The sequence below is a fragment of the Macrosteles quadrilineatus genome, unplaced genomic scaffold (assembly GCF_028750875.1).
Source record: "Macrosteles quadrilineatus isolate MER2022 unplaced genomic scaffold, UCM_ALF_1.0 Scaffold_6__1_contigs__length_79288215, whole genome shotgun sequence".
NCBI lineage: Eukaryota > Metazoa > Arthropoda > Insecta > Hemiptera > Cicadellidae > Macrosteles > Macrosteles quadrilineatus.
Window position 1 is genome coordinate 44,964,434 of NW_026542599.1, and position 118,816 is coordinate 45,083,249.

General features: G+C 33.0%; 1 protein-coding gene across 1 annotated transcript; it reads right to left on the bottom strand.

Annotated features, from left to right (window-relative positions):
• Positions 1 to 10,715: 10,715 nt before the first annotated feature.
• Positions 10,716 to 116,103, bottom strand: LOC128996722 (zwei Ig domain protein zig-8-like). The gene is made up of 6 exons (XM_054422168.1): positions 115,779 to 116,103; positions 17,082 to 17,251; positions 15,646 to 15,856; positions 14,902 to 15,029; positions 13,324 to 13,492; positions 10,716 to 11,738 (listed from the first exon to the last, which is right to left on the bottom strand). The coding sequence occupies exons 1-6, from the start codon at positions 115,846 to 115,848 to the stop codon at positions 11,641 to 11,643; spliced, it is 846 nt and encodes a 281-aa protein (XP_054278143.1). The 5' UTR covers positions 115,849 to 116,103; the 3' UTR covers positions 10,716 to 11,640.
• Between the last annotated feature and the right edge of the window lie 2,713 nt (positions 116,104 to 118,816).

Here is a 118,816-nt window from a genome sequence, read left to right on the forward strand (position 1 = left end):
GATACAGCTGTTAATTAATAGCCCATACAGCGAATGGCAACCAAGGGATCTACAGTTTATAGTTGAATTGGAATCAAATTTCTTTTTTCATTGGTATTTATGAATTGGTATAATTATCAGGATAGCACTGCGGGTAGTCGTAGTACTCACTCGTGCGGACGTTAATCCACACCAGGGAGTATCACATCCACAGTGCATTCCTATAAATATCCACAGTTCGTGACCTCCTAGTAGCTGGATTACAGGACGACGCCACCCGTCCCAGTCAAAGGATTATGTGATCTAGTTTAAAAGGAATATGACATTTCTGTCATGACAGTAGCTGCTTAAATAGTATTTTCTCTTTGTACCATATTTTACAGCCAAAATGTCGTGTTATTTTCAATAATGTTACTAATTCAGTGCGCCAAAGTCCGTAATATAGGCAGGTGAAAATTATTTGTCAATATAGGTACCATTTTAGGCAATGTTTCTAAGTTTGGATTTTATTAGACACAATAAGAGCAGATATTTCTACATAAATATTTGATATTTTGTAGAATAATATGATAAAATGTAGGCAAAAGTGGCGAAAAAGGCACATACCAACCCGTACAATAGATATAAGATAGTTCAATAAGATATAATTTAAGAATTGCTGTGATAAAAGGATTTTCCACTGATTTCGTAATGGAACGTTATATTGCAAAACATGGTATGATAAAGAAGAAAATCAATTTTAAAATCAGAAAATAACATTGCAAATACTTATTTGGTAGAATTCAACTCCCAATAAATATGTGTTGTTTGAAATACAATTTAAAAATGAACAGCTGTTTCATTAAAAAGTATTATTCTCATGGCCAAAATGTAAACAACTCTGTGGAGGGATCTTTAAAGGCTTCTGGGGCAGAGTCCTAAGGGATTTTGCTTAGTTTTTCTTTTCATAACTCATCTACAAACCAAGACCTTTCTTTGGACACCTCTACCAAGTTTCTACGTCCAACCGTTCTCTCAAATTAGTGGGGACAAAGTTTCCAATCAAATATTTAGATTCCCCCATGTTAATCTTATGGGAGAAACTCCAACTTTGATGGCCTGTGGGGCAAAGCCCGAGGATTTTTACTACATGAATTGGTGAAAGGGGGTGTCTACATAAAAAATATTTTATTTTGACACGTCGTTTGTAAAAATCCGTCAATTATTAACGGAGGAGTAGTGTTTTCAAGAAATCGCCTTCACGTATTATATATAAGGATTCTGTTATTATTTTGTGTTCTGTGAAACGTTCGTATCAACAAAAACTATATGTACTGCAGTTTATCATATTTAATTTAATAATGTTTGTTTTTAATAATTTTAAAAGTTTTATGTTTTTAAATAATAATAAGTTTTAAGGGACTCGCTAAGGGTCGTACCTTAATTTTTTTACTCGTGTCGTTAACACTATCTTTACCCGATCGTTGCGTAAACTACTATTACAGCATTTTTACATTAAAGGTCCCAAAAAACTCGTTCAATGAAATAAATAAACTCTCTAAGTACAATATTGGTTCAAGGGACATGCAGTATGTAAACATCCCTGCCTGTGATAGCGTCCCTCTGGGGTTGAGCTTGTACAATGCTAATACTGGATACACCATGTTTACTGAAATTTGTAAAGGAATAGTCTTTGTTTCAAATACGTGTTATTGCGTTAAGCAAGTTTAGTTTTGAGCGGTGTTTTGCTAAATGTTGGAACAGTTTTCAATCTAATTGGTTTTTATATACATTGTTTACATTTAAAAAATTAAATGAATTCTTTGAACAGTTAAGTTTAATTTCACGTAGTTTTAAACTTGCCTTTTTTTTGGTCGTAGTTTATAAAAGTCTACATTGCTATGTCTTTAATATCCAGTAAATTTGTCAACATATTTATCCCGAGTACAACATGGTCGTAATTTGTAAATGTGTCAAAGATACATTTGCACTTTTGCAGACGTTTTAAAAGATACACATTTAAAATTTGATGTTATGGTGTTTTACAATTAAAATCCTTTGAGCTGCTACCAAAGTAACCCATTTTGGGGTTCCGAGCTAGATAAATAGTCTAAGCAACAAAAGGCCTACTTTCATACCATATAAAGGTGTCCTAAATTTAATTTTCCTAGTGTAACTTATTTAAAATGTAAGCATTAGTATTCACACACTTGAAATATTCTTCAACGTAAGAAAGCCTAAGTAAATATAATTATTTACGATGCCATTGTAAAGGACCACCATGTCGTACTTGGTTATTATAATAGAGACCTTTAGTTTGCGCTTATATTCTTATTTTATAAATGCTTTAAAGAGGTCTCACCTGTTGGTGCTTTACGTTTAAAATGTTTAAGTCGTTCAAAATATACCCAATTTTAGGGTGACGGGAAATGTTTTCATACCTTCCAAAAAATCAACTTGCGTATTGTTAAAATGTCCTTTAATTTTCATGGTGTTTCCAAATTTTACCAAATCCCTACACGAGATATGTGTAAGAAAGTCATTGCTTACGTTGTCTACAGTTTTGCTAAATGAAGCAACAAACTTCTCATTAGTAAATTATTATTTATATTAAGTGTTCAAACGTTGATGATTTTGGTCACAACGAGAATATGGACATAGATTACTAACAATTGACTTCGCATTTAATGAATAAATTTATAATCAAATACTCTATGGTTAAAGATGTTATAATATAATTAATAAAATATATATTGCTTTGCACATTAGTAGATTACTATTGAGTGCTTCCGGTAGCCAATAGGGTATAAGTAGGGAAGCCATTCAAGATTCTTGTCATTCGCCTATTGGGTCTGATGATGATTGGAGTGTCCAATCGAAATCGATCACCGCTTACCATCTTTTTTGTATATTTACCGTCTTGTGAATAACATTATAAACGTAAACATACGTTTTAAGTGTTGTAAGACGTTTCTTTTATTTACTTTCCGTATATACTATTGTTCAATTAAAACAGATCCTAGATTTAAACACAATGTTTATCAAAATTAAAAAAAAATAATAACTATTTACTACTATATACTCAAATGAATAACAAATACACAAATACAGTAGATACACAATATATATTTTCTTATACTCAAATATTCTGTTGATTATAGCCATTCCTTATCAACAATTGACGAGAATATTATGAAAGTTTCTCTCCTTCATGAGTACCTATCTAGACATCCTTCTTGGTAAGGAAGACATCTACTTGGCAAATTAGTTGAGAGTTTTGGAGGGCTTATGTGTGATCTCACTCAACCTCAGTTAGCTTACTTGTAGATGTATCGAATATGTCTACAAGAAATATGAAAATCTATTGAAACTCTATTTATATTGCACAAAACCATCATTATATCTATTATTTATTAAGTTATTATACTATGCAAATATTGAGATCTTAATTAACATATGTTTGATTTGAACAACGAAAAGAATCTTACAGCATTAACATGATTGTTAGTTGTTATAATATGGTAAACGTATTGTGTTTAGCTAAACAGTAAATTGATACATTGGATAGTAAGATTTTGGGTTATGTAGTTGAAATTTATCATTTTAATAAAACAAAACTTTCTAAATCTGCCATCTCAGTCTAGTTTATAAATATTACATACCCTAACTAGATACAAAATTGAAGATTCAAGGTTTTATTAGCCTTACAGTGCACGTCATAACAAGCAGTCAGTCATCTTGACTCACAAAAAAACATAACTCCAAAAATTGCAATAAAACAAAAAGTCAAAGTTACACACCATACAAAAAACGATTACATAAGACCAAAGTATGGAGGAAGTTGGCCATGACAATGAATTTTTCACTCGTCTACAACAAGAGGGCGGCTGCCCTAGTGGCGAGTGCGACTAATAAAATTGTCAGTTGATATCAATAATAGGCGTAAAAATATGCCTTTGCATTTAGAATAGTTCCATAACCATCCTTTAGAACAGGTTTTTAACCTTTTCTCTAGGGATTGTAATTTCGTAGAAAATGTTAATTGACATAATTAACAACACAATGTTTTGGATGAAGGGAAAGTTCTAAAAACCAAACAATTATTTCATAATCTGTGTATCTATTTTGTATTTAAGTTTTATTAGATTGTGACTTTGGTTTACATTATACGAATTTTCAAATTCATAAGAAGTTTTTGAAACTCCAAAAACAACACTCTTTTACATTCTGACTGTCATTTAAATTTTTATAAACAAGTTAAGAATTATTAATTTGCATGTGCATGCGTAGACTGAAATGGTAACAAATTTAATTTACCCAATTTATTCTTAGTACTTTAGTATTCTTTCTGTTAGATCCAACCTCTAGTATCCAAACAGATTCAAAAGTGAGATCGTATGCATAATCACGTCATGACGCGGCACGGTGATGGAGTCCCTCTCGTCCGACTAAAATTACAAACAAATTACCCTCAACTATAATAGTGAGGTTATAATTATATATCTTTGTCTTCTTCTTTATTCATTGTACTGAGAGATGGCTTCCCGAGAGATATTAAACAACTTTGTGCTTGAATAGAAAAATAATTTTTTTGCATTAACCTACCTGCATTCTATACAGGATGATTGATATAAGTGTGCAAGGTTTTTTATTCAAAATCTATAAGAGATATCAAAAAAAGTTAAGCGGTAAGTGCCTTGGATTTTTTATTTAAAAAATTGTTGTCAAGTCGAAAAATATTTTTGCTGTCATTTTTCAAATATGGCCGCCAACTTTGATTTTACTTATGGAATACCCTATGTTATGATGTATTCCCGTAGAAAATGTAATTTTTAGACGATTTTACTTTTGTGTTTTTCTTCATAAACCTAACCGTTTCAACGATAATAATGGTTAAAGTTGTGAAATTCCGAATAGTTTTCGAATAAAACAGCTGGCATGCTTGCTTAGGCCTTTATGAAAACTCTCATGCAAAAATTTCAAAACTTTAACCATGATTATCTTTGAAACGGTTAGGTTTATGAAACAAACCACAAGTGTAAAATTACATTTTCTATTGGGAAACATCATAAAATACAGGGTGTTCGGTAAGAAAAATAAATGTTGGCAGCCATATTGGAAAAATGGCGGCTAAAATATCATTTTTGACTTGACTACAATTTAAAATAAAAAATCCAAGGCACTTGCCTTTTAACTTATTTTGATTATTTATTATTTATTATTTATTATTTATTAAACACCAACGGCAAACACCATTTTACAATAAGTAGTTACAAAAAATATTATAAAGATATAATAATTAACAGAGGAGTAACAATGCATAAAAAAAATATAACAATGTATAAAAAATATAACAATAACAAAACATAACAATGAATATATCAATAACAAGAATACAAACAAAATATAGTATATCTCTTATAGATATCTGAATAGATATCTCTTATAGTTTTCGAATAAAACAGCTGACACACTTATATCAATCACCCTGTATATACATTATGAGAACTATTATAGCTACTATTATAGAACATTAAGCTACTATTATAAGAACACTTGGTTGCATAGTCAAGAAAACTACTGTCCAGAAACAATAGGTTTTCCTTATAATTAATTTCTAGCAAACATTGATAAATCCCATACATTATATAGTTTTCCTTTAGTAGGGGCTTGCGATGCGTCAGTTGCCTAGACAGAGGCCTGGTAGCTCATTTTGCAGAACACTGAAACCCTCATTAAGAGAATCTTGCTTTACCACTGACTAATTGGTTATAATAAGTGTAATTTTTAAATTTCTTTTGGTTTTTAATATCCCTAATCACAAGGTAACAACCAATCACCATAATACAAGTCTCATTTAATAGTCTCCATGAAAGACGTGCTATTTATGTTTACTGCATGACATTGAACATAATCAAAGATGCAATCTTAAATCAATACGGTTGTCTATTTCAACCAAAATAAGACGATAAACTTACTTACTACCACTTAGTTTTATAAAATAAATAGGTAATGTCAGATCTCACGGCTCGAAACAGCTGATAATCCTTTTTAGTTCAAACAAAGTGGTCTAACAATGACGACTAAATGTCATTGTAGGCTGAATGTCAAGTCAAGTGTATTAGGAAACTGTCCAAGTTTAAGTAGTTTTGAACTTTGCCTCTTGCTTGACAAGTTGGAACTCGAACTTCAACCTGTTCTGTTAAGGATTACATAAAATAATATTATTTTTGCTTGATTGGGTTTAAATGCTATTATAACATTAGATGCTTATAGATAGATTTTACACAGATTCAAAAGTGATATTAAAAAACTTTAAAAATGCATTGGTGAAGTGCTAGACATTTGCTCTAAATTATTTTTATGTAGATTTGTTTCTTATCCTTATGGATAATAACAAAAAATAAACAGAGTTATTCAAATTTATCTGTAGAGATGAAAATATTTCTGATCAAACCTTCCTAATTCGTGTATCCGAGTGGAAAGAGATGTTCAAAGCATCCGCTTGTTTTCCCGCGGCCCTACGAAGAAACTTTTCCGCAGCGCCACAAACTCTATTGAATTGTAGCTGTCTGGCATCCAATCGGACGGTGGACGGCCAGTTAGCTTCTTTTTCAAAGCAGAAGCCGTTGTTTTAAGGTTAGTAACCCAGCACATGATTGTCCTATGCGACGGAACCTCTCCATGTCGACCGAATGATTAGAAGAAGGCACGGAACTGACACTGAGTTGTAATGACTGAATAATTGTTCTTTAAATACGATTTAATAACAAACGTGCGGTCCTTAGGCGACCACTTCTATTTCTACAGATCAGTGTAGGTAGTGTAGGCTTTTCAAATAGCCTACTCCCACCACTCTCAGACGACCTGTCGCTGAACAGTAAGCTGCAGGGAAAAGATCGGTGTTTTTGACGCACCCTGTAGTAATGCCGAGTACGACAAAAAAAATTGGAATAATACAAGTAATAAACTGTAGGTTAACAAATATAACCCTATTAAAAGTTGCTTTTGTTGAATGTTATAAACGTTGAATTAGAATCCGCATTGTGGATATTTATAATTCAAAATATTGTTAAACATTTTTGATTTTAATGTTAAATCTGCAATTCAATGATCTGGTATAATTATACTGTAATTACTATAATTACTAGTGGCTTTTAGGGGCAATAGCCCCTATATATGTATAAATATTTTGTCTCATGGGTTGAACCTTGAACCATTGGGTTAATCTCCATTTGTCAACTCGATCGTTTAACATTTTTGTATACAATATGTATAATAATTATTACATGCCTGCATAATGCATTTTGTTATCTGCTCTGTTTAAAATAACAGTTCCAAAAGACTGTTCATCCGGTATTATAACAACTGTCTAATCATTAATACAACTAATGATCATTTTCAATTATAATCTTCATGACTATTAATTAAATATATATATAAATCTCTTTGAATATAGACAAATTCACTTGGATTAAACACATAGAGATAACGTCTTCCTCCAGATTGTAAAATGCTAATTACAATGACAGAAAAATATTGTATTTTGTATTTAGTTTATAACAAAATCTCTCTGAAAACAACATTTTTGTTGTATGGTATCCATTTTAATTGATTCCTTCGTCTTTATTTGATTCTAGTACTATTTTGACATCATCTGGCCGCCTTACCTGGTTAACATAAAGTTGACCATGGGTAAACACTATTTTTTTCTTCAAATAAATGCCAACTTTTGTTCGGGTTCGGCCTCGTCCTTTGCTTTAATAATAAGTAATATTGAAAGCTAATCGCAATGGGAATTGAATACTTGTAAACTTAAACGGCATATCAGGATCTATAGATATTAGTTTTATTTTCGGCATGGAAAAATAAGTCCCCTTTGCCTACTCCAGTAATCACTTCTAACTTTACACTTTGTTCAGACATACCTAACACAACAAATCGTACTCCATTAAACAATCCAGACCCTTAAAATTAGGGAAAAGTCTATTTCAAATTTATAATAGTATGCATATTACAGTACATATTACATATCATATGCTTTAAATAAAGTTAAACCACATGTTTTAAAGTAAACAAAGCACATGACCTAGATTCCCATGTTATTTAAATGTGAATTATTTTATTCCGTAACGACAGTTTGGTGCATAATTAAGAAAAATGAATATTTTTCCCCAAAATTTCATGCTGAGACCTTTAAAATGAGACCTCTCCCAGCTTTCTACGTCCTCCCATTCGCTCACAATTTCATTGTAAAATTTTGGGCTTACGGAATTAGATATATAGATACTGTAATTACTATAATTGTACTGTAATTATAAGTCTTGGTGTGAACCTTGTAGTCGGAGAAATATAGGATATGACCTTAAAAAAATTTCAAGAAAACGTTTTATGGTTTTATTTTGTAGAGTTGGGTTTGCAGAATGACATACTAAAAGTTGCCAAAAATATATCAAAAATATACGTATATCACCAATTCTAAATAACTCCCAAAACTCTTTATAGTCTTAAATAATTCGCCAAATTATTGACTTTTATTTTAGCTATGGATTACTTTCCGGGAGTTATTAGGCTTTGGGATATATGTCCTTAACTAAAGACAAACTTCAAAATAAATACATTTTAATGTTAAATTAAGAACCATGACTCATTTTAAAATTGTCAGATTTTGTTTAGTGATTAATAAAATAAAAGCTAAACATTCACTGAGTAATTTGAGACCAGAAAGAACTTGGTGACGTATTAACAACCCGAGCTATAAATCTTTTAATAAAAATATATTTCTAAAAAGTTAAATTTAATATTGTTCTTAGGTTCGTAGCTGGTCTTTAACTCGTCTGATTTTAATGATTAAGAGCTCAAATGAAAGCTCTTACGTTACTGAATATTTTAAGCCTAGAACGAACTACAAGCGTCAATAAGAACTGAAGATATAAGAAAAATAATTTCAAAACAATTATCAAACTACGAAACGTCCATAAGAAATGTATGGTGGAGAGTTTTTGTTTAAATATATCTTCTAAATGAATAAAGATATTTAAAAACGGATTTCGGCATTGAAATCAGTGTAAAAATGTAGTTGGTTATGATGTGTCACAACACTATCATTAAATTGAAAAAAAATTATCTATGTCGAATATGGCGGATCCAAGATGGCGGCCAAAAACATGTTCCCTATCAAAATGAAGTACTAACCACCCGATAAATACAGACGGTGGTCCCAAGTCAATATCTCGAAAAATGTGCATAACAAATGCATGTGAAATATGTTTTTATTTATTTGTCCAATGTTGGAAAAAGCCGCCATTTTAAATTGTGATTTTAGTGGTTTTCTCGTGCACCGATTTTTGGCAACTTTTAGTATGTCATTCTGCAAACCCAACTCTACAAAATTAAACCATAAAACGTTTTCTTGCAATTTTTTTAACGATCCCTATGTAAGTTTGTTTAGTTTGCTTGGACTATTGATCTTTGTCTCGTGCAAAATCTAAACTTGATCTATAGTAGTCCTCTTCATCGCAGTGTTCATATGGGGTTTTGACAAATTTTAGTGGGTTGCCACGACTTAATAATTTATTATTTATTTGAATTTTAAGATAACAATGGAAATTCCATAAAAATTCCATAATATTAACTTTGTTTGATGTTTGATTGTACAAACTGAAGAATCTTAATCGTAGCTTGCAGTATCCTCCGGTATCAACACCAATATGTAACCGTCCTCGCCACCCTAACTTGAGGCAGCCCAAGGCCGCAAGCCGTATATCTAGTGCGGCCTTGGGCTGCCTCAAGTTAGGGTGCCGAGGACTATTAATGCTGATCAAGTGGTTATTTATGGCTATAATGTTTTTTTTCTTCTTATAACGCTTGAAGAAATAGTCCAAATATTTCTAGCATAACTTTTCTCGACACACATTGTTTATTTATATGACACATATATACCAAGAGTTTGGTTATCTACTTAAACATTTAAAAACTAAACCTAAACTAATATGTGCATTTTATAGTACACTATTTGCCGTATATTGCCCTTTCGATGATTAACTTGTTGTAGAAAAGAACCCCAACCAATATGAACCAAGTCAACTTCCGTTCATTTAGGGTTGCGCTTCAACAAACTAATTTACCAACTTCAGTTCTTGTTAGTCTTCAAGTGTAATCTACCTACAATATTTGGAAATAGAACGAGATCTAAGAGGAAGCAAGATAAATTATGTGGAAAAGGAATGATAAACAGATTCATCCTCATCTACAAGCTTAATTAGTATTTAGTTCAAGGTTTGAAATCAATTTATGCTTCAGACAAATTAGATCAGGCTTAACACACTAGGGCTGCTATTTTAAAGCAATCGTAGTGGTGGTGGTATCATAGTGGTTTAAAGAAATTCAAGGGTGAAGGAAGATTATAACTAATGTAATTATTAAAAACTTTAGTTTTTGTTTGCTTACTTCAAACTAGAGTTATGGATAAAGTATAAGCAAATACCACTATGCATTATGTTGCATTCACATTAATGTTTTATTCCAGTTTGAGGAAACTATTTTGAGTTAAGGAGTCTATTTTAAAGTGGAAATAGTTATTGATAACAGTCACAAATACAGATCGATAACACACGGTTTGTTTCGACAAGCTACTGTAGTGTTGTCTACTATTTGTGGATATTTATAGGCATGCACTGTGGATGTGATACTCCCTTGTGTGGATTAACGTCCGCATTATTTCTTTGGTACATAGAGAGGAAACAAATTATCTGGAGTAATGTTGTAAATATTTTTTATTCAATAAAGTAATTTGTACACTTAAACATATAGATTCTAATAACAAATAATATTACATTCAACAATAATATAACTCTATTTTCAATAAGTCTGGCCAGTAATAAAGCTATCTGTACAGTATATCTATTTTCACTTTATACGTATTCATGTTGGAAGAAATTTTAAAATTCATCTTTACGATTTTTAGACTGGCAAAGCCTTAATTGTTTTAAATTAATGCAATGGTATAAGTTTAGGATTTATTTGATTTGACAATTGGGTTTCCATTTGGAACACTTTCAGGATTTATTTGAATTATGATTAAATTTCAATCAACAGAATATTTTCTGACTAATTTAACAATCATTTTTAAGGTTTTGATCAAGTATAAATTACGTATCGATAATGACAAACTATAGTTTTATTTTAGTTTCAGTTTTAGTTTTTATTTTATCAACAAATGTTTTCCCATATTTTCTAAACGCATACATAAATCGAAATAAAATCTTACTATGCAACAGTTTAAGACTTGATTAATTTCGTATATTCGTATTAAATTACAGTGGACGAAATATCATGGCAAAAGATAAATATATACAATTCGTCCCAAAAGTGCAATGCTTATTTATATATTTACAATCATTATCTACACTCCTACTTTGACGAAAATTCTTTTAGGTACCCTTAGTACAAGCTTAGTAAAATCGTGTTGTTTACTGAAATCTTTAATTATTATATAATCTCACCATCAAAGCTTGGACAATTATTACGTTCTCGGAAGAACAGGAATGGATGAGAACGACAGCATTGGTAAAAGGTTTTAAGTTTCAAGTTGAGCATCTATACAAACATGGGTGTCAAGTCAAAAGTAGGAACATAGAATGGTTAGTTCCATCGGCACAAGATCATTCAATGTCACTTGCACTAGCTTAGGAAGGTGACTGATGCACTTAGTAGAAACACACTGATCGGGTACTCCAGTCGCAACTGGCCACCGTGCTGCATAGCTGCTGGCTGCTCTCCTAGAACACAAGAACATTCAATGTCACTTTGATGCACTTAGTAGAAACACACTGATCGGGTACTCCAGTCGCAACTGGCCACCGTGCTGCATGCTGCTGGCTGCTCTCCTACAACACAAGAACATTCAATTTCACTTTGATGCACTTAGTAGAAACACACTGATCGGGTACTCCAGTCGCAACTGGCCACCGTGCTGCATGCTGCTGGCTGCTCTCCTGCAACACAAGAACATTCAATGTCACTTTGATGCACTTAGTAGAAACACACTGATCGGGTACTCCAGTCGCAACTGGCCACCGTGCTGCATGCTGCTGGCTGCTCTCCTGCAACACAAGAACATTCAATGTCACTTTGATGCACTTAGTAGAAACACACTGATCGGGTACTCCAGTCGCAACTGGCCACCGTGCTGCATGCTGCTGGCTGCTCTCCTGCAACACAAGAACATTCAATGTCACTTTGATGCACTTAGTAGAAACACACTGATCGGGTACTCCAGTCGCAACTGGCCACCGTGCTGCATGCTGCTGGCTGCTCTCCTGCAACACAAGAACATTCAATGTCACTTTGATGCACTAAGTAGCAACACACTGATCGGGTAGCTCAGTCGCAACTGGATATACTTTGATGCACTTAGTAGAAACACACTGCTTGGGTACTCCAGTCGCAACTGGCCACCGTGCTGCATAGCTGCTGGCTGCTCCCCTGCAACACAAACCTTATTACAGCATGACCATAATTTTTTCTTTTATTTTTTATTTGAATTTCGATTTATCATGGTGGGAATTTTAATCTGGCAATATCCAACACATTTATTTTGTTACGCTTATATTTTCAATAGCCTGTACTTGCATTCAATTTTGTTGACAGTCCATTTAAATTAAAGCAGCTGTTTGAAAATGTTTGTTTAAAATCTAATTGACATAAAATAAATAAATCGTATTATATATTTATTTCACTGTAAAACCAAAGCTTAGTAAAAATTTCCAAAGTTCTTCGGGAACTACGTTTTGGTAGGAGAGATCCAAGTACAATAATCAGCATTTGATCAACCTTTTACCTATATCGAGTAATCATCAGTGTAATCTTTGCTCAATAGTAACATTTGATTTTTATCCCTTTGTACTGCATTTTGTAATTTGCTATTATATTGTGGATAGCTTGTTATCAACACGTGTTACAAGTGTTTTTTTTGTTACTTTTTGCTTGATATTTTGTTCAACCAACATGGTTACTTGGCAACCCATAAGGCCAATGTTAATGTTGACTTTCAATATAATCTTTTTACGTAATTAGATTTTTTCCCCAAGTTTTAACTGCACACATTTTTAGCTCAGATATAAATTATCTACATAATTTACATAGGAAACCTCAAACTTTTTTAAAAGGGAAGCGGTCATACCCATCAATAGTTTTTGGATAAAACAAGGGGCCAAAACCGAATTTTTGGCACCAAAGTCTGAGATACTCAACAATAGACCTACTCAGTCATAAAATAGTGATATCAGACACAATTTAACCAAACCTAACTCTGCTTACTCGGCCAACTTACCACTTTATATACAAAGATAACGACAGACTTACCGTTCAGCACATGGACCACAACAGTTTTTGAGTTGGCGTTGGAAGGGCTGCACGTGTATTTGCCAGAGTCGGCCTGTGTAGCCCGCTGTATAAGTAGATAGCTGGTGGTGACGTCACCTTTCTCTGTGATGACGCTGACTCCACCACGTGGAGAGTCGTAGTTAATCTCCTGCAAAAACCATTGGGTACTTTCCTGTTAAAGGGAACATTCATTATTATCGATGATTTTTTCGATATATCGATATTTTTGTTTTCCGATCAGATCTATTACAAATTGACAACAACAACTAACTGATCTTGTTTATGCTAAAATAGTCTATACGGATTAAGAAATGAAACTGTTCTAAGTTAACCTAACATAACCAACCAAACTTGCTGTACCATTTAAAACTTCCGTTTGGGTTTGATAATAGAAAAGGCAAGTTAAACTCGGAATTTTTAAATTTTACAGCAAGTTTGGTTAGTTATGTTAGGTTATTTTTTTTAACAGTTTCATATACTGAACAATATTTATCGTAGTTGTCAGCTGATATGTTTCAATTTGTTAATATCGATATATCGAAAAAAAATCATCGATAATAATGAATGTTCCCTTTAACAGGAAAGTACCAACCATTGAATGCATATCCAAGAGTGAGGTAAAAACATCACCTTTTACCCTAAAAAGTATTCTTGGAACTCTAAATAGCACGTAGGACATATATTTTTCTGATCAATGTAAGGAGATATCGCAGATTTCAATAATGCTGTATATTCAGTATAGGTTTTAGCCGCCTGTATTCTCGAGCAATTAGAGGTCACATTCCTTCATATGTAATGGTATTATGCCCTAAAGATGGTAGATGCCCACGAATACTGCCAACTGTCATTATACTCTTTATTCAACTATATTAGTGCTTAAACCATAAAAGTGGCTTCAACGCATGACTTAAATAAGGGATTCTCTGAGAAAGAAAAGGTGTCATCGCTTGAAAAAACTAAATTTGATATAAATATGAGAACCAAAGGCTTAAGGTGTGCTTTAAAACACTACCTCGTAACCAGTATCCTGTTTTAAACATAATTTCAGATTATGTCTTGATGGTCGCGTCATTATGACATAAAAAATCCATTGGTGATAGGTGGTATTTGAGTCCAGGATCTCGGGGACCGTAGCCTTTCACTCTACCATTGTGCAAGACCTTTATCAATAGGTCAGTCTATTTAAAATAAAGATCTACGGTAAAACTAGTAAGTTAGTTCAAGGGAATATAATATACCACAATTCCACTAAAAGAAAATGTTAGCCTCCCTGTGTTTGAGTTACCCACATTTCAACATTTAATGAATTATAGTACCGGTAATTAAAAACAAAAATATTTGTCATTTTCAAAATATGGATATTTAAGTATAATTAAACTTACTTTATTCCAGTTAATCGTCGATGAAGATTTTAACCTAAACTAAACAGTACTTCCCGTTAGAAGACACATCAATTTTAGTAATTTAAAGTGATTTCTAAACACCACTAAAATTACCTTAGTTTATTTTTTTACACCGTAATTTCAAAAATTGTTTGTCTTAACACTTTTAACGTACCTCAGAATTGTGTGTCCAGTAGATGGCAGGCGGGGGTTCAGGGCTATGCTTCACAACGCACGTCAAATTCAGTGTTGAACCCTTGTTGATATACAGGTCCGGGCCACCCACTATTGTTGTTATTGGCTCTGTGAACAACGACCGTAAATTAGTCGTAAATCATCCAAACTGTACTAACTACCGGGATAACCCATTAATTGCCTTTCACGTGTAAAAACGGACAGTCCGTGACAACTGACAATAGAGGTGCTGAATGTGCTAAATCACCGCTGGCGACGCCCTTTGTTAATTTATGATAAGAGATTTGCCAATTGAGGTAACTAATGGAGCGTTGAATTAATTTTCGACTAATTTTCACCTCTGTGGGATGATTTAGTTTCCACAGTTTTTGTTTAAAGGTTTCAACATTTGTTTTAGTGAATTAAATTATTCTTTCGTGAGTGAAATGTTTTAAAAAGTTGCATTAATGTCGTTAATATTTTCAGCTATGTTTATAAATGTGTCTATTGCCGATTAAAATACTCTAGAGATAAATGTAATACTATAATTTAACTATGAATACCAAGATTTTTATTTACATAGGCTTTACAAAGTTGCTATATAATCTACTTGAGTTCAACCAATCAGTTCTGTAACAAAGCTGGGTACATAGATAATGGATCTAAATGGATAAACTTATCATATAATATTATCTAGCAAAAATGCATTGCTGATTTTTAACTCACACTCTATGTATATGCTCACCTACGACAGATAGGTACATGGATGTGCCTATAGGAGGTGTAGTACTGACTTGGCACTCATACACCCCGGAGTCTCGTCGTTGGGGATACCGAATCTGGAGAGTCCAATCCTCAGTTTGAGGGGAATGTATCGACTGGAACCTCTGGTCTGAGGTATATGTGTATCTGGCCACAGTCAGAAGATGAATGTCTCTGTGTCTCACCCAGGATACCTGCAACATATTATAGCTATAGTGCAGTAATTGGAAATATCATCCATGACAAGCTCTGGGTCGGGAGTGTGTTTCGAGAATTTCATTTAGTTTATTAGATGGATATGCTTGTTTCCTAATTATCCTTGAAGTATGTGTTTTCATTTATTCTATATTTGGTGGCCCACATGTATGCCTGAAACCATGCTAAAACTAAATTTCAATAGGCTTCAGGACTCAAAACGCCATGAGTATAATACTAAACCCAAAAAAAGAAGATTGTGACAAATTCGATGCCTTGTGTATCTATAAAATAAATTGTAACGATTGTGATAGATTCTACATTGGCCAAACTGTGAACTTTGTTAAACGTTTCAAAAACCACGTGTCTGCATAGGGGAACACCGAACTTGAAAGATCAGACGTCGCACAACTAATATTACAAAATAGCCACTCATAAGGCACAATGGAGGGTAATTTTTCTATTTTAAAGAATTCTATGAAAATAAACTAAACGAATAAATTTTTGAGAAGAGTTGTTAATGTACAAAGAAAAATGTATACTTTCGGTAGCCAATAGGATATAGGTAAGGACGCCATTCAAGATTCCTGTCATTCACATTCGCCTATTCGGTCTGATGATGATTGGAGTGTCCAAACCGAAATCTATCCCATTCATCATCGTTGTATATATTTACCGTATTTTTAAAACTGTACAAGTGTATATGTATATATATGTTTCAAGTGATATTAGACGTATTTATATTTACTGTCCATAGACCTATGCCTAACGAAAAGCTATTGTAAGCAAAGTTTTCATTAATGATCGTCTGTCCGTCCGTCATTATACGTTTAAGACATTTTAACTATGCATGTGAAGAAGTGCTTATGATTAGCTGTTTGGCAGTTTGGTTTTGCCAAACATACTTCACATACTATTTTGTGTGTATTTCCGTGTACCGATACAAATATTTGGGTGATTGTGTATGATAAAACTCTACTCTGCCTTTACGTTGACTTTTACAGATTTTGATTTTACATAGTAAACAACAAACATAAGATTACAGAACTCTACTTTCTATGCAAATAAAGTTATTTGTATGTGATATATATCAAGCCATAAATCTTAATACATTGACGTATATCGCTCGTACTTAGTAAGTACGTAGAAGTATATTTCGTGACCTCCTAGTAGCTAGATTACAGGACGACACCACCGTCCCACCCATTTTATCTATGATCTTACCGTTCTGTTGCCCAGGTTCCTGACTCGACAGTTGAGGTAAGCGGTTTTGCCCACGAGTGCTGTCACATTCTTGGAGGCTGAAGTGTCGAAGTAGGGACCTCTCAGGTTGGACAGCTCTGCAGGTATCTCAGCCTCTGGTGAAACGCCTAGGTCTTGAGGTCGAGTCCATCCTGCAAACAAATTGTATTTATGTACCCTTTTTGTAATTCTACTTTATCAAACCAAGTTTTGACCATCCTGTGGTCTTAACACACTGTAGTGACCAAAATGTGGTGAATTAACTTGTTTTCTAGGTAATATACTTATAAACGGATAGATAAAAAACGATAGTACGATAAAATTAATAAAACGTTTAATTACGGGTATTCATTAAGATTGATTAAAGTAAGGAAATGTCTTACATTAAATTAATTAATCGTGTTAAGCAGTTGTAATTTTTATTGGTGAGTTTTTATTATAACGAATTGTTTTAATAAAAGTGAAATTAAAAAAAATTAAAAAAATTATAAAAATACGAAACCCAATAAATTTTGACAAACAATTTAAAACATTTATTTTATGTTATACGTTAAAAAGAAATTATAATATTAGTTAATAGATGACATGGTTTATTATCTGTACTAAATCTAAAAATCGCAATCTCTTAAAACTGTGGCTCTAAATAACCTATTCACCCTGATGAAAAGTGGATAAAATACACAACGAAAATTTAAATAAAACTGAATCCATTCAACGGACAAACAAACATTGTTCGCAATATTTCAACATTGATTCAACAAAGGTTTGCAAACATGCGGTGTATTGTTCAATATAAGCCTCGAAGCGGTAATATCCTATATTGTATGACAAATCTCTAAATGAAGTTGTTTGAACTATTAGATAAATGAAAAGCGTATTGAATGAAGCATAAATACATACACTAGTCATTATAATCGTTTGCTATGTAATCTTACAGGTCAGAAACTATTTGATTTGATGAGTTTTAATATTCCTTTTTATTTATGTATCTACTCAAATACTTTTATGATAAACTCAATAAAAAATTAAATTTTTTACTTCCATCGGTGTTTTTATGTTTATGAAAATTGCTAAATATGGGTTATTTTATTCCTTGATTCACCTACGAAATACAAATGTTTGAAGGAAACGTGTCTTTTCCATTAGCTCCAGTTGGATTCCTCATACAAACTCATACTCATCTAGTTAATTTACTTTAAAATTAAAGATTGACTTTAACTACATTTATTGAAAGCTTCATATTATGAGTTCTGAATAATGTATATTGCCTAGTGATTTAATTATTATTGATAAATTAAATTGAATTATCATTTAAATTATTAATTAAATTAATTATTTAATTATTATTGATTTACCTAGCCTATTGCTGAACCAGAATGAATCCCGTTGTTAGTTACGTATGCATTAAATCTATTTTGGGAATTGACTAGAATATCAAGCGACAGTGTATTTATTGTTTGAAGGTCCCTCAAAGCTGGTCAACAAATGAAACCCTCTAAGCGGAATATTGGATCAAGAGACAAGCAGTATGCAAACGAGCCTCTCTGTGATAGCGTACCCTTGGGTTTGGGCATGCAATGCTAATACTGCATAAATCCCGACCTGTATGGGCGTTATAATGTAAAGCAACCCCTTTGAACTTAAGATTTTTTTTTGTTTTAGTATTTTTTATAGGGATTAGTGTTATGTAAATAGTGATGTGTACATGCGATATGGATGGAAAGATGTGCTACCGTTGTATTTAAATTTGTGAGATATTACACAATCTTCTGTTAATAATTTTGTTTAGGTTTTGTTCTCTTGATGCGACTAAGCAAAGTAATACTTTTTTTAAAGGGATGGTTAATATTAGATTTGATGTTTGATTAAGTTTTACATTGTCACTTTTTGATTAAAATATTTAGTAAGCATCGCAAATTTGAGCTAAAATCTTTAAGTAAAAACCCCCGTAAGCCCCCATCGTATTATAAAACCATTCACAAAATGCTTAGCGTGACTAAGTAAACTACCGTCTATTAATGTGGTTCAGGTAAATTTTAAGTGCATTCAGTTATATTCCTGGAACAATGTTTCAAGAGCTATCAAGTTTGTTAAGTGGAGTTGAGCGGGATCGCATACAGGTTTTCTTCAACTTCAAACTAAGTTACCAAGTTACACATTTCATGCCTAAGTAAACTGCCTTGATTCATTATGATAAGGAAATATACTTTTGTGTATTTTTAGCTACACAATTCTTAGATTGTTGATAAACCAACGGTATTGTGAAAAATTCCTTCTCCTAATTGTAGATAGTTTCAAATTACCTTTACAAAAATACTATAACATACTGAAATGTGTGTGCGAGGGTTTGTCTTTAAATAAGTGCTTCTAGTATTCTTTGTATATTTATTGGGGTGTGACAATTTTGAGGTTTGAAATTATAGAGTTACTAAAAGAGAGCCAAGAAAGTTTAACCACGCCTTTTCGGAAAATAAGAGCTCATAAAACAATTAATATTAATAGAAAATAAAGAAATACACATTTTCAAATACAATTTTAATAATGAATAATGAAATTGAATAACTGTTTACATAATTCTTTATTTGATAGTTATAATTTCTTTTAAAAATGAATTTAAGTTATTCTACAATTTTTCGCCAATGTTATTTTATGTTATGTTAGCTGGGTTTTTTTTGTTTTATTATCTGGCGCTAGTTGTAACAGCCAATGCAAATATGGCAACTCAATATAATATTCTGTTTGATTAGTTTTCCATGGCTAAATAGAAAATGCATGCATTTTACTTTAAATACATTTAACCATTTTTAGTGACTTGGTACAATCAGGAAGGTGTAATAAGTGATAAAAAATAATATAGTGATAAAATCAGTTATTTTTATAGTAAAAATGCAATTTGTATACATGTATGGCTGATTGTACTGTATTAGCAGCTAATTTATTGCTAAACAAACAATCTATTCTCATAAAATAGAGAATGTCGTTGTAATTCTAGGAGATGAAGAGATTACAATCAAGGAGAGGAAACGATGAAGCGCCAGATGTGTAATTAAGGGAAGTGCTCGTAAGGCAAATCGTTAGTTTAAATTTGTCATAAACCTTCAATAAAGGCTTAGGTATATCTGGTTTTCGCTTTTAAGTGATTATTCAGGAGTTTTAAGCCACATACTTTACAGCCCTGCTATTTCAAAATCAAAATTCGTGAATGGACTGTGTTGAACCACACATAAGCAATATTAATTTCCTCGCCGCATGAAACATGTAGACGTAGGAAACTCCTATGCTTTTCGTTTTTTCACTAAGATATTTCCTTAAAACTTTAGTTATTCCCTACTTAAATAACATTAGGTCCAACACGAAGTTCTTAGATTTGCTTCATCGGCGAAGATTTATACGTGTTATTTTATATAAGTGGAGTTATAAACATAATATATATTATGTTTATAACTCCACTTATATAAAATAACACATAAATTATACAACATTAATTTGCTCGTAAAATAACAGATTTATATTAATCACAACTCAAACTAATCTGAATAAAAATGTAAAAGAATAAGCAATCATAATAAATAAAAATTATATGTTAATTAAGATGAGACCAGCACCAGAAACAATGTGTGTTTTGTTAAAATTTCATTGTATACTATGACGTACATAAATTTGGCAAAGGCAAATCACCTCAAAATAAGGTTATAAACAAGGAAATGCCAACAATTAAATATCCGTAAGACTTACACAAGAATCTATATACTAATATAAATTTGAGGTGTTGTCTGTCTGTCCGGCTGTGACGACTAAAATACTAAACCAACACAGCCCAAATTTAGCACAAAGATTGTCCACACACCGTACACACGGTGCTCATCTATGCAGACACTCTGTTCACATTACACTTAGTCGACCAGTTGGTGTGAACAGAGTAGCATTAGCATCGATTTACAAATTCCTTTCCCAGCTGACGTGAGCTAAGTGATGACCGGTAGGGCTGACTTCCAAGAAACATCATTAACCTATAAGCCACACACCCTGTCGGTAATCAGCCAATGAGAAGGGCTAATAAAGAAGGTGGAGGGGTGAGGAGTCACAGAGCTGGAGGACCTGGGGAGGACAATTGAGGAGATCACCACGGGCCACGGAACCGAGAAGATCAGGAGTTTGGGAGTGCGTGTAACGGTGCGTGTGCTTCTGGGACAATAAACAGTATGTAAAAAGAATAAAATATATAACTAAAGCTTTGTAAAACAAACAAGTCATGTAATTTGTCAGTAACTAATTCTTTTAAATTTTCAATTGATTTTCTTTTTTTGTAAATTCAATGTTGTAAATTAGTTTATCTTACTATTGTTGTTTTTTGCCTTTTCATAGTTTTCTTTTGCTGTTGTTTTTTTTATTATTTAATTTTGGTTCATTACACGTTGAGTAACACCCTTAAGCAGTCTTATGTCTCATTAACCTAACACCTCTTCACTAAGCTAAGCGAGTGAAACATTTTAGGAAACTTAAATTTAATTTGAGGCATGGGACTCGCAATATTAATGTAAACAGTAGGACAAATTGCAGTGTAGGTAATAAGCTTACTTTTTTTGCAAAAAGTTTGTGGCTCTTTGTTAATAAATCAAGTGTTTGGATAATGTTGTATGGTACATCTTCCCGTTGTGAAGCATGGGTACAGCAGCTAGTACTTTTATAAAATTGAGGTGGTGTCTGCCTATCCAGCTGCCACGACCAAAATACTAAACCAACACAGACGAAACTAAGCACATACCTAGGAATGTCATAGGACTATTCACTTCCCTGAGTTCCTCTCGGGCTACGACCAAAGTTTTGGATGTCCAAAGTTTTGAGGTGAGGTTTTCAAAAGTATATATTAATTGGTTTATAGAAGCATGAGGGAATTCACAAACTTAGTTTATGTTTACGTTAACATTTCAATGTAAACAGTCAGAACTGTTAAATGCTTATTTCACAATTTCAGACATCTGATCCACACAGCGTATGTTATATTCGTGTGTAATTGCAGTATATATTTAATCTCAGTGATTAAAATTTCAAGTTGTGATGTGTTTGATGATCAAACAGCTTACAATACAATTTTGCCAAACGAAACCCTCCAAGGACAATGTTGGTTCAAAGCAAGCAGTATACGAACAAGCCCGCCCTTGTTGGCAAACCCTTGTGCTTGGGGTTGCAATGCTAAAACCAAATAAACCCTACGTATATTGACGATGGGATGAATAAACAGTTTGATTTTGTTGCTATGGAGTTAAAATTTAAAATTGGTTTAAAATTTAATATTAGGTAAAACAGTCATTGCACACACAGATAAAAGGCCAGAGTGTATGTTTTTATAAATTGAGTATACGAAATATTGCGTTTAAATGCATATAAATAATGTGTAACGAGTTATTTTTCCCAGGGGGGTATATTTTCGTTATTTGGGCCGCGCGTCTGTTGAGGTAAGCAAGCGGCGGCGGCGAACCTGGCTGGCGCTCTTTGACCCGGCTTATCAGTTCGGATAAGCTTGGGTATCCCGGGACTACTGGACAGCCGAGAAGGGACATTCTAGTGGTGGATCTCGGACAGTCAAGTAGTGAGTGTTGGTGTCCTGTGCCTGTGGAGACGGCTGGCGTACGTTGGTGGTACATCGGAGTGTGGTGATACCGGTGAACAGTGTTGGTGTTAAAGTTGGGTGTTAAGACCCACTGCTGGTGAGTGGACGACGTTCTTTTGGTTTTGGTTAAAAGCTGATATTATTAGTTTGAATATATTAATATCTGATTTTATTGCGAGAGTTAGAGTTGTAACTGTGCTGGTCAAAGCCTGACGGTAGTTAGGATTTATATTAGTCAGGAATAATATTAAAGTGTATTCCTGACGGTTCTGGGCAGGTGCTAGAGCGCAAATAATATAATTTATTGACTGTAGTAGTTATTATTTTGTGTTGTACCAAGAGTTAGTTATATTACTAATAACTCTGAGGCCCGACAAACCTAGGCTGCACGATTTAGCGTGCGTAGTTGGAAGCACGAGGCCAGTAGGCTAGTAGCTAGTTTTATTAGCCTATTAACAGAAGCCCGGCTAAGCAATATAACGTTGATGTAGTAGCAGTAGTGGTAGTAGCAGTAGGGTTGGTATTGATTAATCATTTAATTATTTTAATTTAACCTGAACAGCTTGCTTAGTAATCCAACACGTTAGCTTGGTAGCTTGGATAGCGGAGTACCGGCTATCAGATAATATATTTATCTAGTGTTTGGAACGTATTTAATATTTATTTATCTGCTACTAAGTAGCTCAATATTTTAATAGTGCAATTGCCATTTAGCTTTGCTTGTTTGGCTTGGTATTTATTGAGACCAGCTACTAGTGGTGTAGTCACTCTACATATAGTGCACTTGTATTGTTATCTGGTATTATTATTGAGTAAACTGTTTGGTTGTTAGCATGGGCAATAGAGTTGTGTATTGGATTATAGTGGCCTAGTAGACCCCGCCTGGTGATAACACGCGTTGTGGTTTTTATTGGCAAGTCGTCGTGTAACTCACCGTGTTTTAGGCACTCTGGGCTTAACTATCGGATAGTTAGGACGAAGCCCGAGTTGCGTAGTCAGCAACGACCCCCTAGGAGTGTGGAGAATCGGCGTAGGCCTGGTAGTGATTATTGCACGTTTGTTTTGGTGACTTGTCTTTGACTTGTTCACAGTGCCCGTGTATGAGCCAGTCCTATACCGGTTAGACCCGGCTTTTGGCCTAGTGGTTTCCCTGACCTTATCGCAGACCCTGGAACTTTACCCAGCCATTGTAGGCTGAGCTGTCCCGGCAAACGGTTGCGACTGCACTTATTTGTAATATTTTTCCAGTGCAGAACATTTCGTCGCAAATGCTTAATGTTCATGAGCATTGTATAAGATAACAAGCCGAGCTATGATTTAAATGATGGTTTTTTGCTATATCTAGCTATTAAATTATGCATTTTTACCTTTTGGATTCATGACACAGCCTGTTGTTCTTATCCCAATCCCGATATTAAACAATATTTTTACGTTTTCATAATGCAGGATTATCAAGCAAGATAAATCCCGTTTGTATTTCACAATTATTCCCTCTTCATAAAGGTGAAAGCAGTACTTAATTCTAATTTAAAATATCAGCTTACCATTATCTTATAACTCTAAGGAATGAGTCCACTATGTTCTACCGACGAAACATTTGCAGAATGATTCATAATTATATTACATTATATTTTGGGGAGGCAAAGCTAAGCCGGTTTACGCCTTTGTTTCATCAAAAGATTTCATCATTGAAAATAATTATTGAGAAATGCCACACCACCTGAATGTTGTGGTTGATTTATAAATATCCAAAATATGAGTATATAGTCTATAAGAAAGTTTATTGCTTCACTAAGCAATTTTAAGTTGAGCTAAGTAAAGCTAAGTAAGTTGGATGGGATCATGTACAAGTTCTCTGAAACTCAAAACTAATTTGCCAAGTTGCTTGCTTCCTTCACTAGAAAGATGGTTTCCCTGACCTTATCGCAGACCCTGGAACTTTACCCAGCCATTGTAGGCTGAGCTGTCCCGGCAAACGGTTGCGACTGCACTTATTTGTAATATTTTTCCAGTGCAGAACATTTCGTCGCAAGATGGCGCCTACGAACAGGGACTGAGGTTGGCAGTGGTGCTGAGTTGCTGACGTATTAACGGCGCCCGAACAAAATAATTTTATTTGTGCAGATTTGCTGCGGACTGCTGATTGGCTGCGGACCTGAGCTGTTGAGCAGAGTTTTAGGCAGACCTGCTGTGATTTTATAGTTGGTTGGGTAGGCCTAACCTTTTTTCTGTTACAGCGTGGTGTGTTGTGAACCCTAATTTATTTAGTGGTTGTATACATAGATATTAGTTAGTAATATTATTTTGCTAATTAATTGAGCTTTAGTGTTGAATATTATTTGAGTGAGAACCCTTATTGTGTATTTGTGGTTTGACTTTCACACCTATAATTGGTTTGATTTATTATAACGGTGTTAAATATATTTTAATTGGTTTCGCTCTTATTTTTGCGGATTAGTCGTGGTATTTGGATTTTAAATATGGTTGTGACTACGACTACGACGTCTGTGCTAGGCGGTACGCCTATCACGTCTGCTATTGTTACAACTAGTTCTGGGGTTAGCTCCGAACTGTCGGTGATGACGACGTCGTCATTGTGGCCTGCGTCTTCGCCTGTTTGGCCGACTATTTCATCGGTCGTGGGTACGACGGTGACAACGTCTCTGACTTATTCCGCGCCAGCGACTATGTCCTTGGGGTCGCAGCCCCGGGACGGTCGCGTGGGTTGGATATATGACCTCTCGAAAGGGGAGCTCATGAGGACGATGGACCAGTATGGTTTGGTGACCACTGGGACTGCTGCAGAATTACGGCAGAGATTCTCGTCGTTTTGGAAGCAGCGGAATGCCCGTCGGTACAGTGATGACAGGCTGTGTACGGCTGGGGCTGCTGCACCGACATATGTACCGCCGGCTATTACCACTATGGGACTTCATGACCCCCCGAGAACCGTACCTCAGGTACTGGGTAATGCGGAATCGAATCAAGCAGAGATAGTGGGACTTAGCAGGGAGTTAGAGGTGGTTAAAGAGATCCTTGGGTTGTCTTTGGAGACTGATACCCGGACTCTTAGAGAACATCTGGCATCGGTGGTGCGACAGGCGAGAGGCTCGCCGAGTAATGGGGTCGGCTATGGGTTCGAAAGACCCGCCAACCCTACGTCCCCTGTTGTGGCTGCTCCAATGCCTACCTTTGGGTTACCTAGTAGACCCGAGGGATGGCAGCGGCCCAGTGATAGTTCTGAGAGACCAGCCCGGCCTTCTAGCTTGGAGCTGCCACGAGGCTCGGATATGCTCTCAAATGAGGCCAGCAGGGTGGAGCCAAAGGATTGCTCCAAAATATGTAACATGGTACGGAAGTGGGGTTTGAGGTTTGATGGCCGACGAGACCCTGTGTCGTTCCTGGAGCGCCTTGAAGAGCTGATGGTCTCGTACTCTATAAAATCAGAGGACCTGCTCAGAGCGCTGCCGGAGCTGTTGCAAGGCTCAGCGCTTCTATGGTACAGGAATTGCAAGGAGCTCCTGTATTCATTCGAAGCTTTTCGGCATCAATTTGAGATCCAGTTCCTTCCACCTGGTTATCAGAGGAATTTGGATGAGGAGATCCGGAAAAGGACACAGGGTGAAGGCGAGCACTTCCGGGACTACGTTGTTGCCATAAGTACCTTGCTTAGGCGTAGTGGTACGTTGTCCGAGCATGGTAGATTGGACTTGATCTACAACAACATGCGACCTGAGTACAAACTCATGGTGCGACGGCGTGACTTCAGGAACCTGGCCGAGATGGTTGAGTTGGCCGAAGATGATGAGGCTTATATGCGCGAGAAGGCAGCCTTCCGACCTCCTCCTTCTCCGAACGTAGCGCTGGTTTTGGAAACCGCCTACACGCCCAAAAAGAAGGTGGAGAAGCGCGCCGAAACTGCCGCCGTCGAGAAGCGGAGTTTCGAGAGACCATCTCCGGAAGCCGATTCGCGTGGACGGGTAGCTTTAAAGTCGGATCGGGTCCACGGTCAACGGCCCGTGACAGCAGCTAGAGCGCCTGACGGTCCACAGGGGACGGTGAAATGTTTTAGGTGCCAGGAGATTGGTCACTTTGCCCGAGAATGTGGTAAACCAAGGACCGTCTCCTGTTATGGTCGTGGCAAACCTGGTTTGACGGTGAGTCAGTGTGGCTGTCGGGCGGGAAACGGCAGGCCAGCCCAGACATCGGGAGGTCAACTGGGCAAGGCCACCCAAAACGAACGACCTCAGAAGAGTGGTCCGAGTGGCTCGGAAAACTAAACAGCCTGGTTGGTGGGGTAGACGAGAACCAGCTGGGTTCGGAGACAAGGCCCTTTGTTGAAGTTGTGCTGATGGGCATCGTTATTAAGGCGTTATTGGACACTGGGTCCGTAGTTAACCTGGTTGGGCGAAAAGTTGCCGATCATCTGCAACGCCAGGGGGTAGAACATTTTAAGAAACCCTCTCCTCTAAGGATGGCAGATGGGTCGCGGTCTAGGGCCGAGTATTCGTTCAGATTGGCAGGGGAGGCTGCGGGAAGACGGTGGGTTGGAGACGCCTTGTACGTTCCCACTCTTACCACGGATATGATTTTGGGTATGGATGTAATACGACCTCTCGGACTTGTGACGGTCGTGACGGAGGTGATAAGAATGGGCGTGGGTGAGGACTGGTCTGGTCAAGTGGGCTGCCTAGATACGGTCGAAATTAGTGACCAAGACCCCAGAGGCCCTGACGATGGAGATCCCCGTCTTATTCCTGAAGCCGAAGTATCTGACACTTCGTTGGTGGGTAGTGGCGTGGATTATGATCCCGCTTGTGATGACGTCAAGGGCGAGGGAGTGATAAAGCCGTTGACGGAAACCCAAAGCCAGTCGTTGGCGATATTCTTGAAGGGAGAGCTGTCAAAATTTGACGACGTACCCGGGAAGACCCATCTCTTGGAGCACGTTATAAGGCTGAAAGAGGGAGTGGTTCCGGTGAAGCAGAGGCATTGCCCGAGAAATCCAGCTATGCAAGCTGTGGTTAATGGGGAGGTGGATGTTATGTTGAAGGATGGGATTATAGAACCTTCTTCGTCTCCATGGAGCTCACCGATCGTGCTGGTAAAAAAGGCCTCGGGCAAATTTAGGATGTGCCTTGATTTGCGAAAGGTTAATGAGGCCAGCGTGCCGGACGCTTACCCCCTGCCGAGGATAAACGCCATTTTAGAAAAGCTTCGGCGGGCCCGGTACATAAGTACTCTCGATTTGTACCGTGGCTATTGGCAGGTGCCTCTCAATGAACGGAGTCGCCCGGTTACCGCCTTCACGGTGCCCGGGATTGGCTTATTTCAGTTTAAAGTGATGCCTTTTGGTTTGCATTCGGCGGGGGCCACGTTTCAGCGTTTGCTGGACAAGGTGATCGGCCCGGACCTAGAACCATCGGCGTTTGCGTATCTGGATGACTTGGTCTTGGTTTCTGAAACTTTTGAGAAACATCTGGAATTGTTGAGGACCGTCTTCGCCAGATTGAGAGGGGCGGGATTGCGCCTGAATCCTGACAAGTGTCATTTTTGTAAGACCCGGTTAAAATACCTGGGTCACGTAGTCAGCGATGCTGGGATCGCAACCGATCCAGAGAAGGTCAGGGCAATCAATGACTTTCCTACACCGCGAAGCGTGAGGAACCTTCGAAGTTTTCTTGGGCTGGCCAGCTGGTACAGGAGATTTGTTGACGGATTTGCGTCGTTGGTCAGGCCTTTGACCAAGTTATTAAAGAAGGGGGAGAAATGGCAGTGGGGCTCAGATCAGGAGATTGCTTTCGAAGCAATGAAGAACCGCCTGAGCTCAACACCAGTTTTGGCATGCCCGGATTTTTCGAAGACGTTCGTGCTGCAAGTAGATGCCTCAAACGATGGCCTTGGTGCGGCTTTGACGCAAGACCAGGCCGGTAAAGAGGCCGTAGTTGCATACGCGAGCCGTCTATTAACAGACCAAGAGCGGAAATATACGACTACCGAGAAGGAGTGTTTGGCTCTGGTCTGGGCGGTGTGGAAGTTCCGACCATATCTGGAGGGTTATCGCTTCGTGGCCATAACGGACCATGTGGCATTGAGATGGTTGATGAAGCTGCAAGAACCGTCCGGTCGGCTTGCTCGTTAGGTTATGGAGTTGCAACAGCATGATTTCGAGATCCGGTACCGCAAGGGTACATTGAATCGTGTTGCAGATGCTCTCTCCCGTCAGCCCGTGGGTGGAGAAGATGACGATACCCCGGCTGACGTAGCTGTGATGGGAGGAGACCCACGAGAGGCCGAATTAGAGACCGAGGGTATGCAGCCAGAAGATGGCACATGGTACCAGCGCACTAAAGAGTGTGTGTTGTCCAATCCCAGACGTGTCCCGAGTTATTGTGTTAGGGATGGGGAGTTATACAGGCGTCTTGGGAAAGATAAGAACAATGAAGGCGGAGTGGTATGGAGAACTTGTGTACCACCATCTAAGGTTAAGGATGTGTTGGTAGAGAACCATGACTCTCCTATGGCGGGCCACCTGGGAGTTAAGAAAACAATTGCCCGGGTTGGGGAAAACTATTTCTGGCTGGGTTGGCGTCGTGCCGTGAAAGAATACGTTAGGTCCTGTGTCGCGTGCCAGGAATTCAAGGTGTTGCAGCAGAAACCGGCAGGACAAATGTACTTTCGAAACCCTCAAGGACCTTGGCATTCGGTGTCGGTTGACTTGATGGGTCCATTCCCCAGATCCAAAGGTGGGCATCGTTTTCTTGCAGTTTTCCAGGACCTGTTTAGCAAGTGGGTTGAAATAAGACCCCTGCGGTCAGCTACGGCCAAGGCTGGAGCTAGTGCATTCAAGGACGGGCTATTGCTGCGTTTTGGCGCCCCTGTGATTTTAATGAGTGACAATGGAACCCAGTTCGTCTCTAAGGTGTTCCGAGACCTGACGAAAGAGTGGGGAATCGAGTTCCGACAGACTGCCCCTTACAGCCCGCAGTCCAATCCGGTTGAACGGCCAAACCGGGTTATCAAAACTATGATAGCCCAGTTCGTTCAGGATAATCATCGTACTTGGGATGCACTCATTGCCGAGTTCCAGTACGCGATGAACACCGCCGTTCACGACTCCACTGGGTTTTCACCTGCCAAACTGTGTTTTGGGAGGGATCTCAGGCTACCTAGGGCAATCGGGTCGTCTCTGACCACGGGACCGGAGCCTGGAGATGACCGTGAGAGAACCGTGGACGAGCTATATAGTGACCGGGAGCGGGCGTTTAAGAGGATGTACGATAGTTGTCGACAGAACTTGAGGAGGGCTTTCCAGCGTCAGTCTAAATATTATAATCTTAGGCGACGTGAGGTGCAATACCATCGAGGTGATCAAGTCATGAGAAGACTACATGTCTTGTCCTCAGCTGCTGAAGCTATAGTGGGCAAACTGGCCCCTAAGTTTCAGGGTCCTTGTACCGTAGTCAAGCGAGTGGCCCCTAATATGTATGAGGTAAAGGACGAGGGTAGGAGAGAGACCCACGTCGTCCATGTTAAGGACCTTAAGACCTACCATGAAAGAACCGAAACCTAGTTATTCTTGGTTATGCATGGTGGTGGGTAGTCAAATAGCGATTTGTGCATGGCTTGTGCTTGCTATTCTTTTTATGTTTTTTGCAGGTGATCGCAGTTTCTTTGGGCTTGGGTAGTGGTTGCTTGGTTGCTTGCTTGTTTGCCTGCTTGCTTACCTGCTTGGCTTAGTATTGAGATGTCTCTGCGTTCGGAGATTTTTGTTTTGCCGGAAGACATTGAGACCCTTCGTCCCAATTGCCTAGTGAACGGGATTGCGATTAATGGGTACCTTCGCCTTATTGAGCGCAGGTGTTTCTATTACCGGCACTTACCTACAGTTTGGGCATGTGATAGCGCCTTTAGGTCCGACTGGGTAAGGGGAGGATACGAGGCGACTAAGTGGCGGTTGCGAAATATAAACCCGTTTAGTAGAGAGCTCCTGCTATTTCCAATACACCTACCGAACGTTGGACAGCATGGACATTGGTCGCTGATCGGCGTGTGGCCCCGGAAGGTGGAAATCGCCACGTTCGATTCTGTCGGGCATCGACGAGCTGCAGCGAGACAACAAATGGAGGGCGTGCTTGATTTTCTTCGGCTGTACGCCAGGTCCGAGAACCTCCCGTTTGACGCGGATGGTTGGGCCCTAGTTGACTCCCCCGCAAGCTTACCCCGCCAAGAAGATGCAGAGAGCTGCGGAGTGTTTGTGTGCGTATACGCTGACAGGTTAGCGAGGAATGCCCCTATCACGGAACCGATCGACGTCAACGCAGCACGCTTGGCCATCGCCGAAGTCCTGAAGAGAGGGAAATTCGACAGGGAGGATTTCCAAGATCGCCGGAACGTCAACCCCGTCCCTCCTCAGTCGTCAGCCGTTACAATCGACCTCACGCTGCCGGTAGACGAAACCCCATCGGAGATCTTCGAAGTGGTAGAGGAGGTGACTGGGGAAGTCGAACGACATGCTGAAAGGAGGGCTGCAGAGGAAGCGAGGCTGTTAGGTGACGAGACCTCAGCCATGCAGCTAGACGACGTGGCGGAGGCTGAAGCTTCGGGACGGGCACCCGTCGAGAGCCAAGAGCCCTGTCTAGACCTGGAGGATGGCGAGTTGGTGGTGGAGCTTGACGCGCAACCAGCCGCCAGACCAGCGATCCAGTCGAGATTGGGGGGTTGTCAGCGAGGTGAGGATCGTCGTCAACACCGTCACCCAGGATCCCGTCGAGAACATAAGCGAAGGCTCGAGCGGCATCGCGACGAGACTCAAAGGTACCAGGGAAGCCAGCAGCGTCAGGTGGTGGAGAGGAGCCGTGGTCTAGGTGGACACAGGGTTCGGAGACCTGACCACGGGGTGGAGCCGAATCGGCGCAATCCGGAAGGAGTGTCTACGAGGAGACGCCGGGAAGGTGGACCTCAACAGCAGGAACCTGGTCAACGCCGGAACGAGGAGACCCGTCGTCGTGCTCACGTCGACTTGAGGTATAAGCTCCTGGCCCGACGGTGCGAGAGACTGCATTCTCCTCAACGGTCTGGGCGGAGCGGTGACATGGCTCGCAGGCTCGAGCGACGGTTCACTGAGAGGGCGGAGAGAAGGCCGCCGGCATGCTCTCAGTCGGACGTGCGGGTGGATACGGAGGCCAGCGGCAAGCGTGGGTTCGAAGTGCCACAACACCTGCGAGACCGTTTGGCGGAGTTGGAGACCCAAGGGTGGTCGAAGACGGATCTGAGGAACAAGCGCTGGGTGGTGACCCGGGCCGATGGGTCCAAGTTCAAGATCCGTGCCGCCAAGCTCCGGACCCTAGAGACACTTCATTGAGTGTCGTGATGCGGGTGGGGCTTTACAATATTTAATTTTAGTTTACTGCTCGCAGTTGGAGTGGGAGTGATTTATTTGTTTTTTTGTTAATCTAGTAGTTTGGTTTTTGGTTTACATTGAGACCCATGGTAAAGGAGGTATCATTGGGTGAGGGGCCGGAGTGTTTTGTTTTGGTCGGAGTTTGAAGATTTTTTTTCTTTTGGCCGTTTTCTTTTTTTTTACCCCGATGTAAGTGGGGGGTGTAACGAGTTATTTTTCCCAGGGGGGTATATTTTCGTTATTTGGGCCACGCGTCTGTTGAGGTAAGCAAGCGGCGGCGGCGAACCTGGCTGGCGCTCTTTGACCCGGCTTATCAGTTCGGATAAGCTTGGGTATCCCGGGACTACTGGACAGCCGAGAAGGGACATTCTAGTGGTGGATCTCGGACAGTCAAGTAGTGAGTGTTGGTGTCCTGTGCCTGTGGAGACGGCTGGCGTACGTTGGTGGTACATCGGAGTGTGGTGATACCGGTGAACAGTGTTGGTGTTAAAGTTGGGTGTTAAGACCCACTGCTGGTGAGTGGACGACGTTCTTTTGGTTTTGGTTAAAAGCTGATATTATTAGTTTGAATATATTAATATCTGATTTTATTGCGAGAGTTAGAGTTGTAACCGTGCTGGTCAAAGCCTGACGGTAGTTAGGATTTATATTAGTCAGGAATAATATTAAAGTGTATTCCTGACGGTTCTGGGCAGGTGCTAGAGCGCAAATAATATAATTTATTGACTGTAGTAGTTATTATTTTGTGTTGTACCAAGAGTTAGTTATATTACTAATAACTCTGAGGCCCGACAAACCTAGGCTGCACGATTTAGCGTGCGTAGTTGGAAGCACGAGGCCAGTAGGCTAGTAGCTAGTTTTATTAGCCTATTAACAGAAGCCCGGCTAAGCAATATAACGTTGATGTAGTAGCAGTAGTGGTAGTAGCAGTAGGGTTGGTATTGATTAATCATTTAATTATTTTAATTTAACCTGAACAGCTTGCTTAGTAATCCAACACGTTAGCTTGGTAGCTTGGATAGCGGAGTACCGGCTATCAGATAATATATTTATCTAGTGTTTGGAACGTATTTAATATTTATTTATCTGCTACTAAGTAGCTCAATATTTTAATAGTGCAATTGCCATTTAGCTTTGCTTGTTTGGCTTGGTATTTATTGAGACCAGCTACTAGTGGTGTAGTCACTCTACATATAGTGCACTTGTATTGTTATCTGGTATTATTATTGAGTAAACTGTTTGGTTGTTAGCTTGGGCAATAGAGTTGTGTATTGGATTATAGTGGCCTAGTAGACCCCGCCTGGTGATAACACGCGTTGTGGTTTTTATTGGCAAGTCGTCGTGTAACTCACCGTGTTTTAGGCACTCTGGGCTTAACTATCGGATAGTTAGGACGAAGCCCGAGTTGCGTAGTCAGCAACGACCCCCTAGGAGTGTGGAGAATCGGCGTAGGCCTGGTAGTGATTATTGCACGTTTGTTTTGGTGACTTGTCTTTGACTTGTTCACAGTGCCCGTGTATGAGCCAGTCCTATACCGGTTAGACCCGGCTTTTGGCCTAGTGGTTTCCCTGACCTTATCGCAGACCCTGGAACTTTACCCAGCCATTGTAGGCTGAGCTGTCCCGGCAAACGGTTGCGACTGCACTTATTTGTAATATTTTTCCAGTGCAGAACATTTCGTCGCAAATGCTTAATGGTCATGAGCATTGTATAAGATAACAAGCCGAGCTATGATTTAAATGATGGTTTTTTGCTATATCTAGCTATTAAATTATGCATTTTTACCTTTTGGATTCATGACACAGCCTGTTGTTCTTATCCCAATCCCGATATTAAACAATATTTTTACGTTTTCATAATGCAGGATTATCAAGCAAGATAAATCCCGTTTGTATTTCACAATTATTCCCTCTTCATAAAGGTGAAAGCAGTACTTAATTCTAATTTAAAATATCAGCTTACCATTATCTTATAACTCTAAGGAATGAGTCCACTATGTTCTACCGACGAAACATTTGCAGAATGATTCATAATTATATTACATTATATTTTGGGGAGGCAAAGCTAAGCCGGTTTACGCCTTTGTTTCATCAAAAGATTTCATCATTGAAAATAATTATTGAGAAATGCCACACCACCTGAATGTTGTGGTTGATTTATAAATTTCCAAAATATGAGTATATAGTCTATAAGAAAGTTTATTGCTTCACTAAGCAATTTTAAGTTGAGCTAAGTAAAGCTAAGTAAGTTGGATGGGATCATGTACAAGTTCTCTGAAACTCAAAACTAATTTGCCAAGTTGCTTGCTTCCTTCACTAGAAAGATGTCTTGATTCATTATGTAACCGTAATATGTTTCTGTGAGCAATACATTTTATAATTACTAAACGTCTCTAGTAAGATATACTGTATATTAAGTCCGTATTTTCAGGAAATGTATGCTGTAACTTAATTACAAAACGGTTTTCGTTGGGTTTGAGATTTGATATTTTACATGGCAGCCATTTTGAAACTGGTAATGATATTTCATTACACCCTTAAAAATACGTCTAAGTAAGATGAAACACTTCTGTAAAATCCCAATGCTGTATTTAAAACTGTTTAGGAGTTATGATATTTTTTGTGAAAAAAACACATACGGTCTGATAGACGGGAAACTAGGCACCAGGGATCCATGCTCTTTAGTGAAAGGTGTTTGTCTTGACATAAGCAATACAACTATTACCGTTGTTCAAAGACTAGACAGCCTGTATATGTGGTTGACATAAGATGTTAAACAAAGTCCATGGGATTGGCTAGAGGATCATTGGCAACAGATGTGATCAACATTATCAATCACAGCTACCAGATGATCGGTCACTTCAACAAATCGGTCGCAGCTTTGTGTGTAGAATCTTAAGTAATGAACAACTATAGTTACTTTATTTTGCTGCGTAATTTATTACTCGGTAGTTTGGATCCAATTTTAATCAAACTACAGTTCTTGAAACAGTTAGTAGCTTGTAAGTTATAAAATTGCACTAATCAATTGTCTTTCAAATTTGATTTTTTTATTATTCCCCAGCTTAATTCTCTTGTTCTTTTAAGCTAGATGAATTCTATGAATGATTTCCCTCAAAATAATTCACGAAGCAAGCGTTCAGAACGTGTTAACATCGTTAAAACCAGAGACATTTCAGTTCAACAGCTAATCTAATTAAGTTTGCCAACTCCTTTTTTACATTACAGCCGAGACTCCTATCTTGTAAATCATAATAACATATAATAACATTTTGGGACTTCCATTAATGAAACAAACCATTATTTATTAAATTATTAAGTGTACCTACGTCGGGTGACTGATAATTTTGCTGTGATGTTGTCACTTCAAAGATTCTTTGCTATTTAGATATTTTTCAAAACACTATTTTAAGGTATGTAAAAACTTTTGTATTATTATTAACATAAGTTTTATGTACACTTTCGAGTCCCTATAAATGGTATTCCTGTTAAGCCGTGTGTTTCGTCTTGACCTAGACAAGTCACGTAAGGCGTTGTAATTGGATTGAACCAAGCTTACACTCTGTAGACTTCCTTTACAACCACCTCTAGGCTACCTGATATATGTCAGACTTTCAAAGCCTTGTACTACCTAGTCTATGTAAGGAACAATAAACCTTAAGACACGATCTCAAACATACAATTTATATAAGCTAGGTTTCACGATTTTTTATTTTACCCTTTGGACAATTTGTAATAATTTAAATTTCACCTTATATTTTAAAATTTAAATTCAAGCATAAAGAAAAAATTGTATACAGTCAATATTATTTTCTTAATAATTGTGGAGAGAGTAAACAATTGTTTAATGCCATTTCAATGCGAAGGCCTATACAAATATTCATAAAACTTATGAAGGGAGGAAATTATTCAGGAGTCCCTGTTGAATTGAAGTTTTGTATATGTTGTTGACACGGTTGGCACTTGAATTAACTAACCTTTATCGAAAAAAACACAAAAAATTACCTGGAGTAGATTTAAAAATTACATTAGCTAATGGATATAATTTATAAACAAATCATAAATCGTGGGTTTTTTATCACAAGAGATTGTCATGTAATTAGTATGTCCTAACAGTAACCTTCCAATCACAGCGGTCAGGAATAGCACTAGTGGTTGATACTAATTTGCACATTGAGGAATTATAAAATATTATTCCTTTACCAACCCAATATTAGTTTCTATCGTTCGTAGTAGTATCAAATTAAAATAATATTTCAATTTTTACTGTATTTGAACGTGAAAGTAACTATTACTACTATGGCACAGTAAATATGATGCCTAATAACCTAATTCTCAGAAATTAGGTGTTCTGATGGTTTTTCAAGCACTTGTATTTACTAATAATAATTATGAGAGTATATTTAGGCCTTAGGTGTTAACCATGTTAATGTCGTAATTTGTTTAGTTATCCCCAAAGACAGATTAATATCTTTGGTCCAATGCAATTACCTTTGATTAATAATTTACCATACCACATGCCCTCGACCCTTTGTTAAGGTCACTTAGTATGTAATTTAGTCACTGAATTAAATACATCTTTGATAAGTACTAATCTTTAACGCTTGTTAAAAATACCCACAATATGTGTTATTAATTTTATTACGAATATAGCAACACAATAATTGTACTGAATATTTTATTAAGATATCGTAATTATAATTCCAATTTTCATTCTGTTAATCCGATACGTTACACGTCCTATCCTAAACGGATTATGGGGATTTTCCTATGATTTGTAATGTTTAGTGAAATCAATAGCCAATTATAAATACCCCTGCCACAGCAAACCTGCAGGCTAAGTGCATTTACATTAGCCTGATTTGATTTTCAATTAAATCTATTTCATTAACATTAGGTTTAACGAGTACCTAGGTTTGCTGCTACAGGGAGGATAATAAAGTATGTTTTTTTAGTAAAACAATAATAGCTTAGTATGAAAGAAATAGGTTAGCCATGTTTTATCAAAATATACTATACATAAGCAAGCAAAATACAACAGTCTACTTATACTCCATAACAATAACATGGGAATTTTAAATTTAAAGTTTTGCATTTAATCCGTAACCAATAACCATACAAAAACACTTCAATATACTAAATAACTTTTTTAAGCTCTTCAAAATGGTTTATAGAGAAATTGGGAAATCATATGTTTTGCAATTCTGCAGTTTTTCCATCTTTGTTAAGTTGTAGTGAATATGTTATGTTTTAACAATTTTTTCACGTGAAGTATGGATTAGATTCCATATATCAAAATGTGATGAAAACTTTGTATTTTTATTGCTGGATAATGTCATAAATAAATGTTTTAGGTAACGTTAAATCTGTAGTAACTCTTAAGTACCTTATTTGTAAGCAAACATAATATATTTGAGATATTGGAAATTAAAAAAAAATAGGAAAAACTGCAAATACACAATTTATCATATGAAATGCTATCGACTTCATCTATTCCATGTTATACTAATTCTTTGATCATGATTATCATATGTTTCGGTAGAATAATTTATCTCTTATTTTATCCCACCAAACTTTTACGGAATATGTGATATATTCTCGAGTGTTTTAAGCTTTCTACGTGTAAGATATAGCGTAAACCCTCCTCTTAATTTGTTCCGCTCAGCAGGATCCTTTATAATTGTCCGGAATCCAGGAAAGTTTAATGACATACTTGATGAGCAATTCCGTTCATTACTCATCTAGAGCTTTCATTACTTGCTCTGGTAAATTGTTTATCTACGTTGTTTGTTGTAAAATATACCCTTTATATTAAACATTTAGAGTAATGCATACTTGTGTTAAGTAAAAACCACATCACGTAAATAATTGTTTTGTTTAAAAGTATGTTTGATAAGTGAACAAAACACTATGTCAAGAAAAATCTTTCTTTAGTAAAAACTTACCAGTCAATTTTTCTCCAAATGATTTTCTAACGTTTCTATCATTCCTATTCGAACCGTCTTAGTTAAGAATTTATCACCCTTCTTAACGGTTATAAGGTAAAAAGTTGTGTATTTAACCTAAATATATTCTGAACAATCGCCTTGGATTACAAATTAAGCCATAGCCCTTGACTTTGATATTACATAAACATAAAGCTTGGTGAATAAGTATTATAAGAAAAGACATCTTATTTTAAATATCTCGAAATAAAAGTCTATATATGTTGTGTACCCCGTTGTATACAGAAAACTAGACGTTCTGCAATGCGGTTTTATTATATTTACCATTTCGTCCAAATCCATCATTCACATTTGCTTTTTTTTACTGAAACAGTAAATATTAAATAGAATTCTGAATAAACTAGAGCCTAAATGTATAATAATATTGATCAAAATACTTCAAAAACTGCCATTTACCATTTTTGTTTATTTTTAGGTAATGTCATCATAAATTATCAAATCTTTCATTTATAAAACTTTGGATTTGCCTTAGTAAAGTACATCGGATGGCTTAGGAAGCCAATGGCAGCATATGAACATAAACATGCAGTATAAACATTATCCATCACATCTTGACAGAGGTTAGATGATCTGTCATTTGGTCAAACAGGTCAAATCTGAGTTTGTGGAAAGGTCATTAACAATAAATTCATTGTTTTATTTTTTTTATTTTTACGAGTTTGTGATCCAATTTTAGCTGCGTGATTTAGGAAATAAACAAGTTAAAATACGTAATAATTTATCGTATATAAAAATATATAAGTCATATTACAATGTTCAGGGGTTATGGTAAACAAATAAGGCTTTTGATTAAAAAGTTTTTCTTTTTAACTTTTTAAAGTATCGACGTTCAAAATGATAAGACGAATACTGTGGAAGCTCTAAACATGTGTGCACATGGATGAAACAAATAATAAAATATAGGGGTAGACTTTCACAGAGAACCTACGATATATTATTGCATGAAGATAAATATAGATTTTTTTTCTGCTTTGATATTGAAATCGCAATGATTTTAATTTTGCCATATGATATAAATAATAACAATAACATTAACAACGCTTTTTATTCCTTAAGATTAGTTTCAACTGAAATATAATTTATGTTTTGGTTAATGTGTTGTTTTGTTACTTTTCATATAGTACATTATGTTTATGTTTTTATATTGATAGCTATATTATTTTTATTAAGTTACCTACCAATAAAAACTTAAACCAACAATTTTTCAAATCGATGGTTACAATAATAAAATAATATAATAATTTAACATTGAACCGAACACGTTTGGATTATATCGTTAGTTAGCCGAAAATATATCGTAGGTTCTCTGCAGAAGTCTACCCAACTATAGTATCATAGTTAATTTAAATTAGTCGTTAATTAATTTTTTATTACTTACCAAATTGATAAATCAACCAAACATTAAACATTACTCAATTTTATACACATAAAAGTTATTTATTTAAATGTGAACCGATTTTATTAGTTTTTTGTTTTAGCTCAGTAGCTAGGTATTAAGCGATGGATCAGATTGATTTGAACGACACTATACTTAAGTATTTTTTTTACGTTTATAATATATTTTTTATTGTATGAAATAAACCTTACCTTAAGCGAAATAACGTAATTAGGCCACATTGAATAAGATTTTCTATTTACCTGAAACAAAATAGTTATGTTAGTTAACAATCCCTTGTAAGAAACACCGGGGCAATGTATTGCTAAAAGATAGTTGTAATTGTTATAATGCATTACATTTACGATTGTGCCTTCCAATAATGCGCTGATTAGTTTCATACAATTAAACTGTGTTAGAAAATTTCCCATATAATGTCATTGTTCAAAATAGAAAAGCTTAGACGTTTGTCCTTATTAATTATTTATTATTTGGATTAGTCTTAATGATATTAGATTGATACTTAGGCTCTACTACATTCTTTTAGTTTTGATGTTAACCAGTGCTAACACCCTTACTGAATATGTGAGACTATCTATGTGGTATCTAACTGGTTTGAATTTTAGCTATGCAGAATCAGCAAGAAGACACTGTATCGTTAAAATAAGGAATGTTGGCCAAGCCGGCCGGTATGTGATCTCATGAAATATTAAAACATTCTTAAAGGGATGGTATGTTTCTGCGATTTATTTATGAGCCACATAAAATTTATCCATTCCAAAAAAAGACAAATCATTTTTTATATTTACGGGAAAATACACTCTCTGTATAACTTATTTAAAAGTTTGTACAATAGTCTAAGTTTTAGTATTCGTTAAGATGATTGTAAAAAAATCCCATACCTATAGCTGATTGTACCTATATGCAAACACATAAATGTTTTACGCAATTGGGAAATATTTAAATGACCGTATCGCAACTACTTATCAGCTTATTACGTATAGATTGTGTGACATGGACTATTGTCCTTTCTTGGCAACCCTACCGGTCATCGCCTTGTAGAACGTTAGCATGGAAAAGAGTGCACAATAAGCTGTTTCAGCTGCGATTCAGTCCCATGGTCTACTTAAAAGCTTGGTCCTCTTTGTTTTAAATAAAAGTAAAAAGAGTTTGACATTTATGCTCCATAGTCCAGGAAACAAAAAGAGTAAACAGGAAAATTTTCGTCATTAAATCTTTGACTTCGTATCTTTATTTGGTCCTAGGAGGCAGACATATCAAAAGTTTGTGCCAACAGCCAAGGCAGATGGGGTATGAAGGAACCATTTTTAGTTTTTTTACATCTGAGAAACTTATGCGTCCTAGTAAATTGGAATATTTTGTAACAGAAAATTTTAATTTTTAAAAACATTTTAAGGAAATTAAATAATGTTGCGTATATTATTAAGGAACATTTAATTATCTACAGCTCTTTAGCCGGCATTTTATTTTGTCGTCGAATTGTCAAGGAGATATGTGATCGAAAAGATAATAATAATAAGAATAAATTATTTAATGCATGGACATGAAATCCTTTGAGGAAAGTCTTGATGTAAATATAAAAAGCTCTATTATGTAGAGAATGGCATTTAATTAACCTACTCTGGTTAAACTTATCGCACAGTTTATTCAACTTTTCAGTATGTCGCTATGTCTGATAATACTGGAATGATGCCCCTCATCATCCCCTCATTTGCTTATTAGAAATTCTTTAGGCTATATGTTGGTTTCTATCTAATTTACGGTAGCCTTTCTGTAAAAGAGAAAAGGAGTATCTGTAATTAAATAAAAATGCGATTTAAAAATAACAATAATAAAATATGGAACTCTTAGATGTAAACAAATCTATATCTGATTAAACGAGAAAAATATATATGTATTACTTTAATCGTACTAAATACGAGTAATTCCACATAGCAAAAATAAAAACGCATACTATTGATAGCTATTGCATAAAAAAACAATGTTATAAATTAACACTTTTAAACATCTTCTCGTTATTTGCAACATAACTTCAAATCAAATTCTTTCGGTTAATTCATAGCAGCTAGTTAAGATTCAACCTTCATTTGAAATGATCAGCTGTAAATTTAATTGCAAGACTAACTGTAAACCTATCTCTTTGGCTTTGTTTTTTAATACTAAGCCAATTCTTATGCACGGAAATAAAAGGTAACCAATTAATTACTAAAATCCACTAACTTCGTTTTTAAAATCGTCGAGGTTTGCAAAAAACATTGATTCACAGATCATTAATAGAATAATTATCAGTGACAAATAAGCAAAAACTGTTTGGTAAATAGTCATTCCAATTCGTAAAAATAAAGACACTGACAAGATACATTTTAAATACAATTATTTTATATGTCTTCTTTTAGTATGTACTGTAATAGTTATAATTAAAATGTTTTTTTTTGTTTTCAAGTAAGAAAATTGTATTATGGATTGTGGTAGTGTATCATATTGCTAGATCGGTGGATTACGAGAACTAGTGGAATAATTTAAGCCTCGCTGGACTAATTTAATTGAATATGCATTATGTGACGCGTTGTAGGCATATCACTCGTTGCAGCTTTGCTCATCGCTCAACAAAGATTTACGCTTGCAATAATTTATTATTGACGATTTACAATATAATGATATAGTTACTTTTATTTATAATTAAACTAGGATAAGTATTTCAGTCACAAGATCAAAATAAAAATAATCATTAAATATTTTCACATTTCTTTGAGCCGATATGCATTGAATATTTTATTAATATAATTTTCTCAAAGAGCCCAGGTCTTAAAGTATTTAAGGGCTTTGGTAGTTAAAATTTGGATATGAATAAAAATTAATAATCATGAGAATGCAATCATTTATGAAAGGGTCAGATTCATAAAAGGGGAAGGAGGCTTGGGTGTCTTTTATTTTAATTTGTAAGCCTCTATTCCTTACTTTAATGTGTAAAATGAAAATACATATATCTTAGTCCTTGAATAATATATAGGTTTATTATCGATGTGATTAAATTATCTATTATCAAAATTATCGATAGAATGACCCAACAAACTGTATTATCAAGTAAATGTTTTTCTTTTCATTTAACTAGGTATACCTTGCTAGTTTTTCATAAATAATTAATAATATATTATTATACATGTAAACAAGTATGTTTGATTATTTTGTATATACTAGTTTGAAGTGTTTTATACTTATGTTTTCTTACTGGTACTAGTAAATGCTTACTTGTCAGTTAAGATTGCATGTACAATAGTACAATTGCAAACAATAGTAGGAAGAACATATAGCTCACAATTAGCTTGGAAAATGTACATCCCCCATAAAAACCAATAATAATTACAGTTAAAGTAGTAAATCAGTTTTCTTTTAGGTTTTTATAAATTTTTAGTTGCAACATAAAAGTTTTTAAGGACGTTTTATTGTATGGGTTTCAGCATACATTTACTTCTAACTAATTATGTCAGTAATCCCAACTAAAAACTGTTTAATCGTGACTAATGTGATTCTAACATCTGACATTGACAGTTGTAACTTAGTATGGTCATATTCATCCTGCATTTTTGTTTAGCTAACAAATTATATAACTATTCTTTTACCAACTCATTCATTATTATACAATTTTAATATTTTTATCATTATTATTAACATTATTATTAAACTGAAGAGAAACTATTGTAAACGTCAAATGAATTAATGTGATAATTATGTTTTATTATTTATTCTTATTCATAGAATACTTCTTATTTACTATCTATTACATTGAAAAAGGATAATTCTTTTACACGTAGATACGATCCAAACACGTAAATGATAGTAAAAATATAACCGTGAAAAGTAGCTGAACAGTCAAGTTATTGATGACCAAGTTGACCATGTCAAATGTTATAACATGTACAATTTCGTGTTATTAGATTATACAATTTAATTTGCAGTATTTGTTTACCATAATAATATACTATTTTTTATTTCACATGCATTTACCTTGGCCGTAATATACGGTTGTTAACCACACTAACACTTATCATTTGTTAGCTAAACCGTAATACAGGATGAATGTAACCATACTAAAGTTATTTCTATCCAAGTTAAGTTGCTAGAATGTAATTAGTCACATAAACATTATTCATATTTTAAGCAGGAGTGTTGGTTATCATAGATATTTCAGTTGAAGGTGAATACAACATATCACATGAGATATTCTGGGAATGATTGATTTAAAATGTTAAACAAAGCTCACTGGATTGGCTGGAAGACCATTGGCAACGTATAAGTTAACACGATCACATCGTAATAGAAACCAGATTATGGTCACTTTGAGAAACGGGTTTGAGAAGTTATAAGTGAGGGCAATGAGAGAATGTTAAGTTATGTCCAATTGAGATTCCTTTCATTTACATCGCAATTTATTCCTTGGTATGTGTTTTAATAAGATTCAATTGCATTTAACGACCTGGATCTCTTGAAAAAGTTAGTAGTGTAAATAAAACACAAGTTTAATTTGATTGCAAACTGTCCTGAACAGTTGTCGTTACATAGTTCATTTAAATATTGAAATCATAACCCAACGTAATTCTCTTATTCTATTCGACGAAAGCGCATTTTATGGATGAATCTAAAAGGAACCGATAACTAAGCGAGCGTACAGAACGTGATAACACCAAAGGGGCTCCTGCTTAACAGGTAATCTAATTAAGTTTGCCAACCCCTTCTCTCTATTACAGTCTGGACCTCTACCTTGTATAGCATAACTTATAACAACATATACTGCATAAATCTCGACATGGGCGTTACAATGTAAAGCAACCCCTTTGAACTTTGGATTTTTTTGTTTTTAGTATTTTTTTATTTATAGGGATTAGTGTGATGTAAATAGTGATGTGTGCATGCGATAAGGATGGAAAGATGTGATACCTTTGCATTAAAATTTGTGAGATATTACACAATCTTCACTCTTCAGTTAGTATTTTTTTTTATTTTTTTTTTAGAGGTTGGCGGCCTCTTTTAGCCTTGTATTTGTCCGTCCACATCTGGTCCACATAGACTACAGATCTGTGCATGGAACGTATCCAGCAAAGCAAGGGGTTAGCAGGTACAGTACAAAGGTGAACTGTACTGATAAAAGTTTGTGGCAGTGACCAGGATCCGAACTCACGACACTACTGCCTTGGGCCCGAAGTCCGCGACGCTACCAACTGAGCCACCGACTCACCAGGTTTTGTCCTCTTTAGGTTTTGTTCTCTTGATGCCACTAAACAAAGTAATACCTTTTGTTAAAATGGATAGTTTTAATATTGGATTAGATGCCTGTTTAAGTTTTACATCTATACTTTTTGTTTACTATAATATTTAGTAAAAATCTATAATTTGAGCAAAAATCTATAAAGTTAAAAACCTGTAAACCCCCATCGTATTATAAAACCTTTCACGAAATGCTTAGCGTTACTAAGTAAACTACTGTCTATAAATGTGGTTCAGGTTTAATTTTAAGTGGATTCAGTTATATTCCTGGAACGATGTTTCAAGAGTTATCAAGTTTGTTAAGTGAAGCTGAGTGGGATCGCATACAGGTTTTCTTCAACTTCAAACTAAGTTACCAAGTCACATATTTCCTGCCTAAGTAAACTGCCTTGGTTCATTAATAAGGAAATATACTTGTGTGTTTGTTTAGCTACACAATTCTTAGATTGTTGATAAACCAACAGTATTGTGAAAAATTCCTTCTCCTAATTGTAGATAATTTCAAATTACCTTTTAAAAAAATACTATAACATACTGAAATGCGTGTGCGAGGGTTTGGCTTTAAATAAGTGCTTCTCGTTTTCTTTGTATATTTATTGGGGTGTGACAATTTTGAGGTTTGAAATTATAGAGTTACTCAGAGAGAGCCAAGAAAGTTAATTAGTTGCTTTATCATCCGGCGCTAGTTGTTACTGCCAATGCAAATATGGCAACTCAATATAATATTCTGTTTGATTAGTTTTCCATGGCTAAATAGAAAATTCATGCATTTTACTTTAAATACATTTAACCATTTTTAATGACTTGGTACAACCAGGAAGGTGTAATGAGTGAGAAAACAATTATATTGTGATAAAATCAGTTATTATTTAATAACAAATGCAATTTGTATACATGTATGGCTGATTGTACTGTATTAGCAGCTAATTTATTGCTAAACAAGCAATCTATTCTCATTAAATAGAGAATGTCGTTGTCATTCTAGGAAATGAAGAGATTACAATCAAGGAGAGGAAACGATGAAGCGCCAGATGTGTAATTAACGGAAGTGCTCGTAAGGCAAATCGTTAGTTTAAATTTGTCTTAAACCTTCAATAAAGGCTTAGATATATCTGGTTTTTGCTTTTAAGTGATTATTCAGGAGTTATAAGCCACATACTTTACAGCCCTGCTATTTCTAAATCCAAATTCGTGAATGTAACGTAATGAACCACACATAAGCAATATTAATTCCCCCGCCACAGGAAACATGTAGACGTAGGAAACTCCTATGCCTTTAGTTTTTTCACTAAGATATTTCCTTAAAACTTTTTTTAGGTCCAACACGAAGTTCTTAGATTTGCTTCATCAGCGAAGATATATTATGTTTATAACTCCACTCATGTAAAATGACACATAAATTATACAACATTAATTTACTCGTAAAATAACAGATTTATATTCATCACAACTCAAACTAATCTGAATAAAAATGTAAAAGAATAAGCAATCATAATTAAATAAAAATGATATGTTAATTAAGATGAGACCAGCACCAGAAACAATGTGTGTTTTGTTAAAATTTCATTGTATATTATGACGTATATAAATTTGGCAAAGGCAAATCACCTCAAAATATGTTGATAAACAAGGAAATACCAACAATTAAATATCCGTAAGACTTACATAATAATCTATATACTAATATAAATTTGAGGTGTTGTCTGTCTGTCCGGCTGCCACGATCTAAATACTAAACCGACACAGCCCAAATTAAGCACAAAGATTGTCCACATACCTAGGAATATAATAGGACTGTTCACTTCCCTGAGTTCCTCTCGGGCCACACCCCTTGGATGTCCAAGGTTTTGAAGTGAGGTTTTCAAAAGTATATTAATTGGTTTATTGAAGCATGAGGGAATTCACAAACTTTGTTTATCTTTATGTTAACGTTTCATCGTAAACAGTCAGAACTGCTAAATGCTTATTTAACAATTTCAGACAGCTGATCCACACAGCATGTGTTATATTCGTGTTTAAATGCAGTATATATTTAATCTCAGTGATTAAAATTTCATGTTGTGATGTGTTTGATGATAAAACAGCTTACAATACAATTTTGCCAAACGAAACCCTCCAAGGACAATGTTGGTTCAAAGCAAGCAGTATACGAACAAGCCCGCCCTTGTTGGCAAACCCTGGGCTTGGGATTGCAATGCTAATACCGAATAAACTCCACGTATATTGACGATGGGATAATTTAACAGTTTGACCTTGTTGCTATGGAGTTAAAATTTAAAATTGGTTTAGGTGAAAAAGTCATTGCACGTACAGATAAAAGGCCGGACTGTATGTTTTTATAAATTGACTATTAGTAATATTGCATTTAAATGCATATAAATAATGCTTAATGTTCTGGAGCATTGTATAAGATAACAAGCCGAGCTAAGATTGCTATGATGGTTTTTTGCTATATCTAGCTATTAACACCATGCATTTTTACTTTTCTATTTATGACACAGCCTGTTGTTCTTAACCCAATCCCGATATTAAACAATATTTTTACGTTTTCATAATGCAGGATTATCAAGCAATTCACAATTATTCCCTCTTCATAAAGCTGAAAGCAGTGCTTAATTCTAATTTAAAATATCAACACACCAGTATCTAATAATTCTAAGGAATGAGTCCACTGAGTTTTTTCTACACACGAAACATTTGCAGTATGCTTCATAATTATAATACATTTTATTTTGGAAAGGCAAAGCTAAGCCGGTTTTAGCCTTTGTTTCATCAAAAGATTTCATCGTTGAAAATAATTATTGAGAAATGCCACACCACCTGAATGTTGTGGTTGATTTATAAATTTCCAAAATATGAGTATATAGTCTATAAGAAAGTGTATTGCTTCACTAAGCAATTTTAAGTTGAGCTAAGTAAAGCTAAGTAAGTTGGATGGGATCATGTACAAGTTCTCTGAAACTCAAAACTAATTTGCCAAGTTGCTTGCTTCCTTCACTAGAAAGATGTCTTGATTCATTATGTAACCGTAATATGTTTCTGTGAGCAATACATTTTATAATTACTAAACGTCTCTAGTAAGATATATATTAAGTTCGTATTTTCAGGAAATGTATGCTGTAACTTAATTACAAAACGGTGTTCGTTGGGTTTGAGATTTGATATTTTACATGGCAGCCATTTTGAAACTGCTAATGATATTTCATTACACCCTTAAAAATACGTCTAAGTAAGATGAAACACTTCTGTAAAATCCCAATGCTGTATTTAAAACTGTTTAGGAGTTAGGATATTTTTTGTAAAAAAAAACACATACGGTCTGATAGACGGGAAACTAGGCACCAGGGATCCATGCTCTTTAGTGAAAGGTGTTTGTCTTGACATAAGCAATACAACTATTACCGTTGTTCAAAGACTAGACAGCCTGTATATGCGGTTGACTTAAGATGTTAAACAAAGTCCATGGGATTGGCTAGAGGATCATTGGCAACAGATGTGATCAACACTATCAATCACAGCTACCAGATGATCGGTCACTTCGACAAATCGGTCGCAGCTTTGTGTGTAGAATCTTAAGTAATGAACAACTATAGTTACTTTCTTTTGCTGCGTAATTTATTACTCGGTAGTTTGGATCCAACTTTAATCAAACTACAGTTCTTGAAACAGTTAGTAGCTTGTAAGTTATAAAATTGCACTAATCAATTGTCTTTTCAAATTTGATTTTTTTTATTATTCCCCAGCTTAATCCTCTTGTTCTATTAAGCTAGATGAATTCTATGAATGATTTCCCTCAAAATAATTCACGAAGCAAGCGTTCAGAACGTGTTAACATCGTTAAAACCAGAGACATTTCAGTTCAACAGCTAATCTAATTAAGTTTGCCAACTCCTTTTTTACATTACAGCCGAGACTCCTATCTTGTAAAGCATAATAACATATAATTACATTTTGTGACTTCAATTAATGAAACAAACCACTATTTATTAAATTATTAAGTGTACCTACGTGTACATACGTGTTACGTATGGTGACGGATAATTTTGCTGTGATATTGTCATTTGAAAGATTCTTTGCTATTTAGATATTTTTCAAAATACTATTTTAAGGTATGTAAAAACTTTTGTATTATTATTAACATAAGTTTTATGTACACTTTCGAGTCCCTATAAATGGTATTCCTGCTAAGCCGTGTGTTTCGTCTTGACCTAGACAAGTCACATAAGGCGTTGTAATTGGATTGAACCAAGCTTACATTCTGTAGACTTCCTTTACAACCACCTCTAGGCTACCTGATATATGTCAGACTTTCAAAGCCTTGTACTACGTAGTCTATGTAAGGAACAAGAAACCTTAAAACACGATCTCAAACATACAATTTATATAAGGTAGGTTACACGATTTTTTTTATTTTACCCTTTGGACAATTTGTAATAATTTAAATTTCACCTTATATTTTAAAATTTTAATCCAAGCATAAGGAAAAAGTTGTATACAGTCAATATTATTTTCTTAATAATTGTGGGGAGAATAAACAATTTTTTTATGCCATTGCAATGCGAAGGCCTATACAAATATTCATAAAACTTATGAAGGGAGGAAATTATTCAGGAGTCCCTGTTGAATTGAAGTTTTGTATATGTTGTTGTCACGGTTGGCACTTGAATTATTAACTAAACTTTTATCGAAAAAAGCAACACAAAACATTACCTGAAGCGGACTAAAAAAGTTACATTAGGTAATGAATATCATTTTTAAACATATCATAAATCGTGGATTTTTTATAACAAGAGATTATCATATAACTAGTATGTCCTAACAGTAACCTTCCAATCACAGCGGTCAGGAATATCATTAGTGATTGATACTAATGATATCCATAGACAAGTCAATATCATTCTACCTCCTAGACAAGTTATTAACATTTTATGTATTAAATTGATACTAATTTGCACATCGAGGAAATATAAAATGTCGTTCCTTTACTAACCCAATTTTAGTTTGTTCGTACTAGTATCACATTAAAATAATGGTTTAATGTTTTCTGTATTTAAATTTAAAAGCAACTATTACTACTATGGCACTGTACAGATAAAGTCTAATAACCTAATTCTCCGAAATTAGGTGTTCTGATGGTTTTTCATGGCACTTTTATTTACTAATAATAATTACGATAGTATATTTTGTCCTTATGTGTTAACCATGTCAATTTTGTAATTTGTTTAGTTATCCCCAAAGACAGATTAATATCTTTGGTCCAATGCAATTACCTTTGATTAATAATTTACCGTACCACATGCTCTTGACCCTTTGTTAAGGTCATTTAGTATGTAATTTAGTCACTGAATTAATTACATCTTTGATAAGTACTAATCTTTAACGCTTGTTAAAAATACCCACAATATGTGTTATTAATTTTATTACGAATATAGCAACACAATAATTGTACTGAATATTTTATTAAGATATTCTAATTATAATTCCAATTTTCATTATGTTAATCCGATACGTTACACGTCCTATCCTAAACGGATTATGGGGATTTTCCTACGATTTGTAATGTTTAGTGAAATCAATAGCCAATTATAAATACCCCTGCCACAGCAAACCTGCAAGCTAAGTGCATTTACATTAGCCTGATTTGATTTTCAATTAAATCTATTTCATTAACATTAGGTTTAACGAGTACCTAGGTTTGCTGCTACAGGGAGGATAATAAAGTATGTTTTTTTAGTAAAACAATAATAGCTTAGTATGAAAGAAATAGGTTAGCCATGTTTATTAAAATATACTATACATAAGCAAGCAAAATACAACAGTTCACTTATACTCCATAACAATAACATGGGAATTTTAAATTTAAAGTTTTGCATTTAATCCGTAACCAATAACCATACAAAAACACTTCAATATACTAAATAATTTTTTTAAGCTCTTCAAAATGGTTTATAGAGAAATTGGGAAATCATATGTTTTGCAATTCTGCAGTTTTTTCCATATTTGTTTGGTTTTAGTGAATATGTTATGTTTTAAATATTTTTCACGTAAAGTATGGATTAGATATTATATATCAAAATGTGATGAAAACTTTGTATTTTTATTGCTGGATAATGTCATAAATAAATGTTTTAGGTAACGTTAAATCTGTAGTAACTCTTAAGTACCTTATTTGTAAGCAAACATAATATATTTGAGATATTGGAAAGTAAAAAAATAGGAAAAACTGCAAATACACAATTTATCATATGAAATGCTATCGACTTCATCCATTCCATGTTATACTAATTCTTTGATCATGATTATCATATGTTTCGGTAGAATAATTTATCTCTTATTTTATCCCACCAAACTTTTACGAAATGTGTGATATATTCTCGAGCGTTTTAAGCTTTATACGTGTAAGATATAGCGTAAACCCTCCCCTTAATTTGTTCCGCTCAGCAGGATCCTTTATAATTGTCCGGAATCCAGGAAAGTTTAATGACATACTTGATGAGCAATTCCGTTCATTACTCATCTAGAGCTTTCATTACTTGCTCTGGTAAATTGTTTATCTACGTTGTTTGTTGTAACATATGCCCTTTATATTAAACATTTAGAGTAATGCATACTAGTGTTAAGTAAAAACCACATCACGTAAATAATTGTTTTGTTTAAAAGTTTGTTTAAAGTGAACAAAATACTATGTCAAGAAAACTCTTTTTTTTTAATTTATGAGTAAATTGTTCTCCAATTAATTTAACATGTCTATCATTCCTATTTGAACCATCTTAGTCAGAAATATGTCACCCTTCTTAACGGTTATAAGGTAAAAAGTTGTGTATTCAACCTAAATATATTCTGAACAATCGCCTTGGATTACAAATTAAGCCATAGCCCTTGACTTTGATATTACATCAACTTAAAGCTAGGTGAATAAATATTATAAGAAAAGATATCTTATTTTAAATATCTAGAAATAAAAATAAAATTTGTCTATATATGCTGTGTACCCCTTGTATACAGACAACTAGACGTTCTGCAATGTGGTTTTATTATATTTATCATTTCGTCCACGTCAATCATTCACATTTGCTATTTTTTACTGAAACAGTGAATTTTGAATATAATTCTGAATAGACTAGAGCCTAAATGTATATTAACATAGAACAAAATACAAAAAAAAAACTGCTATTACTTTTTTATTTTTAGGTAATGTCATCATAAATTATCAAATCTATCAATTTATAAAACTTTTGATATGCCTTAGTAAAGTACGTCGGATGGCTTAGGAAGCCAATGGCAGCATATGAACATAAACATGCAGTATAAACATTATCCATCACATCTTGACAGAGGTTAGATGATCTGTCATTTGGTCAAACAGGTCAAATCTGAGTTTGTGGAAAGGTCATTAGCAATGAATACATTGTTTATTTTTTTATTTTTACGAGTTTGTGATCCAATTTTAGCTGCGTGATTTAGGAAATAAACCCGTTCAAATACGTAATAATTAATTATATATAAAAATATAAGTCATATTACAATGTTCAGGAACTATGGTAAACAAATAAGGCTTTTGATTAAAAAGTTTTTCTTTTTAACTTTTTTAAGTATCGACGTTCAAAAAGTTAAGACGAATACCGTGTAAGTTCTAAATATGTGTGCACATAGATGAAATCAAATAATAAAATATAGGGGTAGACTTTCACAGAGAACCTACGATATATTATCGCATGAATAAAGATAAATATCGATATGTGTCTGCTTTGATATTAAAATCGCAATGATTTTAATTTTACCATATGATATAAATAATAACAATAACATTAACAAAGCTTTTTATTCCTTAAGATTAGTTTCACTGAAATATAATTTATGTTTTGGTTAATGTTTGTTTTGTTACTTTTCATATAATAAATTATGTTTATGTTTTTATGTTGATAGCTATATTGTTTGGTAATTATTCCGTATAGGTGCCTCCTAACGAATTTTTAATTTTGATATCTTACTTTATAGTTTTTTACCTCCTGAATCCAAATATACCATTATTTTTCACAGCTGATGAATATTTCTCAAGATATCGCCATAATAATATACAACATTAAAATAAACAAGGTAGGATATATATGACATTTACAAGTGGAATGTACTATGGGGTACGTTTTTATGACTAAATGACTTAAATCACTATTTATGACGATTTATTACGAGTTCCAAAGGTAAAAAGTCCTTAAAATAGCCTAACTTTGGTAAATTAGTTAACAAGGTATATATTCCGTTTTTATTAAGTAACTTATCAATAAAAATTAAACTAACCATTTTTGAAATCGATGGTTACAATAATAAAATAAAATAATAATTGAACATTGAAACGAACAAGTTTTGATTATATCGTTAGTTATCCGATAATATATCGTAGGTTCTCTGCAGAAATCTACCCAACTATAGTATCATTAATTAATTAATTAATTTAAATTAGTCGTTAATTATTTCTTTATTACTTACCAAATTGATAAATCCACCTATTAAACATTACTCAAAATGATAGCGAAGTAGGCTAGCAAGAAAAACAAGGGATTCAAAGTAATATGGTTGCAAAGACAATATCTGTTTTCAAACAACGTTTCGGTGTTGAACACCAAGTATACAATTATCTGACTTCCCAGTAAATAGAGTTGACACCACACATTGATTATATTTCCTTTCTCCGTGAACATTTTTTTAGCAGTTGCCTCTTGGCTTGTATTTGAGTGTTATACACAAACTTTTGTTTTAATAAATCATCATTGAAATTGTGTATATTAATACTTCATTATATACACTGTAAAATACAAGCCTCTTATATCATTGCCATTATAATATATACTTACTCATTGAACTAACCTGTTTTATAAACAAAATGTTAAGTGTTATTTTTTAGCTACTGATTGATGATTTTATGTGAATTTGTTTGTATATAGTGACGGAAAACTGAAACGCTGAAACAATCCATCATATAAGAAGCTTATACCGACATTTCGGAGCGCTTTGCTGTTCCGCCCGTCCATCAAGTCTTGTATTAACGGTTTTCATTTTCTGTAGGTAAGATATACAATTTATTTGACATACAAAAACTACATACATAACTCCTAAAACTAAAGGCTACAGGTATTTAAATAGCATTGCCAATAAATTTTTGGAATTAGGAATATGCATGTTAAATATAACGTCAAATTAGCATTTGTTGTACAAGCGTTGTATATGCATTATACATTATTGTATTATGCATATGCCGTTCTGGAAATAATTAGGACAAATGAATGCATAGGGTCTTACCAGGATTAATTACTTACTTATGCCCAAACTGATGCTAGTAATGATTTTGTATAATATTCCTCTGACACAATTTAAAAAAAAAACCAGGTTATTAAAAGTTAATGCTTTATTTATTATAATTCGTATGTATAATGTAAAGTATCATGAACCTATTTTCATCAATAAATGGTATTTCAAGGACTGAACACATGCAAATGCAGTGATAATGTAGATTAATTACAAAATTTAGGTTTACATTTTGTCAGAACATGTTTACAAAGGTAGTAAAAGCCGTGGAAAATGTTGTCAATGTAAATGATTATATATAAGGGAATTAATGTTTAGTCAGCTTACGAGATAAATGCACTCGTAACGAAATGTGAAAGACATTCGTGCATATTATTTCACGTTACTGTACAAAAACCTAATGCTGAAACTAAAAGGTTTGTACATATTTGTCCAACCCGTTTTATCAGTAACTCCCATGTGGGCATTTTAACGTCATTCTTTTAGTTGTTTTCACTTGAAATCTCTCTTTTGATCAAAATGGGTTCTTTTTTTGTAAATACTATCTTCGTGGCTTTACAGAATGTTTTTTTGTTTACCTTATCAGTTATATACACATACAAGTTATTTATTTGACTATGTACCGATTTTATTAGTTTTTTGTTTCAGCTCAGTAGCTAGGTATTAAGCGATGGATCAGATTGATTTTAACGACACTATACTTAAGTAATTTTTTACGTTTATAATATATTTTTTATTGTATGAAGTAAACCTTACCTTAAGCGAAACAACGTAATTAGACCACATTGAATAAGATTTTCTATTTACCTGAAACAAAATAGTTATGTTAGTTAACAATTCCTTTGTAAGAAACACCGGTGCAATGTATTGCTAAAAGATAGTTGTAATTGTTATAATGTATTACATTTACGATTTGGCCTTCCAATAATGATCTAATTAGTTTCATACATTGAACTGTGTTAGAAGATTTCCCATAAAATATCATTGTTCAAAATAGAAAAGCTTAGACGTTTGTCCTTATTAATTATTTATTATTTGGATTAGTCTTAATGATATTGGATTGATACTTAGGCTCCACTATATTCTTTTAGTTTTGATAATATTAACCAGTTCAAACACCCTTACTGAATATGTGAGACGATCTATGTCGTATCTTACTGGTATGAATTTTAGCTATGCAGAATCAGCAAGAAGACACTGTATCGTTAAAATAAGGAATGTTGGCCAAGCCGGCCGGTATGTGATCTCATAAATATTAAAACATTCTTTGAGGGATGGTATGTTTCCTGCGATTTATTTATGAGCCACATAAAATGTATCCATTCCAAAAAAGGACAATTAATTTTTTTTTCTTCAGGAAAATTAATTCTCTGTATAACTTATTTAAAAGTTTGTACAATAGTCTAAGTTTTAGTATTCGTTAAGATGATTGTAGAAAAAATCCCATACCTATAGTTGATTGTACCTATATGCAAACATATAAATGTTTTACGCAATGACCGTATCGCAACTACTTATCAGCTTATTACGTATAGATTGTGTGACATGGACTATTGTCCTTTCTTGGCAACCCTACCGGTCATCGCCTTGTAGGACGTTAGCATTGAAAAGACTGCACAATAAGCTGTTTCAGCTGCGATTCAGTCCCATGGTCTACTTAAAAGCTTGGTCCTCTTTGTTTTAAATAAAAGTAAAAAGAGTTTGACATTTATGCTCCATAGTCCAGGAAACAAAAAGAGTAAACAGGAAAATTTTCGTCTTTAAATCTTTGACTTCATATCTTTATTTGGTCCTAGTAGGTGGACATATCAAAAGTTCGTGCCCACAGCCAATGCAGATGGGGTATGAAGGAACCATTTTTGTTTTTTTTTTTTTACATCTGAGAAACTCTGCGTCCTAGTAAATTGGAATTTTTCGTAACAGAAAATTTTATTTTTTAAAATCATATTAAGGAAATTAAATAATGTTGAGTGTATTATTAAGGATAATTGAATTATCTACAGCTCTTTAGCCGGCATTTAATTTTGTCGTCGAATTGTCAAGGAGATATGTGATCGAAAAGATAATAATAAATTATTTAATGCATTTTACACATGGACATGAAATCCTTTGAGGAAAGTCTTGATGTAAATATAAAAAGCTCTATTACGTAGAAAATGGCATTTAATTAACCTACTCTGGGGAAACTTATCGCACAGTTTATTCAACTTTTCAGTATGTCTCTATGTCTGATAATACTGGAATAATGCCAGCATCATCCCCCCATTTGCTTATTAGAAATTCCTTAGGCTATATGTTGGTTTCTCTCTAATTTACGGTAGCCTTTCTGTAAAAGAGAAAAGGAGTATCTGCAATTAAATTAAAATGTGATTTTAAAATAACAATAATAAAATATGGAACTCTTAGATGTAAACAAATCGATATCTGATGAAACGAGAAAAATATAGATTTATTACTTTAATCGTACTAAAAACCAGTATTTGCTCATAGCAAAAAGAAAAACGCTTACTGTTGATAACTATTGCATAAAAAAATAATGTTATAAATTAACACTTTTACAAATTTTCTTCTTATTTGCAACATATCTTTACATCCAATTCCTGTGGTTAATTCAATGCAGCTAGTTAAGATTCAACCTTCATTTGAAATGATCAGCTGTAAATTTAACTGCAAAACTAACTGTAAGCCTAACTCCTTGGCTTAGTTTTTTGATACTAAGCCAATTCTAATGCACGGAAATATAAGGTAACCAATTAATTACTAAAATCGACTAACTTCGTATTTACAATCGTCGAGGTTTGTAAAAAAAACATTGATTTAAAGATTATTAATAGAATAATTATCGGTGACAAATAAGCAAAAACTGTTTGCAAAATAGTCAATAATATTTGTTAAAATAAAGACACTGACAACATCAATTTTAAATACAATATTTTAAAATGTAATTTTTTAGTATGTACTGTAATAGTTATAATTAAAATGTTTTTTTTTTCAAGTAAGAAAAATTTATTATGGATTGTGGTAGTGTATCATATTGCTAGATCCATGGATTACGAGAACTAGTGGAATAATTTAAGCCTCGCTGGACTAGTTTAATTGAATATGCATTATGTGACGCGTTGTAGGCATATCACACGTTGCAGCTTTGCTCATAGCGCAACAAAGATTTACGCTTGCAATAATTAATTAATGGCGATTTACAATATAATGATATAGTTACTTTTAGTTATACTTAAATTAGAATAAGTATTTGAGTCACAAGATCAAAATAAAAATAATCATAAAATATTTTCACATTTCTTTGAGCCGATATGCTTTGACTATTCTATTAATATAATTTTCTCAAAGTGCCCAGGTCTTAAAGTATTTAAGGGCTTTGGTAGTTGGAATTTGGAGATGAATAAAAATTAATAATCATGAGAATGCAATCATTTATGAAAGGATCAGATTCATAAAAGGGTAAGGAAGCTTGGGTGTCTTTTATTTTAATTTGTAAGCCTCTATTCCTTACTTCAATGTGTAAAATGAAAATACACATATCTTAGTCCTTGACTAATATATACGTATGTATTATCGATAGAGTGACCCAACAAACTGTATTATCAAGTAAATGTTTTTCTTTTCATTTAATAATTTTAACTATTGTCTTCGCTACAGACCGGGCGTCGCAAATATGCAACATTACATAAGGTTGTCAAAAATAGAAAAAAAAAACTAGAATATATTATTTAACCAGGTATACCTTGCTAGTTTTTCATAAATAATTAATACATATATTATTATACAAGCATAAAAGTGCGTTTGATTATTTCGTATATACAAGTATGAAGTGTTTTATACTTATGTTTTCTAACTGGTAGTAGTAAATGCTTACTTGTTAGTTAAGATTGCATGTAGGTTCAGAATAGATGTTTTTGATACTTATAAAACTGTATTCTTAAAAGCATTTAACATAGGACGACGTTTACGTTATTCACTGGGTGAAAGTTTCTCATCTGCAACTTACGTTTTATTTAATACAGCTAAGTTACGTAATAATCCCTAATGAATGCATAGTTGTGTGCAACAGTTTCATAGACTACGGTATATCTTGACATAGTAAATGAATGATAAATTTATACCGTCTAACAACCTTTTAAAGATGAAAATAAAATGCAAATTATATTACTTATACTTTTTAGGTACAATGGCTGAATTTTCTCTCACATTGTATGCACTTATTTGTTAAAAACACCTAGCACAAACAATAGTAGGAAGAACATATAGCTCACAATTGGCTTGGAAAATGTACATCCCCTATAAAAACCAATAATTATTACAGTTAAAGCAGTAAATAAGTTTTCTTTTAGGTTTATATAAATTTTTAGTTGCAACATCATAGTTTTAAGGTTTTTTTTCTTGCAGTGTATAAGTTTTAGCCTAAATGTACTATCATTGCTCGAAGAACTAACTAATTACGTCAGTATTCCCAACTAAAAACTGTTTAACCATGACTAATGCGATCCTAACAGCTGACGTTAGCAGAAATAACTTAGTATGGTCACATTCATCCTGCATTTTGTTTAGCTAACAAATTATATAATTATTCTTTTAGCATTTCATTCATTTATATGTTTTTTGTCTTGGTAAAATTTATAAAAACTACCTCAAATCGAAGCTGTATCCACTAAGAATTTGACTTTTCTGGCTTCTAAAACTGAAGAGAAAATTGTGTAAATGACAAAAGAATTAATATGATTGTAATGTTTTATTTACATAATACTTCACAATTACTATCGATTACTTCGAAATATGATAATTCTTTTACACTTTGATGTGATCGAAATACTTAATGACTGTGTAAATATAACCGTAAAAAGTAACGGAACAGTTAAGTTAGTGTTTGACCATGTACAATTTTATAACATGTACAATTTCGTATTATTATATTATACAATTTAATTTGCAGTATATGTTTACCATAATAATATACTAGTTTGTATTTCACATGCATTTACCCTGGCCGTAATATACGGTTGTTAACCACACTAACACTTATCATTTGTTAGCTAAACCATAATCCAGGATGGATATAACCATACTAAAGTTATTTCTTACCAAGGTAAGTTGCTAGAATGTAATTAGTCACATAAACATTATTCATATTTTAAGCAGGAGTGTTGGTTATCATAGATAAGTCAGTTGAAGGTGAATAAAAAATATCACTTGAGATATTCTGGGAATGATTGATTTAAAATGTTAAACAAAGGTCACTGGATTGAACGGAAGACCATTGGCAACGTATAAGTTAATACGATCACATCGTAACCGAAACCATATTATGGTCACTTTGAGAAACGGGTTGAGGTTATGAGTGAGGGCAATGAGAGAATGTTAAGTTATGTCCAATTGAGATTCCTTTCATTTACATCGCAATTTATTTCTTGGTATGTGTTTTAGTAAGATTCAATTGCATTTAACGACCTGTATCTCTTGAAAAGGTTAGGAGTATTTAAATAAAACACAAATTTGCTTTGATTGCAAACTGTCCTGCGAACAGTTGTTTTTACATAGTTCATTTAAATATTGAAATCATAACCCAATGTAATTCTCTTTTTCTATTCGACGAAAGTGCATTTTATGGATGAATCTTAAAGGAATCGATAACTAAGCAAGCAGACAGAACGTGTTAACACCGAAGGGGCTCCAGCTTAACAGGTAATCTAATTAAGTTTGCCAACCCCTTCTCTCTATTACAGTCTGGACCTCTACCTTGTATAGCATAACATAAAACAACATTTGCTGAAGTCCTTAGCAAACCCCTATTACTAAGGAATACCTTGTGTATAAATATAATGATAAAATAAAGGAGTTGGGCCATGGGATCTTGTAATTTATAATCTAAACAACTGGTATTAAATAATGCAATTTTAGCCATATATTGAATGATTTGTGTGTAAATTTTTATTATTATCAGATATTATTATTTTATCTTCAGACCTGGTGTTTAATTTGTTTCGTAGGATTAATGTGAAACCCTTTTTGAAATAATATATTTACTACCCTATCAAACGCTATAAGAAATTGATTTAAAGTCAGATTTGGCCATAAATAAATGTCACATGAAAAAGCACTAAGGAAGTTAATTTGGCTTTTTGTACATATTTATAAATTTACATTTGATAGTAGAAGGAATATTATTTGTGAAACAAATTTAATGCTTATGTAATTCAACCTATATTTTAATTAAAAGGGTGCAAGCACATACAGTATACGGAAAAAAATACCGAACCTAGTATACAACTTCCTAAAAATACGCAATTCTTCAGGTTAGTTAAACAAAATATATGTTTTAGCGACTAGGTAAAACTAAGCTGCCTGTTAAAGTTACTCTAACTGCTGATTTGGTGTTAGTTATAAAAGAAATGCGATCATTCTTAATTTTTTCACTTCTTCTTTTTCTTTTCAATGTTTTTAGGCGTGTTGGTTAAAAAACGAAACAACACTAAAATCAATTCTATACAGTTTTACACGAGGACCATAAATGTTGCTTACAAAAAAGTCAACTTCGATATTATCATTTTAACAGTAGAGACAAAGGCTGCAAAACAATATTTTTTTGATAGATGACACTGAGCAAAGATTACTGGGAGAGTATACTAATAGTTTCCCCCGAGAAAAAAGCTCGGTTCCCAGGTACTCTAAATTCTATATTTTTCAAAATTATTTAAAAAATCCAAATTCTTTTTTAATCCTTTGCATACATTATGTATCATCGGATTATAAATTAAACAAACAACAACAGATTACCTATTACTACAGCAAAAATATAGGCTATTCATAATGTAAATAGAATGTATTTACTAGTTTGCTCGTCACAAGTAAAATATAAATTTATCCTATTTGAAAGTTTTCTTGCAAACCATAGAAGAGAGGAAACTGTGTCAAATTGCATACCGTAAGTAATTACAGGAGCCTATTAAACATACATTTTAAATTTCATATTTACAATAGTAAATTTAATGTTTCTAACTTAAATAAATGAAATTGTCCCTGGAAAGGACTTAAAGCTTCTAAACTTTTAGATAACCAAAAGACAAGCTAGGAAATTAGTTAAACTTAAGTTGAGAAACTTTAAATGATGAATCCTAACTTGCTGACTTATATTAAGCAAGACCCAAGTTGTTGCTACCGTTAGTTAATGTTGTAAGGGATACATATACTTAGAAGGTTCTGTAAAAGCTTTGAAGAAATAAAAATGTGAAATTATTTTGACCTAACAAATTATAAATTAAACGTGTATTTAATTTTAGTACAAAATAATGTGGAATTCTTAATACCTAGTTGAGTTTTAGAACTACACATAATCACAATCCACCAATTATAACACAACGTTTGCGTTATAAAAGAAAAGGGGATTTTATAACCTAATGTTTTAATTTTGTGAAATTTTGAGCTAATTAGCGCATTTTTGCGTCAAACACGTCTTGCGGTTAGCTGAATGCTGATAGCTGCAAGCTAATGTTTAATCCTTAAATATACTACTCTAGTAAATTTATAGAGTGTGTTAAATGAACTATTAAACGTAATTATATAAGCGTCTAGAACAGTTTTTCAGGTAAAATAAAGCAATTTTCGTCTTACTAAAGCAAACACCTGTTAATAATACTTACTAGACTATTAACTGTGAAGGTCGTTTAGTTTGGGTTCAGGTTGAAAAAAGTCTATTAATGAAATATATATTTTTCTTACGATAAAGGTTTTAGTACATTGTCGTGCTATCATCAGGCTCCAGCGTGAAAATTTCAGTCCATTTAACGTCGTAGATTAAAAGTCACATATTAAGTAGTCCACAAGACACAAACACGGATACAAATAAACTAAACAATTACTTTGATATATACTAGAACAGTCGCAACAAACAACTGCGCAAAAAATTCAAAATATTATATGGTTTTTTGTACCGGTACCATGGTACACACACATGCGAGTTATTTCAAGCAACTTATTCGACTACAAAAGTCAAGAGAAACATCATTCATCGGACGTATCTATGGACATATTTTAAAGAAACTTGGACATTTTGTTTACTTAATTCTAAGCTATCAATATTTCAATAAAAAAAACACACCTTTCTTTCTTCCCTATAGCAGTAAGCCTAAGTACCCATTAAAATGAATAATATTTAAATAGGAAATAAATCTGACAAATTTAAGGAAATAGTTTAGCGGAATTTCAGCCAGGTAGATGTAAATTCGCTTAGTCTGCAGGTATGCTGCGGCGGGGTTGTTTATTTAGTGAATTGTCAAACATGCAAATTGAAAGTTTTTTGCCCCTCAATAAACTTATTTAATTCAAACAAAAACTGTAGAGCGACAAATGTATGTGATTACACTATTTCTAAATTGAAGTTTTGTTTTAGGTAAACATAAAAAATTATAACATTTAAAAAGATTGTTAGCTCTGGAGAATATAACATGTATTTATGTGAAATAGGATAAGCATTCTATTTCACGAGGGAAACTGTTTAATAAAACATGAGCAATATAGCAAACCTTATCCAAGCTTTCTGTTGAGTTAACCTCTAGCTTTACACAAATATTGTTATAAAAATGTCGTTGTCAAATACAAAGCTTATAGGAAGATTTATCTCAAGATTGTATACACAATATGTTTTTGTATTTCAAATAATCCAAAGAATCCTACACTAGATGTGGGATGTATGCAAATAAAGACAGTAAGATCAAATTGAATCGAATAGTATTGGAAATAAGATCTATTGAGTAAATCTGGAGAACTATTTTTTAGAAAATAAATTATTTTCCTTACGTATAAAACCATTCGTCATAAAATACAAGATTAGCAAAAATGTATAATCTATGAACTAAGAAGTTGTGAATCCCTTTAATGCTATTTCTTGGATTCGTTATTCGTTAGCTAGGCAGAAGTCAAGTTTGAAAGTAAGCAGAGGTTTGTTTAGAGAAACTTTTTATCGTGGAACTTGGCTTTCCGTAGCATCTTTAATTATGAAAACTTGGTCATTCGTAAATCAAATTAAGTGTAATATACTGTAAAAAGTATGTCAATATTTGGTGATATATTTGTTGACCTACAAATTGAATTAAAGGAAAAACTAATATATTTAAAGTCATAAGTTTGACCTCAATGAAACGTGTTATCTCTATGACCTAAAATAAAATAACCAAACTAAAACTGGTTAACTAACCCTTTTTAAACAACATGGATTGTAGTGGAAAACGTTACATACTTAAAACATTAATTTATCGTTCAAAATTTTATTAATTATTTACCAGCCTCGACGATAAAATTTATATTTATAAGACCATAATATTCCCTTTTTATTAAATTAGTAAAACTTTACAAAACAGCCAGTCATTGAAACTTAAATAAGAAAATCTAATTAATAATTACATGAATACGGCATTAAATAACGCATTTTATTTTATGTGGAATGATTATAGTCTTACTAATATTTTTTAAGTTAATATTTGAGAGAAGAATACGTTAGTCTTTAGTTAAACAAAATATTTCATAAGTAATCTGTATGTGCTGTGATGAATTAAAAATTTAATTCTGAATTTTTAGAATAGATTGTTAAACCTAAATTTATTTTATAAAACAAAGAGTTAAACAATAGATAATATAAAAAAATACTCAAATTGTATAATTAAGGACCTTTTTTATATAAAGATATTACATTTACAAAGTATTGAATCAATAAGCATTTATTTGGTTTTCTAAGGGTATATTATTATTATAGGCATGTGTGATTCCCCTGCATAGTGTCATTACAGCAATCTAGATAGTTTCGTATTGACCTAAACATGTAATGTAGGTCATTTGTAATTGGATTGAGCAAAGGGAATGAACTAGATGTAGCCTGAGTAGTTACTCAATACCCTAAATGGTTTATGACCACAATCTCCAGGTTTATTACATTGAAAATATGTTTTAGAAACAAATTAATGTCAATCAAAAGAATGTGAAAACTAACATAATTAAATTTCCATTTTCATTTTATTCAGCTGTGTTGAGAGTGCAAAATTGATGTTGTGGGATTTATTGAAAGAAAAAATAAATAATGCATTCAATACAATTACATTTTTTATCATCACGAATTAAATATGTTTACAGTAAGAAAAGTCTACAAAAATTACCATTCGCTTATTTACCAGCAAATTTATAAAAATGGGACAGTAAAAATATTTACCAATCGTTCTTGAAAAACTTTTTTTGTCAAATGCTGCAATGCATAATTCAGTATGCATACCAATTGAGGGAGCAACATTAATGCAAGGTTACCCCAATATTAATTACCACTTATTTCATTTTCCATGTTTCTACTACGCTCCTCCTTAGCAAAGGAAATGAACTTGTACAGAAACGAACCAACACAAAAACGCATTTAAATGTTCAGGTATGGTCAGATAAAAACCAAGTAAATATTTTCAAACGTATAAGGAATCATAATACAATTTTTATTTTTTGACACTGCTAATTACTGGCATGAAATGAGAATTAGGAATAGAGTACACCTGTTTGTTATGCTGAAAAACTAAAAATAATACCTAATGATTTACTCATTACTTGTTAACAAAATGGTTTCATTTCCGATGGATAATTACATTTTAAACTCTCTCTCTCTTTCTTTAATGCTTACTAGTCACTGTATATAAAAGGTTTTTGTTGAACTGATTTAATTATGGTAGAAAACATGCTACCTGAATAAGAGACATGCGAACTTACTGTATGTTTCCGACTATCTTTCCATAAGGAAATCTCCTAGTGTATTACTTTATTAACAATGCTTATAAAGCTGATCTTTTTTCTTGCAATACTAATAATATTGATTAAAGACATTTCCTTAGGGACGTTAATATACAAATTAAGCTCGTAACTATTTTTTCAAATTTTAGCTTCCGTCTCATCGCTCAAAAAGTAAACTAGATTTAGTTAACATTAAACCATTACAACATAATGTCCAATACTTACTATTTAAACATAAATTTTTATAAAGGATACACAACAATTCAGGCATTGCTAAAGCATTCAATCTCGTGTTTAGAATATGAAAACAGATTATAATTTTAACATTTATTGGTTGGGATCTAGGAAGGAAGTGAGCTATGTTAATAAGAACTATATTTTCCGACTTTTATTTATTAATATTTTGCCAAATTGGGAAAGCAAGCTGGTCTAGTGGTTGGAGAGAAATCGGTTCCCGAGGCCCCGGGCTCAAATTTTGCCAAATCACCATTGGATTTTACCAAGCACTAGCCAAGTGATAATGTCTGAAGTAATGTGAAAAACAATCCCGAGCTCGTGGCTAAAGTTCTAGGACAAAAAACCTATTTTTCCGATTCACTAAAATAATGGTTTATACCGTATATCATATTCCATTAAGTAAATAGTAGTTTATTTAGTTTTTGTAAAATAAAAAAAATGTTACGATAACTTGTGTGCAATAATGTTTAAACAAACGAGAATGTGTCTTTTTACTGCATAGTTACAGTTATAACTTACCTTTAAGCATTTATTTTTGTAGACATTTTACAATTTCATTATTACAAAATATAAATAGATCTTTTGAAGTGTTCCTGTAATCTAGTAAACGCCTTAACAACGGCATAAGACATTTATTTTAATCAAAATTTATGAATATAAGATTTATCGTACAGAGGAAAGATTACAAATAGAATTATTTCAAGGAATACTAGATGCAATTAAATATTTGATACTTTGTATGTTGTAAAGTGATGTTTGAACACAATAACTCCAACAACTTTTGTATGAATATTGTTAAAATGTATTTAAGCATTAGACTGCTACTTTGAGAGAATAACCTATATTATAAACCTCATGGTATTTTCTTTTAAATAGAACAGCAAAACCCCCAGGAATAACACTATTCTTATCTAGGACACCTCATGCATTATTGAACAGGTGCAGTAGCGACATAACCCTTTACAAAATAAGGTATACATTCATCCATTTTGAAAACATTTCATGGCTTTGACTATTAGGTGTTAAGCTTTTTGTGATTGATGTAGTGTTTTAAAAATACAAAAATACTTTATATTGATTCTATTCCAACTGGGTTTGAAAAGATTAACGTTTTCTCCTATATCAGCAGATTTAATCATTTAAATAAAGTAGTTGGTAACGTCTCTTATATTAAATCTACATTGATATGGAGCACAGATAATTCAATGAAACATTATTAGGCTTTTCTAAGTGTATAAATGTAATGTTATGGTCAATATCAATTGATAATACTAGCTAACAAAATTACAGTTTTGACAGTAACAAAACAAGGTTAGTATTAGTTGCCCCACTATTTACGTTTACACAAGTGGCGCATGAATTCATAAATAATTGCAAATTTACATATAAGTTAGTTAAACTTGGGCTTTAAATTTTTATTCCAATGCTGTGGTGAAAACAAAGGTAAAACAGTTCTTATGTTACATTGAGCCAGTGTTATTACTATTATGTACATACCATTATCATATTATTCACGTTTTCGTGGTGTAATATACTACAAATAGTAAACCATAAACCGTTTACAATTAAAAATGTCATATCTTTGTTTAACTAATCGAACTACTATATAATATAGTAAATGGAAAATTAATTGAGTACAATGATAATATATGATTCCAAACAACGTACTGGTGTTGAATTGTGAACATTAATCATCAGAAAGTAAAGTTGCCACTTTTTTGGGGAAGAGGAGGGAAAATGCTTTTACGCACACAGGTAGCCAGCCTCTAGTGTGAGACTCCTGAAATTATCAGACTACTCACTAAAAAACCTCCTCTACTCTGTTGGACACAGACCTGGTAAGTTACACATATAAGTATCTCCTAATTTACTTTTTACCGTATTTGAAAAGCTTTGGAGCTTTATAAATTTTTCCCTCTACAGGAACTTGAGAGAGTGGGCTCCTTGCACTGATTATAGCACGCAAGTAGCTAATTGCTGCCTTTACTTACTTGTGCTGCACTAATTTTTGTTGCCACACTCCAGTAATCCAACCAAACGACACCAAAACCGTGTGCTTTTATTAGGCACGTTATACGTATACGCTTGTAAATAAGTTGGCAACACTTAAAGATACTACTACTACTACGATCAGCTGGAGCAGCGATTCCTATTTCGTTCAATGCTCGGATTTAACCCAACTTAAAAACGTGTTGTATAGTGTTTGAAAGACTTATTATTTATAAGCTCTATAGTTGGCCTAACTGTAGGATAAACAAAAATGTGTTTGGTAAAAACAAAAAAATAACTATTGAGGAAGCATATTTGTGCAGACATTCTTGTATCAGAATCTTTATTCTTAAAGTGCATTTGTAATTTTTTTCCTTTGAGATGAGGAAAATGAAAAAGATTACAGATACAGATCCATTACATGCCATAATAAATGCTGATAGCCACATCTATTCTATTAAATACGGAACTTTATTTAACTATTATCAAATACTCGTAGATGTTTATATCCCAGAGGGTTATGAACATTTTATTTCGTATTTATTTCGTATAAAACAGAAAGGCCAACCCCCTAAATTTGTTTCACTTGGCAGAATCCTTTATGAATGTTCAGAATTCAGTAAAATTTAATGACATCCTTGATGAGTATTTTCGTATATTATTCATCAGGAGCTTTCATTATTCACTCCACTTAGTTGTTTATATAGTAAAACAACTCCAATCTTGTAATAGATGTATAGTTATGGGGGCTGTATAAGATCACTTTACTTAAACATATTTAAATAAATCATCAAGTCAAGTTATTGAACTTATGTTTGTTTACCTTAAAGTGAAAGTTAGATAATCTATTTTAATATATATTATCTAAGGTCCAACGGTGTCTACCCTCCAAATATAAACCCTCTTAAAAAATGTAATTTCCCGTTACGGTACAGATTATTTTTTACTCATTGTAAAATGGTGTTCATTGTGCAATGCTGTTCAACTCCCTTCCACTATCTCTTACGTTTGAAGCAAGGTATTGACATTAAAAAGATGACATCTAAAACTGAAATTGCAGCATCTTTAATTATTGTAGCAATCATTTATAAGTATAAATAGAAACGTGGTGCTTTGCACATTTTACTCTTATACGTCAGTATTTATGTAGTTATTTTCAAGCTTAATGGGATCTAAAGTTATAGATACATTTTTAAAACTCACACACAGACGGGCAGCAAAGGAAGCACTTTATATCCATATTAGTTTGAAATGTTTTATAGTTTTCTCCTATTAAACAAATGCACAATATTTTTAAGAAAGTCTGTATACCCCATGTGTAGTATGTATACCTTTTTTTATTGGGAACAAGATATCTATTGTGTTACGCACAATTTTAAACTCAACATTTTATATAAGCACAGATTGACCGTTTCATTAATTGTACTCCTTAAAAATTTCAAATATAAGTAGTATCCAATTTTTTGATTTACTCTATATGCTTTATGCTTATTCAAGAAATTGACAAATGTTTTTACGGTAAACATTGTTTCTAACATTTGCTGTTAACTTACGAATTGAGTGTAATTTATTTATTTCAAATACCACTGCAATGCGTATTACGTTCTATGCCGGTGTGAGGTTATGCAGGGGTTTCCCACTTTATTAATTACACCTTGTTGAGCATGTAGCTGCATAAGTACATGAATTATTAATGAACGGTTAAAGTAAAAATGTAATACTTAAATGTGTCAGGAGTAAAAAAAATAAAACTATATTTATTTATCGTAATTCATCGTTCCATTATTGTAATCCTCGGTTGACAGCTCAAAGCTTGTCTAACAAAGTGATTGGCGAAAAAAAATTTAAATATGTACTTTTTTTTCTTTTCTGAAACAATATGTTCCCTTCCATTAGGAACTCTATGAGGGCTCTTTATATTATTTCTTAACTTAAGAGTGTAATATTATGTAAGTACTTGAACAAGACTTAGCACTGTATATTTAAAAGTGTTTAGTCTGAAATTTTTATGCACGAGTATTATTTATTTTATAACCATATTGGTTGGTGTGTGTGCCTCATATGTAGCTCATTAGCAATGTACGTCTCTTTGATAGCGTAATTGGTTTGTATATCACCAAGGACTGATTGTTGCTTGGAACCAATGTACAAACCCAATAATCTTTCATCAGTAATCAACCAAATATCATTGAGCTTGGTTAAAATTATTTAACTATTCACCAATCAAATAAAAAACTTATTTAAAAATAGGCTACTAGCTAAAAGTTGCAGAAATAAACTAAATATGCTTCATAAAAACGAATTAATCTAAATAAAAAAAAAACATATATTTACCATCTTTCCTATGACACATTTTTATACAAAATTTGCTTAATCTGTTGTTCAGAATCTCAATACGTTAATATCATAAAACATTTTTTTTATAATTCTTTATTTTAATTTATTGAAAATGGGAGCTTAATACTGTATTAAAATTATGTATATATCAACAACGTCTTGCCATTATTTTGGGTCTAATCAGGCACAAAACAAATTTTGTTCAATTGTTAACTATAAACGCTTAAAGAAACAGACAAACCCCGAAGGGACGCAATTTTAATAGCTAATGTTATCCACCTTTGCAAGATTTCTCCTCTATAAGATTATTGAAACTTTATGATACTCTATTTGTTATAAAGTAAAGAATATTTTAGTTTCATTATAACAATCATCAAGAAGCCAGTTTTAGTTAAATACAATAGGGCCTAAGGTCAAAGTACAAATAGTACAAAGTTCAACCCCACAGAGGAGACGAACGACGAGGAAGTCTCAGTCTACGTTATGCCAAGTTACGTTGAACATAGTGCGTTGTTAGTCAGGTCAAATTCAGTGTTAGACCGGCTAGTTATGTCTAAATCGTATAGGTTATGATTAGGCAATTATTAAAGAAAACTAAACTATTTCATGGCGACGAGTAGTTTAAAGTGATTTTCTTTATTTTGTGCGCGCTTTTAAAAGTATATTTTTGCGTCAAGTGTTTCCTTTTTGTTGGTGAAAGAGAGAAGGAATATTCATTTTAACAAGGAACGGCAAACGAGCAATTAACAATCAGCTAAATCCAGAAGCAACGGGTGAGAACAGTGAAGAAAGGAGTGGTTGTACTTGGGAACGGATTGAAGAAGGCAGGTCCAATAACAGGAACAGCTCCAAGATAACAGGTCCAGTATTGCCCTGCAAGCATTTCCAGTTCCAGTTACACCAGGTCGGTAAGCAGTTACCAAGAAGTAATAAGTTTTGGAACTGTTAAAAGTAACAGGTACAGAGAGATTTCTGTAAGTAGACACTGGTTGACTCACTGAAAGCACGTTGCACGGGTTGGATTAGTCATCACGGTGTCGTGTGCAAACTTTCTTGTCAGATATTGCAAAGTTTTGCTTAAATGTGCTTAAAACTGATTTTTAAACGTTTGAAGCTATTTAAAGTGAATAAAAGTGTTTTAATATACAAGAAAAGTATTGCCCTAGAAGATTATTGAAGTATGTTTTGATTTAAATGATTTTTAGTGTAGGCCTAGGACTTGTACTATGGCCAAGAGCATCATCGGTAAGTTGTCAGAGTTTGATCCAGAGCAGGAATCTTTTGAAAATTTCTCTGAAAGGCTAGAAAACTTCTTTTTAGTAAATTCAGTTAAGGATGAAGATAAAAAGAAATATTTTATCTCGTTTATGGGGCCTAAAATGTATGCCACTTTGAAAAATCTCTTGGTTCCTAAGTTGCCTAAAGATGTAGCTTTTAAGGAAGCTTTGGAAGCTCTTCAAGCTCATTTTGCTCCGAAAAGGAATATTACATATGAACGTTTCCTTTTTAATAAGAGAAACCAGTTGGATAGTGAAACAATCTCGGAATATGGGGTTCAACTTAAAAAGCTAGCCTCAAAATGTAATTTTGACAGGTTTTTAGATGAGGCTCTCCGTGACAGATTTTTGTGTGGGTTGAAATCAGTTCAGATCCAGAGTAAGTTATTAGCAGAGGGGGATAGTTTAACTTTTGAAAAAGCCCTATCTACTGCATTAGTCATGGAAGATGCGGAGCACAATGTCAAATATTTACATAAAAATAGTGCTGTTGAGGTAAACTTTGTTAAAAACAAAAGTTCCGCACCGAAGGTTAGGCCTAAAAGTACAGGCCAAGATGCTAGGCCTAAAGTGTGTTACAGGTGTCAGAAGGAGCATGATGCTTGGAGTTGTCCGTACAAGAAGTACGTATGTAATTTGTGTAAGCGAAAAGGTCACTTAGCGGCTGCTTGCCAACAGAGTAAATATAAAAGGTCTTCTTTTAAGTTTAAGCCTAAATCTTGGGTTAGCTATTGTGATGAAGATAACCTCAATCACACAAACTGTAGTGATGAGGATAATTCTGTTGATGGAGAGGAGTTGTATTTGAGTGATTTGACGGTAAATACCATAGCCTATGCTAATAGTTCTGGAACAAAGAATTTTATAGCAAAACTGTTTGTAAATAATGTACCATTGAACATGACTGTTGATACTGGAGCAGTAGTTAGTGTCTGCCCGGAGAAAATTTATTATGATAAATTGCAGCATGTAGTCCCAGCATTAAAGCGTTCATCCATTAGTTTGAAAACATATACTGGAGACAAAATACCAACAATTGGTGAGTTTCAGGCTACAGTCTCCACCGATGACGGACAATCGAAGGTGTTGCCGCTCGTTGTTGTCAAAAACAAGGACCCAAATCAACCAATATTAATGGGGAGGAATTGGCTTCAGGAAATCAAATTGGATTGGTCTCGGATCAACGGGGGAGAAAGTTCCTCGCTGCTGGCAATTGGTAAGACTGTTCCAATTCATAATAGGATAAAAGATCTGAGGGCCAAGTATAATGATGTTTTTGATGGCAAGTTTGGGGAGATAAAAGATGTAGAAGTTAATTTGGTGTTAAAAGAAAATGCAAGACCGGTATTCTGTAAGCCACACAACGTCCCGTTTGCATTAAGGCCTGCAGTAGAAGCAGAGCTCAAGAAACTAGAAGATAATGGAATAATAAAACCTGTGACTCAGTCTGAGTGGGCCACGCCTTTGGTGGTGGTTCGAAAGGTTAATGGTACAGTTAGGCTATGTGGGAACTACAAAATAACGCTAAATCCTTGTGTAAGGACTGATCATTATCCTTTGCCCCTGCCTGATGAAATTTTTAACAAAATAGTAGGAGCCAAAGTATTTTGTAAATTGGACTTGGCAAATGCATACTTACAGTGCAAAGTAAATTCAGCTTCACAGGAGTTGCTTACCATAAATACTCATAAAGGATTGTACAGATATCTCAGACTTCCTTATGGAATCTCAAGTGCAGGACCCTTGTTTCAGTCTGTTATGGACAAAATTCTTTGTGGACTAAAGAACACGTATTGTTATTTAGATGATATACTGATAACGGCTTCTAGCGATGAAGAAATGGTTTTACATCTAGATGAGGTCCTCCGCAGGCTTATGGAGTATGGAGTTAAAATTAATAACGAAAAGAGTGAGTTTTTCAAGACTAGGATCACTTTCCTAGGGCATGAGTTGGATGAAGCGGGTATTCATCCTTCTAAGGTACTTACGGAAGCTATTGTAAAGGCACCCAAACCAGAAAATGTGTCACAGCTTCGCTCATTCCTGGGGTTAGTTAACTATTATGGAAAATTTTTGCCAAATCTCTCTAGTATATTGTATCCATTGTACCAGCTTTTAAATAAAGATGTTAAGTGGAATTGGTGTCAAAAATGTGAAGAGGCTTTTACAACAAGTAAAAACATGTTAGTGCAAAACAATGTTCTGCTTCCATTTGATCCAAATCTAGACATTGTAGTCTCAGCCGATGCATCATATTATGGTCTAGGAGCTGTATTAGCACTTGTGTTACCCAACGGGTCTGAAAGGCCTGTAGCATTCGCATCGCGGACATTAGGCAAGAGTGAGATTAAGTACGCACAAGTCGAAAAAGAAGCACTGGCTCTCATTTTTGCTGTGCGCAAGTTCCATAATTTCTTATATGGGAGGAAATTCACACTGGTGACTGACCATAGAGCATTAACATTCTTGCTTGGTCCCACCAAGGCCATACCCACTCTGGCAGCTGCTAGAATTCAGAGGTGGGCATTAATTTTGGCAACATACCAATATGATTTAGTGTACAAAAAGGGTGCTGATCATGGAAACGCAGATGCCCTCTCTAGGCTGCCATGCAAAGGAGAAGAGGAGGAGGAGTTAGAAGGTGAAATAAACTTTTTTGCCCACAGTCAGAAATTTCCTATATCCTACAAGGAAATCGGGGTTGCGACAAAGTATGATCCGATTCTGTCGAAGGTCTTAGACCTTACTAGAAATGGCTGGCCTGCATACACGAATGATATACAGCTAAGACCGTATTCCGATAAAGCATTGCAACTTTCAGTAGAAAAAGACTGCTTGCTGTGGGGCTCAAGAGTAATAATTCCCCGTGTTCATCAAGAAGAAGTGCTACAATTGTTACATACGGAACACCCTGGCGAGTCGCGTATGAAGGCAATATCTCGCAGCTTCGTTTGGTGGCCAAAACTTGATGTTGAAATTGAAGAGTTTGTGAAGAAGTGCAGTATCTGTCAGAAGACTAGGAAATCAATGCCAGTGGTCCCGTTACAACCATGGTCATGGCCAAACCGCAACTGGCAAAGGCTACATCTAGATTTTGCCGCCTATGAGGGGAAAGATTTTCTCATTCTCGTTGATAGTAGATCCAAATGGCCCGAAATCTTCCACATGAAATCTACAACTTCTGCTAAAGTAATAGAAAAGCTAAGAACCTGTTTTGCAGCTTACGGCTTACCAAATACTGTGGTAACAGATGGAGGTACTCAGTTCACGTCTCAAGAGTTTAATGACTTTCTGAAGTTCAATGGCATTCGGCATCTGGTTTCACCACCATATCATCCGGCTTCAAATGGCCTTGCAGAAAGGATGGTGCAGACAACCAAAGACGTCTTCCTGAAACAGCTTTTGGAGGATTCAAAAACCACTTTAAACCGAACCCTACAACATAGGCTAGACAGCTTTTTGTTCGCCTACAGGAACACGCCACACTCGACCACAGGCATGACACCTGCCGAAATGTTTCTCAAGACCATCCCACGTACACCATTGAGTTTACTTAAGCCTCATTTGTCTGACGATATGAAGAGAAAGCAAGAAGAGACGAAAACGAGAGCTGATACCCGAAGAGGAAAACAGAGATCTTTTAATAAAGAAGATATGGTGCTAGTCCGTACTGTGAGACAAGAGAAGATAAACTGGCAGTCTGGTGTCATTTTCAAGGTTGTCAGTCCAGTAACCTATCTAGTTAATGTGGAAGGTAAAACAAGATTCATACATGCAGACCACCTTAAGTTGAATCCATCACATGAAGATGAAGAAGAACAAACGTTACCTAGACCAGATGAAAACACAAGGACAGAAGAAATTGCAGCACCGGCAATTGAATATTCTCCTAGACAAACCCCAACAAAAAGCCCTAGTAAATCCCGGACAAGACCATCATTACCACAAAATCAAGACTCTCAAGAATCACCAGGAATAATCAAGTCTCCAGAAAGAGTAAACTTGAAGAGTCCAGACTCATGTATCAGGCGTTCAAACCGAACAATAAAACCGCCTGATAAACTGAACCTGTAGGGCATAAGAAGAGAGTCTCCCTCCCTAAGAAGAGTTTTTATTTAGAGTGGATGTTTTATTTTTATAAGTAGGGAGGGAATTGTTATAAAGTAAAGAATATTTTAGTTTCATTATAACAATCATCAAGAAGCCAGTTTTAGTTAAATACAATAGGGCCTAAGGTCAAAGTACAAATAGTACAAAGTTCAACCCCACAGAGGAGACGAACGACGAGGAAGTCTCAGTCTACGTTATGCCAAGGTACGTTGAACATAGTGCGTTGTTAGTCAGGTCAAATTCAGTGTTAGACCGGCTAGTTATGTCTAAATCGTATAGGTTATGATTAGGCAATTATTAAAGAAAATAAAAAAAAACCTCTTCCATAACCTCAACCTCTAACCTCTTCTACCTCTTCGAACCTCTTCTATAATAAAAATAAAACACTATCATACTAATAAAATGCCATTAGGACATTCATGCAACCATGGCAAAAAAAAAACTATTGGTTGGCAAGCCAATATTTTTATCTAACAAATTTCCTTTTTGAGAATTTCAAAAAGCAAACTTAGTGTACTGGTTATTTAGGAAATCAGGATTTTTTTCTTTTATGTATACTACAATTATAGGTCTTATACATTACAGTTATTGCATATGTACCTTCATGGTTCATGGTAAACTCAAGTATATGTTATTCACGATTCGTTTAACCAGTCATTGACGACGAAATATATCTTTAAAAAACACGATAGAACCCACCATCAGTTTTAGTTGGAAACGATTTATTGAAACCAAATCAAAACAAAAGTTATCTTTCTTTTTCAGGTTATTTTAAGCTAACACCTTGGTCAAAGAGTTCACCTATAAACGTCACATAAAATGTTATAAGTTGAATATAAAATAAAGTTTTGGCAGTGAGGGATAAAACATGTATTTATGAGTAAATGGGATAAGGATTCAATTTCACGATGGAAACTGCTTACTAAAACATGAGCAATATCACAAACCTTATCAAAGCTTGTTGTTGTGTTAACCTTTGGTTTCATACGAAATCTGGTTATGTTTCATAGTCAAATATAACCCTAGTTGGTCAATTCATTTTTGTAATTTGATTTGACATTAAAGTAACATTATTTTAAATTTGATCAAATATGTAATATAATCGAACATACAGTACTTTATATTTTAAATTTACTAAGCCTAAATAGGAACCAGGTCTACGAGAGAGTAATATGTCTGAAATATCACATTTTGCCTGAAACCTGGAAAATAATCCACATTGGTTTTTTTATAAGTTTTTTCCAAACAGGAAATCCTTGTAATATTTTTTCTATTGTTCATTAGTGAAAACAAATTAAAAAAATTAGCGTAAGTTACTAAGGAAGAACAAATCCTTCCGACGTAACTCCTTTAGTTCATTACTACTTTGCTAATTTAAATTCAAATTTAATAGTGCGGGAGTGTAACTTTGACTCGAGACCCTCATGGAACTTGTCTTGCTTATTTACATATTTATATCTTCTTGATTTTGTATCGTTGTTTTTAAGTTTTTTCTTGCAAAAGTGTTTTTTTTTTTATAATAAATAACTTAAATTATGTTATTATTAACTTATTTACAAATTAATATATAAATAAAAAAATACTCAACCTCAGGTTTTAACATAAAACTGTTAACACAACTTGAGCAATCGAAGTTTTAATATATTTTATTAACCTAAATTAAGCTATTTTACTATTAAATAATCAAGTAAACCCTTTTTTTGATAACGAGTCTCTCAGTGGAAACCCGTAAGTTTCTAAAAAGGTTAAATACTTTCAAGCACCAACATTGCAAATTATATTCATAACTTCATAACTTTAAATTCTTCGACAATTTGTTTAATTTTCTATTAACTTCTTACCAGTTATATACTGTTTGTCAGTGATACATATATTGGCTCAATATTTAAAGATTGAACGGAATTTTGGCCAAAATATTACCATCCCTCAATTGTATGACAAAACCTTTTCATTACACTACAATGCGCAACACGTTATGGCTAAAAACTAGTTGAGCTATTCAATGCATATATTTCCACAATATTATTATAGTGACTTGTACATACACGTTTCCACCACAAAATCAAAATGTGTTCAACATAGTTTAGCAAATAAGGCCTCAAATGAACAAGTTAAACTAATATGATTAGTTAAAATCTTTAATTTTTTTGACTATATTAAAAATGGAAACATAGTGAAATGTCTTTCGTCGCCCATCGAATATATGTAACATCACGTATAAAACAAAAACTGTCTATAACCATATTAAACCAAACATAGTAATTTTTAACTTCAGCCTATTACCTCAATAAATGAGCCTAGATAAGGCAATGCAAATGGATGCAGGTGTATTTGGGAAAATACAGATTTTTGAACCGCTGCAATGCGCAAAAGGTTATGTATACAAATTGGAAGAATTATATTATTGAAGTGGTTACCGCAATAGTAGTTACACCTTTCTGCACATGTTTCCACAACAGATTGTTCTAATCTAGTTATTGAACAAATATAGTAAACAATTACTAGTGTACTTAAAATTATAAATCGCCAAAAATTACTTTATATATATAAACCTTAGTAAAATTTAAAATAATAAATGATTTCATAGTTTAAGTAACAGTCACTTGTAATTAATGGTATAATAGTTTTAATTGGAAACTGTTTATATAATAACTATAAAAGAAACATGGGTGAAAAAACGACAAAGAACTGTATTTACAACAATTAACTGATATTTTGAAACTTTAGTTTCAGCTGTTTAATATTATTCTTATACTAGTAAAACGATATATTTTATGTAGGATTGCATAAGAAAAGGATAAATAAAATATAACTATAACCAAAACTTATACAGTCCTGAAAGTTTTTAAGACCATAGTTATTTCAGTAAATTTAATGTACGTGCAGTTAATATGACTCGACATTTTTGTTTTTTTATAACAGCAAGTTATGCGGTTGAATAATCAAGATTTTTTCAGTATCTACAAGTTTATGTCCACCGATAATTCGCAGAACTTGTAAAACTTTCCTTGCTTAAACCTTCTTTCCCAATTAAAACATGTTGGACCACAGGTCCTTTAGCGTATATTTGTAAACATTGTCTAAGTACTTATATTTTGTTCTATGAGAAAACTCCTAGTATTTGGTACTAAAATATATTTTCTTGGTTACAATTTTAATATTTGGACTTTAAATCCAATTTTAGACCTTTAAACAGCCTAAATTGGCTTTTCAAAGATAGGTTGTTTGATAATATTTACATAAAACGATTTTATTGTTAAAATAAAAATGTTAAGTTTTATTGCAGTATAGTTAAATCCGTAATTTAGGTTGAGATAAACTACAAAGCATAGTAAACAAATTTTACTCGTGAATGTGACCATATCTTTCAGATTATACCTTTGTACAACTTTACGTAGCTTCTTGTTCCAGTGGATAGTTAAATAAATTTGTTGTCCGTATCATTGGTTAGTTTTAAGTTTGGTATTTTACTGCTTAACTCTTGCTCATTTGGGAGTTTGTAGAAAGAAGCTCAAACAATTGAGATTACAAAATAAAATTAAAATGAATGATACAAGTTAGTAACAATTAAATTATATAATGCATATCTGTACTGAAAGTATTAAATAATTAATTTGGACAGTTTTTGTAATAATTTAATTAAAACTACTTTTGCGTTTTCTGTTTGGCGAATAACCTAGCCATTATGTAATAAAAGTGCACCACCGCATAACTGAATTAAAATGAGTGCCGGACTGATTTTATATTAATGCATTAGCACGGTTTTAATTTGAGTGTTGTAATACCACTTCGCGTGCTTTAATATATTTGCCTTAGAATAAAAACCAACCGTATATCCAGAAAAAAGTTAAAAAATTATTCTATATTATAGAGGAGTCATAACTATGTTGTACAATGCTTAGTAATTGCTTAAAAGCTACGTAAAGTTGTACAAAGGTATAATCTGAAAGAACTAGCTCTTTTAATGGTTTTTATGCAGCATTAACTGTTTGGAATTTGTATTTAAATAGTTTAATATTATTAATCATAGAATAAATGTGGATATCCTTTGGCATTTTAACCGCCATATGGATAAACCCACACTTTCAATGTTTGCTCTGCAACCTATGAATGCTATCGAGCTCAAGTGTTTGAAATCAACATTTAGCACTTTTAAAGAATTTTTTTTTTTTGAATTGCTTTGAAAGATCAACAATTTTATGTTTCTTTCATTGCTGAAAAAGTATTTTTGCAAGACATATTGTTATAAATGCCTTCATTCTTCATGTTAATTATTTATGGATTTATTATTGAAAATATTTTGTCTTTAATACACCATGAACAGTTTGATCGCAGTTTACTATGATTCGTACTTCCTTCTCTCTGAAAACCTTGCAGGTGTAAATTCGTTTTCCGTATATCTTAATTTAAAGTGGTTTGGACACACTCTGCATGTTCCCTACTACTGTGAAAACATTATTCAAGACCTTTGAACACTTCTATGTTTAATGGATATAAAACCAGAGTTTTGTGTGGACAATTGTGTTATAAGAGTAGGTTTAGAAGAAGAATTAATTCTATATATTGAGAAAAAGTCTGAAATGGTGGGTAATGGCTCATTTTGGCTATGAGAATCTTAATTATGCCTAAAAACTTGTTAATAAAATTTATAAGGTTCAAGAAATAGCAAATAGTGATTTGTGCTTATTAGAACAGTAAATATGCAAAGACCAAATTGAGCAGATTATGTCGCAAAAGTGCGAAATATATATATTGACATGCGTAACCACTGATATATAGCTAATACTTTCTGCATATTGTACTATATGTTTTTGAATACGTACTTCTGATGATTGTCAAAAATGTCTGTCCAATGATAATTTGATTTAAGTAACCTGTAGAGCCCTTTGTATTGGCTAGAAAGGCACTTGCAGCAGATGTGTTACAAACATTATCAATCACTTCTTGGCAGAGGTGAAATGATCAGTCATTTGTCCAAACAGACCATGTCTTAGTTTTTGATGTATATGAAGAATGCTTAAGTTCAAACCTTTTTTTTATGTGATCATTTTTGTTATAGGCATGAGTTAAGAAATAAGTAATTAAAAAATCATTAAAATTAAAATTTTGACGTACATTTTACCTTTATTGAAGGTGTTTAACTAATGTACTCTCGTAACTGTCCTCCATATATTTCTTTTCATAATTTTGTTACTAGCTAAGTATTAGGTCATGGCAATAAATTTTCAAAACCTCAAACGACATACATTAAATTTAAAATAACTTAATATGTGTATCCTATAAGTTCTTTTAAAGTATTTGACTAATTCTCTCAATGCATGTTCTACACTTTCAAATATAATGAGGAAGTATTGTCTAACAAGTAAATTAAATACAGAGAACACATTTTAAAAATATATTTAAAAGCTATACGAACAGCAAAGTATTTAGTGGGAATTACATTGTATACTCATTTTAAGCAATTTACCTCATTTATAAGACATTAACGCGAATAATGTGTTTACAAGAGAAACCCATTTTCTAGAAAAGTGGGATAGATGCAATGAATATAGCTTCTTCCAAACAACGTTTTAGTGTTGAACATTGAGTATACAATTACCAGACTCCACGGTGATTACATTTAACACTGTAACACCGTATATTCATTACATTTCTTTACATTTTTTGAGCTAGTCTTATATTTTTTTTTTTAATTTGTATGTAAAAGCCATATTTATATTACTTAAACGATTTATAAGGTATGTTACTTAATACATTAATATCCTATAACATATTCTATTCGTTTTGCTTTTTTTTTACAAAAGGAACAATACAGGGACATTTTGTTGTAGTTAGCTTGTTAAGCTAACTCGTATATCCCATTGTATATTTATCGGTATAAATAAAATAAATTTACAGTTCATTTAAGCTGTTGATTAATGATTCTATATGAACGCTTTTGTATATTGTGACAAAGAAACTTAAACAATCCATCATACGTGTTGAAGGACTTCCTTGTTCCACCTGGTCATCATGTCTTATAAAATTGGGCTGTTTTCATACAGGCTAGAGCTATAGATGTGTTGACACAAATAAATTAAATGTATACATAGCTTTTGAATTTAAAGTTTGGAGGTAGTCTACTGAAGTTAGGAATATTTTACATTATGTTCAAACATGAACAGCGTTCTTTGCAGTGATTCCTTAGTACACTTAAAAACTACCCTTTAACTAAAATAGTCGGTCATAGTAATTAGTAAAAACAATATTAACACTGTCAACTCTTTGTGGTTGAAAAAGATAGAAATAATGAGAATGCCATTTTATAACAATGCCAAGTATAATTAATCAAATTAAGTCAATTTCTGAAGTGTCACGAGTAATTTTAGAAATATCTGTACCGAAAAGATCAGTTAAATTTGGTGTTTGTTTGTTTATAAGATGTCGTTCTTAATGACCATTTTGAAATTGTTTTAAAACACTCATCCCAAATTGATTAGTTTCAAACGCACTGCTCCGAAAGAATACGTCCCAGGCACTGCTTCGAAGTAGATCATTTCCCTGTTTAAACAAGATGAAGAAGAAAGAATACCAAACACTGTAAAATTTAATATTTGCACTCTTAATTGATAGAGATTTTCACTACATTTTAACATACATATACCAATTTTGAGAAACTTTGGTTACTTAAATATGTCATAAAATTAAAACAAACGTGTTAATTATCGTACTATGAACACTTGTTTTACTATGAACAAGGCAGCGAGAGGTTTTTTTTCTTCAAAAGACTAATTAACAAAGTTATAACACAACGCTTCCGTAAATCTAGATAAACAAAGCTGTGTTACACACGTAAAACCACAAATAAATTAAATTTGATACTTGAAAGTACATATTCAATCCGGGTTTGAAGTGATCATTTGTAAAATGGTTAAATGTTAGACAACCCAAATTATTGAAAGGTGTTTAATATCTTACGTCCATGCATAACTACATAACGGTCCGCTTGTCTTAGTTTCTCTCTCACCACATAAAATCTCTAAGTGAGTGTGGGTAGATGGTTCGATTAACCTTTCTAAGTGCGAACGGTTCTTTTAGCGTCAGCTTACGCCTGGTTGACCTTCTATGCTGACAGACAAAACGAAAACAAATACTCCATGGTGATATGTGTGTCTACTTTCTAACATTGTTGCAGGTAGTTTCAACTGGAGAGCCGTAAACACGTGATGATCCATCATTTTACTGGTGATAATGTCACAATGTGGTATAGAAATATTACTATACGCTTCAACTGATTGTTTAAAAATTGCTTAGTCCTTAGAGAATATACTTTCTAGCTCATAAGACATTTGAACTACAAAGACAATATCGTATCTCACATTGCAATAGATATTTAAATTACAATGACTTTGGTATCTGAAAAATATATTTGAGATGGCAAATAGTCCATCAGCGGCTGTTTGAAAGTAACGAAATTAATACTGCCCCTAAGGTGGGCAAATAGTGCACTAGATATTTAAATTATAATTACATTGGTATTTGAAAAACTATTTTTGAGATTGAAAATAGTTCATCAGTAGCTGTTGGGAATTATCGAAATTAACATTGACCTTATGGTGGGCAAATCCAAGATAGACGATGGCTTTCATGGACTCCCCTTGGAAAACAATTCAAAACAACTACAAAGAAAAAAAAAATTAATCTCACCGTGTGCTAGATATTTGAATTATAATAGCTTTGGTGTTAGAACAAATATTTTAGGTTGGAAATTAACTTTTTAGTACCTGTTTGAAATACAGAGGCTTTTTGGCTGTTCGATAGAAACAGAGCTTATAATTCTATGGTGTAATGTGATTTTATTATCCAGGCATTTTATAGTTAATGAAAAAAACGGTGAGACGAACCTTAAGAATCCTGTTGGACTCTTATCTGGGGCAACTCTTGCAGTAGTAAACAGTGACAGTGGATATATTCCTTTATAAACAGGTTATGCATACACGAAATACTTATAGAAAGCAAAGGAAATTATACATAATAGTGACAACGATGCATGTATTTTAACCACGTCTTGTGTTTATGATCGCGCTTAAACTGAAGTTTGTTGTTATAGCGACTTCTAATACAGATATTTCTAGTAAAAAAAAATAGCAGTGAGGTAAGCAATCTTTTAATGATTTATGTTGTTTTTAAACATAAGATTTTAATAATAATGATATTATTTATACTTTTGTAGGCAATGTTTTCCCTCACTCCTCTTTCAAGTCATTTAACAATTAATCGACGTTGGTTGACGAAATTCTTATGAGGCTCTGGGAAACTGTATTTTACATCCATAAAATATATTTCAGTAATGACAAATACCCTTATTTAGATATGAACCCTATATTTCAGATCTAATATAATGAGAAAAGTTAATTTTATAAGCAGATGGCTGCTAACGGAGTTGTTTAAGAAGCTATCATTTCAGAACAAAACATATCATGATATTACCGTTCTAATTTGTATTAGGTACTCTACAAGTTATTTAAATGTGTAAAATATCGTATGTAAGCAATAATATGCGCTTGGGTTCTACAAAAACGTTGTTTAATGCTTGAGCTATTGCACAAAATTTAACTTTTACAATTGAGTGACCATTCATTAATTTCAACCATGTACCAGTGTGATTTTTAATTTATTGCAACTATCACAAACATTTGAAATTAAATTTAACACCATATTTTCAATTTCTCATTTTATTAATAATGACAACTAAAGGTGATAAAAAATATAAGCGATACAAATAAGGTAAAATCTAAGCTAAGAGCTTCAACTCGCTTTCACTTTAAACATAATTTTAGATCTCACATTGCACTCAATTTTCACACGAAGCCGTTAAAAAGAGCAAAGCCAGCTTTATCTAATTCCATCACATAAAACCACGAAAATGAGAGTGGGTTGATGGTTTTGCCCTTCCTTTAGAGTGAATGCTTCTGTAAGCTTCAGCCTACGCCTCTTTGATCTTATACGCTCACACAAAAAGAGAAAGAGGTAGACGGTAATATCTATCTACATATGAATATGGCAGGTTAAACTAAAACTCAATTTTTTCAGTTCTTAAACTTTTTACTTCCAACTGTATTCAAATTAAGTTTGATTTAAATTGCGTAATTTAGGTTGGTGCTTTCAAGCAGATGTTTTATTGAATTAATTTGTTTGATTTATCTCTATGGAATTTTATAATAAGAAACTTTAACACAGCGTATTTGACATACAAATAGTTTGTTACTGTTTTATTCAAAATTGACTTTATGCCTAAAACAACTGTGTTGCATAATATGTAGGTAATTCCAAGATTTATTTAGGTCCATCAAATTAAAGAATTTTTTTCACGAGATAAAATCCTGCAAAGTTTTTTAAAACACTTCATATGACGTAATTGATACACGGATAGGTATTATTTATCAATCATACTAAACAAGTGACCTTGTTCATCGGGACAGCCTGTACTAGGACATAAACGATGCCACCTCCAATGTGTATTCCAATGATAATACTTTGATGGTGCATATCTGCCTATGCATCCATTCAAGATTTACTTCCGACTCCTTGTGGGCCGTCGCCCTGAATAGTTATTTGGATCACTGAATGTAAAGTTATGGGGATCATTTTAAAGGGAATTTTAAGCAAAGAAGAATGCCGCAAACCGTACTTCAAAAGGACCATCCGTAAAAAAAATGACAGTTGTTTAAAAATTTAAATAAGTGTATTAATTTTAAAAAAATTGGCTAATTTTGATAATCTTTGAACATCTGCCATTTTGCGCAGGATCAACCTTTTGAAGTGCGGTTTGTGGCATTGTTTTCAGTTAAAGTAGACCTTTAAAATGATTTACAACTCAACATAGGCTGTCTTTAAAGATTTTCTTCTGACCCCCACGGGCGGTTCCCCAAAGGTGATATCCGACCACCATGTACACATAAAAGTAGCTTACAATTTCCAGTAACAGTTTACCAAATGTGGTTGTGATATCGTTTGTCGTTTAAAAGTTATAAAGTCGTCCTAAGACTTAACGGTCACCCTGTATATTTTTCTATTTCATCTGTCACCTCGTTTTACTTAGTTCCAGCAATAAATGCAAAAATAATAGTTACAGAATGGTTGGCAAAAACGTACTTAACTGTAAAATTATTTATAAATGGAGGTAAATAGACCTTAAAAGAATATAAACAATATAACGAGCACACATCACACTAATGAATGAATAAATTCATCGCATGTTGGATGACTAAATGTTTTCACCACACTGCAATGCGTACATCTCAATTCAAATAAATTGTAAAGTCCAATTAATTAATGCAGAGGTTTTCCTCTATATTAGTTACACTCAAATCAACAGTCTGCTGCAGCTGCTAGTTCATGTTTAATTATGAACTCCTAATGCTAAAATGTAACGGAAAATTGTTTTTAGTATGAATTATTTTACAAACTATCTTTTACACGCGGCTTCGCCTACAATGGTGTAACCATAAATATAATACGGCATGAGAAATAAACAGAGTACTGTATTACAATCATTACAATAACCATCCACAGTGGCTTCTCCAACGATCACACGAGTTAAATACACTATTAATTGCGTCACGCACAGTTTAAAAATCATGCTACGATTTAAAATTCTATAATTAAATTATAATAAAAAACTAAATGAAAACCATTTAACACAAAACAACGTATTTAATCTCTGACAAAAAAATCGTACAAAATAAAATCTTAAAACTGAAAATGTCATGACTCTGCAGCTTCTCCTAGTATATAGTTCTTTCATCGCTGTATCGGCTCTGCTAATACAGGTAAAGAATACTTTTCACCAGAACAACACATTCCAGCAGGCTCATCTTCCCATTTTAATGCTGTGCAAAAATACTCTCTGTCGATTCGATATATTTTCAATAGTTTGTGTTGTCTATAGTATATTGTTGCGTGGTATTCCATTACATCATTTTCAACACAGTCCAAGTATCTCTGTTGAATGTTTCAGCAACTCTTTGAAAGCCAAGGCACTTTTATTAGATTTAATAAAAGTTATTTTTGCTACACATACCCAGTTTTATCATAATATTGCATCCGATTTCATATAATAAAATATTTACAGGAACACTTTAAAGTTATGTTCAATAAGACAACAGAGCACATGATACGTATACAAATGTATGAACATATAACAACCATACGTCTGAGTCGTTTAACTTGTAAAGTAATGTATTATGTAAAATCTCTTCTATAGATTTTTCAGAAGGCAAATTAAAACTTTTGTTAGTATTATATATTTGTATGACTAACGCATAGCCCATAAGTTCAGCTTATCGATGGTGTAAAGTGGTTTAGCTCTCCCCAAGGACAGCTTGTAGCTCAAGCATCGCATTTAACTTTGATCATCAGTCACACAACAGAATACTCTCTCACTTTACGTTAACGTACATTCATCATTGAAATGTTAGTTTAATAATGATTAAGTCCATTAATACGTTTAAACTGTTTCTGCAATATTCCAACATTATATTAACAGACTTATTATGAAACAATATTATTTGCAAAACGGTGTTTCTGGAAGTTTTGAATTAGTAAAGAATCAAACGTGCGTGGTATTTGGTAAAAATCTTGGTGACGAAGGTTTCGGTAGTAATAACGGAGGGAATCTGTTTCTCGGGATGGTCGTAAAGAAAGAATACTATAAACTTGGAGATAAATACTATATTTATACTCTAAACCTAAAATAAAGTAATTAATTAAGAATAATTATCTTAGAGTTGTTAAGAGGAATTTGATTAAAATATTTTCACATAAATACATTTCGAAAACTGTTTATGAAATTTCTTTCTGAAATCATACTGTATTTGTTTTAAACCCAAATTAGCGTGAACGATGATTACCAAATCGTTTGAGAATAGGTACATAATACAGAAAGGTTATTTTATATTTAATTTTGTATGTAATTTTGTAGTTTTTGAGCAAAGCTCAACAATTTTCATCTAAAAACTGGTTAATTTCATAACGTAAAGGCGATAAAGTGTATAAGGGTTGATGGTTTTACCAACCATCCCCGGATGAATGCTTCTGTGAGCATTTACCCTCACCTCTTTGATCTTCTACTGACACATAAAGGCGAATAGCTTGATAGCTGAATCTGAGAAGTTTAGGTCTGCTAATAAAATACAAAGACTAAAAGAAACCTCGAAATATTCAAATGAAACACTATAATATGTATACTATGAAATTTGGATTTTGGTTTTAATGTGGTTTAAGAAAATATCATAAAGTCATAATTGGGAAATGCCGTCATAATCATACAGGACAAATAATGCATTATTAAACATGCCCTTAAGGAATAGAATTCAATAACAGATGGGTTATTAAAACTAGTAACAGTCTTCAAAAGCTGTAAAGAACAAGTAACAGTTTTAAATAAAAACATATTGAACTATGCTAGAATCGTGTGTGTTTGGCATGATGAAGTATTCAGTTCTAATAAATAAAGTATTTCCATACAGTAAATCAACAATTGTATCAATTTAAATATATAACGACAGAACGTGTGTTCGTAGCAAAACAAACATGTTGTTATGATTGTTGATAAACACAAACACCTTTGTTGTTGTAGTTATATTTGTTTTAATAACCTATTACAAAATTTACATTGTGTTGATATCTGTAATACTATTATTAAATGCTGTGAATAATATTACCTTAAACATACAGTAACATTGAGTGAGAGATTGTATAGCATTTAGCGGCTACAGACCATTACCAAACAAACGTAATTTGGATTTAAAAAAATATTTCTTGCTACTTCATCAGTTTAACTTTCATATGCCATTATCCAATTTACGCAGTTGGTAAAAATTTTAAGAATGGGTGTTAATACTTCATTCGTAACATCAAAAGGGTATTTTATCAATGAATGGATACAATGTTTTTGTACTTTTTAATTAGATCATCTGATCGTATTATGATCATATGATCATATGATCTTGTCTTTATTCGGGTAATTTTTGTAGGATTGGTTGTAAGCTTAACTTCTGGTAATGTACTCAAACCAAGCTACAAACTGATAACTGGCAGTAGAAACCCATTTCAATTTAAGTTTCAAGCTATATTATTTTTGCCAAAATTTTAAATATTTTAAAATGGCATAAACCTTAAACATGTCATTTGATATCCGTGGTTTATATTTAATCGTTATTTTTATACTAAAATAATGAATAGCTATCCCAATTAAAAAGTACATTATTCACTTGTAACATTTAATATTACTATTAATGTTTGTTAAGTATAAGCCTTACATTTTGTAACTTCGGTTATTCGTAATTAATATAAGTACCTGAAAAAGGAGAAAAAAATAGTACACATCCTTCAGCATGTTTGAACATTTATGTTTTAACTTTGAACTTGTAGCTATTGTGTTTTTAGTCATTTTTGAGGTGGAAAACACATGATTTTTCAGCCTTTAGAGTATTTGTAAGTCAGAGAGAGCACAGTATTAAGTCAAGAGGTTGGGTTGGAAAGCCGGTGATAAAAGATGTCTTACAAGCAGTATCAATCTTAACTTCACAGAGCCATAATGGCTAGCCACTTGGTCAAGAAGTCAAGTCTGAGGTTGAAATGTTACTGATTCAATGCTACATTCTTTGAGACATTTTTCATTTATTCATAGCTTTAGTTGTAGTTGTAGTCTGGTCTTATTTATAAATAGATTTAAAAATTATCCTCACAAAAATTTAGTTTTCAATCACTTTTTGCATGCCAACAAATCGTGTATGATTAATTTTAAGTCTACAGCACTGACTATAGCGTTATAAAAAGCCCTGATAAATAAGCCATTTTTACTAGTTTTTATGATTAACGATATACAAATAATTTAGATGAAGTTAGCAAACTTAAGTCAGCAGTTTATGCAAATTCAGTAGCGTTTAAGGGCGTCATTTTTATCGACATTAAAACATATCTAGTCGAACAGTATCTCATCATCATATAACTAAAAGCCAGTTTTATATAATGAATAATAAATACTTTGCTGGGAATTTCATCATGATACTAAGATTACGATTAAGAATCTATATGTAGGTACATAATTTTAAACTCCGTCGAAACATACGAATGTACACAAAATCTATAAAACGTAAACGAAAAAATTTCTTTTTGGTGGTAAACACTATATACCTTTGTAGAATGCATTGCATAACATCGCTATTCTAATAAACACATAGCTTAAAACATAGCTTAAGTAACGAAAAGGATATAGATTTTTCAAAATAGTTTTACGAAAACTGAATGAGGTTTACTGTAAAATAAAAGATTGATGATTCTGCATGAATGGTTTTGAATATATAGGAGATAAAACTGAAACAGTTCATCATATAAGCAGCTTATACTGACGTTTTGGAGCACCTCAGCGTTTCACCCATCCATCAGTCTTACAAAAACTGAAATATATATCAGCATAAAGTTAAACAGTTGGTTGTACGTAATAGAATAGTATAATTAAATTAGTGTAATCAACTAAGATTTTTTAAATTGTTATATGTGGAAATCTTTTAGGAAATTACAAGTTTCAGACAAAGAAATAAACAAGGCTTGATAATCATCGTAATTAAAATCTATTCACTTTGCAGAGTATTTCAAAAAAAAGTATTTCTTCAGACGTCTTTTGTATTGAAAGTAACTTGTACAATTGTTTTGTACCAATACTCAGTTACCAATATGCATATTTAAAAGGAAAAAGATAAATAACTGCACCATTTTTTTGGTAGTCTTCTATACAAAATTTGATACGGGGTTGGATTTTAAATCCCGCTTTTATAACGAAATTATATTTTTTTATCAAGTAGACTGCATACTTATAATATATAAAACATATTTTTGGATTAAGCAGTGTAAAATAAACACTCAACCTACAAACTTATTATATTACATACTTATTATATTAGTAATTATTAAGTTTTTATATTAGTATAGATTTGCATGTTTTGACAATAACAATGTTTTTAATACCCTACTATTAAATTCTTAACCTGAGAATGGTTTTCAATGATGAAAAAATTGTTATTTTTTATTGAATAGGGTACTGACGTAGAATACTCAAAGACTCAAGATAAATAAATCAGTTCCCTACATTCTGTGGAGAAACACTGGCAGTTTTTTATACCTATTTAACGAGGAAAATAAAAAATAATTTATTTTAGTTGTTTTTGCTGGCTTTTATTAAATTAATAAAACATGTTTTTATTTATATTTTACTTGGGAATCATGCATTTTTTAGTAATTATTAGGAAAGTTAATTCTCAAAAAGTATAATTTATACATAAAAAGTATTTCAAATTTGAAAACTATAGTTTTTATTAATAATTTATTTTAATTGTAGCACATAATTGTATCGAATAATTGATCAAGTAATAACTGGAATACTTTTAAGAAATTCAAACCTTTAATATGAACAAGGACTAATTGTAAATAAATTCAAAATAGGGGTATAAATGTTGAAATAACACGTTACTTTTTAACAAATTATATTTCGTAATAATATGTATGAATGCTTTTTTTTTTTTTTAATTAAACAAAACTGAATATCATTATAAGACGAAAATTCATTGTTTATTTTTAAGACTGTTTTGTAAGTCCGGCTGGAATTTCCGCTGTTACATTTTCTGTTGGAAATGAATGCAAATTGAAAGGATTCTCCTCCGCACAGGGATCCAGACATAACAAGGGTCCTTGGTAGAATACAAACGAATCATCAAACGTAACTAAATATTGAAAGCCCTTCTAATGAATAATGGAGTATGATGAAACAACATGGCCTTGAAATGCTACGTATTCACTGCATTGAGACGTATTTGTAATTTGTAGCCTGAGGCACCCTACGGGATCTATTGATTGTAAAACATTAGCTAAATACACGATAGTGATTTAACTTTACCTGAAACAAAATCCCTTTTTTAGGTTTTATTGGAACATTAGGCCTATATTCAAAGATTTGTTGTTATATTATTAAATCATGTAACAATCATACCTTATTAAATTATTTAGTATTTATACTTTTACTCACTATACACATTTGTACTAACCATATTTTGTACTGCTTAAAAAACTTGGTTTATTGTATTGCAGTTCGGTTATGATTCATTATCTGGTAAAGACCAATATAATACATAATAAACCTCAACCTTTGTAATGCCAATTATCAAAACATATATAATTGGATATATGCATCGTTTAGTTAGAGAAGGGGGGATTTTAAAAATCCCTAACACATTTAGCCCAATGAAGCGGAGCACCATCTTGCTAAAAAATTATCATAGATTGCAGTTCTTCTGAAAATTGAGGGACTAAATACAAATCCAACGTATCCAAGTAACAAACCTATTCACTTCTTCTTCCGCAAAGAAAAATGGTCCAATGATTCCAACATGCATTACACCGCAAAACATTTGGTTTGGGACTGTCTCTTTCATTTTCAACCACAATCCTGGGATTTCAGTTACCCAAATTATACAATTGTGTCTCTTGACCTTCCCATTTAAATTGAGAGTCGTCGAACTGCTGTAGGGGATTGGGTCTCGCGAAACAACAAAATACATTGACTTCTCTTAAACTGACTATTTCTGATTTGGTATTGTCTTAAATCATAACGGTTTTTTTTGTAAACAGTTGTGTTTAGGTGTTACTAGCTTCATTAGATAAAATTTTATTAAATACCCTTCAAAACAAGACATACAAGTTAAGTGTGGTTCTAATGGTTTCCGTACAGCAAAGCTATTAAATCGGACCAAGACTTTGAACATACTGTATACTACAGCTTTATTTTATAAATAAATATCAGATGAATAAGTTAAACCAAATCAAGGCGTTTATCTGTCCAATTGGGAAATCTTCCGAGAGGCCATAGTGCTCTCAAACCACCACTCCAAAGTTCATAGTATCCGTGGGCGCTATTTCGATTAAAAAGCTGTTCATTTAAGTCCATTGTAAGGCTCTAGTCTCCAATTATTAATTTGTTGTAGAATTAAGGCATGTGGCAAATAACCTTCATTTTAACAAATTCAAAAAACAAAAGAAATAATAACCTCTTTTATTGTCAAACTTTGTGCCGTTAACATAGTCATTTGCTTATCAACGATTAGTTGACCTTGCAAACAAACTATGTTTTAGTATCAAGCTGATATTTTATACTGCATTTAATATAATGAGAAAACTTTGAAATGAGGAAACGTTTATCTAGTTATCGCTAATAGGGCTTTCTTCCAAAGATAAACTTTAAGTGCGAAGCTCATATTATAACCAGACATGAATGTTTTATCATACATTAGCATCAATGAAGTCAATCAATGAGTAATTAAACCTTATATCTAATTGGCAATCTAAATACCAGAGAATACTGGGGACGAAATTAACTCGCTGGTGTTTAATTTGTTTGAAAGTATGTTCAAGCCCCTATCTTTTGTTTCTGTCCTGACATTAAAATGTAATTATTATTCCAAACCAATTATTTTGATTGCACTTTAACATTCTGATTACTTAAAGTGAGTGGGGGATGGCCAAACAATCTAATGTTAAAGGCTAAATTTGAGATTTTTCAAAGTAACTAAAGTTGAAGCATCATTTTTAGTTTGAGTTGGAAAAGGTTTTTAACACTTATACACACTGAAAAACGGGTTTTAAGTGGAAATCGTCGTAGCCGTTTTGGAAATCGTTGGGCGTGCAAGCGTTACTCGTATTATAGTACAGTATGGGCTTTTATTATTACGAAAATTTGTGCTACAGCAATTTATTAATTAGCTACGGTTTGAGATTGTTACTATCTACCTTAAAGATGCATTCATTAACCAATATTAAAGAAACCACTGAAACTTTTAAGTTAGCTATATGCACGTAATGTAACTTAATTGGAAATATAATCATTTCTAAACTTGATTTTATTATTATATATAATAATATAAGTCTCATAATTAGTGTTTAAGGTACGGTGTTAAATACGGCGTTGTCTTGAACATATCCCATATTGTGTAAACATTCCAGTTACAAGTTCTAGGAATATTTATTTTAATCCTACAAATAATTGATTTTTATGTGGCCAAAAACTTGTTGAAGTTGAAAAAAGCTTTGTAAAACTCAAAAAATCTGTTACAAGAACAGGATTTATTTGTACTTCTGGCTTACCTTTAATCATTAAATTATTAAGGTTTGGTAATTCATTTGTTTGACTATTTACACAAATACAAATTTTTAAATGTTAAGTTCTTAATCAAAACGTTTTGCATAACGGTTTTAGTCAAACGCATTTTGCACAAGGAAAACCGTTTTGAATTATTTAACGAACGGTAAAAGGTTGTATGCGTTCAAATTTGTGATATGAATGAAACTGAGTAACTTTACAAAACCAACACATCATTGTTTACTTTAGGATTGTTTTTGTAAGCCTCACTGGATATCTGCCCATTTCCATTTTACGGTTTTAATAAAATGCAAATGGGAACTGCTGCGGCGCGAGAGGATCTACCATAATAAGGCTCTTTGATAGAATACAAACGAATCAACAAACGTGAGAAAAAACATGATGTAAACGGATCTGATGAATAATGAAGGTATGTTTAGCATAATTTGCCTTTATTACTACGTATTTCATGACCTATGTATTATATTGGGCCTATTGTTTGCAATTATGCATTGGAGAGAACATCTAGCAGTAGAGCGTGGTGTCTCGTAACGAAAGTTCCTAGGTTCAAGTCCTGCCAATTAATTATAAATTGCTTTTATATATTAAATAATTCGTCTTCCAAGCTAGGTCTATCGCCAAAGGATGTAAAGGTGGTACATAAAATATATGACATAACCTTAGTTAAAATCTAGTTACGCTTTAATATATAATCATTATGTATATAACTCACCTAATTAATGTGTTCTAATTTTTTCTTGGTTACAAAATGTGTACCAATACAACGTTACAGAAAATCAATGTTTCATTATGTTTTTATTCATGTTATTAGTAATTATTAGTACACTATTAGTATCGTTTGCAGTAAAGATTAATCTTTTTAACCGTTTAGCAATTTAAGGAAAGTCCACATTTATGTAATTTAACATAAATATTTCTATTCAAAGTATCTTTTTGGTCTACCACTTAAAGATAAACATTTTGATACACATACATCTCTTTAAGGCTTATCATTATTCACAGAAACAATGCTGAGCCTCAGATGTGTTGCATTGAGGAGGGAATTGGGTCTCTTGGCTGGATTGTTAAGACTAAGAGGATTATGTGGGATCAGGCTTGTGTCTGCTTGCATCGAATCTAGATGTTGGATATGGTGGAATAGCTTTCAGGATGTGTGCTCGTACTTTATGGAAATTCAATAAATAGTTTTATGTCAAAGAACATAAAATAATACACCGTTATATGTGATTCATCTGTTCACAATGCAAATACAATTGTTACAATTAAACTTGTATTAAATATTATTATTAAAAACCCACATCGTACGCAAATTTAAACTAAACACATATCATGATTTTATTATTTAATTTTGCTAAACTTAACGTTCATCTGACTATTTCTTTAAACATTTAGGACTAAATACCTTACATGGAAACCATTTCTTCTGGCTTCTAGCTTGTTATCATTTGTTGTTCAAAAGCTAAGGTTCTGACTTGGTACTCTAGTAGAAGGAAGATACCATTTTATTTAACTTATAATTATAGGGCATGGTAAGGTATTATATTAAACCTAAATTAAAAAGCTATTTAAAATACCTAAAACAAGTATTTTACATTTTGTCAAACTGTTAAGGATTTTTTTTTTCAAAATAAAATTTTATTTTGGAATCATATAAAAGATACAAACACAAAATCTAAATATTTCCAATAAAAGAAGTCGAGACATACTGTCAGATATCTCCCATTGTAATCCAGATGAGAAATAACAAAGGTTACATCTTTCTAAGAACGGTTTGTGTATTGTACTTATTCTGTTGAAGTGATCTTGTTCAAAACGACTTAGGTCAGAACGTCAAAGAAATATGTCAAACGGACCCAAAGAACATTTGGGTTGACCTGTGCCAAATCTTCAAAATAATACAGTAAATGTTTCTAAAATGTATTAAAAAATAAATTATTTTTATTATGTTACGTATCGCTTTTAAAATTAAACCATCCGCATTATATTTCACACATATTTACGTAAAAATATGTCTAGAAGTAATTTTTATTATTGTTATTCAACATTAATCTCAATAACATAAAAGACAAGTTATCCTGATTTAGATTAAAGCTATAGTGTTGGAATAGATCAAACTGTTCATAGTTGTTTTGATTTTTTTAACAAGTGTATTCCATAGAGTACTTAATGTTGGGCCTATGGTTTAGTGCAATGACATTAAAAAAGGCAAGTTCAGTAAAAATAAAAATTGTATTATGTTTAAAGTGTTACCATGTAGTTTTAAAGTAAATCGACTGATTTAATTATTAATACACTGTGGAATTTAATTGTATATTAAAATTTAAAAATGGTGAAATTTATTATAACATTCGTTGGGGCTTGTGCGTTTTCATATTTCTTCTACCAAAATTATGCTATAAATAATTTTACATCTACAAATAAACTTTAACTAACTTTATTAAAAATAATCGTTTATCATTATTTAATATAATATATTTTTAAACCATTTACTATGGCCTAGGTATATAAAGAGTGAACTCAATGCCGAACATTGTAAAATTTATCGTTTGATCTATATATTTGACGTGCGTGCACTGTAAATATTAATAATTATATTGATCATCACGATTGCTAACCAAAATTATTAGCAATCAAATCAGAATTGAGAACTAAGATTTGTATTAGTATTGTGTTCTCACATATAATACAATATATACAATATAATACAATATAATATTTGACTTAAAACAGTTAAACTCGCAATTGGGCTTAATTAATTTTTTTAATTATTTTTTCTAATAAGACTTTTTTGTTTTTATGTAATGCAAGTAAAGTAAAATAAAGTATCGTATATATAAAATAAGACTATATCCAAACAAATGTTTTACATTAGGTGAATAAGAAAATGTACATTTTGGATTAGTTGATTTAAAGCACTCTTAATAGAAGTGTAAGCCCCATGAATAAACAATGGACACGCCACCTTATACAGCATAAACAAACACTATTGTACCATTGCTGAGCATATTGTATGTGTTTATAAGTCTCAGGATACGTCTTGTATTTAACGGAAAAGAGTCTTTTAAAAGAACTATTGGAAGTGAAGAAGACTATCCAGACGATAGTTTTTTAATAGCACATAAAATGTAGATATTTAAAGAATAATCGTTTGGTTTTTCCTCTGCTATTAATTTAATATTAGTAATTTAATCTCCAACCTTTTTTGAAGGCTTTTTATACAACAATTCGAACCACTGATTAGGACTTACGTAACCACTTCCAAAAAATAGAAAATGGATTTCATTATTGGGAGTAAGGATCAGAACTGGATGAAATTGTGAGATAATCAAGGAAATTCACTCCCCGGTGAAATTATATTTAATGCCCGCAGAAAAAAAGCCAATACATGAAAATTATATAGTTTAAAAGAAAAAAAATCAAATATTTTTAAGAAACCCTTTTCAAAGAAAATTATTTTTGTAATTTTTAAAATAAATTACAAAAAACTTTATTGATCTATAATTTACGATTCGTACAAATGTATACAGACTTGAACTAGGTAGCCTGTACATTGTGACCAAACATCCACTGATAGTGTTAATAATTGGAAATATTTTGTAAATATATAGGTAATCGTTAAATTAATAATAGATTGTATTTAGTAAATAATAATACGTAATAGGTGCTAGTTTGTATAGTAAGTTGTTAGTTACTTATCGTTTTGTTGTATGTGATAAATCCAAATCGTACATCTAAATAGTCGTCCATAAAAACAAAACTGTATAAGAGGTTGATTTCTTGATTCAAATACTGCTCTTAATATTTCCGCATAGGAAGCAATTTTGGACTTTATCCAGAGTATAAATCTTGGCGTTATGGTTCATCCTTTTAGCTGACGATGTTCTGCAAATACCTTTTTTAAAACCGCTGACCGAATACTAAAAGGTATGAATCGTCATTTGAGACCATAATGCATGCCAAATTTGTGGTCCCAATAAGCATGTTTTTTTAAGTTTTGTTTAAAAAATATGGTTTCCTATTTTTATATATTTTCCCTGAAATTAACAATGAAGATAATGATATGGTAATGGTAACTTTCGGTTACCACACCGTTAAAAACATAAGAAGCTAGGTGGATTTTAGCATCTAGGGATAGAACCTAAATAAAAAAAATAAACATTTAACTTTTGGTTTGATATTGTAATCATAAGTAATTGATAACTAATAAATAAAAATGTTACATTCAGAACACTCGAAAGTTACTAACTTCCAAAGTAATCCATTAAAAATACAAATATCATGGACAAATTGTTATGGAATTAAGACCCCAGAAGTTTATTCCTTGTGGTTTGAATGTTAAAGGGAAAATGTTAATTTTAAAGAGGTCACTGAACAGATTCAGTGATTCTTTATTGATCTTTCAATATTTACAGCGGTTTAAAGATATGTGCCAACAATGCCCTTTTAGTTGTTTTGATTAACCCATGTATACTTTATTTACATGACTATATATAATACAGTATATCTATACAAAAAATTTAACAAGTATTTATTTTCTATTTTAAAATATGGATTATTACATTGAAAGCATGTTATGGTCACTAGAATTATTGTATCAATAAAACTATAAAGTACCTAAGTTCGCTTTATCATGATTCTAAATTATGAGGGGTCATTTTGTTTAGAATAAAATACTACTATGCTTATAGACTAGGTAGTTAGAGCCAGTAACGTAGTAGTAGAATATTACAGAGAACTATACATATTTCCTAAGGGTTGTAATTAATTAATACGTGTAACAGAGACCATGACAAATATTTATACCGTTTAAGTAAGCGAAGAATTGTAGATTTATCAATTACATAAACATTGACCTTTATGAAAGTTTCAAAGAGATTAAACAAATCGTTTTATCGAGGAATTCATTTTACCGAGGTTTGTAATAACGAGTTTTGACTTAACTAAACATTATAGTTGAGAGGAAGTATCAAAATGTATGTGGACGCCTCCTACGTGCGTATTTGAACCCAAATGTGAGTAAAGGATGTGTGTACAATGTTGTGAAATGATATGTGTAGATTTTTTACTGACTACGATTAGCTGTTTCATCACTTAGGCACACATTTTAAAAGCCCAATGATCAGGAACAGTTTTGAACCATTAAAAAACTACTGACTTTTCTCAGAATCAAACCGGCTTTTGATTGTTAGGTGATCACTTCTAACCACTCAGCTACCCAGCCAGATATTATTGCGAAGTAGACTCGGCTTATAAAATATTGAACATATAGACTTTAGTATGTATTATTTGTTGTAATAATATGATCCTGATGGTCATTATTGTTTGTGATGGTGGTAACAATATTTATTTTCTATAAGGAAAGGTGAAATTGGGACGGAATTGATTCATATAAGGTTGTTTAATTATACCCTTCTCTTTGGAAGTAGGATATGTGATAACCTGATACGACAGTTTAATGAGATATTTACTCATGTGACACTTTAATCGGATAGTAATTGCATTCAAGATAGCGATCTGATTTTTGTTTAACTGAAAACACTTATTGAAGTTTTATCAAGTTTGTTTTAGACTACACGTACAGTTAGACACAAGGTTTATTTAATAAATATGTAGCCTACTATAAGCAATATTTTAGTTACAAATGGTAAATCCCATGTACATTATTTTTCGTCATACTGCAGCAAAATCAGCTGTTTTAATGTATGCGTTGTGGGTATAAAGTGGAATTTTAACTTTCTAGGGAGTACAAATACTTTTTAGTCCGTACGGAGTAAAAATCAGCTGATTTCAACTCAGTTGTAAATTTTAATTTCAAGCCATCGCATGTAACGAAAGTATGTATCGATTGTTTAATTGATTGTAGTTTATTGTTGCATAATTGTAAATAGTTTGACATAGCGACAATGTACACTAACACAATCGCCGAAACGATTGAATCACTTACGAAACAGCTGCTTGTTTCAATTATCAAATTAAATTGAAAACGAGATAGAAGTATATTTTTGAGGTTTCTTTAATTTACTTTGTTCAAATAATCGTACAATATGACAAAAATATAAAACTAAGCCGTAACACAATCGTAATAGACGAAGTGATTGAATTACTTACAACAGCTGCTTATTTGCATTAGCAGAAATGAAAGTCGTTTTGAGAGGTTATATTTACATAAACATTATTTAGTTTTCTAGCTTAGTTTGTTTATTAATGAGGATAGGTTCATGATATGTGACGACACATGTAGTCCATCGCACGGGCAAAATGTGTCTTTTCAACCCTCGCTCATTTTGCATCTTCGGCTTCGCCTCAATCAAGGCCCTAGTGATCAAATATAACATTTTATAAACTGGTTTATTTAATAAAGACTTGCCGAGGATATATTTAAAAAAGTTAAGTTTAATAATTGTCTTGGGTATACATTTTTAGAAAGCGTGCTTAAATGCACTTTTATGAATTAGCACTTATGAATTTAACTTTTATTATATGAATACCAGATAATTTTAAAATGTTCATATTTTTTCATTGGCTTCTAGCTCTTCAAATAAAATTAACATTTGATATGTTGACACAGGTTAAAATGGAAACAAAATATACATTGTTTATTTAAATTACAGTAATTGCGAAATATTATGTATATTTTGTTCATATTTTTATTACAAATTGATGGAGATTTTTTTTTTATTTACAAGATTAAATTATTATCTGGAAAGTATTCTCGCAGTTTAAGTTATAGTCCAGGAGCAAACTGCACATATCCAGCTTCCGTGGGATTTTTTGTGAAGGGAATGTGAGACTATGTGGAATCTCTTTATTATATGTCACATAATGGTGTAGTACCGGGTGTTTACCCTCAAATTGCGGGGTTTGGTTTTTATGACGTCTTAAATCCAAGATGGCCGCCAAGTGTGACATCTATTCATTAAATTGATAATAACTCTTTCCAGAGTAAAATAATTGAATTTTAATTCATACCATTGAGTTCAGCTCAAAAAATCAAACAATTTGGTGTTTTGAATCATTGCTCTATGACCATTGGTTACCGAGATATTAAAGGCGGAAAACACAGAACATTGTCCCCAAGCAAGACCCCACTACCCCCATGTTATCCTTATGGGGAAAAAATAAAATTGTATATCTAGCTTATTACTCAGCTTATCTTAATAATAATTGGTATGTGGCTTCATTTAGAAGAGATCTACTTGATTATGGCCTAAAATCCCCCATTTTTACATTTCCGTGGCAGCAAACCTGCATACTCACTTCCCATGTTATTCTTATGGAAATTTTTTTGCATGCTTGTTTATGAACATACGTGTTGAGAAATGTTAATGTGTGGCTCCATTTTAATTATTTATTGAAGCATTTGCAATTCGTTGAGTATACAGGTCTGCTGCTACGGGGGTATTGTAGTAGTTATAAACAAATTACAGGTATTAGAAAATAAAATAAATTAGACTATAGTTGTGAGGCATATGTAATTTCTTTTGATTTTGTATTAAGCAGTTGTATGATTGGTGGTGATAGATAGGTAATGACATATAGAATCGTGTACTACCGGGTGTTTTGTCTGAAAGTGTGGCCTAGCTATTTTTTTTAGGCCCGCCGTCTTGGATCCACCATACTGGATATTGATATTAATACAAATTTTTAAATCGAACGCTGGTGTTGTGACTAATTATTATTAACTAGATGTTTACGCTTATTCCAATTCCGAAAACCGTTTGTAAATATCGTTTTTCGTTTCGAAGATATATTGAAAAGAAAACTCCCCCCCCCCCATACATTTCTTACGGACGTTTCGTACTTTGATTATTTTTCAGAATATTTTTCTCATATATCCAGTTCTTATTATCGCTTGTAATTTGTTCTAGTCTTAAAGTATTCAGTGATGTAAGATCTTTTATTTAAGCTATCAATCATTAAAATCGGACGAGTTAGAGTTGAGCTATGAACCACAACACAATATTAAATTTAACTTTTTCCAAATCAGTTTTTATTAAAAGATTTATATCTCGGGTTGTTAATACGTCAAAGGGTTCATTCTAGTCTCAAATTACTCAGTAAATGGTTGGTTTAAAATTTTATTAACCACTAAATAAAATCTGACTAATTGAAAATTAATCATGGACCTTTATTTATTATTATTAATTATTTTTATTTTGAAATTTGTCTTCGGTTAAAGCAATTAAAGACATACAGGGCTGGTCATCAGGGTTACAACATTTGTTTGGTGTAAGTAAAAAGTAAATTAGGTGTGATGAGGCATATAAGACATATAAGGCATATAAGAGGTTCCACGTCTAAAAATTGTAACACTGATGACCTTACGAAACGTCCGTAATAAATGTATGGAGGAGAGTTTTTATTTGAATATCTCTTCCAAACAAAAAAATATATTTAAAAACATATTTCAGCATTGAAATCAGCGTGAAAATCTAGTTCATAATGATGTGTCACAACACTAGCATAGCATAAAAAAAGTTATTAATATCCAATATGGCGGATCCAAGATGGCGGCCGAAAACACCAGCTTGGCCACACTTTCAGACATGTCATTACCTATCTATTGCCAACAATCATACAATTGCTTACTTCAAAATCCTACAAAATTACATATGCCTCACAGCTATAGTATAATTTATTTTATTTTCTAATACCTGTAATTTGTTTATAGCTACAATACCCCCGTAGCAGCAGACCTGTATACTCAACGAATTGCAAATGCTTCAATAAATAATTAAAATGGAGCCACACATTAACATTTCTCAACACGTATGTTCATAAACAAGCATGCAAAAAAATTTCCATAAGAATAACATGGGAAGTGAGTATGCAGGTTTGCTGCCACGGAAATGTAAAAATGGGGGATTTTAGGCCATAATCAAGTAGATCTCTTCTAAATGAAGCCACATACCAATTATTATTAAGATAAGCTGAGTAATAAGCTAGATATACAATTTTATTTTTTCCCCATAAGGATAACATGGGGGTAGTGGGGTCTTGCTTGGGGACAATGTTCTGTGTTTTCCGCCTTTAATATCTCGGTAACCAATGGTCATAGAGCAATGATTCAAAACACCAAATTGTTTGATTTTTTGAGCTGAACTCAATGGTATAAATTAAAATTCAATTATTTTACTCTGGAAAGAGTTATTATCAATTTAATGAATAGATGTCACACTTGGCGGCCATCTTGGATTTAAGACGTCATAAAAACCAAACCCCGCAATTTGAGGGTAAACACCCGGTACTACACCATTATGTGACATATAATAAAGAGATTCCACATAGTCTCACATTCCCTTCACAAAAAATCCCACGGAAGCTGGATATGTGCAGTTTGCTCCTGGACTATAACTTAAACTGCGAGAATACTTTCCGAGAATACTTTCCAGATAATAATTTAATCTTGTAAATAAAAAAAAAATCTCCATCAATTTGTAATAAAAATATGAACAAAATATACATAATATTTCGCAATTACTGTAATTTAAATAAACAATGTATATTTTGTTTCCATTTTAACCTGTGTCAACATATCAAATGTTAATTTTATTTGAAGAGCTAGAAGCCAATGAAAAAATATGAAAATTTTAAAATTATCTGGTATTCATATAATAAAAGTTAAATTCATAAGTGCTAATTCATAAAAGTGCATTTAAGCACGCTTTCTAAAAATGTATACCCAAGACAATTATTAAACTTAACTTTTTTAAATATATCCTCGGCAAGTCTTTATTAAATAAACCAGTTTATAAAATGTTATATTTGATCACTAGGGCCTTGATTGAGGCGAAGCCGAAGATGCAAAATGAGCGAGGGTTGAAAAGACACATTTTGCCCGTGCGATGGACTACATGTGTCGTCACATATCATGAACCTATCCTCATTAATAAACAAACTAAGCTAGAAAACTAAATAATGTTTATGTAAATATAACCTCTCAAAACGACTTTCATTTCTGCTACAGTTTGCCCCCCGACTATTATTAAGTTTTATAACTTTAGTTTTAAGTTATTGATACCGTGGTAAAAGGTCCATATAATATATTGAAAACGATATTGCATTCAGGCATTTTCGTCTAAAAACTATTGATACCCTATTGGTATGCTTTAAAAATACATGAGGAACACGAGAATCACAAGAAAATGAAGAACCCCAACCAGCATATCCGCTAGATTAGTATCACTTAAATCTAAGATTAGTTTATGGTTTTATTGTAATTCTGTGATTGACTACTTTTTTAATTTAACCTTGAGTTTTTCACCCTGTATTTAAAAATTTAAAATCTAATCGGAGAATACTGACGTATGCGTTTGATTCCAATGACTAATTTGGTAAAGTTAACCGAAATAATGTCGTCCTGTTTAGCAAGTTGCATATAGCTAATATAAAACAATCTATCTTAAATATAATTGTATACTAGAACATGTAGTGTTAGTTAAAATATAATCTCAAAACACATTGTTGTCTCAAGCTATGTTTTGTTTGGAACAGAATAGAGTTCTCGCTCGGAGTGGTAGGAACTAAGAAGATTAAGACGGATTTGGTTTTATGTATCTGAGCGTTTCAAATGTACGTGTTTCTAGTAAAGTCTTCTGACTTTTGTTGGCTACTGAATAAGGAAACTCTCAACATTTTAATTCACATATTGTATATCTTCCGTTTTTCAAATAATGTGAGTAACAAAGTTCAAAATCTCTGGATAAAAATGTATTCAGCATATTTTATATTCCCAGGATCAAAGTTTGAAATGTCTTTTATTTATTAAATTTAGACCCTTATCGATCTATGTGCACAATCCAGTTATGGGGTTAAAATATTAATTTATCAACAGTTACATGGCTTAGTAAAAACAAATAGTTCATCATTTTACCCTTTTTAACTTATGATAGTGATAATATAATTAAAATAAGTATTATTTATGTGTTTTCTGGGGTAACTTAACAATTGTCAAGGTCTAGTTGGTTTTAAGAATTTTTATCAAACTACCCTAGCATGGATAATGAATACTTCTATGAGTTGGTGATAATATCTGCATTTATGTGATGTGGGATAATTTAGCATATCAACTAAACAGTTTCAACTAAAATCTTGGAGTCAATGGCAGTACTAAATGTTTTTCTTGTTAATTCATTTGAAGATAATCAACCTCGATAAGAAATAGAATCTGGACACATGGAACACGTAAGCATTCAGGTGACAAAATAAAATAGCAACGATTTAGAAGATTTAGATTTATTTAGAATGTAGGCTCAATTTAATAATTCCTGAAGAAAATATTTAGAGTTTAAAAGATTTACTTGAGTTTGTAAATCAATAGTTTAACATGGATTACCATAAGCCAAAAGCATTTTGTATGTTAAAGAAATCTTGGTCACAAAAAAAACTTTCAATTTACAGTGCTATTATGAATTTAATTACATACCATCTCAATCTGGTTAAGATTATTAAAATATTTACTGAAGTAAAATGTTGTTTTACTTTCCAACAAACATTTTTTTTTATTTAAGTCTTCTATGAGTACCTTTTGCCGTTAAATGATAAAAAAGTATCGTAAACCATGTTATGTATATAATTTTAACGATGCTATAAAAAAAATACGTATACAAGAAATTATAAAAGTGCCTATATTGTACTACCTTACAGCCCACAAAGTAAAAGGGTTCATGGTAAAGTTTTAAATTAATTCTCAATATAGATCTCTTGTTTATAGATTTACTACTGCCAAGTTTCATAAGTCATAGTAGAGAGTAACTCATACAGTCACAACAAATATATAAAACATCTCTCAAGAAAATACGTTATTTTTTATTGTGGGAGTATTAAGAAGCTATTTTATGGTATATTTGGTAAATTAAAAATTGTTTATGATTTACAACAATTTTGAGTTGAGAACGAATTAACCCAACTGGGTGGACCGGTGCCTTTATGTGTTGAGATTGGTTCGGCCAAAAACTCAAACAAACAAACCCAACAAAATAGTATGGGAAGTCTTTGTTCTGTACCGAAAAGTAAATCTTTACTTTAAGGCTGATACCATTTCGTGTGGACTTATGATGATCTAAAAATCCTATTGCTTTACACAGATTTTATACAACATTATGTTTATTTGTTTTTCTATTTAATTACTACAGTATTGATACTATACATACTCTGACATCTACAAACATAGACTTCCATAAATAGTCAGGCAATCAAAATCCAAAAACTGTAAATGATTCATGAATAAAAGCTACATTCAATCAAATGAGCCACGTACAGAATGTGAAGTTTATTGCCTTTTTTTTAATTTTCATACGCTGTGAAAAATATTAGTAAAATTGAGATTTACATGTTTGACTCTTTTAAATTCATATTTGTAAAGTGTATAATTTGGTCAGATAAAACAAAACGGCAATTTTTTTGTAGTAAAACGTTGGATAAAAAGCCCACATGTTTCAATCGCATTATTGTAATTTCTTAGTTGCATTATCATTCTGACAAATCGATGACAAGTAGGCTTTCAGTATGCACGTACAGTAGAAGGTTATATTGTTACACAACTTCAACGATGTCTGCTTTATAGCTATCCCATTATACCTAACACGCCTCGTACAATATTTCGTCTTTCCTAATCGGAAAAAACAAAGTTCTCGTTGTTTTATTGAATAAGGATGAGTTAACTCTTGATTGATTGGAAAAAAGTTGATGGTTTGCAATTTGTGTTTCGGAAAAAAAACGTTTCACTAACCCGGCGTTATTATGTTTTATTAACTGAGTATACAATGGAATAAATGAAGTTGAAAATAGTGCTGGTATTTTCAACATTATAAAAGGATTTGCTACTGTAGGTCATGTTATTTTGTTTGCTATACTTCATGACGCTGAGATAATAGATGTGTCAGTGGTTTACTTCTTATCTCTCTGGACATAGCCAATTAACACCAGCAAACGGCCTGAATCCCACAGGAATCAGTTCTCTCTCGTCTATTTTACTTATAAATATGAAGTACATCTGTAATAACTTTTTACGAATCAATTAAGTATTTTTTTTCTGATTAATTTAAAATTTTTGTTCCATTTAAAATTTTAATTTATAAATTCAGTATTACGTAAAGACTACGTAAATGTTCTTCGTTTATGGTTTACTAACAACTTTATGACAATAAGCTGGACTACTATATACGTAATGTTTTTATGTTTTAACTAATGTAAGTTTATTCGGTTGTAAAATACCGTCAAGTTAACTGATCGAGTCATTGGTCGAGTAGACGAAATTAAATATATAGGTTTGCACTTAGAATCAAAGATAAACTACAAAAATCATATAAATTATGCTAAGAATACATTTACCAGGTACGCAGGATATTTTATGCGTTAAACAGTACGTGGAAGCAACGCCTGCTCATAAATATCTATAATGCGATGATACGTTTAAAATTAGTATGGCGCAGCTTACTGTACTTCTTTGAGAAATATGTATAACATGTTACTTTTATTTTATAAAACTATTGTAAATGAGGTTTTAAAATATTAGATAGAAAAGTAACATTAAGAATAAGATAGGCCTATAAGACATAATATCGCCCAAACCTCATCTAACCCCCTTTAAACACTTTTATTTGATATCTTGTGCCTATAAGACTTACTGCATTTCTATTAAATACCAAAACCACTTCAAAAGCATACTTTTAGGCAGCTGTGGCCATATTTATTAATTTTTGAAAATTCTTAAACGTATACATTTATGAAACTAGTATTTTTATTATCGAAGTGATTTTTATAGATTATTTAGTTATATTAGGGGTTTACTCTTTTCTGTTGTTGTTTTTTTGTGTCAAAGAGGGTTATTTGAGTAAAACTTACACTAATATAATCAAACCAATTCACAATAAGTGACTGGACTAACAACCTCTTCGGTTAAGTTAGCTACTAAGATTATAACATCCACTGACATAGGTTCTAACCTAAGATGGTTACTGGTTATTGATTATTGTGTGGATTAGGAATGAAATTGTGTATTACATTAGAAAATACCCCCGCCGCAGCAAACCTGCAGACTAAGCGAATTTCCATTAACCTGATTGGATTTAAACTAAAATGCCTCCATAAAAATAGCACATTTATTTCCTATTTAAATAGAATAAGTTTAACGAGTACTTAGGTTTGCTGCAACAGGGAGGATAAAAAAGATTTGTTTTTTTAATTGATAATAGTTTAGTAAGAAATAAAAGTATTTTCCAAAATCGATCAAAATATGTTCATAAACAAGCAAACTACAACAGTTGACTTATTCTCCATAAGAATAACATGGGAATTTCAAAATTACAATTTTTTTGAATTTTCTCCATAACAAATAGGCGCATAATAACGCTTCAATATACTAAATTATTTGTTTTTTTTAAGCTCTACAAAATGGTTTAAAAAGAAATTGTGAAATTTCGTGTTTTTAGGGTAAAAAATGGGAAAAACCTATTTTTACCCCATAAAACCCCCCATAAACCCCCGTTCCCATAGTCCGATCATGCTGGTTCGCGAACTCATTCAAGTTTATCCCGCCTTACACCTTCAAACCAAATTTTATCAAAATCGGACAAACATTACTCAAGTTATCGTGCGGATGGACACATATATATATATATATCTATATATAGATATATAAAAATTTGAACGAATGGTGTTTTTGGCCTCTGGGGACATCAAAATGAAAAAGTAAATTGGTCCCGGGCTTAGGTCTTACCATGAGACCTACGGTAATAGCTACTTCCCTATAGGGAAATTCGCTAAAAAGAAACTAAACAGATTCCCAAAATAAATTGCCCGATTTTAAAGGGGTGTTTACGATTTATACTTTATTGTAACCCTTATCTAGAAACCAGACCCAAATTGTATTTGTTATACAAGGTAACCTGTATCGTTTCTGTTAAATTATTTATACTATTTGTTTTTTATGAAAAAAATCTTTCATAAATGTATCTGATCAACAGTTTAATGTTCGATTTATTACACCATATCAATTGATAGAGGTGAATGCATCGATATGTCAATCATGAATATGATAATGCAATACATGTCAAACTGTCAATGTGTTCACCTCATAAATGAAATATCATGCAATTTCAGATTCAATTCAATTACGATAAGGTCTTGGAAATCTACGTTACCAATCCCGACCGGATCTTCTCGTAAAATAGCTTTTCCTAACCAGCATCACACTACCAATATTATTTTAGAATGTTGGTCATTCCTTTGATAAAAAAATACGTTAATGAAAATTATAAGTTAACCAAAAAATTACAAAGTTTTTAAGGGTGAACAGCCTAGCCTTCTAAGTCAATTTTGAGAAGACTTTAACAAATAATTAAATTCGGCCAACAGTTTAAATAATCACATAAATGCTATTTTGCCTTGGGGTAAGGGAGGGTAAGAGTACGCGGTCGGGTAAGAGTACGCAGGGATTTTTTGGTCAGTTGGCAGCACTGCAGGGAATTAGTTTTGTGCTAGTTCAGTGTGCCACCAACGAAGAAGGAAGCCGCCATCACGCCGAACTTCAGCTCGTCTTCGTTTGGATTTGACAAGGTAAAATGCAGTTTTTATACTTTGGCATGTAATATTTTGAACACAGAACTTATGATTTTGTGACCTGATTATAGCTTGTAGATTCCTTTGTCCCACATAGTAGCTTAGAATAGCTAATTAGGAATCGAACGATGTAAGTTTTGAGTCAGTTGCTGACAGGTGCTGGCACCTAGTGACATTTTTTTTAAATATGGTCTGGGAGGCTAAGAGTACGCAGCACTGCGTACTCTTATCCTCCCTGTCGGCGATTGCTACATAAAAAAATCAATCTGCTCTTGTTTGGAGATCAATTAACTCAAATTGTCAATCTGTTCAATTTCGTTATTTAGCAATAAATTAGTAACATTTTCTTTTTTTCAGATTCACTGTTTTCTTTAAAATGGCTCCATACAAAAGAAAAACCGACAGAGTACTTTTAACCGCTGAGACCTTGGAAGAAGCTAAACGAAAACTAGAAGCTGGGAAGAGCAAGAGGGAAGTAGCTCGAGAGTTGGGGATCAACGAGTGCACTTTGCGAAAAAGGCTGAAAACTGTAAGTTATTAGCTATTTTTCTTCAGCCAAAGTCCTTGCCACTATTACTTATAAGCTACTGTACTAGATGGTATAAAGGTGCTATAATCAGAAAGTTTGTGAACATCGCTCATACTGGCCCAGTCAACAATGTTTTTTTTTTTTTGCGGAGGGACCTGTTTGCGCTACCCTGTCGTTTTTACAGACATTGTTTGTGGATTTTATCACTTTTGTGACATCTGTACGGATCACTAATTAATATCTATAGCTTAGGCTAAACTGTGTGCTTGTTGCAGGGGACAGTAGCAGAGTCACTTGGGAGATACAAGAAGGCCTTGACTGATGAGATGGAGCGTGAGCTAGCTCAACATTGCAGGGACCTTGACTCAAGATTTTATGGATTGACTAGGAAACACATAATGAAAGTTGCTTTTGACTACGCTCAAATGAATGGTGTTTCTGAACGGTTCAATCAAGAAAAAAAAATGGCTGGCAAAGATTGGCTAAAATCTTTTTGTAAAAGAAACAACCTCTCTGTTAGGGCACCTGAAAATTGTAGTATGGCTAGGGCAATTGGTTTCAATAGAGTTCAGGTGTCTAGGTTTTATGATAATTTGAAAGAATGTTGCATTCAAAAAAAGTTTCCTGCTCACAGGAAATTTAATGTTGATGAGACAGGGTTGTCGACAGTCCCTAGTAGGACTCCAAAGGTATTGACGCCTAAAGGTAAAAAAACAGTTTGCAAAATTGCAAGTGCTGAGCGGGGAATAACAGTCACAGCAGTGTGCTGCATGAGTGCAACTGGAGTTTTTGTGCCTCCTGCACTAATTTTTCCAAGAAAAAGAATGAATCCTTCTCTTTTCACAGATGCTCCTCCTGGAACTTTGAGACTTGTGACGGACACTGGATATATGAACTCCGATCTATTTCTTGATTGGCTGAAACATTTTGTGCAGCATACAAAACCATCTGCTGATGACCCTGTTTTACTCATCGCTGACAATCACTCTACACACTGTTCCCTTCAGGCAATTTTGTACTGCCGAGAGAACAATGTCACATTTTTGACTCTTCCACCTCATGCAAGCCACATCATCCAACCTCTCGATAAGTGTTTCTATGGCCCACTCAAATCAGCATTTTCAACTGAAGCGGAAAAATGGCTTGTTCAACATCCTGGTGAAGTGATAAAGTTGAGAGATGTAGCTGGCATTTTCAAAGAAGCTTATTCAGCAACAGCCAAGATAAAGCTCGCTGAAAAAGGATTTAAAGTTACTGGTATCGAACCCTTTAATCCAGACATCATTGATGGTGACCTTTTTGCCCCATCCCTTGTCACTGAACAACCTCAAAGCCAAAATGAAGATGAGACAGCAAACCTCCAAGACCAAGTGACTGATGCCAGTAATCCAGACAAAGACTTAGCCCTACCATTGGATATCGAGTCACCTGAGGGACAGCAAGCTGCAGACCCACTGGAACTTGTACCTGAGGCACAGATAATCAAAAGTTCGACTCAAAGTTCAACTATAAAAAAGTCCATTCATTTGTTACTTCCTTTGCCAAAACGAGAGGTCATGCCAGATCAGAAAGGCAAACGCCCATCTCAAAAATCAGAAATAATTACTTCTTCACCTTTTAAAGCTAAGTTAGAGAACAAGGAAAAGGTCAAACTAAACCTAGAGAAAGAGAAATTGGAAAAAATTGAAAGAATTAAAGCTAATAAGGTTGCGAAAAAAAGCCTTTTTAAAGGATTTCAAACAGAAAAAGTTAAAAATAACCCTGCGAGCCTAAAGAAAAAGGGAGTTAATATAAAAATTGAGAAAAGCACACCTATTAAGCAGAACAAGGTTATCAAAAAAGAACCTTCAGACGTTATTCCCAAAAAAATCCTACGCCTTGATCAACCATGCTTAAGTTCAGCCCAACCGGGAACTTCCCAAGACAGGAGTTCTCAAGAAGACGTCACCGTCTGCGGTGGATGCGGAGAATCTTTTGTTGAAGACTGGATCCAGTGTGGAATCTGAAATGTGTGGTGGCATGAGACTTGCTCTGCTTATGAAGGCAGCGGACCATTTGTGTGTGATCACTGCTAGTGCGTACTCTTAGCCCATCATCCGCGTACTCTTACCCTCCCGGGAGCCCAAGAGTACGCAAATGGCATTTTTTTCTAAATAATTTTTTATTAACTTATATTTTTATATAAATGTACAAAACTTTGTACTTTTGATAGGTAATAACTAAAGCATATTGTGTGAAAATTTGAGTTTCATATACCTTATACTTGGTCATTTACAGCAAAAAATGCACTAAGTGCGTACACTTAACCTCCCTTACCCCTATATAGCTTAAAAATAATAAGAATAGTACACACTATACGTACTAAAGGCTATGTATTTCCTGAAGCAGCAAGATCACGGATGTTATATTACAGACCACTTGAATTATTAGTTAAAGTAATGTTCAAGAAAAAAGTAAATTAAAAACAAAACCAAAAATTGGCTTTAGACATTATTTTAAAAAAGTTATTAAAAAGTTTATATTAATTTTGAGATCTTAAAGCAAATAAGTTTATTAAGCAACTAAGTTTTTTTCAAACACTTTTATTAATACTAGTTATATATCACGAATTTAAAAACAGCTAACTATTTTGTTTCATTTTCCACTAACCATGGATTAGCTAAATTTAAAATAATTTCATGGAGGAATGAAACTTATTTTTGGTAGATTCATAAGCAATGTTTTCTCTTTAACACTATCCCAATATTTAATTGATAACATAAGCGTTCAGGTGCAATATTGTCTTCTTTACTATTTTAGACGTATATTGGCCATAGAGGTTATATTGATCATGAAATACGTAAGAAAAACTACTTTGAGTAAATACAAAATTTGAGTAACTTTTAAACATTATTAGGTAGAAGTGAAAGCGTATACATCACAAAATTAATTTTCTGTTCTAATCAGGACGTTAATTTCATCAGTTTTCCGTCATAGTTTTCTATATTAATACACGCTAATTATTGGGTCTACCTTTATTTTATGTTAAATTTAAAATGCGTGGATCAAAAATTTCTAAGAATCTTACAAAAAACTTACTTTGTTTAAGTTAAGATAGACTTAGTGAATAGGATATTAACTGTATGGAATACATCAAAAATGCAAGTACCTGATACCATCACATAGTAAAACAATATGAAGAAACATATTTTCGAGCATCTAATGTCCTGTCTAGGTTCTACTAGGTATATGAGATCCCATGATATTTTATAATGAATAATAAATAAAAAACCATAAGAAAAATATACAGTGATGAACGTTTTAAATTCTCTAACAGAAACACCTCTTTGGGTGTTGTTTTGTCCAAACCCAGATAAATATAGTAGATAGAAATACATAAATTATATTAACTATGATGAAGAAACAAAATACGAATACATCTTGCAGTAGGCTATCTTAAAGTTAAAATGCACTAATACACATTCAAGAGGATCCCGTAAAAATAACCACTTCAGTTTGAAGCCTTGTCTAGTGTTCAGATAGACGAGGAGGAAAGAATGTCAAAGAAATATCTCAAATGGTTGTCAAACGGTTTCTGTCAATCGTTGTTGACCAGTCAACCGGCGCCAAACCTTTCAAATAATACTGTCAACCAACAATTTCTTTTACCTAGATACACTTTGTTCTGACATCGTTTACTATTCCTATCTTAGATGACAGATATTTCAAATTCATTTATTTTACACGGATATGGGTACGAATTTAATAGAATGTTTGAATGACCATCTAATCTTTGAATTTTTCATCTAGGTGTTGGAAAAAGGTTGTTAAATATATTTTATGGTAAATGTGTACTCGTATTGTTATTGACTGTGTCATTCTCGAACAGCATGCTCAATTTTATATATGTATTGTTGCTTTTCAGTAGTTCTTTCATCGGGAAGGTCACCTTTATCTGCACAGGTAAAAAAAAGGAAATGATAGCCTAGGTGTAATTGTTTGCACGGTAGTTGTTTACTGTAAATTTAGGTCACGTAGATATACACGATTGATAACAAGAATATTTTCTTACTGAAGCTACAAAGCTGCATTTTTTGTTGTACTATACTTTACTCTTTATTTTTTTGTACTTCCAGTCTTTAACATACTAAATACCATATATATAATTTGGAAAGATCATATTAAAATAGTCGACGATGTTTGGAATGCTTGTAGATTATAGTATTTTTTATTTTAAATACTAGCATAGGTGTTTATAAATGCTATCATTAGGTGTTTATAGCATAGATATATTTACAAGAGGTGTATAATCTCAAAAACTTCTAATTACTGTGATCTGGCTAATTAGTTATGCTCTCATTCCATTGACGTATATATTTTATACACGTACGTGCCAAGAACCGTATATTAATATAGGAACCGTGCAGCACAAATCAGCATATGCTATGTTTAAATAATATAAACGCTGTTGTATATTTAAGTGCGTGGTTCATATACATGAACCGTGCAGCACAAATCGTCATATGCTTAATATATGACCGTGAAGCACAAATCATCATATGCTCAATTTAGGAACCGTTCAGCACAAATCAGCATATGCTCAATATATGAACCGTGCAGCAGAAATCAGCATATGCACAATATATGAACCGTGCAGCACAAATCAGCATAGTCTCAATATATGCACCGTGCAGCACAAATCAGCATAAGCTCAATATATGACCCATGTAGCACAAATCATTATATTATTAATAAATGCACAGTGCAGCACAAATCATCATATGCTCAATAAATGCACCAAGCAGCACAAATCATCAAGTGCTCAATAAATGCACAGTGCAGCACAAATCATCATATGCTCAATATATGAACAGTGCAGCTTAAATCATCATATGCTCAATAAATGCACTAAGCAGCACAAATCATCATATGCTCAATAAATGCACAGTGCAGTACAAATCATCATATGCTCAATATATGACCGTGCAGCAAAAATTATCATATGCTCAATATATGCACCGTGCAGCAGAAATCATCATATGCCCAAAATATGAACCGTGCAGCACAAATCAGCATATGCTCATTATATGCCTCATGCAGTAAAAATCAGCATATGCTCAATATATGCACCGTGCAGCACAAATCAGCGTGCTGACGAGACCCTGGCGGAGTGTATTGATCACAAATCTGGTGAATAAATAGCATTGGAGTCTGAGAGACGCTGGCAGAAGTAAACACGTCACACAATAGCTGGACCAATAGTGGTGAAATAGCTCGGAGAAAACCTCTATTTCTTGTGTACATACTTTTGACAAAAATAAACTGATGATTTTCGTTGTTTTCGTAGATTTTTTTCATGAGCAAGTTTCCTTAGAAAAAAGGAAAATTTAACAACTAAGATTAAAACTCTAAAACTATTTAAAAACATGAAATCTAAGTGTGGGGTTCCGTTGTCACGTTACACATTGTAAACCTTAAAATGTTTAAACCATGTTGGCTAGAGATCAAAATTTACTGAGGAGTTTATAAATTTGTTTTTCGTTATGTAATCAAAACCATGTAGAAAATTCGTTATTTAATATTCCATTAATTTTCGTGGATTTACAATGAGCTTAGCGTTTTGGTTTCATATTCTAAGCTTATAATTGATTTCTGCAGAATGAAATATAGGGTGCTGGATATTTAATGGTACCATCTAAGTAAATAAACTAATTGTTATAGATAATTGGTTTTGTATTTTGTTCGTACGATGCATTTTATAATTTAAAAATTTTACGAGAAACTCTTCTTTTTAGTTGTGGTGAAAGTAAACCAATTACTCTTGTAATGAAACAAATATATGTTCCTAGGTTAAGTTATATTTCCATTAATTTAAACCTGTGTGTAAACTAATTAAATAGTTCAACTATATTCAAAAAAATATGCATTCTTTCTACATTAGAGGGGATAGATGTGGATTATAATCTTTTGGATGTTTCCTAGATAAACTAATTTTAGACAAACATTCTTACACTTTTTTTGATATGTATTCTGAAGTTTGATACGTATTTTGAAGTTTGATACGTTTTTTGATTATATAAATAGTTAACCAACTATTTTAATTTGAATAACTTCTAATTTTGAGGCAATGTTTCTGTCACTAAAAATTAATTAGTTCTTATTTACTAAACTACTAAGATAAAATAGATTTTCCTATAGATCCATTTTATAAACAGTTAGTAAAACAGGTTGTACAAGCATGGAAGCAACGGTTTGCAGTTATTTCCTTGAACCAATGTATTAGTTTAATAAATACCCTTAGTGAAATTTAGTTTTTAATAATTTGATTTGACAGCAGAAACGTAATTGGCTGTGTTATTCAAACAGTAATTGTACAGACTTTCATTTTCCATGGTTTCTATCTAGTTTCAAGGAAACTAAGTTACAATAGAGAGGTGTTTTAAAGTACTTCAGTTTAGTATGGTATTTTACTAATTATATTCATTTATCATAAAGATTAGTCCTAAATCCGAATATTCCACTTAAAGCATCTATATTGTTCTTTCCAATAACCGTGATAAATACATACAATATTTTGTATTTTAAGAAACTCAATTACCACGAATAAATTTAACGAAAAAAGACCAGACAAGTTTTGAAACACCAACTATTTAAATTTAGCCATGTAGATTTTATTATTTTATCTATAAACACACATTTCAATAAAAAAATAACCAAACCATACCTGGCATGCAGATGAGTAAGACCGCGGCATATCCACACCAGCGTCCAACTATAACCGGGGTAATCCTCATTGTTACTTACACATCACAACACTAACACAAAAGTAAAACACACTCGCACACCGGCATTCAAGTCTTAGATATCTTCATGGTAACGTCCACGCACTGTAAAATCCACAGATTTCCGCAGTAAGTTTTCTTGATAACGAAATGGTCCAATGAAGACTAAGGGGTGAGTAGATACAGATGCTATGTCGCTATAGACACTAGATAATCGTTTCTAGATTCTACCGGCGCTATCTAGACAGCTGTATGTTGTCGCGAGGAGCGCTATGCCGCGTATGGCCTAGGTGTGGTGGCCGGGTCGGCGCAGACGCACGACATCTTTGGGGGAGTCTGCGTCCCTCTCAGCTGATTCCTGCATTCCGTCCTGGCCTGTCTGGCTGAGGTCTGGACCTGGAGGTTAGCTCTGTACGATTCCGGATAAATACATTTAAGAGTTATAAGTTGAACGGCTGTTATATATATATATTTATGTTCCATCATCATCTAGGACGCCAAGTTCTAGTTAGGAACTGTTTTAAATATTACTTCGGACTGGGTCTTATAGCACGACTGTCCAGGTGTTGAAACTATTGTGTTTACTGTGCTGTAGTAATGCTTACAGTTTAACGTTAAACAACAACTGTAGACTTTATACGCAATCTAAACTAATAAAGAATACCTTAATATAAGTTCACAAAATAATCATAGGCTATGGTTTGGTTTAAATTGGGGTTGGATTGTTCTGGTTAAACACCTTACGACATTCAGTTGAGTATTGCAGTTAGATCATAAATTACAACGTTAAAATAATTTTATGAAGACATTGATGCAAATGTCTCTACAGTTTATGTATTGTACAATATACATAACGTAATTTCACAACGTTTATTATTTATTCATAACAATCTATTTCTTATGTTACTTTCTATAATTTTAAATCTCCCATCCCTTAAGTTACTGTACACCTTTAGTTGTAATTGAAACAGGAGAAAAGGAAGTAGCATTTTAATAAATATGTAAAACGGAGTTTAGATAAACATCAGATTCAATTTCCATGTAATCCGTTGTAAGTTATAGAACGCTCAAGCTCCTAGTTGTAGGAAACAAAATGTAAAGTTGTATCCCGCAACGAGATTATTTACCTTTTTATATTTATTTGAATTTCGTTTAAGTTTAAATGTGCGGGGACACTAATTTACTAATAAGGCACATTTTATATACAAATGTTCAACGTTTTCTAACTAAACATGTTGTGCATGGCAAAGAGGTTTATAAAAATTATGACATAAAAAATATTCAAGTTTAAATTTTGAGTTTTTTTTCTATTTGCTTCGACGTGTTTGTTCTGTTAAATTGAACATGTATGTATGTATGTATGTATGTATATATGTATATAACCTATGGACGCCGAAACCACTCCACAGATTGTGATGAAACTTCCATGGATTATTAAGCATTATTCAAGGATGGTTTGTCTTAAGTTTGGTGCAGGTCTTTCAAAAGGGCTCCGCCCCAGATAGTTTTAAGGGGTCCAATGTCAGACTTTTTCAACTACAATGTTTTTTTACTGCATACTGTTTCCACAGAATGCAGCACAGAAAACGATTTTGATTTTATATAAGTTCAAATATATTCAGGCATAATCGCAGCACACCTTTACACTCAATAACGTTTATTCCCCACTATTAAATTGGTAAACATGAAAAGTAAACACCTTTATCTAAGTATTATAAACATTAAAAGGGACGGAAATGCCTTAATATTTTTATCTTTTGTTCCAAACCACACAATCTAACATAATTTTTTTAGTGAATAATAACCGTGCAATAATAATCTCGGGTATTCAAATGCCTCCCAATTTGTCATTAACCCACCACATTACTGTCATTATAAGAAGGAACTCTAATAATACTATTGCGAAACTTACATCCACCCAAGGTTTGCAACAGAACCAGATTGACGATTAAAAATGCACCAAACTTGATCGAAGCAACAATCATCAGTGGTAAGTTTCAAGGAGATAGTTATAATCCTGAGAATACGATGATTTCATCCGAATTACCCTTTGAATTCAAGCGACTATAATTTTCCTTTGCGTCTTGCTTTCGCAATCACCATCACAAGGCACAAGGGCAATCCCTGACTATCACTGGTTTAAATTTATAAAATACATGATTTTCACACGGACAGCTGTATGTTGCGTGCTCACGTTGTGGTAGATACGCCCAAAAAATGTATATATTTATACACCTTAAAACATGAAAAAAACAAAAAAACATTGTTTATTCACTGGAAATTAAGTAAAATAAATATTCAACTTTTGTTTTTGGTCAAGATATTTTATAATATCAAACCTTTTGCTTTTTAAATTCGGAATCAGTTTTTTAGTTAGTTTTTTAACACTTTTTTGATATAAATGATGATCCAATATTTTTACAATTAATTTTAAGTAGTGTGGGATTTAAACCTGGTTTCCTGGCTTCCATCTTTAGTTTAAAATCCACATTAAAAATGTTGTTGACATTTCCCATGCAAAATGCAAGATTTTCAACTCGTTGCAACATAAAGTTGGAGCAGGAATGTAACCTAGTTTACAACCCAATATAAAGGCCTAGCTTATAAACGTTTAGCTGTTAACACTTCTATGGATTACACTCGATTGTGGTGGTAAATGTCTATATATAACTAACAGGAAGGAATACTTACAATATCTCAGTAGTTGAACATTTTTTAGGGGAAAACATGATAGATAACATCCCAAGGTATTACACAGACATGTTGGGTAAGTCTGTTAAAGAGCTGATGAATTTAGTCAAAGATGAAGTTGTTCAGTCAAAAATCAAAAATTTAAAGTTTTACTTAGGTATTTTAACTTTCTATATAAATTAACTGACAATGAAGTAGATAGATAAGTAAAATACAAGAGAAAACTAAAATAAATAAAAAAATGTTTACAGTGGGATTAAGTTGTTATGAAAAAGGCCAATTGTAGGAA

Bases quoted from the DNA above. Each gene is read 5' to 3' on its own strand.
- LOC128996722 (XM_054422168.1), bottom strand. From the start codon at position 115,848: ATGAGGATTACCCCGGTTATAGTTGGACGCTGGTGTGGATATGCCGCG. The intron at 17,252-115,778 runs GTATGGTTTGGT...ATTTGTTTGCAG, and splicing joins CTTACTCATCTGCATGCCAG to GATGGACTCGACCTCAAGAC. The intron at 11,739-13,323 runs GTAAGTCTGTCG...CTTGTGTTCTAG, and splicing joins TGTGGTCCATGTGCTGAACG to GAGAGCAGCCAGCAGCTATG.